The 120,181-nt window shown below is 34.8% G+C and overlaps 9 protein-coding genes and 1 long non-coding RNA gene across 17 annotated transcripts; 6 read left to right on the top strand and 4 right to left on the bottom strand.

Annotated features, from left to right (window-relative positions):
- Window positions 1–5,700: 5,700 nt before the first annotated feature.
- On the bottom strand, window positions 5,701–10,208 carry LOC110819920 (Ribosomal protein L33 family protein). Its single transcript, XM_022049266.2, has 2 exons — window positions 10,068–10,208; window positions 5,701–6,015 (listed from the first exon to the last, which is right to left on the bottom strand). The coding sequence occupies exon 2, from the start codon at window positions 6,007–6,009 to the stop codon at window positions 5,833–5,835; it is 177 nt and encodes a 58-aa protein (XP_021904958.1). The 5' UTR covers window positions 6,010–6,015; window positions 10,068–10,208; the 3' UTR covers window positions 5,701–5,832.
- Window positions 10,209–10,217: 9 nt separating this feature from the next.
- On the top strand, window positions 10,218–13,854 carry LOC110819918 (Cox19-like CHCH family protein). Of its 2 annotated transcripts, none has more exons than XM_022049264.2 (3): window positions 10,218–10,355; window positions 10,511–10,726; window positions 13,466–13,854. In XM_022049264.2, exons 2-3 carry the CDS (start codon window positions 10,539–10,541, stop codon window positions 13,596–13,598), a joined length of 321 nt encoding a protein of 106 aa, XP_021904956.1. In that variant the 5' UTR covers window positions 10,218–10,355; window positions 10,511–10,538; the 3' UTR covers window positions 13,599–13,854. The 2 variants fall into 2 exon arrangements, with proteins under 2 accessions (XP_021904956.1, XP_021904957.1); XM_022049265.2 differs by having other exon boundaries at window positions 10,239–10,355; window positions 10,536–10,726.
- On the bottom strand, window positions 10,573–13,486 carry LOC148268564 (uncharacterized). The gene is made up of 2 exons (XR_015818014.1): window positions 13,359–13,486; window positions 10,573–13,278 (listed from the first exon to the last, which is right to left on the bottom strand). It is a non-coding gene; the product is annotated as an uncharacterized LOC148268564 (long non-coding RNA).
- Window positions 13,855–16,058: 2,204 nt separating the features above from the next.
- On the bottom strand, window positions 16,059–22,193 carry SCL28 (SC35-like splicing factor 28). 3 transcript variants are annotated; one of them, XM_022049275.2, is made up of 7 exons: window positions 21,863–22,192; window positions 21,334–21,411; window positions 19,774–19,938; window positions 19,599–19,660; window positions 19,479–19,518; window positions 16,661–16,879; window positions 16,059–16,307 (listed from the first exon to the last, which is right to left on the bottom strand). In XM_022049275.2, exons 1-7 carry the CDS (start codon window positions 22,036–22,038, stop codon window positions 16,298–16,300), a joined length of 750 nt encoding a protein of 249 aa, XP_021904967.1. In that variant the 5' UTR covers window positions 22,039–22,192; the 3' UTR covers window positions 16,059–16,297. The 3 variants fall into 3 exon arrangements, 2 of the variants coding, with proteins under 2 accessions (XP_021904967.1, XP_088072611.1); XR_015818013.1 differs by lacking the exons at window positions 16,059–16,307; window positions 16,661–16,879 and adding exons at window positions 17,331–17,464; window positions 17,560–17,800 and having other exon boundaries at window positions 21,863–22,193; XM_088216485.1 differs by lacking the exons at window positions 16,059–16,307; window positions 16,661–16,879 and adding an exon at window positions 17,331–17,800 and having other exon boundaries at window positions 21,863–22,193.
- Window positions 22,194–25,355: 3,162 nt separating this feature from the next.
- Window positions 25,356–33,567, top strand: SPL7 (squamosa promoter binding protein-like 7). 2 transcript variants are annotated; one of them, XM_088216484.1, is made up of 11 exons: window positions 25,403–25,420; window positions 25,527–26,088; window positions 26,751–26,920; window positions 27,103–27,314; window positions 27,391–27,465; window positions 27,584–27,691; window positions 28,928–29,045; window positions 30,639–30,774; window positions 31,781–31,940; window positions 32,243–32,821; window positions 32,987–33,567. In XM_088216484.1, the coding sequence occupies exons 2-11, from the start codon at window positions 25,568–25,570 to the stop codon at window positions 33,284–33,286; spliced, it is 2,379 nt and encodes a 792-aa protein (XP_088072610.1). In that variant the 5' UTR covers window positions 25,403–25,420; window positions 25,527–25,567; the 3' UTR covers window positions 33,287–33,567. The 2 variants fall into 2 exon arrangements, with proteins under 2 accessions (XP_088072609.1, XP_088072610.1); XM_088216483.1 differs by having other exon boundaries at window positions 25,356–26,088.
- A 24,235-nt stretch (window positions 33,568–57,802) lies between these two features.
- LOC110822918 (Major facilitator superfamily protein) lies at window positions 57,803–62,018 on the top strand. Of its 2 annotated transcripts, none has more exons than XM_022053145.2 (18): window positions 57,803–58,186; window positions 58,481–58,543; window positions 58,654–58,743; window positions 58,937–58,996; window positions 59,122–59,187; window positions 59,359–59,424; window positions 59,521–59,596; window positions 59,839–59,903; window positions 59,992–60,084; window positions 60,170–60,250; window positions 60,356–60,440; window positions 60,520–60,566; window positions 60,682–60,744; window positions 60,851–60,910; window positions 61,002–61,055; window positions 61,174–61,233; window positions 61,356–61,470; window positions 61,568–62,018. In XM_022053145.2, exons 1-18 carry the CDS (start codon window positions 57,968–57,970, stop codon window positions 61,684–61,686), a joined length of 1,482 nt encoding a protein of 493 aa, XP_021908837.2. In that variant the 5' UTR covers window positions 57,803–57,967; the 3' UTR covers window positions 61,687–62,018. The 2 variants fall into 2 exon arrangements, with proteins under 2 accessions (XP_021908837.2, XP_088072608.1); XM_088216482.1 differs by having other exon boundaries at window positions 58,046–58,186; window positions 58,388–58,543.
- Window positions 62,019–62,555: 537 nt separating this feature from the next.
- Window positions 62,556–71,046, top strand: LOC110822930 (LEC14B homolog). Its single transcript, XM_088216481.1, has 10 exons — window positions 62,556–62,754; window positions 63,258–63,758; window positions 63,888–64,007; window positions 64,489–64,566; window positions 65,272–65,442; window positions 65,627–65,704; window positions 66,334–66,509; window positions 69,060–69,221; window positions 69,771–69,831; window positions 70,591–71,046. The coding sequence occupies exons 2-10, from the start codon at window positions 63,378–63,380 to the stop codon at window positions 70,723–70,725; spliced, it is 1,362 nt and encodes a 453-aa protein (XP_088072607.1). The 5' UTR covers window positions 62,556–62,754; window positions 63,258–63,377; the 3' UTR covers window positions 70,726–71,046.
- A 2,791-nt stretch (window positions 71,047–73,837) lies between these two features.
- LOC110812317 (Low-density receptor-like protein) lies at window positions 73,838–95,140 on the top strand. 3 transcript variants are annotated; one of them, XM_088216480.1, is made up of 4 exons: window positions 73,838–74,113; window positions 74,207–74,337; window positions 88,243–88,326; window positions 95,021–95,140. In XM_088216480.1, the coding sequence occupies exons 1-4, from the start codon at window positions 73,966–73,968 to the stop codon at window positions 95,123–95,125; spliced, it is 468 nt and encodes a 155-aa protein (XP_088072606.1). In that variant the 5' UTR covers window positions 73,838–73,965; the 3' UTR covers window positions 95,126–95,140. The 3 variants fall into 3 exon arrangements, 2 of the variants coding, with proteins under 2 accessions (XP_088072606.1, XP_021894765.2); XR_015818012.1 differs by lacking the exons at window positions 88,243–88,326; window positions 95,021–95,140 and adding exons at window positions 76,597–76,685; window positions 76,818–77,571 and having other exon boundaries at window positions 73,849–74,113; XM_022039073.2 differs by lacking the exons at window positions 88,243–88,326; window positions 95,021–95,140 and adding an exon at window positions 76,597–76,799 and having other exon boundaries at window positions 73,849–74,113.
- LOC110812312 (putative peroxygenase 4) lies at window positions 77,819–79,277 on the bottom strand. Its single transcript, XM_022039060.2, has 6 exons — window positions 79,004–79,277; window positions 78,802–78,912; window positions 78,578–78,663; window positions 78,390–78,484; window positions 78,164–78,289; window positions 77,819–78,072 (listed from the first exon to the last, which is right to left on the bottom strand). Exons 1-6 carry the CDS (start codon window positions 79,050–79,052, stop codon window positions 77,913–77,915), a joined length of 627 nt encoding a protein of 208 aa, XP_021894752.2. The 5' UTR covers window positions 79,053–79,277; the 3' UTR covers window positions 77,819–77,912.
- Window positions 95,141–98,988: 3,848 nt separating the features above from the next.
- On the top strand, window positions 98,989–103,267 carry LOC110825519 (nucleoside hydrolase 3-like). The gene is made up of 12 exons (XM_088216479.1): window positions 98,989–99,494; window positions 99,652–99,831; window positions 99,910–100,020; window positions 100,110–100,445; window positions 100,536–100,712; window positions 100,808–101,095; window positions 101,275–101,397; window positions 101,503–101,700; window positions 101,837–102,090; window positions 102,177–102,381; window positions 102,458–102,766; window positions 102,844–103,267. Exons 1-12 carry the CDS (start codon window positions 99,315–99,317, stop codon window positions 103,150–103,152), a joined length of 2,670 nt encoding a protein of 889 aa, XP_088072605.1. The 5' UTR covers window positions 98,989–99,314; the 3' UTR covers window positions 103,153–103,267.
- The last annotated feature ends 16,914 nt before the right edge of the window (window positions 103,268–120,181 follow it).

Here is a 120,181-nt window from a genome sequence, read left to right as displayed (position 1 = left end):
ACTTATAGAAAAGAAAAAAAAATAAGGAATCCTAAAATTATCAAAAGAAATTCTAGAATCGCATAAGAATTTTTTAAAAGGTTAATTATAGGTCACGTGGCAAGATGAGAGATTATCTTCTTGGCAAGATTCATCTAACGCGTTAAACAAGGAAACATGTTGCGGATGAGGAGAGATTCCTACTAATGAATACTACTCCTTCAAGATGTTAGTGACTTTAACATTATCACAATGATTTGATAAGATCATTGTTTTTAAAGAGGTATCATGTTGATACAATTATCTAGCATTCTATTTTACAAGTGGTGTTAAGTTACTGATTTATTTAATGCTCTCTGATAGGATTTGTTGGTGTATGGAATTTCATTGGTGTAAGATAAGGCACAGGATTATTATCTTATCTTATGGTTCAAAACCTTTTTGTTTAAAAAAAAATATTTAGTTAGTTTTAGTTAAACGTAAAAACTGATTAAATCGGTATAATTGAACCGATTTATCAATTTGACGAATAAAATTAAAACTGAATATAATAAATAAGTTCGATAATCAATTACTTATTGAAAACCAAAGAAATGCTAGAAAATTCAAAACATTCTTTTCTATAATTTGTGAACATATATTAATTATATCAAACACAAAATAATATAACTAAAAAATAAAATCCACAAGATCCCATTCAAAATTCAAATCTAAATCCAATATTAATGTATAGCATTCCAACCATTCATTCAAATTCATTTGTTCTAAAAAAATCGGAATCTAAATCAAAATCCATAAATTTCATGCCATACATTTCAACCATAATCCATTATTCAATTTGTACCAAAATCCGTACATTTCATAATCCAATCATTCAAACTCATCCAAATTCATATATAACATTTACATAATTCATACCATACATGTAAAAATAAGTTCTAATTAAATGTATTATACATCATACATATGTGATCAAATATCAAAGTTCTAAACTTTGAAGTTCCAACTTCCACACATAATCCATATTTCAAAATCTTCAAATTAAAATTATACCTAAAAGCAACACAACCGTTATCAATTGATTCACTAATCAACCATCATTATCTGTATTTGAAATAATAAATAAGTCATACGGTTAAATATAGAACCTCATAAATTAGAAATTGAATAGCTCATGCAATAAATAAAATACAAATTTATTACATAATTAAAACATAAAACATTACTAGAAAATCTCATAATAAAATCAAATGCAATCTCTGTTGTTTTGAAGGTAGGAAAGTAAAATGTATATAAATTTAATTCTAAGAATAAAAAGCTAATATTTGAAATACCAATAAAAAAAATAGTTATCTAAGATCTTATTCATTCCCTCTTATTAACTTATGTCATTTTTTAAAAACCTTCTGAAGATTGAACTTTTCTAAACTAATCTTGTACATAAACAAGAGTTTTTACAATCTTAGGAGTAAATAAAATCTTGTATGTGCCAAATATGTTCATCCATGCTAAATACAAATTCATAAGAAACTGTAGACACAAGTATTGTCAATACACCATTAGTCAACTGAGATAGGATAAGAAGTATATAATTGTTAAGTTTCCATCAATCAAAGATACCATAATCCTCCTTACCATCATTATCAATTCTTCATTTAAGTACTTTTCATACTTTAATTTTCTACCTCTACCCCCAACTTTTAGTCATGAACGTTTTATATTTAATTTCATAGGCTACAATCTTTGATGCGAGGAGCTCCAAGATCAAAAACATATTGATCATGAACTCACTATACTTACCATGCAAAAACTTAATTTCCTAAATTAAGACATCCCTACTTGAATCACAATCAGCAATTTAAAGGCAATTCAAGATAACTGAAAAAATAAAAAAGAATAAAAAAAATGTCATGACTTACTCGATAAGTCGATTTTGATTCCCCGTCTCAGCCAATAAGATGATCAAAACAACTTCCCTTGAAGAACATTCACTCTCAAAATTAGCAAAACTAATTTAACAACAAAACTGAATAATTTTATTAATCAACAGAATTGTATATCACAACCTAATGTGAGGCCTTTATATAGGCTTTTACCAGGATATTTCTAAATAATTACAATCACTTATATTTAATTGAAACTCTACCAAAAATCTAGCTTAACTTAATCTTAATCTGAAAATAATAATTAATTTTTAAGGATAAAATTAAGCAATAAAATATTAATTAAAAATTAATATAATATTATCTAAATAAAACTCCTCATTTTTACCATATTTCTCATGTGTTTTTCTTCTTTTGGACTTCAAGTTGTTGCAGAATTCTTCTTGAGAAATCAACCATAAAATTTACACGTGGAAATAAGAACAAAGAAAATCCTTTTCGGCATCAAATTCCTTGCTTGCATGTTTCTCCCGTACAGGCAAGTTCTCCCCGCATGTGTGGGTTGCTTGCGCGTGCGGGATGACTTTCTTGCATAAGCACGCCTTCTTGCGTGCAAGTAAAAGCTCTCCAAGGTTGTGGCATGGTCTGGCTCACTCCCTTTTGGTGCGGCCTCCTTGGGTAATGGCCCTCTTTTGTCGAGAGGCCTTGTTCCTCTTATCGGTTTAAGCTAAATATGGCATTCTTTCTCATTTATCATTCTTCAAGCTCGCACATATGAGCTAAGGGCCTCACATCGTAATATATTTTTGTCGCGGGCCTTCATGGCTAAATAAATCCCAGTCTTCCTCTTTTTGGGACAAGGCTCGGCCTTGCACCTTGACATGTGGTTCCTTAAGCCCATGAAACGTCATTTAGGCCTCAAGCCTTCTTTGAACAAACTTTTCCTATTCTTTAAAATAATCCCAATTAGAAAAATGATTAAGAGTACAGATACTTTCTTCTTTAAAACGATCCAGTTTAGATAACACAAAGAATCTGAAATAACTTGCCTATTTGGGGCGAGACCTATGGGAGTCCTTGCGATAATTTTCTTTTTTTCGGGCATGCAACGCACATGCGTGTGTGGCGTCCTTGCACTTGTGCACGTACGGCTCCCATGTTGCATGCATGCACATTGTGCACTTTGTATATCCTTCCTGTGGAGGTAAATGCCCACGAGTTGCATTCCTGCAGTATTCTTGTTTCCCCCGAAAGTCCTACTTCAAGCGGGATTATTGTATTTTCCATAATTGTCTTCTGTTGCTACTAGTGCTCACATCAACCTTTTTTTAACTCAAAAAAAATCTTCTTATTGTGATTGAGAAACGTGACTTTAACTACTTTAAATTATTTTATTGTTATCATCTACTTGCTTAATTTATGGCGGTTGTACTCATAGTGTAACTCATAAGCAAGTTTCACCACCATCTTTGACATTGCAACAAATTATTCATCCATGTATATTCTTTTAAAACAAAAGTCCAAGTATTACAACTTATGTCATGGGTCAAGTGTCTAACATGGCTATTTTCTCAATGTTCCTCCAATACTTGCCATATTTTTCCTTTCTTTTTTGTTTTGTCATTGAAGTCAAGTAAAGATCATAACTTAATTGTCATTCTTTTAACATGCAAGTAACTTCTCAAATCTTTTTGAAAAGAGTGATAGAAGTAACACAAAGTGATTCCAAAACTTTCAATGTAATTTCACAAAAATTTTATAATTCATTAACCTCTTAAAGGAGTTCTAATCAAAATAATCAAGCATCCTATCAGTTAATTGAAACTTTTCTATGATGTAAATATGTTTTTCATAACTTTTAAATGTCAATTCAACTTTTTGGTAGTCTTTAATATCAAATAAGTCGATTTCTATCTAATATAGTGTCAAGAAACATTCATTGATTTTTACATTAAATATAACTTTTTACATTGTATTATTTTTAATTCAACACATTCTTTAATTTTTATTATCTAAATAGTGATTGTCTACTACATTTTACAACTCTTTTAGAATGAGCAACTAACTCACTTCTTTCCCTTATATCATCAACAATAATGAAACTAATGATATGTGTAATGCATCTCACATAAATATATCGACCTTCCAAAATACTAGTTCCCATGTTACTAATTTTTTTTTCTTTAAGGAAGAAATTGCAATATCATTTCAACTAATATTATCAATTATCACATTGAATACCATATCAATATCCTGATCATGTACATGCTTCTCAATTATCTTACAAATAGTCTCTCTTTTATGGCTTGAAATTAGACAAAAATTTATTATTCTTTTACACAATTCTCAGTCATTATTGATAAATGAGTCATGATACATATGTAATTGACTCTTTGTGTAGGATTCTACGTGTTTACCATAAAAAATACTCGTATTTTTAGATCTCAAAATCTACTTGAAATTCGTTTTTACATTCACATACAGTTCATAACAATCCTCAAAGATTGTCCATCTAAAAGAAATATGAAATATGGGATAAGTAATTGATATGAATTACCTAAATCTTATCCTTCATCAAATTCAAAAGGCAATTCATCTAACATAAACATTTCAAATAACCTTTTTCTAACTGTATTCTACTCAAATTTTTTAGTTCTTATGCTTTCGTCTCACTCAAAAAATGGACATCGTTATTGTTCAACACTAAGAAGAGAATGTTTTCTGCAAGATTTGATATAATGCTTAATGATGCAATTTCATTTCTTTTATTATTAACACAAAAAAAGCATTAACATAAGTTCATCTTTCCTATCATCATTTTCCTCACAAGGAGAAAAATATTCTCAAACAAAAGCTTTGGTATTGGTGGTCATCTCACTATTACTTTGAAACTTGACTGCCATTTTGAGTGAGCCCCGGTCCTTTAGTCTCTTAGTTCTTAGTTCAACTTTAAGAATAAATCCACCTTTATTTTGTTCTTCATTATGAGACGTCTTCAAAAATAAATCGAATATAATTAGATAACTTAATATTTAAAAAATTAAATTCGAATAATAAGTTAATAACTAAATCATACGAGACTCAAATTTAATTTTATATTACAAGATCACGATATTGTTAAAAAAAAAAAACTACTTTAAATTATTAACAACTCTCGCTAGCAAATTAATGTAAGTTCGAGATGAATAATTATTATTAGAAATATTGTATTTGTACTTCTTAATATTAATGTTGATTTACATATTGAAAATTATTAATTAAGTTAAAACTCTTTGCTTTTGGATAGAAATGTGACTGCACAAATTCAAGAAATAAAAGTAGTGCAATGTGAAGGAAAAAGGATAGCATAAAACTTGCTAAGGTTTATGTGAACTGTGTGTGTGTGTGTGTATATATATTTTTTGAAATTATACGTACTCTGTGTGCATTATATATTATAATGCATATAATAATAATAATCACTAATTTGAAAAAAGAAAGAAAAAAAAAAAGAGATCCAAATCAATTTTCGCCCTTGATAAAATTACTAAAAAAACACACGAACAAACAAACAGTTGGTAATTTTGTATTGCACGACTTATTAAACCAAAACAATAATAATAATAAATGGAGTTTTTTGGCTTTTTCCCCCCTCTTTCATAAACAATTTGGCTGACAAATGGAAACGCCTAAAACAAACGCTATTAGCTTTTCTGCACTAGCAGCCTTGTAATGAATTTAACACAAAATTCACTACTCAAACATCAAGATCCAGTGATTTTACAAACCCACAGCTTAACACATCAGTTCTCAAAATTTACGCCTACCAGGTCGAAATGACTATGCATTGCCATAACCGTGAGAATTAAAACTATAGTTGGCATAGAGATGAAATGATGATTCATAAGCAAACACATGATTCTATTTATTTAGTCCTGATTGATTCTTAGATCATCTACTAGAAACAGAAATAGTACATTGTCTTGTTAACTCATTTCATTTTTGCTTCCGTGAACAGAACATGACGATTTACACGAGGATCATACTTTCTAAACTCCAGCTTCTCCATAACTTTCTTAGCACTCTTCTTCTTCACATAGAAGAATCCAGTCCCAGCAGCCGAGACAAGTCGGATGAACATAAACGTCTTCTTCTTTTTGTCACCCATTTCTTACTACATGTTCAAGGAAAAGCGGATGATTCAGAGCATAAGCAAATTGCATTCCATGATAATAAAAAAATAATAAATTTGCTTCAACAATAAAGAAAGTTCACGTGTTCCTTTTTTTTTTGAGAGAGAAACAAGAAACAACTATTATAAACAAGACACCAAGGTGGTGCTATCCACATAGAAGATAGGCTTTACATGGTACCACAAGAAAACAAAATATCCATTAAGTTCCTTAGATCATCTTCAGAGCTAAGAGGATGAACATTAAACAAAACACTTAAAAGTCTAGAACCATTTATCTATAATAGAAACAAAAGGCACAAAAAGCTTTGGTAAACGCTCTTGATTCTTTCTTTCCAGATAATCGACAGCAGATGAAGGATATGAGCTTCTTTTTGGATTTGCATGCCCGTCAATATCATCTCACCCCCCATAATTTATCCATTATTGAGCCATAAACCACCCAAGACAAATTAAGAAGGGATAACATTAAGTCCCATATCCTTCTAGCCTCAAAACATTGAAAGAGATTGTCACAACGAGGTGATGGGATATTTTTAAACTCAAAAAATTTTTGAAATTGCCACCAGTTCTACTGGAAATGGATAGGATGCCAGATAATATGCACTAATCTAAATTAGAGATTCTTGATTCAGAAATAATGCAGAATAAGAAGTGCGAGACACATGCCATGCGATGCAAACTAATTATTCATTTAATTTACATGCACATTTTATAAACACTATTTAAGGTAAAGATGTGTGAAATTTTCATTCATTCATAATCAAATTTACCAATTAACATATTTACAAACCATTGGAGGTGGGGACTTAAATTAAATCCAAAGAAAAAAAATACAAATAGAAAGCTAAACAAGTAGAAAAGAAAAATTTTCGAAAATCTTGTCAGACGCAAACCTTCCTTCCAAAGTCTTTACTGTTTCTTGATTAATAATGAAACAAAATGCAATGATGATCCAATACATTTTTTAAAGACTAAACCCGAACAAAAAAATCGTTTTCTTTTTAGTTTGATTTTTATTTTTGTTGACCATATCCTTCGATTTTGAATTCGATCTCGAGTTCGACTTAGAGCAGAAACAAACAAAAGGATCCCTCAAGCAAGGGTATTACTAATATATCCATATTTCCTAATATAAACCAGCATATTCAGAAATCATGTTAAACACGACTGAACTCAGGTCAGCTCAAGCACTAAATAAATCATCCAATTTCAGAAGAACCAAATTTGTTCATCAATAGCAATTAGAGTTATTAAATCGAAAACTACTCAGTCTAAACAGCAAAGAAAATACCCATTTCAAAGCACCATGTTTATTCATCAACAGCAAACCCAAACTTAAAACAATCAAATCACAAACAATAATATGCTATATTATAATTGATGTTCAGAAAGGAAAAATTAGAATAGAGCTCTAATTATTATACTAAACTACAGCAAATGCTAGTAATTTAAGGAAGCAATGAAGAATTTATCATGGCTGGACATGCATTTTGAACATAGAAATCTCATTTCTATTAAATAAATTACATCTTTTCCTCTAAAATTCAAAGCATCTTTAAATCAAAGCAACAAAACCAGGTTATAAAGCAAATAAAATTCAACAAACTAAAAGAATACCTAAAATTGGCAACCTTAGCCCCGAATTCTTCCTTCACTTCTTCTCCAACTTACCCACTGTTGCACATACCCAAATTATCACTGTTTCTCTATTCTTACCCCCCCCCCCCCCCCCCAACAATTACCTGTCTCTACTTTTAAATTTCAAACCAAAAAACCTTCACATTATTTCATCAATTTTCGTCCCTCTCAAACCCAAAAAATCTCCGCACCAGTTCTTCCTCTCTCCTCAAAAGGCTAAGCCAGCTCACACTTCTGGAAATTATTTCTTCAGCAATGTGCCACGCTTCGAACCCTCTGAAAGTAGAGAGAAGCCACCACCAACGACCAAAAGCCCAATTGCCTCCTTTTATACTCAGACGAAACAATGTCGTCTTAAACAAACCAAAAGACGATGCAGCCTTAGGCGTAAGACTACCTCTCATTTTTCTTCTGGGCCGAGGTTACATTTAATTTCCTGTTGGGACGGGTTGACCTTGGTGTTTCGCGCCTCGCATTTAAAAATGGAAATAGGGCTGAGTTTTCTTCTGAATAGGTTTTGGGCTTCCCAGATTAAATGGTGGGTTGGAAAGGCTTGAACAAAGGGTTGAGCTTTTAGATTTTAGGGTTTTTCCTTAATGGGGCTGAATTTAACTTTGAGATAGAATAGAATTTGAGCTTGATTTTAAACTTGGGTTACAATTAAAAATAGACTAAATGGGTCAAATATGATTAAAAATAGGTATTGGGCCTTTGTTTATTCTCATTCTTTAAAAAAATCTTTTCATTTTCATTTATTTTTCTTTCTCTCTCTCCTTCTCTTTCCATTTTCCTTGACTGAAGCATCCTTGTCCTTTGCAAGAGCAAAATGTTTAAGAACCTTTCTTTGAGAGGTCTCTTTCTACACCAACAATCAACCCAGAAACTCAACATTCAGTCATTTAGCCATTGCTAAAGCCTAAAGAGCATCAGGTCAGCAAAACAATTTTGAAAGCCTGAGTCAGCAAAAGCTTACTAATGCACTTCCATTTAATAGTACCAAACTTTGTATACTCTGAGTCATCGTCCAACCCCTATTTTCCAATCCATATTTGCTAATAATCACACCTCTCCACAAACTGTTCCGCAATACATTAACTTTAAAAGCCATTTAGTCAATAAAGCTTTCATCACAACCATAATATATCTTATGCCAAGGCCCCCCAAGGCAAAAGGTCTCTTCAACACATCCCAAGCCACAAGATAGTAACACCTCCTCAGAAGAAAGCAATAATGCAGTGATTCTAGCCTCTTAACAATGCTAGAGGGGATGAGGAAAAGAGAAAGGGAATAGATAAGCAAGTCAGATAGCGTACTTCTGGCGAGAATGAACCTATTGTTTTTAGGGAGATTCTTCCAACAGAAGAGTCTTCTCTCCATCTTAAATACTTGACCATTGAATTTAGCCCCTAAAGAAAGTTCAAGTGTTCTTTGTCTTCCTCCAAACCCCCTAAAGAGAGCGAAAAGAATTCTCATATCTTTATGGATGCACAACCATCTATTAGGATATGCCGTTTAAGGTGTTTGGTGCAGCATAAAATATAAGATATTAGAAGCGCCTCAATAGCGTATAAACTGTTAAATCTTTTCAAAGGATAACTTACCAAATTGCTTGGACAATAAAATTTTATGAAACTCTACTAAAATGACAAACAAATATAACCCAATTATGTTTAAAATATTGGGACCTAAGACTGCAATATTCTCCAAAGCAAAAGCCTTCCTTACCAGCTTTCTAAAAAACTTTGTAACAAGAGCCAACATTCTCTGCCTAGTTTATAAGCTCAATAGTATTTACCAAACATGTCAAGAGTATTAAAAATGCCATTAGAGAGCTTATAAATTGACCAAAAAAACATGCAGCGAAGCATTTTTAACTCTTAAATCCATCTTAGGCAAATAATATGCTTTTAAACATGGACAATGAAATATTCCACAGAGTACAAGCTAAATTTTAAAGCAAAAGTAGAAATCTCATCATTTTTGTCAGCAATGAAAAATAAGCAGACAACTACATTTACTTCTAGTTTCTGTTCTCTACCAAACCAGACAAGATCTTGCATACATCATCCATGGTCTTAGATACAATAAAGCCTCCTGCAGCAAGAGGATTCACTTCAAGCATGACACTGAATGAAGAGATAGCACTTCCCTCACAATTATCAACCCCAAAATACAAGATGCGTAGCTAACCAGGATTAAGAGACATACAGAGACACAGAGAGATACGTAAACAGAAAACGCATTTGAACTATAGTAAACTGGTTCTATGCAGTTGTACCTTCAAAATTCTGATAGATAAACTACAGATTTTTGTTTGGACTGGCAGAAAATGTTCCTTTTTAAACAAAAAACAGGTCAGAAGAAAAAAAGAAAGAAACGGTTTTCCAACTTACTGTAATTTTGTCCGGGTCGATGCCGAGATTCTGTGAAGAAGCGGAAGAGAAGAGAAACAGAAGGATTTTGAAGAGAAGGTAATCTAAAGTCTAAAACCCCTAGTTAAAAGTCAAATACCACAAATACCCTCCGTTCTTGAAATTATATGACTAAAAAACCCTTGGCTCTCCTCTCGGCGCAAATTAGCATTTCCTCTTCTCGGATTTCTCCTGTGTCTCCAATTCAGTCTCCTCCTTATACCCCTTCTGCTCTTCTCAGTAGAGAAGATCAATCTATCTAGCCAGAAGGTAAATTAATTAGACTTGTAATTTCATTTTTGTTTCGGTAAACCACTGGTTACTTGTCTTGATACTGGGAAAAGTCAATACAGGTAAAAAGAAAAGATGCAAACATTTTATTCGGAATGTGGCTAATCGTTTGATCATTTGTGTTATTTGTTTAGGCATATAATTTCATTTAAAAATCAGGAAATGGCGAGCGCGGTGGATGCAGCGGGAAATCCGATCCCGACTTCGGCGGTGCTGACGGCGTCTTCGAAGCACATAGGGATACGATGCATGCCGGAGAATGTCGCGTTCCTGAAGTGCAAAAAGAAGGACCCGAATCCAGAGAAATGCCTCGAACAAGGCCGTGAAGTCACTCGCTGCGTGTTCGGCCTGTAAGGGTCTCCATCATGCCCATTTCTTTGTAGTTAATCTTGCTTGAAGTTTGTGATTTATTGTTTTCTTGAGCCGAGTACACATTCATTGATACTGAATCTGCATTTTTTTATATATGTACTGCATAAAATTTCTTTCTAGGCTGGAATTGATTAGGGTATGAAGGAAACTGGGATTTGGATTTTGGTTATTTGAGGGTAAAGAAGAACCAGAATCATTTTTGTTTTAATTTTCTTTATATGATTGATGGAATAGGTCCATAATGAAATGCGCTGGGAATCTAGAACTGGTATAATAGTGTTTTGTTTTTTCAACTTTGCCAGTGAAGAGGAATTCTAGTTTTATTAGTTGAAGTAGATATACCATTGTGTATTGCTTCTTCTTATCACCATTTTCGTTGACCGAGTTTAGGACATGGCCATGGCAGTTTAAATTAGATGACAAATTTTCCAGTTTACATTTCTAGTCTTCTCTTCAGCAGTAATTCTGAGGATTGAGGATGGTGATAATGAAGAAATTCAATACCTCAGTAATTATCTAAGCAAGGCTAAACAAAATTTTCAGCTTTTTCTTTTGATTACAACAATCAAATGCTCTTTTTGCTTATCTCTATTTCACCAAAAACCACAGTACTGGGGGTTGATCCTGATTTTGTTCACGAGGACTAGCCGACCAATGTTCATTCACTTTGGTAGCTCAATGAAAGGACATGCAGATCGAGATATCAAATAGGTCCCAATTATCAATTTTCGGTTCTAGCTTTTTTATTCTTTGATTTATCAGCTTTCTTAGTTAGAAACTAGTCAGCTGCCTTTTTCTTTTGGATTGAACCAGTCTTTCTTAGTTAGAATCTAGTTAGCTGCCTTTTCACTAGGTTTCATGTGGAGGCTACTACCAAAAACCACATTACCAGGCTTTGATCCTCGTTTTGTTCACAAAGACACATCCAACTGTTATTCATACTCATCAATAGCTCAACCTGTTCCTATCATCTTGGTTATAAATGTTGGATGTTAGCTTTTGTAACCCTCCTTTTGATATATGGCAGAAATTTCACAACCACAATGTTTAAGATCTTCTGTGGTGGTAGTTGCACTGTCAACCAAAGCTCACTGTGCCCAAAATTTGTTGTGACAGGCTCTACAGTGTATTCTCCTGTAACTTAATTGCTTGAAACTTCAAAAATTTTTGCTTCTTGTTTGTGAAGTAGCCAAAGCAATAAAGTGCCACATATGCTCAAACTAGATGGTAATTTCTTTTCTATTTTAAATACCCACTAGCCACACCATCAGGGCATGGTGTAGAGCATACCTATGATGCTATATCCAGATCGTGATACGGGCTACATGTACAAAATTAGACGCTAAATCAAGGTTTAAAGGGGGCCAACCTTAGTCAAAGTGTTATTTTGATCTGAACTTTCCACTGAAGCACTTTTAAATTTATTATTTGGATAATAAATAATAGTTTAGTGGTACATTATGCTCTGTTTGGTTCTTTTTCTTTTTCTACAAGGAGAGATCTAAGATTTAAATCCTCTTTATAGCTACGTAGAGAATTACAATATTCATGTTGTAAATTCCTAAAGAATTGAGTTAATGTATTATAGGTTTCGAACAAACATAAGTTATAAATTTTTAGTTCCTAGAAAGAGAACGTTGTTTGATGAATTTGCTCTTCACTTGGACATTTACCTCTTCCATTTCACCGATTATTAATCTCAATTTGAAAAGAAGCTTGTTAAAATACAACCTTTTGTTTCTCTCTTTCTGTACACTATCTTTAGAATCCTACTCTACCAACTTGGCCATTCTTCTTTGTCGCTAATTTTAGATATCAAGATCAAGAACCAAAATTAACCTAGTGAACTCATACCACAAATGAAGTTCGAAAACTTTGGTACATATGTCGCTGGCCGTTTGGGTGATCTTAGTAATTATAGTCTAGAATAAATGCTCCATGGCCGGTACCTTGATGCAGGAGAATCTGGGTTCAGCGACCACAAGATTAACATTGGGTTTTATCTGATTGGTAACCATATGTTTCTTTGCATAGGATCGCCTTGGAGGGTTGTCAGATTCTAGCGCTTTGGTGAAGTTAATTTAACATGTTGGCACTTCAGTTGATTGTTTTTGCTTCAACTGAACATTTCGCAGCAAACTCCTCCCATGATCATATCCAGGGTGACACACTAGTAACCAATATCTACAAGTAGCTTTACCAATTAGGCTATCTAGCACCTAATTAGAAATTTATTTATTTTGGAAGAAATTTCTCCATGTCTGGGGTTATATGTTCAATTTTTTTACTGTTCCCTTGTTCTTTTTCAAAAACAGGACTTACCGGTGCCAATCACCTATTCTCTCTCGGCTTTAACATGATTAATATTTCTGACGCACATTCTACAATCTGTATGAAAGCTAATTATATTTCTGAGTTTGAGCATGCATGCTTTTCTTCCAATATTTTCTTAAGGCCGCCAGAGCTTATAGGTGAAATAGCCAGAAATTGCTGTAGTACCATCGCTGCTGAATATCCAACTTAAAATCTTCTGCATCGAATCATCAGAAAGAAAAAAAAAATCATTTGAGAAAAAAGTCATAAGAATAACGAAAGGCATTTATATCGGACCTGTCCCAATAGAGAATGCCAACAGTAATGCTATCTCCAAATATGAATTTCTCACTATGCTAGCATCATATTTGTTTGCTTCTAACGACGAAATTTTTGACCTGCAGACTGAAGGATCTTCACCAGAGGTGCACGAAAGAGATGGATGCCTATGTTGGTTGCATGTATTACCATACGAATGAATTTGATTTATGCCGCAAAGAGCAGCAAGCATTCGAGAAAGCATGTCCTTTGGAGTGAGTGTCTAACAACATCTATGATGCCATTCTCATAATAAGTAATGCCCGTTTGCAATGAGGGGATACTTTTGTCGCCTAAATCTTGCTTTTCCAAATCTGCTTGTCTCAGTTTTTTGTGTCATTGATCCAGGAGAAAAACTGATATCACTTGTCCTCATTTTAAGTAGTATTCTTGATGGCTGGATGTCATTCATTTGTCCAGCTCGTCTTTTATCCTTCTGATATCTATGTCGGAGATGCATTTTTCTCTTGCTCCATGATCTATTCGCTATTAGTTGCCTAAACACCTGAACCATGAGAATGCATGTTATGTATATTAACACAAGGTCATATTTGTTCGAAAATCTGAAGTCTGACATAGCTCGGAGGAGAATGGTGCCTCCTGAGAATGTCTAGCTATTATATAGTCTTTTTTTTTTTTCCCCCTTTCAGTGATCAGGGTGGTTTGTATTTTAATTAAAAGAGGAAACTATTGGAAGTTCATCCAGTCATGTTAACTCTTTTTGAAACTCAAGTTTGACCAAATTAAAGCAACCACTGTTTGAACCAAAAGGAATTTTTATTGAGTCATAATAGCTTATTGAAATAAAATTACATTTTATTTATTGAATTAAATATTATGAGTCGATCATTATTAAATTATAATATATATATATAAAATAATGTATTAGTAAAATTTAAATTTGTACTTTTTTAAGTAATACATTAAGATTTTAACTATTAAACTACTATGTTTATATTAAAGATGTTGCTTTTATTCTTAATATCCAAACTCATAATCATCAAGCAAAACACTATCAAGTATTTTAATAGAATTTTTATATATATGATATTTAGAATTTTGTGTCATACAAATGAAGACAACTTTGATTGACAGCCTATTTCATTGACAATGAATAACAATTATAATATATATATATATATTTCATTTAGCATAATGGAATGTTCAGAGTGTTATAAAGAAATATGTAACTTAAAGACAAAATGATTTCGTCAGTTAACTAGCCAAAAAGCTGTACGCAGTGATTTTCTAAAGAACTCCTTATGTATCATATTTAATAAAGTTTTTTCATACCATATGTAGTTTCCTAAATATTTGTGTCTTAACGAGGTTTAGGTTATATAAACTACCATCTCTATTAGAACTGCATTGTATTCATTAAACCTTGTGATAATAAAAAATACTAATTTTAAATATTTATGTGCATCACATTCAAAAACTTTAAAAAAATTTTAAATGTGATAAAGTATAAATTTAATCGAATGTTCAAATTGAATTTCATCTAATTACTACACGGTAGTCTATGGCAAGGGGCAAAAAGAAAAATAGTTCACTATGAAGTTTTAGCCGTCGCCTAAAAATTTATTTATGTTATATTATATATAACTAAGTTTGTATTATTTATTATGCATAAAAAGATATCCTTCAATAAAAGTTTTAATAAAAATTAGTTCAATTTTTTTTAAAATTTTAATTTCAATAGAATTTTAATTTGATAGCATAAATTCTAATCATACAAAACTATCTTATAAACTGCATTTGAATTTGGATTCAAATAGTTTTTAGAACATAATTTATACATTGAAAAGAATTACTTTGAAAACGAGATAGAATTTTTTTTGTTAAAAAAGTCAAGCACACTTTTTGATAATATTTAAATAATTTTCATATTTAAAGACTTTTTGATAAGATTTAATTCTTATTTAAAAAATAATACTGACACATGAAAAACAAAATTCTTATTTAGATTATATAACTTTCAATTACATACCACCTTTAAAAATAATTTTCATATGTTTTGAAAATTATATTTGAATTGGATTTAGATACAGTTCTAAATTTATATAGTTTATATAATTAAAAATCTATTTAAAAATTCTGATATATGGCAACTAGAGTATTATTTCTATATATAAGAAATAGATTATAAAAAAGTTATTTTTATTTAATAAAATTATATAATAAAACATATCATAAAAGGTATGTTATTATTTTGTTCCCTAATTTCTCATTAAATAATTAATATATTGAACAAATATCTAAAGATAATATTATGACATATAATAACTACCTATATTACTTATAAATATAATATAATAAACTATAATTCGTTGCTATAAGTTTACATGCATATGTAGATTGTGAACCAAAAGATTATGCTCATAGTAATATAATCTATGTAACAATTTACTACACCTGTTTGTTTGGGCTTATTAACTTTTTGCTAAGCTGTACAGTTTCTATACAAATGTTCACTTTCTTCCGTCAATATTGATTCTTAGTTAAAAATATTACTTAATTATTGTTTAATGAATTACTTATTATTATTTATTTAAAATACATATACATACATGTATATATATAACCCCTTCACTTCCTTTTATGTTGTCCTTTAAAAAGAAATCCTTTAACTAATCATCTTAAAAGGTAATTTGGCCAAAATAAAACACTAATAGCAAGTTTGGCAATAGGCAATCAACTAAAACATATAACAAAATAGTCAAAGAAACAGTTGAGTTTGACGTCCATCAGAAGTTACCTTTTCCAGCAAAAAGCACAGAAGAAACTATATCCACCATTAGACAACCTGGTAGATTTCTAGATACAACCTTCATCTGGATATACTAGTACTAGAAGTACACTACCTAACAGGAGCAACGCTAACAAGCACCATCGATCAGCAAACAGCAATCCAGCAATCAATGCGGGCTGCACGAAGAACAACGATCTCTTAAAACGATGTATAAATATATGATGAAGACAGATAAATGCAGATAGAGAGTCCATACTGATGGTCCTTATGCTGGATCAGTAAGCATGCACAAGCCAGATATGAATTTTCCAAGCTACAAAATATAATAATATAGCTTGCACAAAAACCTAAACTAACAAATATTGGCAGTGTACGAGCAAAATCCAAAAAAATGAAGGATTTGAAGCCACTGCGGACTCTTAAATTCTTGGATAAAAATATAGACCTAGATTTCAACTAAATTTTACTTTTATCAAAGAGCTTCTAGGTTCCGGACATCAATCTGTTAACAATGTGCAGTCATGCCTACCTAAACGATCGTGAACGAGACCTTGAAGGACTGCGACTAATACCCCTTGGACTCCTTGACCTGCTGGGTACATAGTCCCTTTCATGGTGCAGACTTTGACCATTCTCCCTTGAACTTGGGGACCTCTGGTTCGACTTGAAAACCCTCTCATCATGTGGAGAAAGTGACTGTGAGATAGATCTTGATTGTTGTGGGAAGCGGCTCCTTGGCACTGGATCCCTGTCACAGCAACAAGAAAAACCATATACAAGAGATTCACTCCAAAGAAAAAGATATTCAATTAACATCAAAGAATCCAAAATTGATTTATAAATGAAAAGTAGATCCATCAATAAGCAAAAGAAAAAAAGTACATGCATCGACCATTGAGTACAAATTAAGTCAGTATTCAACACAACATAAAGAAAGTACCAATTTATTACCTCTCAGAAACCTCAAAATAAAGCCATTTTTGCACTAGATCAATCACAAATTTGAAACAGAAATGAGTAGGGATGACAAATCTTCTACTTACATCCTCTTTCAAATCTAGTTAACCAAAATATGACCTTTACCTGCACCTCTTTTCAGGTTTCTGAACAAAAATATGATACTTGGATCCATATACGGAGAGATTTATGCTCTATAATGTTGTACAGGTTGATCTGCACCGGACAACTCCAAAGCTCTCTTTGCCCCAACTTTCTAAACCTCAAATTATCTTTTCCTTGAACAAATTCTCTACCAGTAAAAACTTTGAATGGCTTCCATTCTTTGAAGATGATTCTTTGTTTGACCAACTATAGGCTTTATATTCTTTCCTAACTGGATGGTATATAGAAAACAAGATATCAAGTTTACAATTTTTCTTAATCAAACAATTACTTCACAGGTTACAGATGAAGAAAAAGATGAGATACCCATGAGCTTTCACACCAAGTTTAGCTAGTCATTTCATTCAATGGCAGCAAGCCTCACAAACCAAAAATCAAAGAACAGCCCAGCCATGCGTGGATAACAGCTGGCGAAAGTGATATTTTGGATAATACTTTTTGTGGCTTTGCACAAAGATAAGCATGCTGTCCATCACTTTATGATGTCTTTTCTCTTTAAATCTTTATTAATCCAGAAATCTTTATAGGCTCCCTTTCAGTTTACTATCTGCATAAACAAGGCCATTGGCAGATAACATATTATTCAAATTAACGGGAAATAAATTACATCCAAGAGATAACATTACGATGCACGAACTTTAGTTAGGACAAAGAAGAGAGAGATGAAGAGAAGGACAAGTGAAAAACAACAGGACATTATCTTGACCTTCCTGGTATTATCCAGTGCGATTTTTACATTTACACCCTAAAACGAAATATTTTAAAAAAAGAACTTCAAGCTGATAAAATGCTGTTAGTTTGATAGGATTTCAATAATGCATCTCACACTTTCAGCCAGCAGGTTGTCATTACTGGTTAACAGCATCTTATAAGCAACGAGCTGCCATCAATTCAAATGGAAAGAAACACACCAAAAGTTCAATTTGAGATGCCAAACAGATTCATTAACATATTTTTGCCTTTTCCCTCGAAATAAAATAGCATAGCACACTGCTACTCATTTTAAAAAAAATTAGTAGCAGTGTGCTATGCTATTTTATTTCGAGGGAAAAGGCAAAACTAGCACACTGCTACTGATGGTTAAAACAAAAACAAAGTTCTTCTAATAAAGACAGAAGAATAATTCTAGCAACAAGTACTGGCCCAAACTATATAGGATAATCAACCTAGACTATAATGCCTAAAAGTTGACTCCAGAATACGATCTGTACAAACTGCAACAGAGCCATCATCCTGAAAACACAATATCCTCATATCTAACTTGAATTTACTGAACGTAAAATAGCAATAAAACTCTTACTGAAAGTCTCAGTTGAAAAGTAACAATGCCTATTAAATATAGGGCACCAAAAGGACTTTAGTAGATATCAGTACCAACCTCCACCAGCACTTCTTCTAGGTCCTTGTTTACAATGATAATTCTTTCCTTATCCAGAAAAAGAACTTCAATAATTTTCCTTTCAAAGAAAAATAACTTCCAATAGATGACTAGGCAGCTGATACCAAATAATGTGATTTCAGGTAGCAAGTTTTCAATCCAAGGATACAAACATCTGAGCTGAAACCACAAGAACGATGTCTTGAAATACTAACACAAAATAATGTATAACTGGATAGCTATTGGGCATCTACTTGAACCTCCAAGTAGATACCCTCCCCCCGCCGCTTTTGTTGCAAGCCCAATAATAGAGACACAATTTCCATTTCCATGGGCACTAATTGAACCTCCAACCTCCAACTTGTGGAGGTGGAGAAGTACCAGCTAACTCAAAGGCCAAGTGTCTATCAACTGCCCCTTGGCTCCATCTCAGATGACTGAGCAAATGCAGAATCTGCACGACCTAATGCTTATATTCCTAACTCAGAAGGCTTAAAAAGCCTCCATATCCAATCAAAGAATATACAAAGCAAGGGTCTCAATTATATAATATCTTCTCATGATGACAATTTAAAAAAGGATAGCCTCAGATACAAAATTATATATTGCTTTCCCATGGTAACAATTCAAATTTCATATAAAACACTAATTTTCCTTCTCAAAAATTTAACTCTCATATTATAACGCAAGTCTTTGAAGCCAATTAGCAAGGACGCACATGTCTGCTAACATTAAAAAGTAACTCAGGAACCCATAGGGGAAAAATGAAAATAAAGGTAACAAGAAATGATAAAGACAAAAAGAAAAAACACAATCTGAAAAATCTTCAAGCAGGTAATATTCAAACCTTGAATCATGCCTAGCTGGTGAAGGTGACCGAGAGTAAGCTGTCAAAAAATCCCATGGGTTACCATAACTTTAAAACAGATAAGCACTATTTTTTTACACAACATCAAAAATTACTGACAGCGATATCTGCGCCTTGGGGACCTTGGCGGTGTTCTCCGGTTGTTTCCTCCATGTCGACCACTTCACATAAAGCATAAGAGTCAAAAACCATTTTGTTAAGATCAATTCTAGGAAGGTACATCGGTTAGGATATTACTACGAAAATATGCAGGGAAAGAGAAATATTCTGACACCTTGTGCGGGAATTCACACGCATTTCTTGAGGAGTTTTCCTGTTCTCCTCAGCAAAAACTATTCTTATCTCACGCCCACCAATAACTTTATGGTTCATTCGCTGCTTTGCTTCTGCTGCATCTTCAGCATAGCGAAATTTCACAAATCCAAAGCCCCGAGGTTCACTACAAGTTTAGATTAAATAATGCAATAGTTATTCACTGAAAAAGTTTGCTCATTAACCAATATTGTTTATTTCCACTTCAACAAAGTAAAAGTTCCAATCTTCACCATGATCATTTTTCTTCACCTGGATAAACCCCACATCATATGTCAAACTGTTAAAATTCATATAATGGGCATAGCAAAAAGTATCCATTTAAGAATGAACTAGATTTCAGTACCCTCATTATGGGCCAACTCAACTTGTGCCAAGTAAATAGAGCATAGTAGTCATAAGATTGTGTGATGCATGACACAGAATGGCTTTATCAAAAATAGAAGTCACAAGAAAAAGAAAACAAAATTGCCATTTTTTTACCTTGGCATTGTTAATTATGAAGAGTACAAGCTAGCCCTTAATCAAAAATCAACTTCATTACGTTCACACAAACTTTCTCTAACTGCATGATATTTCTCGATTTAAAGTGAGCCAATCAAAACAATAATCAAAATTATAACTGACAATAAGGAGAGACTTTTTCCTGAATAGAGCCGATGGCCATTAGGCTCGTTAAAATCATATAATCATATTGATAGCTACTTTAGAATGTCAGCTAAATCAAGAGTGCATGTGCTTGTCTTATTACAACTATCTAGCTGACCAGGAGTACTAAAAACCAGAGTCATCAAATACAGTTTGCTTGCACTTGGGAACATGCACATCATGTAACCAAAAAACTTTAAGTGTACAGAAATAAACATAATTCTACCATCTTCTTCTGAAAAAAAAAAAAACATATTTCTCCTATCTTGTCCCTTAGTCAAGAAAGCTTCTTTATTCCAGCATAAACGTTTCTATCATAATTCAGGTAAAATTCTAGTCCTTCAATGTTTGACAGCTATTCAAGCGGACGCGGTCAATCTTAGGCCATTTAATAGTCAGGCATATGTCTGCAACAAGAAAGTGAGTTCCTTCTAAACTTAAAAGATATAGGAGGGTTCTCTCCAATGAGCCCATACCAATTTTTTAAAATAGGTCAGAAAGGAAGAAAAGGAGGTGAATATTCTTATTCTAGTCCCAAAGACCATTCTGGAACTCAAATTAGAGGCCATAACAATCATTTATATCTTTAATACCCTTATAGCTTCGCTAAACCAAAATTCGTGAATCTTAAGGATTAAACAGTCTCCCAAATCCAAGTTGATAAAACTTTAATAAATTTATGTATCTTACAATAGTTTTTTCCTGCATGTGAAATTTAAGTAACAGAATTTTCAATTGGCATTCTAGACAAAAATAACTCAGCACAAAAATGAACAATAAATAGATAACATAGATATAAACAAATTGACCATAGGAAGCAGCAAAACCATACAGAACACAATTATACATTGGGGTAGGCCAAATGCAAGAATACCCTGTATAATAGTTCTTTGGAAGATAGACATCCTTCACTGGACCATAGCGCTCAAAAGGAATCCTAAGATCTTCAGGCCTGCATATCAGAATCAAAATCCCTATCAAATACTAAATCTGCAAAGAAGCCCAAAGACAAAACTAAAAAGAGCTTATAAAAAATTTAAAGGTAATGCCAATTTTATAGCGGCCAAACAACTAAACTGTTCAATAAAATATGAAACATTCAAACACATTCAATTTCCACGTAAAAATTTAAAATAAAAATAAAAAACGCACACGCACACACACACACACACACACACACACAAGAGCATAGGAAAAACCATTGATTAGTACAAAATACGAATTCTAACAATTAGTTCGCAGCAAACTGCAGTGTACAACACGTAATTCAAGCAAACAACAATATCCTGCACTGAGAAAACACGTGAGTGTATATTTCTTATATGAGAATATAACCACATGCTACTTTGCCTGAACTGCGGCGATGAGAGCGAGTGAGAATGAGAGGAAGAGGGGGAGAGAACCTGGCGTCAAGAGGAAGATTGCGGACAAGCAAACCAGATGGAGCAGGAGAGCGGCGGTCCCTGATAGACCGGCTGTCACGATAACGATCATCGTCATACCGCTTCCTGCCGCGTGGGGGAGTCCTGCTGCGGCGACGAGGGCTGTAGCTTCTGCTCCGACTCCTGTATCTTGCCATTGTTCCTCAACTATAAACGATATGAACGAACTGAAGTGATAGAAACAAACCCCTAACCCTAACCCTAAACACAGACGAATAGAACTACTCTTGAAGCGTCGCGAAGGTTTTTGGTTGAAGGGAGGGAAGGATAAGTGCTCCGGTCCCAGTGAGCGGCCTTGCTCTGAATTTGTACATTTCGGGTCGGGGCGGGCTGAATTTGATGAGGTGTTTGGGCTAAATGGGCCTGCAAAATTCGAAATTGGGGATGGCATTGGGCCGACATTTTTTATGGAATTGTTAATTTGTGCTATAAGTTTTAAATTATTTGTCTTTCAAAATTATTTCTCATCTGAATTTAGTTCATATTTTAATTTTATTAATAAAAACAAAATTGTAATATATATTATAAAAAAATTTTAAAGAATATGATTTAAAATATCAAAAATTATCATTTTAATTAATAATTAATAGTATTATAACCTTCACTTTCAAACATTAATTTATCCAAATGCAAAAGCTTATTTGGCGAGGGAAAAAAACACACTATTGGAGGGAGGGATAGGCTTTATGTAGCTCACAAGTAATATTGTAAAGAACATATTTTTGTAATGAAACATTTATAAATTCCACTAATGGGAATACATTTGTAGCTTACACTTAAAGAAATATAAAGTTCTTTTAAAAATAGAGTGGTTCATAAATAACTAATTAAATTACTTATTTTTTACTCATGATTAATCAAATAAAATGTAAAAAATAATTTTGATGAGATAAATTTTTAAAAAAAAATAAAAATAAGAGCTTATCTCATAAATTTTCGATTAAAAAATAATTCAAATATTCACCTGACATTATTTTGTTCTAATATAATCTTAAAATTCGAAAATTAAGAAGATTAAAATCATATTATCTTACTGTTTTATTAACTGATAGTATTATTACTGTTGGTCAGTTATCTTAAAGATATAACTGACTCAAATTTCTATGAGAAAACTGAGAAAAGACAATCTTAAAAAATGCATTATTATTGTTATTAGAAAAATATTAATCTCGCATTCATAAAATTTATGTCGTTATTTATACATATATGTATATATACTTAAATCAGTATGTATATTATTTTCATTATTTTGAAGTATAGTTTAATAAGTGCTTTACTTTCAACCTTATAGAAACTAGATGGTCACCATTATTGAATTTCTCTTATCATTCTATTTGTTACGAACCCAAAAATCTCATTCAAAGATCGACCAACCATTATCAAAATCCTTAAATTTTTAGCATGCGTCTCTACCCTATGAACACCCAAAACATCACATAGTTATTTATATTGTTGAGTACATGGGCTTTCGGAGAAAAATAATGAGATTTTAGTAAATTGATAAATTGACCCAAAACCTTCATATACTTTGTCAAAGTTTTTTTCACCACTTCAATTTCTTCAATTTTGGTCTACCCAAATCTTATGTTATCATTAACAAATAACAAATATAAGATGAATATAAGATACTGAACAATCTTTATACTAATAATTAGTCCAGTATCTTTAGTTGTTCATAGTAATTTGAGAATACTTTTGTACAAATAATAAGTAAATAAGGTGTTGAAAGATCACCTTATTGAAGATTGTGGAGATATAACTTGTGAAAGTTAATCATTCACGAAGATATAACAAGAGACAAAAGATAAACATATTACTATAAGTGATAATAAAGTAAGGTGAAAGCTTAACTTGAGAAGTGAATTTTTTCAAAATGGGTCAAACAATTCTATCATATCCATTGCTAACTTATAGCTTTAAAATAAAATAGTTAAAATAAATATACATTTCTTTATTATGAAACAACACAACTCAAAAACGATCATAATAATATTTGTAATCAATTTAACAATTATGAAAGGAGATTGTGAGATGTACATAATTTCTAACAAAAGATTTTTTAAACGATTTGCATATATATTGTAATTAGTTTCATAATTATATAAACAAGCTAATAGATGTATAATCAAATTAAATTTTTGGTTTTGAGATTTCAGGTTGAAGGTGATGTATGTATTATTTATCTTATCTAATAAAGTACAATTATTAAGTACATCAATAACAAATTTAGTTATATATGTATAAACAATATGATATATTTTTTTAAAGAATAGATGAGATATACTATTTGGACTTTGAGTTTTTATATGGTGCATTTGTTTTATTGTCACAGTTGAGTGCATGATGTAAAAATAATTGGATCTAATATATATGAGTTGATAATCAAAATCTATATGTATAGAATTCGTAGGAGGGTATCAAAAAATAAATAATTTATATTAGACCTTTATCATTTTTTAGTTTCATTAGAATTTTTATTGGTTGAAACTTTCAATTATTTTAGTAAAAATTTAATATATTTATTTTTTATACAGACTTTATAAACATTTTAATAAAAAAAAAATTATCACTTCTTCAAATAAGAAAATCTCAAAAATAAAATTCAGATGCTATAGCTAAATAGAAAAGAAAAGAAAACATAAAAAATGAATATATATATATATATATAAAATTTATGCTTTAATTGAATTTTAAGTGACTGCAAAAATGAATATAACCGAGAAACATATATATAATTATATCATATATAAATGCTAATTAATTATAAATATTAGATAATTATTTTGTCGGCCAAAAAGGTAACATCATAAATTCATAATCAAATTTTTTACCCAGAAAAAAATAATTTTAAAAGAAAATTATGAAATAAAAAATCGATTAATAGCAGGTTAAAATCATGGTGGATCGTAACCAAACAGGCCTCCCTTTTACTGAACGCAAGAAAAGTTGGCCTCCTTTATTGTTGGGAGTCATTTCATTACACAGCCTGACAACGACGTCTCACCCTCTAATACCCACACGCTTCACTTACACGCGACCCCACCGGATCTTTACCGATTGTAAATTATTTAAAACTCGATTTTATCAAAATTCACGATGGAAATTACTTATTTAAAATAAATTTAAATTTTTTTAATTTTATTTGTAAATTTATTTATTTTTTTAAAATTTAAATAAGTTCGAATATAAAAAAAAAAAAAAGGACTCTTGAGTGAATTGATAATGAAATTATCAACCAATATTCAACGTTATTACACAGTACCCTGCATTCTCGACGAGGCGCGTGGCTTTCTAAAATATTAAATAATAATTACCCACTAATTAAATGTTGCCACAATTACCTCATTTTTGTTTTCTTTTAAAGATTTTTTATTTTTCTTATTTTTCTTCTTTTTTTTTTTTTTTTTTTTTTTTTTTCTTTTTCCCAGATCCACGACTTTGAGTCACCACGTACCAAAACCTGGACTTCTGAACTAATCTCACCACCGGTGTCACCAACCGCCTAACCACCACCCCGAGGTCCACCACCATTCACCACCATCTCCTACCTAGGGGTTTTTTTTTTTTTTTTTAATTTTTTTATTTTACATACTTATGAAACAACCTTCACCTTCCATTCCTCCAGAGCCATCGCCAGACGGTGTGCAGCAACCCAGGTTTCACGAAATGGATGTGCACCCTGTGGGAACCGAAGAAGATCCTTCCTATTCCTCCGCTCTTTGGGACTGGGGCGATCTGCTGGACCTCACGGTGGACGATCACGTCTCCATCTCGTTGGACTCCGATCAACAGCAATTAACTCCTACACCGTCTATTTCTCCTACTCCTCCTCCTCCACCTCCTCCTCCGCAAACTCAATCGGAACCCCCGGGGGCTGTTCGGGTCAGAAAGCGTGATCCAAGGATGTTATGTTCCAACTTTCTTGCGGGTCGGATTCCTTGCTCATGTCCTGAGGTCGATGAACAGCTGGAGGAGGAGGAGGGAGAACTTCCGGGAAAAAAGCGGGCGCGGAAAGTGCGGGTAGGGGGCCGTTCCAGCAAGGCTCGCTGTCAGGTTCCTGGTTGCGAGGTAGATATTAGCGAGCTGAAAGGGTATCATAGGAGGCATAGGGTTTGCCTCCGGTGCGCGAACGCCAGCTCAGTTTTGCTTGATGGGGAGAACAGGAGATACTGTCAACAGTGTGGCAAGTACGCGGGAGTTCTGTTTTATGCCTTTTTTCTAAATAGATATATAATTTCAGCTAACATTGAAACTATGGTTTAAATGTACGTCATAATTTGTTGATTAAATTTGCTTGGGGATTTAGGGTTTTATACTTTTTTTTTAATTATGTTATGATTTATGGTGCAAATTTTCGTAAGCATGCATCGTTGACAAATGGAGGTCGTTTCTTGCTAGATAGGTTTCACGCATTTAAGTCGAAGTGTACTTTGGCCCATCCCGTGATGGTACCTTCTGATTATGATGGCATTTCTGCGAAATAAATCTTGAAGGAAACATGTTTGTAATTATTTCGTTTGAGAAGAAAGAATCATCCCATTTTCATTGTATTTCCTTGAGAGAGAGAGAAAGAGAGAGAGAGAGTGGGGGAGAGTCTGCATTTTGTTTAGTCTACAGTATCCAATCCAGGGTCTGCAAATTCTGACGGATACTTAGGGACATGATATTTAAGTTTTGGCTATTGACTGAACCAAACTGCAAGCATATTGTGGTTTTGCATTTTTCTACATGCCACTTCCCACCAGCTTGAATCTTAATCGAGGAGATAGCTTGAATCTTATTCTGAGCGAAATATATTCTGCTTATATATTTCTGTTGTTTTCGTTACCTGAACTGGTTGTGTTGTCAGGTTTCATGTATTATCAGATTTTGATGAAGGTAAAAGGAGTTGCCGAAGAAAATTAGAGCGCCACAATACTAGGAGGCGAAGAAAACCTGCTGGTTCTAGAGGTTCAGTTGATATGGAACAAGGGGCCTTGCAGAATGAAGATATCAATTGTGATGATGATGCTGGAAAAGGTATAATAAACTTTTTTGGTGTTGTTATATGGATTGAGTTTCTATGTTAGTTTATTTATTACTTTGTAAATTTTATCTTCAGTTAGCTTCCTTTTACTGTCTCTCCCTGTGTCTCCTTCCCTCTGCCCCAGTATTTTCCCCTTCTTGGAGAGATTAATTCCATGTATTTACCCACTATACAGATAGCTTATGCATAAGTGATTCAATTGCTGATCAAGAAGCATTGTTAGAGCTTGAAGAGCAACATGTTTCCACTCTTAATTCAGCGACTATGTTGAAGACTGTCGTACCTTCTGCGCTCTCCCTTGAAACATCAATGGATAGAGGAAAAGATAATGCAAAATATTCACTTTCTTCTTCCTACTGTGACAATAAAAGTGCTTACTCAACTTTGGTGGGTCTCTCTTGAATGTTTCTCCTTGCGTAACTTTCTCAGTGTGTTGGTGTACTCACTCTCTATTTGTCTTCAGTGTCCGACAGGTCGGATATCATTCAAGCTTTATGATTGGAATCCAGCAGAGTTTCCAAGAAGACTTCGACACCAAGTATTTTTTAACGAATTATTATTACAGTTTAGTATTTAGAGGAAAGCAAGTCCCTTTCTTCCCTCAGAGATGCATGGAAATTTGGAACTGATTAACACATTGTTGAATGCAATTGTAGATATTTGAATGGTTGGCAAGCATGCCTGTTGAGCTGGAAGGTTATATACGTCCTGGATGTACGATTTTGACTGTCTTTATTGCAATGCCAAAGAATATGTGGGTAAAGGTATTGATTCACCAGATGCTTATTTGACTACAATATAATTGGTTTTCTATTTTCTATAATTGACTGTTGAAATGCTGAATATGGTTTATACAATTTCCTTATTTTTTTGAATTTTAATTCTGAATCAAAGAAAACTGTAACTTATCATTTTGTTAGAAGAAGGCTAGCTTTTTCTTTTTTATTTACTAGTGAATCTAGTAAACCTTAATCTTATTTCCACTCTTCTGTGTTGAGGAAAAAAAATACTACAATCTGCAGATGATGAATAATTTTGAAAGAAAGGGGACATTCATGTTCATATCTGTATCAATGCAAGAAGATTTTCTGTCTTGATTTAGTTATCTGACAATAAGATAATAATATAGTGAAATCCTTTGGAGAAATCACTTGTACTCAGACATAGTTACTATTTTTAATTTATGTTTTATATTCTCTCCAGTTTTAGCATCCTGTTTCATGCTGGGTTTGTCTTAATTGTCTGCTTCACAAAGATTTTTGAAGCCAAAATGTCCGTAGTTAATCTGTGAGCTCATAGTTGGCCATATCATCACGTAGTGTAGATGGCTAATGCTTGTTTGTACAAAAGCTGCAGGCACATGGCATATATAATTGTTACCTATGCATGTCCTTCACGAGTTGCTTACATGTTGTATGCCCTAAATTTTGCTCCATGAATGCATATACATACACTTATCTCACTGTATATATATGTATATTTATAGAATCACTCTAGCAGTTAGTCTCTCTTCCTCTATCTCAAAAAAATATTGAAAGGAAACAGCTCTTTTCTACAATTTTTTCCTACTATTTGTTCGCTATCAAGCAAAGAAAGTGAATTAATTTGCTGTCTTTTCCTTAGCCTTTTGCATGGCATATAATACTAGTAGATTTAGGTATATTCTTTCACAATCTTGGACTTGCTTGGATTTTTGAAAAATATTATGTCTTCATGCAAACTTAAAACTGATTTAGCAAATGATGAACATGTTCAATCTTGAAAACTCTATTACTTATTGCAGTTCTACAGGATACATTTTATTGCCATACAAATAATACAGTAAGATTTTTATCTGCTTATATTTTATTCACGCAATAAAGGACATATCTTTTCAGTGTTTTAATTCTCCCATCTCCCAATTTATTATTCTTGTTTTTACATTTTTGTTTCTTTAATCAATGTTTAAATTAATGTTGCATAATCAATATCAATACATAGTTTTTGGTGACATTGAGCAGTTATTTGAAGATCCTGTGGCATATGTACATGACTTTATTGTTAAACCCGGAAAAATGCTATCTGGAAGAGGCTCCGTGACTGTTTATTTAAACCATATGATTTTTCGTGTTATTGAAGGTAAGTTGATGACATCCATGTTTTAACATTTTTTTTCATGTATTATTTTGTGTTTTTGCCATCTATGGATACTTTTTTTTTGTTATTTATTTATTTTTTAAAAATGGATACTTTTTGTTGTTTTCATTTTTAATTTATTTCTGTAAGAGTTCAATGGTTCTTGTCTAATCAATTGGCGCTGGGTCATTTTGGTGCTCGTTCTTGTTAGATTTATGCTTGATGCAAAGAGTATGCAATTATTGTAGTTGATTATATGAGGAAAAACATTAATGTTTACAAGCATGGAGAGGAATACATGGATGGCATGCAGAAAAACAACAATTAAGGGCAAAGAGAGTTTGCATTGAATTCTTTGCTGTCTTTGGAATAGGTTAGATGTCTTTTACTTAAGAGTTTTTTCTTTAATTTTTCGGTTATTTAAATGAATGCCTTAGAATCCTAAGCCAATTAAAAAGCTATTGTGGTTAATATTGAAAAACCATGAACTTAAGTCATGGTTATCGGATCCTAGGTTATGAGAAGAGGTCAGCAAATCTTTCCTATTTATTCATATCTAGATTTTAGCAATACGCTGATTGGAATAATTTCAGCCAAAAGGTTCTAGAGTAAGAGATCAAAAGGTTTTCTCCAACGAGTCTTATACCCAAATTTAACATAGGTCCCTGGGGGAGGAAATCTGAGAAACAAGCAGCCTGGTTGCTTTGAGATTTCAGCCTTAGTCAACCCATAAATTTACTATAGATCTGGGACCATAGCAGCCATTCTCATGTGCTGTCTATGCATAAGGCTTTCTATTGATTCCCGATTTTTTTATGTAACAAAGAATTGTTTGCAATGGGTATTAAAATCAACAATACCTATACTGAAAGGAAGAAACGGCAGTGACAAAATTACAAGTAGAAGAGTTCAATGTGAAATGATACAAGTCACAGCCATCAACTCATTTATAGCGTATTAAGGATGTTAGTTGTTTCTGCCTGCCTAAATTATTGACTATTGAGCTGAAATTTTGATTTTTTTTTCCCCGAACTTTCTGCTCACGTTACTCATCTATTTTTCAGGTTTAGTTAGCGTTGTTAGCTGCTAATTTGTTGTAATCATTAATAAATCTCTTCATTTGATTATAATTGTTTTACAAATTTGCTCCCATCAATAATTCCGCTTTCCGCTTTACTGTTTGAAATTCAGTTCTTTCACAGGAACTTATAACATGAACTTAGGAATGTTCTTTTTGGCATGAGAGAATGTTAGCATGGTTATTTTTCTGTTAACCCAACTATATTTATGAATTCTTTCAATGAGAAGTTCTTGTTTTTTTGAGTAAACATAGATTAAAAAGATCTTTCCAATTTTATTGGACGTATCCAAAGGGACATAGATAAAAGGAACCTTAGTTTCTGATTCTCTTTGGCTAACTGGTTTTGTTAGACTTTAAATGATGCTAATTACATGGCTTCTTTAAATTTTCATTTTGACTTTTGAACCAGTTCTTACTTCATAAGTTAGTGACTACAATTATTACTTCATGGTATTTGGTTTGATGTTCTGCTTATTCCGAATTTCTAACTTGCCAAAGCCCTTCAATGTCTATAGGTGGAACTTCTGTAATGAAAGTCAATGTGAAGATGCAAGCTCCTAAGCTTCACTATGTTTATCCTATGTGTTTTGAGGCTGGGAAGCCGATAGAGTTCGTTGCCTGTGGAAGTAATTTGCTGCAACCAAAATTACGGTATAGCATTTCACCTTTCTCAAACCCGTATGCAAGAAATTTTTGGAAATGCACATCTATGCAGGAATGTAATTTTGAAATATACTTCTACTTTTTTTTTTTTTTATAGTGGTTCAAAATGATTCTTTGCCTAATTAGTAGATGCATTGGAGCTGAAAATCATTTTGCAATTACGCTGTCAATTATACATCCATGATTGCCACTCTTTTCTGTCAACATCCTTGACTACGTTAATTGCACTGAAGCATAGGTATTGAATATTTTTTTCAATCTGAGCTTCTGAGTTGTCAAAATTTTACTTCTTAAAAATAAGATTTCAATTCTAGAACAATCTGCTGTTATGGGGATTTATCAAATCTCCATAGGATCAAGTGATGCCAGGATGAAGCATATTTTTGTGCTTCATATGCCATGCTTAGGAAGTGAAAGGAAAAAGAATGCAAAGATGCTTCTGTTATTGTGAAAACTGTTTTCCTCTCTGTTTTGCATTCTCAAATGCCAGGTTTTACTTTTTGAAATTTTTGATGAGGTTGAACATCGAAAAAGGAAGAGACATTGACTTCGCAATGACACGACAAAGAGTTGGAGGGTCGTGATTGTCTAAACTTGGTCAATTAATTCATTTCCAATGATGTTGTAGTGTTAGTTCTCACAAGTTCATGCTATGCACTGGCAGCAAGGTTGGCACATGTATCGGGTGAAGCATATTAGGAAGTCTTGCTACTGGATATTCATGCAAAATGATAAATAGCCTGTTTGTTTCTTTTCCTAGGATTATCAATCGATGCCTTTATACAATTACCTTTGGAACTAATTTAGTTCAAACTTAAAAGAAACTTGGGATATGTGAGCCTCCTTGATGTTTCTCTCTCCCCATCCTGAAAGAAAAAAAGGAATTATTTTTTTAGTGTATTATTTGGTCATTTTGCTATGCAATGATGATATTGAATCTCCTCAGATGGAACATGGAAATAATTATTGCTTAAGAACATGGTTATGATGGCAGGTTCCTTGTATCTTTTGCTGGAAAGTATATGGTGCATAGTTATTCTGTTGCATCTCTACATGGTGAGGCTGAAAGCAATTCTTCTAGTTTCGATCATCAGCTATACAAAATACGAATCCATCAGACTGAGCCGAATCTTTTTGGTCCTGCATTTATTGAGGTATATGCTTCTGACATGTTCTCTGTTTTTATATTTTCTATTTTATTTCATTTCATGTGCATTGTTTGTTTTTCATATTTTTTTGTGAGTAAAAGACCTTTGATTATGAATAACTCTTTTGGTCTTTTGTCACCGGTATTGGTAGTCTATTTCTTTTGTGGCTTTGAATTCACTCTTTTTAGGAGTTCCTGACAAATTTTACAGGAAATTATGAGTTTTTGGAAGTCTTAGCAGTACTAATTTTTCTTTTTTTGAACTTTTAGCAACTCAAGAATTCTCTCACCCGCAATCATCATATGCAGGTAGAAAATGAATCTGGTTTGTCAAATTTTATACCTGTACTCATTGGAGATGAGGAGACCTGTTGTGAAATTAGGTCAATACAGCAGAAGTTTGGTACATCACTGTTTCCAAAGGGACAACAATTTGGAGCCAAGAATTTGTTGCCAAACTCATGTGAGACTTTTATTGTGAGGCAAAAAGCATTTTCTGAACTTTTGTTAGATATAGCATGGTTACTAAAGGAACCTGCTTCCGAAAGTAGTCAACAGACTATTGCTTCTTGTCAGATTCAAAGATTGAATTGTTTATTGAGCTTTCTGATTCATACCAAATCAGTCACTATATTGGAGAAAGTGTTTCAAAATATAAAGATTCTGATAGGCAACATGGAATTAGACAGTAAAGATGATAACGGTAGTAATGATGATGCAAGGCTATTACAGCAATACATGAACTCTGCAAGAGAGGTTCTTAACGAAAAAGATAAAAGAAGCGCTGATTCAGTTCTGCGTCCAGAGTATGATATGGCTGAAACTAACTATGGTTCTCAAAGCTCCTCCCAGGATGATATCCGATCTACTATTCCAGCTACAGATCAGGTGAGAAATTATGCTGAGCATGACCTTTAGGATAAGAGTTTTTTTTCTTTTTTGGCCCAAACTTAAAAAAATGCTATACTCAGCTGATAACTTTCAAATTTTGACCTCCTCTGTGAAAACAATAACAATGCCAAGTAATTAATTATGTTATTGTTTTATTAACAGGATTTAGCAACAAGAGGAGATTATAAGTTGGGGATGATGGTGGTATCAACTACAGCAGAGAGAAGTGAGACCGACCCGCTCTTAAATAGGGAGGTTGTTATGGATGTGGACGTTGTCAAGGAGTGGCCAAGAAAGTCATGTGGCCATGTGTTTTCCGGCACAGTTCTCAGATCCCGTCCTACTATACTTTTAATTTCTGTAGTTGCTGTTTGTTTTGGAGTATGTGCAATTCTTTTCCATCCTCACAAGGTCGGTGAATTTGCAGTGTCAATACGTAGGTGTTTGTTTGACAAGTTCTAGATGTTCAACATCTTTAATCCAGGGAACACTTTCTGTGTGTATATTTGTATATTAGGGATATTAACAGATTAAGCAGCTCAAAATCTCCAGCATGTAAATTCTCCCAACAGAGTGACCGGACATCTGATGCTTGACAATTGTTGTTGGGGGAGGGGGGGAGGATTTGGAAGCAAGAATGTTGGCCTGTTTCTGCCAAAGGACATTCTCTACGGCTTGTTTGATCTTCTCTGTCTTCCAGGTCTGCTTGGACACTAATAACAAGCATTTTTCTTTTATCATTACAGTATGGGCCTTGCGGATTGAGATTTTATGTCTCAGTTGTTTAAAACTATGATTGAGACCAATTTTGAGCAATTCATTTGTAAATTTAAAACTAGTTTGATATAATAATTAATGCATCAAAATATTAATCGGATAATTAGTATTGTATAAGGATGGGTAATGGGATGGATTTGGAATGGGTTTTACCCAAATTCAAATCTGATTCGTTTTTATGAAGAATAAACTCTGACTCTATTCACGTTAGGTTTGAAATTTTTTTGGCTCATTATTTAATTTAAATACAATTCGGTCATGTTGTTATGTTAATATAAATATGATTATATTTATTAAAAAATTAAAAATATATTTATTAATATAGATATAAATACATATAATAATGAAAAAGTAAAGACCATATACGGTAGCTCAGGTTCAAACAGGTTTTGAAAGGTCATACCCAAATTTATTTCAACTCGAATTCGTATTTCAACTAAAGAATTGTATTGGATTGAATTTAAACGAATCAAATTAAACAAATTTGAGTGTAAAATGTAATCTTAATATAGTGTTGCATATGCAAAGGCCCACAATTTATTGAAAATAAAAATATTAAATTAGTAAAATAATAGCGGAAATAATTAGTAGTTTAGGGTTTACATTCTTTGCATAATAAATTAGAATGCTCAATAAAATTACAGGAATGTCTCTTTTAAAGAAGTTAAAATAACAGATAGAAACAAAAAAAAAATTAAAATCTTATAGGATTAACCTCTACTGGATAACTCTAATGGGATGCGGGAGGCAACTTTTAGTCACAACCTTCTTACGATTCAGGATCCAAATCTTGATCTTTCTAATATAAAATTATTAAATAAAAGAGATGACTTGCACTAATTTAGTAAAAATATCAGCACTTAACATTGATGCAGAAAACCAACGGTGGGTAAAAAAAATAATAAAATAACCAATATAGCCATTTTTCTTTTTAAATAACTTCATTTAATATAAAAACGTAAATTTCATCCCTACTCTTTTAAGTTCCCAAAATTGGCTTATGAATGCAATAATTAAGATAACAATTTATTACACATTTAACGGAACAATGATAACAAATGTTACTTTCTTACCTGTTTACCGGTACCCAATATCCAATTTAACAATTAACCAGCCGTTTCCATACCCTATCCGGTAATTGGTGCCAAAATGTACCATCGCCTTAATACCTCAATCGGTATGAGGGTGAACAATATTTCTCAACACTTTCTAGTATGAGACTTCTTAACCCCGTCCGACTGAGATAATGTCCACGGTAGGGTTTGCCCTATGTACCGGGTTCGTACACCCTTTCGCATGATACTCAATAAACCCTTTATATATATCTACATCATTAATCAACCACCAATATACATAACCATTTCATATTTAAATATCAATAGTACGGCACGTAAACAGACAATACAAACAATTAAGAAAACATAATAAGAGTATTTACTTCAAATCAGTCAATATGTGAGAATAACATATAAGAAATCAATATACGAGAAAATAATTAAAATCAATAAATAATATCAATTTAGACAGTATAGGAATAAATAGGCAACACAGCTAGGGTAATTATACATTGATTAGTTACCAGCTCCACTAGTGACATATATTCAATTAATTAGAGACTTATAATAGTTTTAAAACACACCGTTATTAATTATTAAGCTTTAATTTACCATAACAAGAGAAAAAGGTGAGAGATTTTTATCCCGGATTGGTGTTCGAAACATTGCCTCTTTCACTGCGCTTTCTAGCGGTTCTTGGGTTTCTTAAGTTTTTTTTTATGCAAAATTCAAAAACACGCACCATGTATTCTAACATACCCCAAAAAAGCCAAAAATAAGCATTTTTAATTTTTTTTGGCCAGTTTAGGGTTTCGATACGGTGGTGCCACTATGCTCCAGCATCGGCTTTGCCGCCCACGGTGGCATCTCCTCTCGGTCTCGTCGTTTTCAGCTGATTTTGGCCGATTTTATATAAAAACCTGCAAAAAATAAGGTTAAGTGGCCTTTGTTGGCCAAAAAAGGGAAAATTGAAGCTTTATCGACGGGATGGATGTCTCGATGCAGCGGCTCTGCCGTTTATCTCTTACTTTTGGGGCTTCTCTTTGGTCGACTTGCACCAGAAAAGGATTAGGAATACGATGGTAGAAAAATCAAAGGGAACGAAAAATGAAAAATGGCTCATCGGAATAGTTTTTGGGTCGTGGTCACGGTGACTCAGCTGAGCTTTGCTCTTGATTTTCGGCTTCTCTTTTAGCTTTTAGGCTTCGATATAGGCGTGGGGAGGTTCGAAATCGAATTTCGAATGAAAAGGGAAGAAAAACTTACTTCTCTAATGTCAACGGTGGCTCTGGTACGACGGCGATGATTGTCGATTTTCTTTCTAGTCACCCTCATTTTTCTTCTCTGGCAAGGACATGTGTGGATAGAGTTATAGTTTCATGGGATGCGATATTTAAATTCCCTTCCTGCATTAATCTGGGTCGTCTGTGTAGGAACACGTGACCATCTCCCATTCGTTGGATTGCTCTTAATTGGAGAATAAATTTGGACCGTACGTTCGGATTAAATCTGACCGTTAGATTGCGCCTGAAGAGAGAATAAATCAGGGTTGTCTGTGCGCACATGAGGAGATCTGAGCTATTGGATCTCATGTGGCTTTTTACGTGGACACGTGTCCACATGTCTACCACGTGGCGCACGACGATCGGACGCACTGCTGACAGGGCAGTCCACGTGGCCAAATTTTATATTATTTTCACTTTACCTCAGTTTTTTAGATTTTTTTTAAATATGTCATTTTTTATTTCTATTTCGACACTGATTTTTGAAAATATTTTCGAATGCATTCAAAATACAATTTTTTTTTTAAAAAATTCAACATAAAATTAAAATTAATTTTTTAATTTATTTTATTATTATAATTTATTTATCTCGGACCTAAATTTCGAAACTAAATGTTACGGTATCAGTATTATTAATTTATAAATTGAACATTTTATAATTTATCAGGCTAACCAGAATTTATAAACTATGCGATTGATCTTTTCAATAGTTGCGTGCATAAACTAGCAAGAGTTTGTTTGCTACAAAACTCAAAGGTTGTTAAATGATGGAATTGCTACCTAGTAAATGACCATATAACTGCTTTTATTTTTAAGAAATTAAAATAATTAGATATTCAATTTAAATTTTAAAAATAATTAAATAATTTTTTATTTCTTACTTATTTTAAGATTTAAGGTGAATTGTTCTTAAGAATTTTTTTAAAAAATTTAAAAACAAAACTGAAATAAATCATTCCTTTTCAAGGGTTCTCGTGTGAGAGGAATGATGGGAGTGGGGCCCACCAACTTATGATTGTGTTTGGGTGGGCCACCTAATAATTGTCACTGCCTGCCCCATTGTTCTCAAAAGGCCTCTAATTTTGACAAATAATAACAATAAACAATTTGGTTACCCTGCAAATCAAAACTCCAAAATTTTGGCCATCTTCTTACTTGTCATATACATACACACACAGCATATGCATATAAATTATTTGTAATTATATCCTAATCTTTACATTATCATCATAATCTACTCTATTAAGCATTGATTACATATCACTTAAGCTAACATGTGTTGCATGAATTTTTATTTGTCACCTCCAAAATTCTAACTCTTACTCATCATCAAACATGTATATATATATATATATATATACATATATATATATGATGAGTCACAGACAGCTCGTTACCATCATTCTTTCTTATCTTTGTTTGGCTGGATATTTGTCCTTTCTCCATCAAATGGCTGACAATATATATATATATTCCCTCTTAATTTATTCTTTAGCTTGCCTTGATAAACTCTCTCTCTTCTTCCACGTTTATTTTAATCAGTTCAATAAACCTACTTAATCTAAGTGTGCACTAATGACCTCACCTTCTATGTCGGTTCAAAGATGGAACACCATTAGGCTGATAATGATTAGATTTGAAGTCTTTATTTTCTATTTTTTGGTCTCAAAGTTTGAATTGCTTTAAAATTTAATTTAATACAATAATTACCAACATATATAATAATTTTTTTAATACAAATATTATTTTATTTTTAAATTAATTTTATGTTTATTCAAAATTCATATTTTATTATTTATGTAAAAAAAAAAAAAATCGACTTGATTTAAATAAAAAAGAATCCCACAGTTTTATGAAATCATATACTATGACTTGAATATGTAATCAATCTTATTTTCATTTACAATTGAATCCAACTTTTTTTATTATTTACTTGTAATAATGTGAAAGAAAAATTCAATTCCAAATTGTTGAAGAATATATAATGTGTGTGTATATATATATATATATATATATATATATAGTTAATTAATAAGGAAAAATAAAAATATATATTTTATAAAAGATTTTATTTTTTCTTTTTCATAATAAATTTATTGTCTATTTTTTAGTAGATAAATTTGGTATCGTGGGCTAATTTGAGAAATGATTTTATATGCTCTTCTCATTTCAGTTTTTCAGCAAAAAATCACTTTTGGCTTTATTTTTTCTGATTTCTTTTTTTTATTGGTCTAATAAAAATCAAATTAAATATCTTAAAAGGATTTTTGGGTCAATAAAACAAAAACAAAAACAAATCTGACATACTTTTGGAATTTGGATAGTGAAAGGTAAGAACTCCCCCACCCTGCTGTAAATTTTTTTTTTTTTTGAAGTTTCTTAAAATAAAATGCAGAATTTTATTTAAATTTTAGATACAATTTTAAAAAGACAGAAAATAAATATTTCTGATATGATTTTTTTTTGCATTTTTATTTTTATTTTTATTACTTCAATTAATTATCTTTTTGATATTTATTTGACAGTTAATAATATATACATATATAAATTACATATAAGGTATAAAATATTTATAAAATATGTAACATCTGGGCCCAAAAATTTAGTATGAGATAATTTTATATTAATAAAATAATATATTAAAGTAATTTATATTCGGTTTCTGTTGTAATAATGCTCTGGAGTCATTTATGATAAAACCAAATTCCGATTGATCATTTTCTTTTGCTGTCAAGGCTTTGTCAAGGCTTTCAGCACCAATTGGGAGTCAACCTCCACTATCTCGAGATCATGGACATTTAATATAATGTGTATCAAAGTCTAGCAATACCTCAATAGCTCTACTTGAAATGACAAACGAGTTAGGGCGACAGGCGATTGATCGGAAGTTCCTGGAGGAGGTGAGGCCGCAGTAGATTTTGTGAGACATAGGAGTATGAAAGCGAGAGGTAAGGAGAATTTGGAATTTCAAACTTATTTATGGCAATGTACTTTGCATTTTTTATGTTTCAAGTTAGCTAAGGTGCACAGAGTAGCGAGGAGGAAGTAGTGAGGTGATTTAGAGGTGGAGGTGTGGTTGGAGATCGAAACTTGAGGAAGAAAGAAAGAACATGTTGATTGAATCGTAGGGATGAACAGTTGTTCTGGTAAGTAGGGGTATATAGTATTTGAGAGAGAGAGGATTAAAGAAGAATCAGAGTTAGAGTTGTGTAGGTCATATTGTTGGGAACGAATCAGTTTGAAAGGAAAAACGGAGCATTAGGAGGGGGATCTATTTGTAGCCAAGAGGTGAGAGTGACTTGAGGTCAAACAAATTAGAAACTAGAAAATAGGAATTGAACTAGATGAAGTGGTGGTCATCCGTTAGCCGGTACCTATCTGTATAGGTACGTAGATGTGTGAGGCCATTGGCTGATGCTTGCAGGTTTCAGTGTACTGGTATAGTGAGTGGTGGCATGTAGCGTGTGTGTGGCCATTCAGTGGTTAACAGGGCGCCCATTTAGTCAGGTCCGTGTGAGGTTGTTGGCCGATATTTGCAGGTTTTTGGTGTGGCCACTCAATAGCCGTCAGATGTTAGGATTGTGGTGTGTTGAGGTGCCAATATGATGATGTGGTGTGTTTGCGTGTGTGGGCACTTGGTGGCCAGCATATGTCTGGTTGAATTTGCTGTTAGGGTGAGACCTCGGATGTAGTAAGTGTGCGTGTGTGGCCCATTTAGAACCACTTTTTGTAGGTTGGATTGTGAAGGTCTGATTGTTTATTTTGGAAGGTTGCACACGTGAGTGGTATTGACTTGTTGTTTGGTGGTGAATTAGTGTGGTATCATCATCATAGGTGTTTGTGTGGTTTACGTTCCACGGTTGATGTGTCACCGGGGCTAACCATTGAGGTAGAAGGGAGCTGAGTTTTTTTTAATCTTTTTGCATAGGATAAGGAAAGATAGAGTGTTGAAAGTAACAAATAGCGAATGGGAGTGAGTATAGGTATGAGGAGAGTATTGAGTGGTGGGAGAGTGTGATTAGTAGGAAAGGGAGGAATTGGGTGTAGAAGAAAAAGATATAAAATATTGGGGAGGGAGTTTAACTAATTGTCATACTTTAGTTTTTAGTTCTAAATTTTATTTTACTAGGTTATGTATGCTCATGACCTTTATTTTCATATGCATTGAGATAGGAACCGGAACTGGAATGCTTAGCAACGGAGCACCATACCTAAAGGAGATATGATTATAATATTTTATACTTCAATTGAGATGTAATAGTACAACTAACCGTGTCAAAGTAGTGGTTGGATTTTCATGTGTTTGGTTGTGTTCGTTGAGTTGATCTTGATCTAGTGATGTGTTCGTTGTAAAGAGATTTGTTTACCACATGGCTAATTGCTAAGGAAATTAGTTTGAATTTTCTAAATGCAGTATGTTAATACAGGATAGTGAGATATTTTATCTTAATGCAGTCAGAACAGAAAATGGGTTGTCACAGTTGGTATCAGAACAAAATCCTAGGGACCGAGACCATGTAATAGATTATAACATCCTTTATAAATCAAGGAAAAGAAAACTAATATAGGTCGTTGCGATGCAGGTAGATAAGGAGAGGTGATGAAAAGGGGTAAAGGCCGACCCCGACGGGGATCGACACTAGCCCCTCAGGGGACACCGGTAGCACCTTACGGGGCTTTGTCATTCCAGCAGGTGCCACTCTCTACCTTCCGAGGGCCGCTCCCATTCCATGCAGTGCCACTCACTACCCATCTTACACCACCTACTACGTCCCAGATACTGTAATGCCCAAGTTTAAATTTAATATAAATTAAATTAATTTAAATGTAATTTTTTAATTTAATTTATTCTATTTTAATTCTGAGTAAAAATTAAGTAAATATGATGGATGATGAAATTGAAAATAATTTTGGAGAAAATGAGTAAAAATTTAGGTTATAGGGATATTTTTTTTTAAAAAAAAAATCAGAAATTGAGGGTCGAAATACAATTTAGAAAAGTTTTACTACATAGGATACCCACTTAGCACCCCTAAAAAATTAGGACACGTCGCGTGGCAACGAGCGCTGATGCGGTGCCACACGGGAGGCCACGCGGGCGATCTGCGTGCTCACGATCGAACGACTCAGATCCGTTCCTGCGCGCATGAACGGCTCGGATGTATTCTCTCCCAAAATGTGATGGACGGTCCAGATGAAAAGAGGATGAGTATAAATAACCCTCTTCACACCAAACCCTAACCCTAGCCGCCAGTCTCCCTTGTCGGAGAAGAAGACCCAGCCGCCGGGAAGGAGAACCGCTGCCACCTGCCACCGCACTAGAGCCCTTTCCGACCGTCAAAAGAGATAAATATTTCTCCCTTTACTCGAAATTCAATTTTAAACACCCTCATGGCTAAATCGGAGCAAAAAGACCGGCCGATTGGCTGAAAATCGCGGGTAAAGTCTAGCGGTGCTGCCGCAGGAAATTTCATAAAATGCCTCTGATGAGACCCTTCTCGATTCCCGTTCGACATAATTTTTCCACCATTGTGATCACCATTTCCTTCTCTACAAGTTGACTGGAGCAAAACACTAACCGTAATGTGAGCTGGAGGAGCCGCCACACCGAAGAGCCCCGCCATCGGTGAGTTTCAATTTTTTGTATTTTTTCAGCCAACTGAGGCCCTTTAATGTATTTTCTTGTAGGGATCGATGTAAAATCGGCCAAATTCGACCGAAAATGGCCGAAAATGGTCGACCCGAGGCGGATTGCCACCGCGAGCGGTGATGCCGTCGCCGGAGCAGCCGTGCCAGAATTCCAGAATTTGCCAAAATTGGACCCTGAGGCTGATTTTGGATTTTTTGGGACATTTATATATACTTATAGCGCGTTTATATAAATGCATGATAGGAAATTGTAGTTTAATTTTAAATAATATGATATTTCGTGAAACTTAAAAAATATTTATAATTAATTGCAGATTACTAATGGAGCTAGAATCAGAAATTATTCTATGTTGATTTCTATTGATTTATTTTAGAATGCATGATAGTATCTTATGTATCGATTTTATAGTTTGAATGGATGTATTGCTGCCTTACGTTACTACTGTTAAATTGGAAAACTGAGATATGATTGCATTCCCTGCTGCATGCATGTTTATTTGTTTATGTGATTATGGTTGATTTGAAAAATGGAGATTAAAGGAAAATGGAAAAATTGTGTAATTAAGTGAATGAATGAAACAACAACCTTACTGGATATCCTGGGAGATGGTGGACGGACCGATTATAATAGGAAACCCTACCGTGAACGTTGTCTCATACCGGTCGGGGTATCGAGACTTAGTAATTTGGCGCTCATACTAGACGGAGTATGAAGACGACTTATTTCACTTTCATAGCGGACGAAGTATTGAGATTTAGTGGTTTAGTGCTAATACCAGATGGGTATGGGGACAACCCTTTAATTGAGAATGTTGAAGGAAAGAGTTCACTCGTAGTGGGAACATCCCTATGAACCCCCATGGATACCAGTAGGCCGATAAAAGGAAATGTTATTGTTTGATTTATTAAGTATGAATTTATAATGTGTGTTTGTTACCAACTGCATATGGAATCATGATAAGTGCTATGTTATTGTCTCTATAGGTTGTTTTTATAAATCTCGTTGCGATAAATGGATAGTAAATAATTTTATTATTAATAAATGTATTTGTTTAATTAAGTGGTCTATTAGTTGTTTTGATTTTCTACCAATCTTCATTTCTATGTCGGTGAGTAGCGTAATATTATTACTGGGTTAGTGTACCTCATTCCTTATTTAGCCATTTTAGATTAAGAAGACCAGGATCCAGAGCTCGATCCACACGAGGGTTGCGAGTAGGATACCAGTTTTATTTATTTTCTGTTTATTTCCTTATTTTTTGTATTTCCTTCAAAAGGTTAATTTCCGTAACACTATTTGGGACTTTAAGTTTATATGTAAGGAATGTAAACCTTAATTATTTATTTCACTTCCGCACTTAAGTTATAATTAATTTCTTTGGACATTCTCGGGTCGTTACAGTTGGTATCAGAGCCGCGTTCCTCGGACCCATTCCTTACACAAAATCCTTAGGAAACACAAAAAACAATGAATTGTCACTCAACCATTCTTTGTGAAATGCAGGTACAGATAGATGAGAAGAGGAAGATCTCCACTAAACCGAGCAGCCCAGGAGGGTTCGCTTAGAGAGGATGTTGATTGGTTATTTGAGATGATGGAGAGACTCATTGCTTCCCAACAGGCCTGGGAAGAACGGAGGGAGCTACCTGACCCTTCCCCCTTGCCACAGGTTGAGCCACCCATGCAGCGGGAAGATCCCGAGCCACCCAGTATGACCCTGCTCCTCCACAATACCACCCGGCACCACCACAGTATGATCCGGTGCCTCAGCTACCACATCACCCAGCACCACTACAGTACAATCTGGTGCCTCCATTGTATCATCAAGTACCACTACAAGGCCATCCAATCCATCCTCAGCCCAGCCCAGTCCTTCATCCACAGGACCTAGCTCATCTCATGATGGACCCAGGCTATATAGAAAGGTATAAAAGATTAAACTCTTCTACTTTTGCAAGGGGATCCTCTTTTGAAGAGTCTGAGTCCTAGTTATCTGAGACAGAGAAGACCTTCAAGACCCTCAGGGTAATCCCCAAATAGAAAGTCATCCTTGCTACCTACATGCTAGTGGGAGAAGCAAACTGTTGATGACAACTCAAGTAGACCACCCTGCCCTTTGCAGTCACTTGGGAACAGTTCCTGACGGCCTTTCATGCAGAGTACCTCCCAGAGCATCTCCGATATCTGAAGGGGATGGAGTTTACACACTTGGTTCAGAGGGACATGACTGTATCAGAATATACTCGCAAGTTCCTAGAGTTGGGTCGATATTCTCCTGAGAGCATGATGGACAAAGGCAGGAAGGCTAGAAGGTTCGAGTGGGGTATCCGTCATAAGATCAGACAACAGTTGTTTGTGCTCGAGCTTAGTACTTATTCAGCTGTTCTGGCCAAGGTACAGTTAGCGGAAAGGAGCCTTCGCATCTTTCCTCAAGCAGCAAAGAACATCATGTCCTCAGCCCCACACCATAGACCAACACCTACTGCACCTGTTCAACAGAACAAGAGACCTAGACTGATGATTCAGGCTCCCCCTCAGGTTCCAGCGGTAGAACGCGACAAGATCTATCAGCATTGTGACAAGGATCATGGGAACCGACCTTGCTATCACCTCAACAACACTTGCCGCATATGTGGTAGAGCCCAACATTATGCAAGGGAGTGCCCGAGGAACCAGAACCAGGCCAGACCTCTTATCTAAGACAAGGCTTACAATCTCACTCAGCAGGATGCAGAAGCCAACTCGAACATGGTATAGGATATGTACAGTATATGTAACCATCTTTCTCATGTTTATTGATACTAGTGCATCGCATTCATTTGTTTCACATGTTTTTGCATCAAAATTAGATGTATTACATAAAAAATTTGATTCTTCTAATGAGGAGTCATTTACAAATTAATAAAATCATTTAACATTTGTTCCCTCATGGAAAATTTTCTTATTATCAAGTACTTTAACTAAACTGTTTTCTCTAATTAGGCAAACCTAAGAAAGAAATTTGTATTCAAAATATTCTGGTAGTCCGAGACTTTCCAGATGTATTTTCGGATGAACTACCTGGACTGTCAGTGGACAGAGAAGTCAAATTCACCATCGACCTTCAGCCAGGCACCCAGCCTATTTCGGTTGCTCCTTACCACATGAGCCAAATAGAGGAACTGAGAAAACAGATCACGGAATTACAAGACAGTTGATTTATACGACATAAGGTGTTTTTTTGGGTTACCGGAGTCACACTTGCAAGAAAGGGAGATGAGACATTGAGGTTATGCATTGATTACAGAGGTATGAAAAAGGTCACGATCAAGAACAAGTATCCCCTCCCTAGGATCGATGACCTCTTTAATCAGTTGTAGGGTGTCCAGGTCTTCTCCGAGATAGACCTGCATTCAGGTTACCATCAGGTAAGCATCAGGGCAGAAGACATTCTCAAAATAGCCTTTCGAACCAGGTACGGACACTATGAGATCCTACTCATGCCATTTGGACTAACCAATGCTCCAGCCATTTTCATGGACTTGATGAATACAGTTTTCAAAAAATTTCTGAATCAGTTTGTCATTGTGTTTGTCGATGATATCTTGGTTTATTCAAAGAGCAAAGAGGAACACGCTCACCATCTGACTCATATTTTGCAGGTTCTCAAGGAGAAGAAGCTGTATGCAAAGTTGAGTAAGTGTGGGTTCTGGCTTGAGCAGACTACCTTCTTAGGACACATCATATTAAAGGATGAAGTATCAGTGAACCCCGAAAAAGTTGAAGCAATGCTCGAATGGAAAAAATTGACCTCAGTTAAGGAGATCCATTGTTTTCTGGGGATGGCAGGGTATTATTGCATGTTTGTGGAAGGGTTTTCTAGTCTAACTACTCATCTGGCTCAGCTCACAAAGGAAAGTGTCAAGTTTGAGTGGAACGAGAATTGTGAAGGAAGTTTTTCAGAACTAAAGAAGCGGTTGACTACTGTACTGTGTTTGCCTGCCGAGCAAATCGGGTGGATATACAGTTTTTAGTGATGCCTCCTACCTAGGGTTGGGTTGTGTTTTGATGCAGCATGAGAAGGTCATAACCTATAAGTTCAGACAGTTAAAGAGTCAAAAAAAAAACTACCCCACCAATGACTTAGAACTTGCCGCAATTATTCACGGCTTGAAGTCTTGGCGCCATTATTTGTATGGGGAGACCTTTCAGATCTATACCAATCATGAGGGATTGAAACACAAATTCACTCAAAAAGATCTCAACTTGCGTCAGAAAAGGTGTATATAACTCCTCAAATACTATGATTGTGATATCATGTATCACCCGGGTAAAGACAACGTGGTAGCCGACGTATTCAACAGGAAAAACGTAGGTACATTAGTTCATTTGATGGTTTTAGAATGCAGGCAGATAGGGATTGCACAATAGGTACAACACGAACGACTTGGATGCGTTCCCTCCCTAAATGCGATGGACGGTCCAGATTAAAAGAGGACGAGTATAAATAACCCTCTTCACACTAAAACCTAACCCTAGCCGACAGTCGCCCTCGCTGGAGAAGAAGATCCAACCGCCAGAAAGGAGAGTCGCCGCCACCTGCCGCGGCACCAGAGCCCTTTCTGACTGCTAAAAGAGGTAAAATTTTTTTTTTTACTCAAAATTCAATTTTAAACACCCCAATTGCCTAATCAGAGCAAAAGAACCGGCCGATTGACCAAAAATTACAGGCAAAACCCGGCGGCGCCGCCACGAGAAATTTCACAAAACGCATATGATGAGGCTCTTCCTGATTCCTATTCAGCATAATTTTTTCACCATTGTGATATCGTTTCCTTCTTTATAGGTTGACCGGAGCAAAACACTCAACAGCACTGGAGAGCCCCGCTGCTAGTGAGTTTCAATTTTTTGTATTTTTTCGATCAACCAAGGTCACTAACGTGTTTTTCTCGCAGGGATCGATGTAAAATCGACCAAATTTAGCCAAAAATAGTCGAGCCGAGGCAGATCGCCGCCGCAGGTGGTAGTGCCATTGTCATAGCATGACAGAGCCACCATGCCAAAATTTTGAAATTTGCCAAAATTGGACCCTGAGGCTAATTTTGGATTTTTTGGGATATTTGTAGGTACTTATAGCACGTTTTAATTCCCAAATAAAAATTTAGGGAACTTGGGACCGCCAGTTGGCGCACTCAACAGTTCAGCCTTTCAGGCATCAAATTATGTAAGAATCCCTCACCCTATCATTTATTATGGAATTGAAGTTTAATTTTAAATAGTATGATTTTTGTTAAACTTAAATAATATCTATAATTAATTACGGGTTACTGACGGAGTTAGAACCGAAAAATTATTCTCTTTTAATTTTTGTTGATTTATTTTACAGTTTAAATGTATGATAGAATATGATTTATCGATTTTATGGTTTCAATGCATGTATTGCTGCCTTAAGTGACTATTGTTAAATTGAAAAACTGAGATATGATTGCATTGCCTGATGCATGTTTGTTTGTTTATATGATTACGGTTGATTTAGAAAATAGAGACTAAAAAAAATAGAAAAATTGTGTGATTAAATGAATGAATGAAACGACAACCTTACTGGATATCCTGGGAGATGGTGGACGGACTAGGTACAATAAGCAACCCTATTGTGAATGTTGTCTCATACCTAATGGGGTGTCGAGACTCGGTAATTTGGTACTCATATCAGATGGGGTATGGGGATCACTCGTTTCACCCTCATACCAGATGGGGTATTGAGGTTTAGTGATTTGGCGCTCATACCGAATCGGGTATGGGACAGCCCTTTAATTGAGAATGTTGAAGGAAAGGATTCACGTGTAGCGGGGACATACTTATGAATCCCAATGGATACCAGTAGGCCGATAAAACGAAAGGTTGTTGTTTGATTTATTGAATATGGATTTATAATGTGTACCTGTTACCAATTGCATATGAAATCATGATATGTGCTATGTTATTGTCTCTATGGGATGCTTTTATAAATCTCACTGCGGTAAGTAGATGGTAAATGGTTTTATTATTAATAAATATATTTGTTTAATTAAGTGCTCCGTTAGTTGTTTTGATTTTCTACCAATCTTCATTTCTGTTTTGGTGAGTAGCGTGATATTCTTATTGGGATAGTGTAGCTCATTCCTTAGTTAACCATTTCAGATTAAGAAGACCAGGATCCAGAGCCCGATCCACACGAGGGTTGCAAGTAGGATACCAGTTTTATTTTTTTTTTTCCGTCTATTTCCTTATTTTTTTGTATATCCTTCAAAAGGTTAATTCCCGTAGCACTATTTGGCACTTTAAGTTTATGTTTAAGGAATGCAAATCTTAACTATTTATTTCGCTTCCGCACTTAAGTTATAATTTATTTCTTTGGACATTCTGGGGTCGTTATAGATACCGCTTGTGGGACAGACAGCTGGCCATCAGGATGACTTCAATTAGTTTTGCAGAGTGGTAGAGATTCTGGCCATAATGATTAGGGAGAGAGAGTTATGGCCGGAGTAATCCTTTCAGATACCTCAGAGCACTAGTCAGGGTGGGGTGGATACGAGTAATATTAAGAAATACTGAGGGCTTAACCCCCCGACATTGAATGGAGGTTCCAATCCACTAGTGACAGAGGACTGGATCAAGGAAACTGAGAAGCTATTTGATGTGATAGAGGTAACAGTCGAGCAAAAAGTACAGCTAGCCACCTTCATGTTAAGAGGATCTACAAGATGTTGGTAGAATCTAAAGAAAGGAGCGTTAATTCCCCCAGTAACCTGGGAAGTATTCCTAGAGGCCTTCATACTGAATATTTTCCCGATTTTCTCAGGATAGGAATTAGACCAAGTTCGAAGAGCTGCGTCAAAGGAAATTTTCAGTGGTGCAGTATGCAGAGAGGTACATAAAGTTGGGCTGTTTTGCTCTGAAAGTTATGATGAATGAATTGAGGAAGGCCAGAAGATTTGAAAAAGGGCTTAGACCAGAGTTGTATCATCAAGTAGCAATGTTCGCCTTACCTACTTAAAATGCGGTATTAGAGAAAGCACAATTGGTAGAAACTTTGTATCCAGTTATAAGCAGATACCTCCATCCTCTATTCCGACGGAGAAGAGGCAAAGAACAGTTTAGGATTTGACTTCGGGGCATCAATTACTGTAGAGGAATATAGATTGTACGCGTTGCGATAGGAGTCATAGGGATAAGCCATGCACAATTTATAGTCGGGGATGTTATAGATGTAATAGTACCTAGCATTTAGTGTGAGACTGTCCCATACCCAGGGAGCACAACAGATCAATGGTTCCAGGTAGAGTGTTCCCCCTGACGGCACAGGATGTAAAGGCTACCTCAGAAGTTATTCATAGTACACCTTATATATCAAGTTTTCTTGCTAAAGTTCTAATTGATCTAGGGGCAACACATTCATTCACCTCGCATAGGTTTGCATCTAAACTGAAGGTAGAGCCGGTAAGGTTAGATGTCATGCTCATGGTATCCATGCCAACTAGCAACATCATGCATATCGATGTAATGTATAGACCATGCAAGGTAGAAATAGCAGGTAAAGAACTGGGAGTGAACTTAATTTTGTTAGATATTAAGGACTTTGATGTAATACTGGGGATGGATTGACTAGCTGTACATCATGGACATGTAGATTGCTTTGGTAAGAAAGTTACCTTTGAAATCCCTAATGAGGTACCTTTTTCCATATATAAAAAAAAAGAGAAGATAATAAACATAGACTCTTGTAAATTGTTACTGGAATACAATAAAACAATGATAATTGGGTAAAATAGTTGGTTAGTGTTTGTTTTTATTTGACTTATGTTTGATAGGGAACGGGAGTAAAAAGATCGTACTACAGGAGATATCAGAGGTTCAAAACTTTCTTGATGTATTTCCAGACGATCTCCTTAGGCTACCGTCGGATAGAGTAGTTGAATTCACTATAGAGTTGCAACCAGGAACTCAATTCATTTCCAAAGCCTCGTACCGGATGGCCATATTAAAATTTTTAAAATTGAGTAAATAGATACATGAATTGTTAAACAAGAAGTTCATAAGGTCAAGTGTATCACCATGGGGCGCACCCCTGTTGTTTGTGAAGAAAAAAGATGGAAACATGTGAATGTGCATTGACTACAGAGATTTGAATAAGGTGACAATAAATAATAAATACCCACTTCCGAGAGTAGATGACCTCTTTGATCAACTATAGGGAGCTCATGTATTCTAAAAAATAGACTTATGATCCGAGTGTCACCAATTGAAAATTAGGGCAGAGGATATAGTGAAGATGGCTTTTTGCACCAGGTATGGACACTATGAATTCCTTGTCATGCCTTTTGTGTTGATGAATATCCCTACAGTATTCATGGACTTGATGAACTGGATGTTCTAACCTCTCCTAGATCGTTATATAATTGTTTTCATAGATGATATATTGATATACTTTAAAGATTCAGAGGAACATGCAAAGCATTTGGCGAGTGTGTTGACAATACTACAAAAAGTCAAGTTGTATGCCAAGTTTAGTAAATGTGAATTTTGGTTAGATCAGATATCGTTCTTGGGGCATCTAGTGTCGAGAGATAGAATTTTAGTGGATCCTGCAAAGGTAGAAACATTGGTGAAATGAGATAGACTAAACACTATAACTGAGATTAGAAACTTCCTAGGATTAGCAGGGTACTATTGCCAGTTTGTCAAAGGGTTCTCAAGCATAGCAGCTCAACTTACCAGATTAACCAATAAGAGTACAAAATTTGAATGGAATGAGTATTGTGAGAATAGTTTCGGTCAGCTCAAAAGGAAACTCAATATGGCTCCAATATTAGCCATCCCCTCAAAAAGTGGGGGCTACGCAGTTTATAGTGATACGTCTTGTTTAAGGTTGGGATGTGTATTAATACAGCATGGAAACATAATTGCATATGGCTACAGACAACTAAAGATACATGAAAGAAATTATCCGACAAATGATTTGTAGTTGGCTGCAGTGATATATGCCCTGAAATTATGGCGACACTATTTATACGAGGAAACCTTTGAAATTTATATCAACCATAAGAGTTTACAGTACTTGTTCACACAGAGAGAGCTCAATATGCTATAATATTCGGACATGAAATTTAGTTTGAGATTAATTTTAAAATTAAAAAATGTACAAGAATCTAATTTTTGAAATTAATAAATTTTAATTTAATGTGAAATTATGAAAAAAATATATTGATGATGAAATTGAAAATAATTTTGAGAAAAATAGATAAAAATTTGGGTTCAGATGGTGTTTTTGAAAGACAAATTAGAAACTGATGGTCAAAACGCAATAAAAAAAAATTATGCTACGTAGGACTCAGTCAGCAGCCTTGATGAACTGGAGCACGCCGCGTGGTAAGGCACACTGACTCGGTGCCATGCGGGAGGCCACGCTAACAATCCACATGCTCCACGATCAGACGGCCCAGAAGCATTCCCGCACGAGTGGATAGTCCGAATCCGTTTACTCCTCAGGTGCGATCAGACGGTCATGATTAAACGTGATGAACGATCCAGATTTATTTTCTCTTTAAACGTGATCGGACTGTCGAGATTCAATGTGATGAACGACCCAGATTTAAGCGAGACAGGTATAAATATTTCACACCACACCGAACCCAAACCCTAGTAGCTAGTCTCCAACTGGAGAAGAAGAACCAGTCACGCGAGAAGGGAGCTGACCATCGCTTGCCGCCACGCGAAGCCACCTTCGATCGCCAAAAAGGTTAAAATTCTCCTATCCCCTCAAAATTTGATTCTGAGCACCCCCATGGCCAAATCAGAACAAAAAGAATGGTGGATAAGGCAACAGACAAAACCAGACGGTTCTGCCACGAGCAAAACCCACAACTGCCTCCGATGAGCCCTTTCTTATTTTCCGTTTTGTGCGATTTTTCCGTCATTGTTTCACTGTTCTGTTTTCTACAAATTGACCGAAAAAAATACCCAACTGCGAAGGTGAGTCGGCGGAGCTGTCGCACCAAAAAATTTGACTGACGGTAGGTTTCTGTTTTTTGATTTTTTTCGGCCAACCGAGTCCCTCTAACGTGTTTTATCATTGGGATTGGTATAAAACCGGCTAAAACTGATAAAAATTGGATAAAAACAACTAGACCGAGATAAACTACCACCGCAAGAGCACAACAGTGCCGTGTTGGAATTCTCAAATTGGCCGAAAAAGATTTTTAATATCAATTTTGGGTTTCCTGGGGTATTTTAGGTATGTGAAGTGTGTTTTAGTCTCTACAGAAAAATTTCAGAAAACCAGAAGACTGCCAGTTGGCGCAGTAGAAAGTTCGGTATTTTAGACACCGATTCGAGTAGGAATCTCTCACTTTATACTCTGTTATAGAATTGAAGCTTAATAATCGATAATATGGCATTTTGTGTTGTTTAGAAAACCTTGAGAATAATTACAGGTTACTAATAGAGGCGAAACTGGTTAGTCATTTATTTGTTGTACTGTGTAGCTGATTGTTGAATTTATAACTTTAAATACATGATAATATATTAAAATGGTTAAACAATTCAATTGTGCTTTTTTGATATATATATTGCTTGTCACGTTTACGGTTGATTGTGAAATTGAAAATTAATATGCAAACAGGAAATTATTTGGTCATGTAAATTAGTGAATTGTAGCCTTACTGGATATCGTGAGAGATGATGGACGAATCAGGTATATAAAAAACCCTACCGTGAATGTTGCCTCATACTGGATAGGGTATCAGAGAATGGTAATTTTAGCTCTCATACCGGATGGGATATGAAGACAACCTGATTCATCCTCATATCGGACGTGGTATTGAGGGATGATATTTTTGACGCTCATACTAGACGGGTTATGGGGACAGTCGGTTAGTTGATAATGTTGGATATTGGTTCATGCGTAGTGGATTATCCCTATGGGCTCTTAAGGTTATCAGTACGTAAATAAAAATGAAAATTTATTATTATTACCCACTCGAAAATGAGATTGAAATGTTATTTGAGTTATCTCTATAGATCGATTTTGAAAATCTCGCAACGTTAAATATATGCAATAAATAATTTTCTTTATGAAAAATGAATTTACTTAAACCAAGAGCTCAATTGGTTGTTTTTATAATTTTTACCAACCTTCAGTTTCTGTATCGGTGAGTAGTGTGATATTCTTACTAGGCTAGTATAGCTCACTCTTTCATTAAGTATTTCAGATCACGAGGATCAAGACCCACATTCCGATCAACAAGAGGGTTGTGAATAAGTTCACCACTCAGACTCCCTTCAAAAACTAGTAAAGGTTGTCCTAGAATGCTCAACATATTATCTTTTATTTATTTCTTTAATTTTTATTTATTCTTTTAGAAGGGTCATTCCTATAGTCCTATTGACCATTTTAAATTATTGTGTAAAGAATGTAAATCCTAAATTCTTTTATTTCACTTCTATACTTAATTTATGAATTTTTTTTTTAAGTTCCGGGCCTTTACATATGCGACAAAGGTGGTGGATGGATTTGTTAAAATATTTTGACTGCAAAATCCATTATCAGTCAGGGAAAAAAATGTAATAGCTGATGCTCTCAGCTGAAAGAGTTCCAGGATGTTGATACATTTGATGGTAAGTGAGTGGGAATTACGTAGAGTCATGCAGCAAGTGGAAATTAAAAAACAATATCGAGGTAAGTATGTAGCCAACTTGAGAGTCCAACCAATCCCAATTTAGAAAATTAAAGAGTGTCAAATGGTCGATTCTAGTCTACAATTGATCGAGGAAGGAGTGGAGCAAGGTGCTTTGGCTGAATTTAGCTTACATCGTAATGGAGTGCTCATGTATAGGGATAGGATGTGTGTGCCCAATGACAGTGATTTACAGAAAAAAAATTCTCAAGGGAGAACACAACATGAGATTTGCCATGCATCTAGGGAGTATTAAGATGTATCTAGATCTGCAAAAGCATTATTGGTGGCATGGATGAAATGGGACATTACTGAGTTTGTGTCAAAATGTTTGACGTGTCAGCAGGTAAAAGTGAAACATCGAAAATTCGAGGGATTATTGTAACCATTACCAATAGTGGAGTGGAAGTGAGAGCACATTTCAATAGATTTTATGATAGGTTTACCAAGAAACCGCAGGAACCAACATAGTATTTGGGTGATTATGGATAGGCTGACTAAATCCTTATATTTTTTGGCTATGAAGGTTTCAGACTTAGTTAACCATCTCGCTCGGTTATATGTGAGAGAAGTAATTAGACTGCATGGAATCCCTGTCTCCATTATTTCGAATAAGGACCCCAGATTCACCTCTATATTTTAGAGAAGTTTACAGTTAGTAATGGACACGAAACTAAATTTTAGTATGGCTTTCCATCCCAAGACAGATGGGCAATCTGAAAGAACTATACAGGTATTAAAAGCTTTGTTATTGTCATGCATTTTGGATGTTGGAAAAAATTAGGAAGAGATGCTACCGTTGATAGAATTCTTTTACAACAATAGTTATCATGCTAGTCTTAGGATGACCCCCATATAAGACTATTTATGGTAGACACATGTCATCGGTTTATTGGGATAAGGTTGAAGAAAGACTATTGTTTACTCCAGAGTTGGTAGAGGAGACGACTGCTAAGATATCAATGAAAAAGAAGAACTTCTAAGCAACCAATAGTAGATAGAAAGGGTATACGGATAATACAAGGAGGGATTTGGGGTTTGATGTCGGTGATCATGTGTTTCTGAAGGTGTTACCAATGAAGGATTTATTCATATTTGGAAAGAAGGGAAAACTAAGCCCTCATTTTATCGGGCCTTTTGAGATTCTTGAAAGAATAGCTACAATTGCTTACCGAATTGCTTTTTCTTCGAAGTATGCCGGGATACATGATGTGTTTCACGTTTCGATGTTACGAAAGTATCAGCCTGATCCGACACACATTATACATCATGAAATGCTGCAATTAGAGAGGGACTGGATGTATGAGGAAAAACCAATATGTATCATGGAACTACAATAAAGAAAATTAAGAAGTAAGACAGTATTGATGGTGAAAGTACTATGACAACATCACTATGAGGAGAAGATAACTTGGGAACGAGAAAACGAGATGAGAATCAACTATTCATAACTTTTCAAGGTAATGTAGTGTAACGAAAGTTGAGGGACCAAATTTCTTTTAAAAGGAGGGAGGGGGGATATTGTAATAGCCTAGATAAATAAGTTAAGCGAGAGTAAGATGGACGACTAGGATTAAGTGGGTATTTCAACAGTCAAGATTTGGGCTTGGGTTGGGTATAAAAGGGTAGATCAAACAGAGAAGAAAGAGGAAGAAGAAATAAAAAAAAGTGCAAAAGAGAAAATAGAGAGTGAGCAAGAGAGAGAGGAAAACGAAGAAAGGGAAAAAAAAAGAGTGAGCGAGAAAAAGAAGGAAACGAGTTAGGGTGAGAGCCGATTGACCAGAATTTCCTGGAAGAGGTGAGTCCGCAGTAGATTTTGTGAGACATAGGAGTACGGAAGCAAAAGGTAAGGAGAATTTGGAATTTCAAACTTATTTATGGCAATGTATTTTGTATTTTTTGTGTTTTAGGTTAACTAAGGTGCACAGAGGTAGGGAGGAAGAAGTAGTGAGGTGATTTAGAGGTGGAGGTATGGTTGGAGACCGAAACCTGAGAAAGAAAGAAAGAACATGCCGATTGAACTGTAGGGATACACAGTTGTTCTGGTAGGTAGGGGTACACAGTATGTGAGAGAGAGAGGATTAGAGAAAAATCAGAGTTAGAGTTGCGTAGATCATATTATTCAGAATGAACTGGTTTGAAAGGAAGAGCGGAGTGTTGGGAGGGAGATCTGTTTATAGCCGAAAGGTGAGAGTGACTTGAGGTCAAACAGATTAGAAACTAGAAAATAGGAAGGGAAGTAGATGAAGTGGTGGCCATCCATTGGCTGGTACCTATATGTGCAGATGCGTAGATGTGTGAGGCCATTAGTTGATGCTTGTAGTTTTTGGGTGTGCCAGTATGGTGAGTGGTGGCATGTAGCATGTGTGTGGCCACTCAGTGCTCGACAGGGCACTCACCTAGTGAGGTGTATGTGAGGCCCTTGGTGATTTTTATAGGTTTTCGGCATGGCCACTCAGTGGTCGTTAGATGTTGGGATATTGGTGTTGAGGTGCCGATATGATGATGTGGTGTGTTTGTGTGTGTGGCCACTTGGTGATCGACATATGTCTGGTTGTATATGCTATTGGGGTGAGACCTTGGATGCAGCAAGAGTTTATGTGTGTGATCCATTTGGGGTTAGTGTCTACAGGTTGGATTGTGAGGGACTGGTTGTTTATTTTGGAAGGTTGAACACGTAAGTGATATTGACTTGTTGTTTGGTGGTGAATTAGTGTGGTGTCATCATCATAGGTGTTTGTTCTGCGGTTGATGTGTCGGTGGGGCTAATCGTTGAGGTAGGAGGGAGCCGAGTTTTGTCATCCTTTTGCATAGGATAGGGAAGGATTGGGTGTTAGAAGTAGTAAATAGCGAATGGCAGTGAGTATAGGTATGAGGAGAGTATTGAGTGGTGGGAGAGTGTGGTGAGTGGGAAATAGAGGAATGAGGTGTAGAAGAAAAAGATATAAAAATTGGGGAGAGAGTTTAACTAATTGCCATAGTTTAATTTTTAGTTTTAAATTTTATCTTACTGGATCATGTATGCTCATTACCTTTATTTTTGGATGTATTTAGACAGGAATCGGAACCGAAATGCTTAGCAACAAAGCACCATACCTAAAAGAGATATGATTGTAATATTTTATACTTCAATTGAGATGTAATAGTACAAGTAATCGTGTCAAAGTAGTGGTTGGACTTTCATGTGTTTGGTTGTGTTCGTTAAGTTGATCTTGAGCCTAGTAATGTGTTCGTTGTAAAGAGATTTGTTTAACACATGATTAATTGCTAAGAAAATTAATTTGAATTATTTAAATATAGTGTGTTAATACATGATAGTGAGATATTTTATCTTAATGCAGTCAGAACAATAAATGAATTGTTATAATAGCAGTACATTAGTGTGTATAAACAATTCCAAGTTAAATAATAACTTAATATGAAATTATTTTAAAAATAAGTATAGTTATAATTACATTAAATCAATTTTCAAAACTTTTTAATTTAACAAATCATTTGCACATAAAAAAGTAGGTGTACAGTACATCATTATATAAATATGCTTATAAGAGTCAAAACTAATTATTATTTTGCGGAGTTTGAGGAACGTGGCTACTATTATATATTATATATACGTGCATGTGCGTCTATATATATTGTTGCATTTTTTAGTCAACGTATTTTAAACATATGTGTATATACATACATACATACATACATACATATATATATATATATAATGAAAAGAAGCAGGATTAGTAGGCATGATTTCATAATATGATCCCAAAATCTGATTTATTAATATAATGAAAGTTTAGTGATCCACAGCCATCACCAAGTAAGAGACGCGTCAGCTTTGATCAAATTGCATGTAGACCCGACATTCCCATGAGAAATTCATTAATTAATTATAATATTTTAATTAATTATATTATATATATATATATATATATGTATTCTTACCAAATTTTCATATCACAATTGGAAAAGTTATAAATTAGAGTGTTATTAAATTTTATGATTTTTTCGACTTGTATTTTGATTTTTGTAATTTTCTTTAAAATTTAACTAACTTGATATATTACATTTTTAGAGTAAATTACATTAAAATTTACGAATTTTGGATTTACTTACAACTAGATTGAGTATATTGTTCTAATTCAATATATTTAACTTTTATAATTTTATCTGAGACTACGATTATTTTCTAATTAAAATAGATATAAATTTTAAAATAAATTGAAAATAAAATCTTAAATTTATTTACAAAAATAGGGTAAATAATAAAAACAAATGAATGAATTGAATTAATGCTGCCTGCCTGCGTTGTAATATCATCACCACGTCAGTGACAGCTTCAATCCACATGTCTTTCTCATCTTCTACAACTATCTCCCAAACATGACCTTTCCTAATTCATGCGTCATCATATACATAATAATAAACAAATAAATATCTACCCATTTTTGTTTTCGTAATTATTATATATATATATATACATATATGTCTCACACATATATATAGCCCCTCCTCAAAGCCATTTTCACTCACCCTATACTTCTACTTCTATCTTTCTTCTCTGTTTTCTCTCTCTCTCTCTCTCTCTCTCTCTCTCTCTCTCTCTCTATATATATATATATATATATATATGCACATAGAGAGAGATACTGCTAAGATAATATTCAGGGGAGAAATTATATTTAAAAATGGCAATTGGGCAGTTTAAAGATGTTGAAAATGGTGAAATAATTAACACACTTGAGGATCTGGAGCAGCCATTTATTACTAGCAGCAAGCAAGAAAAAGTTGCAGGTCGTGAAAAGGGAGACGATCCTGATTATAGTCTTCGCCATGGTGGATCCATTGGGATGGTCTTGCTCAGCACATTCGTTGCTGTTTGTGGCTCCTTTGAGTTTGGCTCTTGTGTAAGTATACATACATACATACATACATACATACATCAACACATTTGTATATTTAAACATATATATGTATTCTTCCATTATTTCTCAATCCTGGGAGTTCCCAGCTTTTTTTTTTTTGTTCTTTTAAAAATTTATATAATAATAATTAGCAGAGTTCTTGATGGACTAAATATTTTTTTTTTTGTTTTTGTTTTTTGGTAGGAACCTGGAAAATAAAAAACAAAAGAAAAAAATCCAAAAAAGGAAAAAAAAAAAAAAAAAATTGCGTTTAGCTTAAGTTAATTCTTTTGACAGGTGGGTTATTCAGCACCGGTTCAGTCTGCAATCAGAGAAGATCTTAATTTCTCTCTAGCTCAGGTTTGTCCTTATTAAATAATGATTAATTATATTATTATTATTTTAATTAAGCTTATTTTATTATTCTAATTAATTAAGTAAATATTAATTAATTAAAAATTGGCATGCAGTTCTCTTTATTTGGCTCTATATTAACCATTGGTGCAATGATTGGTGCTGTCTCTAGTGGCCGGATTTCTGACTTCCTTGGTAGAAAAGGGGTACGTTTAATCATTTTCTTAGTAGATTAAACTTTTTAGATAATTATTTTTTTAGTAATTTAATTATAATTTATATGCTCTATATATTACATTTTTTTTATGTAATATATACACTATATAATCAGTGTAAAATACAAGTCTGGTATTATATCAGTTCATACCCTAAAAAATTTTATTGTCTCTTTGAAATCAGGCAATGAGATTATCTTCTGGCTTCTGTATTGCTGGGTGGCTGGCTATATACTTCTCTACGGTTTGTATTATGTATTATGTGTATATATATATATATGTATATGTATATATATATATGTTGAAGTTTGAAGAAACCTTGTTTTGGCTTTATAAACCATTGTTGACTCTTGAATGTTTCTGATACAGGAGGCTCTCTACCTTGACATGGGAAGGTTCTTTACAGGATTTGGAATTGGGATTTTCTCTTACGTTGTAAGTATTTAATTAATTAATTATTATTTTTTTTTTTGCAGGAAAACCAATGAGCTATGATTTTTCAGTAGGAAAAAAAATTTCTAACTGTCATTTTTCTTTTTTCTTTTCTGTCAAATTTTGATCAAAATATTTTAAAATTGTGACAATAGCCAAATTAATAATAAACAGGTCCCAATCTTTATCGCGGAAATAGCACCAAAAAATCTCCGCGGAGGATTAACGACGTTGAATCAGGTCGAAAATCGTAAACTTTAATAAGACAAATGAAAATTACAAAAGAGAAAATATTCATTAAATTTTTCTCATATCTTCTTTGAATTTGTCCTGCAGCTCATGATTGTTATCGGTTCTTCGGTTTCATTCTTAATAGGAACTGTGATAACATGGAGATCACTCGCTCTTACCGGTAAATTCTAGTTTCAATGCATTGACATTAACAATTAAAACCTTAAAAATAATATTATTGTAAGTTCGAACTTATTTATTAACCGTAAATATTAGTATTATATCCGTTGAAAAAAAAATAATTTTAAAAAATTGTAATCTGCCGGTTAAAACAATAGTGTTTACCATTAGTAATGATATGGAAAATTTAGACAAATAATGGTAAGAAAGAACTAATTTTAATTGTTGGGTTTGATTTTAAAGGGCTTATTCCATGCATTTTCCTGCTTGTTGGCCTCTTCTTCATCCCTGAGTCTCCTAGATGGCTGGTAAGATTTCGTATGTGTCTATATATGTATGTATACAATAATGATTTATGCATATTGTTTAAGTGCAGGCTGACACTATGATTTGCAGGCAAAGGTTGGTTGCGAAAAAGACTTTCTTGTCGCCCTGCAGAAATTACGTGGAAAGGATGCAGATATCACCATTGAAGCTGCCGAAATCAATGTACTATAGTAAAATACTTACAGAAAATTCATGGTGTTCTAAATTTTAATGTGACGAGAAACTGACCAAGTTTTGGCATTAATAGGAGTACATTGGAACTCTTAAGACTCTTCCAAAAGCAAATATTCTTGAATTGTTCGAGAGCAAATACATTCGATCAGTCATTGTAAGTAACCATTAATGCATAATTTTTCCATTTAGTATGTGATTTTCTCAAATTCTTTCGCACCTTATTGAAATGTTTTAAGCTCGGACAATTTATGATGTTTAGATCGGTGTGGGATTGATGGTGTTCCAACAATTTGTCGGAATTAATGGGATAGGATTCTACGCTAGCGAAACATTTGTAGCAGCTGGTAGGTTACTGTCTCTGAACACTTCAATGTAGCCTTTGAGTTTTTCGTATTGAAACTCAATTCGATTATTGAATTACAGGACTTTCTTCGGGAAAAATTGGAACCATAGCTTATGCTTGCATTCAGGTATTTGATCTTATATAAATAATAAATTGATTAACCATTTCAGTTTAAAATTTTTGAATCATACAAAGAAATTCGAACATAACCATCTCTAATCTGGTCATAATCTTAATGGCAGGTTCCGATAACTGTCATTGGAGCGATGTTAATAGATAAATCTGGAAGAAGACCACTTATAATGGTATGTGGTCCTCATTCTACTTTCGATAACTTGAAAAATGAAAATTGACACGAGAACTTTTCTTTGAATTCCGGTGACCCGAGAAGTTTTCTTCAAAATCTTGTAGGTTTCGGCTACTGGCACATTTCTTGGCTGCTTCCTTGCAGGCACTTCCTTCTTTCTCAAGGTTTTATCACCAAGATGCCTTTCATAAGTTCTATTAGTCCGTTATGTCTCAATATCAATCTGAACTTTGTTTTATGATGGATGTGAACCAGGGCCATAGTATGTTGCTTGAGTGGACGCCAATTTTAGCTGTTGGTGGAGTGCTGGTAAGTGCTGTCAATTATGAATACAAACTTGGTTTAACAGATATATATATATATATACATATGTTTTTACAATGAATTTACAACGGTTTTGATCCAATTTTTGCTAAATGAAAATCAGATATTCATATCATCGTTCTCGATTGGAATGGGCGCGGTTCCTTGGTTGATCATGTCCGAGGTAATCTTATTATAATAATTCTTGCCTTCTTAATTTATCACATTGCACAACAAATTCACCTTAACCTTATGAAAACCTACATATATGTAGATAATATATGATATTTTCCTTGTGTGTTACAGATCTTTCCCATAAATGTGAAGGGAGTTGCAGGGAGCTTGGTGGTGCTGGTGAATTGGGTGGGTGCTTGGTTAGTTTCCTATGCTTTTAATTTCCTCATGAGCTGGAGCTCTTCAGGTAAACACCCAACAAAAATTAGTCTCTAAAAATATAATTTTTTTTGAAAAAATTCACAATTGAACTGATCCCTTTTATGTTAACATGTGATTTTCAGGCACATTTTATATCTTCTCTGCATTTTCAGTAATGACTGTGCTGTTTGTAGCAAAGCTAGTCCCAGAAACTAAAGGAAAAACACTAGAAGAAATTCAGGCATCCATCAACTCATCATAGAACAATTATTTATATATATATATATATCATATTAGGAAAAAAATCTATCATTGATGGCTCGAGGATCTTCGACAATCTGCAAATCGTGTAGCATTATTACGTTCTTCATCAAAATTCATCGGAGGTTACTTCTAGTAGAGAACATTTAAAAGTGAGAGCAGCGGAGAATAGCAGTGGCATCGAGTATTTCTTATGTTTTATTTGGAAAATTTAATTAGGAAAACAAGTAGACACATTATTTTCTCATTCCTCCTACTTTTTTGGTTATGTAATTTCAAGCTTTGCTTGTAGCTAGTTATTTAATAATACATTATGCATGATTCTCTGCTGCAGCTACATGTATCGTTTTTACTACATAATGACATAAAAATTGCTAGTTGACCCAAAAAAAAAAAACATGAATATACTGTTCGCAAATTCATATTTAATATAATAAAATGAACGAATTAATTAAATTCACGACATAGTAATTTATTTATTTTAATTCGAGTTAATAAAATGAGCTTCTTATTTGGTTTAGAATAAGATAGTTTAAAGTAAATTTTAATTTATAGTTAACTAAAAATTATGCACAATCGGGTGCCAGCTTTATAATTATGGACTTTTATCAACTTTCAGTTTACAGATTTTCTTATATGCAACTCATTAATTTGCAGATTTTATAATAAATTAAATCATAATCTACTCTACAAATACAAATACAAATTTTTATTTTTAAACTACAGATTTTAATTTATTATTATATAGTGAATTTTTTTTTAATGCACTGAGAAAAAAAAAAGGTATTTAAATAATTTAATAATATTTAAGTTGATAATTTTCTAAGATTCTAAAAAGTTCTTATACATGGTTTAAATCTAATTTGAATTAAATTGGTTCAAACTTTTGAAGACTCTCCTTCCCCAGAAAGGCAAAAAAGTAAATGCAAACGGATACTGTCTTAAGAGGATTGCAGCTTATCTGTAACCAGCAGGCTTCAACTCATGGATATATTATGCAATTCTGAATGTGAAATCCGTAATCGTTTCATATTCCTTCTCTCTGTCTCTTCGGCGTCATATTGAAAAGGTGACGGTGAATTGCTTCTTTGGATTCCTAATCCCTATTGTTTCTGTTTGCATGAGAAAATGCAGGAAAAGTACAGATAGAATCGAAGGATTTCGATATCGGTTTAATTTTGAGAAGGCGCAGAGTCAACTCTATCTCTACGATTGCGCAGTGTTTAATTAGCTTGCTTAGTTGTTTATAGGTGGCGCTCAGGGCTATTGATTTTGAAATTTGATTCTTCGTTTGCTTTATCTTTTTTCTTTTACTCTGAGAAAGTCGGTGCTGTGAAAATAGAGAGAAGGCATGACTTCGAGTGTAAGTTATGCGGTAGCTTGATTATCTCGTTCTGATAGTGAGATAACTCTTGAATTTTATGCCTTTGATTAGTTTATCTTTAGATAATCAAGCACCATTTTTGGTTTAATTAATTAATTTTTCTTAATTGTGGAGTTTTTTTATGTGATATTCTGATTCAATGTTCATGGCTAATGGTTTCGGTTATTCTTTTTTTTTTTTTTTTTCAGAATTAAGGTGGTCATTTCTAAGCTGTGGGGATGTGAATGTGCCTCTCTTTGCAGTGTTTGTTCATGATCGTGAGTTGGAGTAAGTAAATTATAATCAGTGAAATCGATATAAGATAAATAATGAGTAACCGTGGCAAAAAGATCAAATCTTATGAAGATGGAAATGCCGCTGAAGAGTTTTTTCCAGTTCGGAGGAGACGTCGACCAACTGATCGTCTTGATAATGAAATTGTTCAACTAACAAAGCTTAGGTCAGAACCTCATGGATTTTTAGGCAACGCGGCACCTGGCAAGTTTAAGCTGCCTGTTTCAAGTGTTAAAATGTTATTTGGTCGGGAGAGTAACTCCTCTGGAAGAGGTAGGTTCTCCTCGGCAGATAGTTGTCATTTGTTGAGCCGATATTTGCCCATCAACGGTCCTCAGATGGTGGATAGCATGAATGGTCGTGTATATGTTTCTCAATTTTCAGCTGACGGCTCTCTTTTTGTCGCAGGATCTCAGGTATGATCTTCAAAGCCAAGCTACATATAAAACAGTTGTGAAACTAGAAAATGTTGGTCTTAGAAATGGCTAGATATAATTTTATTCTTCTGTGGTTTATTTTTCAATCTGACATTCATTTTTAAACAGGCACAACAAATTAGAGTATATAACGTGGAAAGAGGGTGGAAAGTTCAGAAGTATATCCATACAAAAAGCATGAAATGGGCAATAACAGATACATCTTTGTCACCAGACAAACGTTTTCTTGTAAGTTTGTTGATATACCATACAAAAAGATAAGCCATTGTGTCATACAGATACACATGCTAATCTGTGTATTTGGTGCTTCTAAAGGTAGGTTGCTTTAGATTCGACTAAGCGCTGCATGTTTTTGTGTTTCTCGATGAACACTAGTTACTAACTTCTTACCTAATTAATTAAATGAATACCAGCCTAGAAATTACATGGCTGGCTGATGAGGGACCATCTTATTTCATACACATAAGAACATCCTTTGCAGGTTCAATTTGGTCTTTGTCTTTGTGATAAAAATTCATTAGCTGGCCATAGGAAATGGCTTGGTTATCCCTAAATAGGTTCCTTTTTGCCAGTTAAGTAGGTTCTTGTTTGTTGGCATGTGATGTCGGGTATTGACATAGCTTCCACTTCTTAGAGTGGCTTGTTATTCTCATGTGGATTTATTTTCTCTTATTCAATTCAAATTTATTTTGGATGTAAAATACTGCAGGTTTATGCTAGTTTATCCCCTGTTGTTCACATTGTAGACATTGGATCTTCTACAGCGGAGCCATTTGCATACATTACGGTATGTGCTACTTAGCTTAGACGCTGCACCAAATATTAACTTTCTAATCTCAGGAAAAGGTTTTTAATGTTTAAATATGATTCTATCTTTCATACCAAGAAAGGATTTATGATGATCTTTTTCTGTGTTTTTGGAAATGGAGGACCAATGGTCTGGCCCAGTGGCTAAGCCACTGTAGTTCACATTTGTCTTGAAGGTTTTGATAACCTAAACGTTGTTTAATTTTCCGAGAACTGGAGGTACATATCATTCCAAGTATGCACAATCGAAAAGCAAAAGGGGAAAACAGAATACGTAATAATGGAGGACTTCATAATAGGAAGCTAAACTAGAACAGGCCTCCTAAGCTGATATTTCCTAAAGAAGCTAAATGTTCTTACTGTACATGGAATACATAAATCCCTAAATACATACTTATTTTGTATCTTTGATACTATTTGTTAATAATATAGTTCTTCCAATTTAGTGTCTCTCTGTTTTGTGTTGCCAATCAATGCTAGAAATTTGATCTTTTTGTAGAGCCCTATTTATTATAAATTAGCTTGATCACTTAAAGTCGATCTTCAGGAAAACCAGGTGAAGTTACTGTTACCTAGTGCAACGAGTAGTCATTAAGTCTGTTATTTTTCCTAGAAGATTATAATAAGTGGTTATTAGGTTTAACTAGATGTTGATTTACTGAAACACTTTTTTATATATATTCAGGAAAATCATGAGGGACTTAATTTTGCTGGTGAAGATGGTGGTCAATTTGGGATCTTTTCTGTAAAATTTTCTATTGATGGAAGAGAACTCGTAGCTGCATCGAATGATAACTCGATATATATTTATGATATTGAATCGAAAGTGTGCACCCTGAGTATCCCAGCTCATCAGGTATCCTAATTGATATCTAAGCTGATTAAATTGTTTTTTAGTAAGAAACACATTTTGTAAATGTGATACAAAGGTGTAATTTTATTTCATCCATTTATTTTATGACAAGATTTATCCTCATCATTCACATAAACATGAAAAATGAGGTTTAGAAGTTTAATATCTTTTGTACAATGTATTGCAGTCTGATGTTAACGCAGTATGTTTCGTGGATGAAACTGGCAATCTCCTTTATTCTGGGGGTGATGATCGCCTTTGTAAGGTAAACATTATTTCGCTTAAGGAGGATTACATTCACTTGCATGCCAAGCACTGGTCATAGTTATATTTCATGCAATCAATTCGTGGATGGTTATAACAGGAATTATTTGTTGGATGACATTTAACTACTAGTGTTTGCATCATAGATTCAACTATTAAGAGATGCTTTGCATTGTGAGTCCCCTTACGGAAAAAAATATAGCTCACGATTAAGTAGTTCCTTTCCTATATAGACATGTTGCATCCATTCTGAGACGTTAGTTCTAAATTCAGATATTTAATCAATGGGCAGAGTTTGCAAAGAGGAAGGATAGTTTCTCTTTATCTACAGAAAATAGAACTTCTTTCTGCAACTGATTTTGTCCCTGATGAGTGACCTGAAAACTTGATTTAGTTGTTCATGTCTGCACCTTGAAGTATTAAAGTTCCTCATAACTTGATCCTCTTCTACTTCTTATTCTTCTATTTCAGTTTTAGTTTTGGTTAGCCGAATAAACTTGCAACTGGATACACATGGTTACTGATGGATTGACTGTTTTGTAAAGCTCAGAAATATATTTTTCATGTTGCTTTAGATAATCTCATTTGCGTACTGGTAAAAAATTGTTTGCTTATTTCTTGGATTTCTAGGTGTGGGATAGGCGATGTTCTGTCACGAGAGGACGAGCAGCTGGGGTGTTGATGGGACACCTAGAAGGCGTTACATTCATTGACGGTCATGCAGATGGCTGCTATTTTATCTCAAATGGGAAAGATCAGACTACTAAACTCTGGGACATAAGAAAGATGTCTTCTAATGTCACATTGTATGTCAATATCACTTTGTTCCTTCTCTCCCTTTGTTAGTTACCTTTTTTTTTTCGAATCTTTATGTTTGCCCTTGCTAATAGTCATAGTAGATTTAGGTAAGTGGGATATTGATAATCTTTGTCGATGAAAGTTAATTACTCCCCTCAAGTATTTATTTCTATTACCAAGTGATAATACTTCTGACTGAGACATCAATTGCGATCATTATATTGTTATTACTATTACTAGTTTTACTACTATTATTATTATTATTATTGTTATTGATTTCATTTATTTGTTCTTCAAGGGGTTCGGAAGAGGGAATACTTGTTCAAAAGGAAATATATGCACACATTTGCTTCTGTCTTCCCAATAATGGCCTTGCTGTTAACTGTGAGAGAACTTTCCAGAGATTCGGATACTAGAGCCAAGCCATTATTATTGAATCCTCTTTATCTCATGCATCAATATTTGGGTCTTCCAATTTTGATCCAATACCCAAAATGTGACCGATTTTTCCTTTTCCTTTAGAATAGTCTGAATCAGTTGTGACTAATTCAAATAGTTCTTACCATTGAAACGATAGGTAGAGTAGATTGGCTGGAATGCTCCATTAGTTTGTGCAGAATTTTCCATTTGAAAATTTGTGTCAATAATTTGAGATATAACCTCCGACATAATGTAAGATTTTAGGGCAATTAAGGTCAATTAGTTGTCTGGCTATGAAGGCTGGTGGTGATGGTGGCTGCTGCGGTGGACGGAAAGACTTGACCCCCTTTTGTGGGTTTCTTATTTTGATAATGAAGGTTGAATAGGATTTATAAAATAAGATTTCTTAACATAGAGCTGTGATACCATGTTGGAAATAGTTATGTTGTGTATTTCATTAAATAATATATCCCTTTGTATACAAGTTGTAGGAATAAGAAAAGGAAAGCTACAATAAATTATAAAAGGTGTATTTTATTTTAATATCCTTTAGCCTAGTTTATCTCTATTTATACATGATATAATTATCATACCCCCCTAATATTGAAGTAACCTTGTTATCCTCTAGCTTCTCAGATGAATCTCTATAAATCTTGAAGTCAGCACCATGCACCAGAATGAAGTATGTAAACCTTACACATAAGAAAGCTTCCTCCAAAGGTAGGATCAAAGGCTATGGTGCCATTGGGCCATGACCATTGAGTCATATTACATCAGAGCCCTCCAAAGGACCTCATCATTTTCTAAATCTTGCTTTAGTTTTAAAAGCTATATATTGTTGGGTAAATAGAGGTATATGAATTTATATATGAAAACTCCAAAATATTTTCATCAACTAGACAAGGCCCAAAGGAAATTGCTAGACATACTTCCATCAATGTTAACAACTCTAAAAAAGAAACTTGTATGACACTTCCCTTCTTAACCCTAGTCGTCATTTATTTCTGCCTCCAACTAATTCTTTTTCCTACAATAATCTCTTCAGAACCATTCTTACTGGAGGCTGGTCTACCTAATAGATTATCATTTAAGCCACTATCTGACCAACATATCATACATGGAAAACCTCGTCATGAATCTTATTTTTCCAATTCTAATTTCCCCAAACTTGAAAAGCCTCCTTGTTTCTTACTGGACAGGGAAGGACCTCAGAGACCAAATAAAAAGCTATAATCCCAACAACTAGAAACAAGAAAATAATTAATATGAGATGATACAAAACAATATTCATTGACCCGGTAAATTAAGCATTTGCAAGAGGGAGGTCTCTGAGCTGCAATCTTTGAAAAAATTGAACCTCCTAATGCTCGAAGTAATCCTGTTACCCCAGCTTATTAGATGGATCTTTATTCATGTTGACATCACAACTAATGCACCATAATGGACTGCATAAATGGACACGTAAAAGTGGTATAAGTGAAGGCTAGGCTAGGGTGCGTGAGGACACCTGAGATCGACATCAACTCTTACCTCTAATATCCAAAAGATCAAATAGAGAAGGAGCAATGAATCAAAATCACCCCCAACAAGCACGTCAACTATGAACAATATCAGAACATGCTTCATAGAGTCTAAAAGAATTCCTTGGACCGGCTCAGAATATGCCAAATCTGTCACCATCAACAAGTGTATAAGGTATCTGTACCTCGTGTTGGTGACTGATGGTGCATGAGACACCAGTCAGTAAGGAAATCATCAACAAAGAGGTCGTGTAGCTAGCTACTCAGGTTCTGGAGTTGACATGCTGTAACTGAGCTCCACGCTGACAAGATCTTCCTCTCGACTAGGGTTCTGGCACAATCTTCTATAAATTTTTTAATTACTGTTTTAACCTTGCCCCACTTCTATGTTGAAGAAATAATAACACTACTCTATGTTACAAAAAAAACATAAATAGTATTTTTAGTAATCTCTATGCCAAGAAAACCACTATGGAAGAAATATTTGTTCTAGAAATTAACTGTCTCAGAAATATATTTTATATTTAATGCTAAGCTCCTGAATTTAATTGCTAGAGTGAACTAATGAATTAAAATCTCATTTTGTTGCCACTGATATTTCTTCTTCAACCAAATCAGCACTCCCAGGCTGTTTAGACACAGTGACTTTGACTACAGATGGATGGAATATCCTCCATATGCAAGAACTCTGAGACATCCTGGGGATATGTCATTGACTACATATAGAGGCCATTCAGTCATGTTCACTTTAGTTCGCTGTTATTTCTCCCCAGTATCCAGGTAATGTTCTTGTTCTTTATCAATAATACATGGGAAGCGATGGTGAAGATTGTTAATTGTGGAACTTCTCAGATTTTTTTATAAATTCCTAGTCTATCTCTAGCACACTCTTTCTAGCAGGCTATGATGCTGTGATGTTTAACACTTGAATCTTTTCATTCCTAAGGTTCATAAATTTGATTGAATAATAAGCTTATATCTGATGCGATTTCTTTACATCTTCAGTTAAATCAATCTTCTGAACTGGGACTCAGGTCTTTCAAGTTAGTTGGATTTTCGTCCAATTGAAACTTTGTCAAATGACTTGGACTCGCTTTTTGCAATATTGTGAACAGTCAAAATGATTGTGCTCCTTTGTCACTGTCAATAGATAATATGCACTTTTTTTTGTTCTAAATTTCTTTTTATAGGTTGCTTTGATAAGGTCAGCCTGTATATTGAACCAGACTGCTGGTTTCAGGGCATTGTGCTGCAATACTGACGATCTTGTGATTGCTGATTCTGTGATACATTTATAGTCCTAATCTTTTGTTCAAACACTTGTTGCAGCACTGGTCAAAAATACATATACACTGGATCTGGTGACTCTTCTGTGCGCATATATGATCTGGTACGTGCTGAAAATTTAGCAATTTTTCTACATGCAGTCGAACAAATGATTTTCATTTTTCTTATACCCTATTCTTAATCTAATTTAACTGATTGGTTGGGACATATTGAAGTATAATTACATGAGCCTTCGATGGTTAAAGATTTTTGAAGGACTATAAAATGACAAAGAAGTTTATTGCTCATTCTATTTGTGTTGTATTGTATTATGTCAGGATAATTGTACAAGGACTGGGATAAGATTGAGTACGAGCAGAAAAAAATAGCTAGTCTTTGTAGATGAGTAATTTTGGGAACTAAACTTTTTTTCTTCACGTTCCACTGCTTGAAAACTGCCTGTGTTCCGATTCCCATCGTCAAATATCACTACCTGTTGACAACTTGCTCTGTAAACATCCCGTTTCCTCATTTAAAGCTAGGAAATGCTCACTACTTGAATATTTAGTTGCTGCATATATTTGTATGTGCGCATGATTTTTACTGCTCTAGATTTGAACTTATCATTTTTAGGTGTATCAGAATTAGCATTTAAGAGAGTAGAGAAGAAGAAGCATTGTAGTATATAGAATTATTCATAATTAATTTGGATTTGTTGACTCTTATGTGGAGTAGGTCACTTGATCAAACCCGTAACTCTATCTTTAATTTTACTTTGATCTCCTTGCTTAAATTTACATATTGCACAACAAGAAATATTATTGTTTGTTCTCCAATTGATCATTCAAATATGCAAGTAGCAACTGATTAGTTATTTTTTTAGATGAGTGGAGCTGAAGTTGCAAGACTTGAATTTCATGAAGGACCTGTAAGAGATTGTAGTTGGCATCCTTCCTACCCAATGCTCGTAAGCTCTTCCTGGGACGGTACTATTGCCAGGTGGGAATTTCCAGGTTAAGGTAACCCAGCTTCTACACCAGAGAGGAGACCAAGTAGGAGGGAGGGTTTTCTAGGTAGGCTGATAAATAATCATCTACAAAGCTCGGCAAAGGAAAAGAAAAGAAATTCTGATATGTTGGTACTATGTTATTCTTAAGGTGGTTATCCGATTTTTTGTTGCGGATATATAGCTTGTTCTGCCATTTATAGACAAATTTGAAAGGGTTTCCATCTTTTTATTAGCAGACTCATTGCTGTACATATACCATAGGAAATGGGGAATGTTTATGAATTTTATTTTGGCCTAAATTATACCTAGTTGCTCATTTTTCTTCTACAATGTCCCAATTTGGCTGTTGGAGCTTTAAAAATATTTGCATACTCTGATCTGATTGCTTTGATCTGTTAAGCTTCGTTGTTGAATTCTTTCATGGCAACGAGTCAAACGGTATTTGTTTTGACTATTTGGTTAAGTTACTGGTTGGTTTTACATAACTATTTTTGAGTTTTTAAATTTTTATATATATATATATATATATTTGTGTATATTGAAATATGTAACACCCATTTGGTTTAAATATTTCTTTAAATATTTTTATTTCTGTTTATTTCTTGGTCTTTATTAATCGATATAGAGATTTTGATTATAATTTACGTACTTACTACATAATTAAATTAATTTTATTTATATCTTTATTTCCACAATCACGTATCTATATTTTCACTTGTAAATAAAAAATTACGAAATATGTAATTTAGATTTAACTTAAAACTAGAATAGTATTTTATCTAAATTTAATGAACTTTAATTCTATAACTATATATCTATCTTTTTATTTGTTAATAATTTAAAAAAAAAATCACCAAACAACATTATTTGAATTAAATAAAATTAAAATAATATTTTTATCTAATTTTTTTAATAATTATATTATATTCTAATTCTTATTTAATAAAATTGAAAAATTGAATTAAACTTGAAAGTATCATTATCAAAAATGAAAATAAGATTTGAAAAAATGACGGTGAAATCTTATTATTAGCCTTTTGGGTTGTTCGGAACAAAAGTGCGAGTGAAGTTTCATCGTTGTTTGAAATTAATTTATTACAATCTCACCATTGTATTCAGTTCCGTGTTATATGAGATTATAATGAAACAGTAATTGACTGCAGTTAATTCTAATATTAGTGAATCTATTTGAGAGGAGCATTAGATATTTCAGTATACAAATTATAATATATTTGATTAAAAAGAAATAATTTTGAGACGTACATTTATTACCCCTCTTGTCATGAATAGCTAACCAAATGTAGTAGTGAATATTCATATTTGTATTAATTATTATATGTCTATATATATTATAATGCTATTAAGTGGTCGTGCAATTCATCTAAATATATTTAAATAGCAATTGTATTTTTAGAAAAGATTTACTTTGAGTATTTTAATATTTTTTTTAGTTAAAATACAATTTTGTACTTTTAAATTTGTTTAAATTATTCTCTATTATTAACATATTATTTAATAGATGTTCACATGACAAACAACGTTACCATATGAAAATCGTGACTGTTATATAGTAATAAATATACTAATAATTTTTTAAAAACTTGCCATTATTATGACTACCACATGGCAGACATCAAACGTTGTATATGGATTCTTCAGCAAGTGCTCTTAATTTTTGAAAACTTATGACAGTACGATTTTATTAAGATTTGATCTATCCTTTCGCCTTAACTCTATACACTTGATTGTCATCTTTGTAAAGCTCAAATCTTCTTCGATGATTAATCATTCGTAGTTGGGATAAGTATGTTACCAAAAATTCCTTTGATAACTCGCTTGGTCATCATGGTGGGTCAAACCTATTGGGAGCTTAGTCGTGGTCATTTGTAGAAACATCATCTCAAGAGAGTACATATCGAACTTTATACCTAACATATCTTTCTATTAATTCTTCAAATCAATAAATTAGAAGGTACCATTTGTTGATACTATTCGGTGGTGCGCTATGTTATTAATTATAAATGGAAGAACTAATATAGTCAAACCAATATATAAGATTATAAAAGAGAGATATAATAAAAAAAAATAAGATGGAATTTAGTATTTAAGATTTGAATGAAATTACGAATGAAAAAAGATGAGGGCTCGAAAGAAGAGGATAGCAAGAATCAGCAGACATGAAGAGTGCTCTATGAAATTTAATTTCAAGTAATATTAACGTCATATCATTATTGATATATCATAATTTTAACACATTAATAATAACGTATCATAAATTTAGTAATAATCAAACAGTTATAGATAATAATTTATACGACTTGCATGCTTGTTATGTGGCAACTACACTAGCCACGTTCCAAGAAGTTACCAACATATTTGGCACATGGCAGACAAGTTAATGTTTATACGGTAACAACCATAATGTTTATACGGTAACACTGTTTATAACGTGAATATGATTAAATGGTATTAAAGTATCGTTAAAAATAGAAATTAATTTAGACAAAATTAAAAGACACGTTAACTTAATCATATTTATGTACATATCCTAAAAAAAATTAAACAAGTTATCTTAATCATATTGTTTTTTTTTTTTGTAAATATATTGTATGTAGGTGATCTGATTTTAAAGACAATCCAAACTGTTGTCCATCTTTATTTTGGCCCAATTCTACCAAGTTTCTTAATTATTTAGTAAAAAAAGAAATTAAGAAAATTATATTAAAGATAATAAATATTTTTTATTTTAAATTAACAGAATATTTGCTTAATGTAAACAAAAAATATATTATTTTATATTAAAACTTAATTTTTTTTTACATAATATTATAAATTTGAATGAGATTAAAAAATAATTATAAGAGCAAAAAATGATTGAGTTGCGTTACAATTTAGACCTAATTGTTTATTCTAATTTAATTTTTGAATTTATTAAATTTTTTTAAAACATGATTTTTACTGTAATATTTTATTAAAATAATATAATATTTTCTTACATTATTTAAATAACATGAAAATAATTTTTATTAATAATAATAAACAACGCAAGTCAAGGACAAAACTGTTATTTCAGAAAAAGCTTCCGCAAACAAAATTTTGAGACCAGATCCAGCCAACATTACGCGCCACGTGGCAGAAATATCAACGGGCAAATATCTCCGTTGCAATCAAGTACTCCTCCTTTCTCCTCTCTCCCCTCCACCCTCTGCTCTTCCCACTCTCTGAAAACCAGACGAAGAAACAAAACTCATGGCGACTTCACCAGCAAAACTAACATTTCGCGTGGTCGTAGCCATGGTGGTGATAGTGGTGCTCTTCTATGTCGGTCGCCCTCTTTACTGGAAGATATCCGCCACGGTCCACGACATCCGCCACAATAAGCAAACCGTCCGAGAAGGCATTCTCCCTTCTCCATTTCTGTTGTATACATATTCTTGTATGTGTATTTATCCATGACTCTATTATTCCATCTTCTTTTGTCATTTTTCAGGTATATCGCAGATTGTCTACGAGGCGCAGAAATCGGTGGGCTGGTATCACGACGAGTCTGACTCGGGGATCCGCGACGATCGGGCAAAGAAGGCGGTTGCTACTGCCGCACGAAGGCTTCTTCTCGTTAAGGTTGTGTGAGAATTCTTCGTCGCCTTTGATTTCTAGGTCTTACTCTGTGATGCGTAACTATATCCTACGTTGTGTTTTCATTCAGTGGAAAATTTAGGGTAGATCGATATTGGGAGAAAATTCCTAATGGTACTTTTATGGAGGCAATTACTGAATGAACATCCGCAATGGTTTTTGCTAGACGTTATATCCAAAATTTGTCTAATTTTGATTCGTTGAAAGTAGTAGCAAATACAGGGGAAAGGATTTCTATGCCTAATGTGGTGCAGGGAAAAATGGGATAGTATTCTTTACTTTTCAAGTTTTCTTACAGAACGTTTGTGTAAAAGTTACCAAAGCGACAAAGAGGAAAGGAAATAAATGGAAATGGCGGAGTTTTAAAGGAAAGAAAAGGAGAATTTTTAGTTTTTTTGGATAACGAAAAGTTGAGAGTAAAGGAACTGAAGGGATTGCCTAGTCCTTGCTTAGTTGTAGTTTAATTTTCTAAATTCATGTATATGTTATGACAAACTACCCCTTACTTACCCGAACTCTCGTAAAGGAGAGAGACAGGATTGTATTATCTGCCTGGATTTAATAAAATTACAGCAGATAATTTTTCTCTCAAATATTGGTTATGTACCAGATGAATCAAATTCTTGGTTGATTAAATTTTCCTGACTGACAGTAATGAAATTTAGCTTTTCTCCTGCATCATTTCTCTGGGATTGGGAAAAAAATCTGTCCTTGATGATCAAATGGATTTTAGATAGTTCTTTCTACCTTGTCAGTTTTTGTTGCTCCACTGTTAGCATACAAAAGGTTTTTCAATAGTCCACCTAAGAAGCCTAGGATGTATATGTCGACCTAAGCATTCAATATTTTATGCTGTTTTGGTGTCTTAGCATTCAAGACTTCGCAGGCTGTAGGAGGATATCTTACACTTCGGTATTGTATTTTGTTTCATCATTTCCTCAATAATATTTCTTTTCTATAAAAAGAGCATTCAAGTAGCATGGCATCCTTTTTCAAACTTTTTGCTTTATTTCTTTCGCCATGAAAATTTTCCATGCCTGATAATGTCAGCAGTACAAGATAAATTGGCTTGTTTTGTTCTTTTCCAAGAACTTTGGCAAGCCTCTTCTTTCTTAATAATCATGTAACATAAGATCGGTCTTCCTTGATGGTATTCATCATATATTGGTGATAAACTCCAACCTCCATACAGTTCGACATCCTTAATATCTTATCCAATATGGTCTAAAAGATGGTACAACCAGGAATTTTGGAAAGAAATTCTCTACTGTAATTTAATTAAATCTGGAAAAGTAAATAATATAATCCTAACCCTCTCTTCTTATAGAGTTTAGGGTCCTAACAGGTAAACCTAACCAGAAAATATTGGAGTTAATGATCTGAGTATTAAGTAGTTTCTTGACTAGTAATATCTCCTTAAAACGATAAAAGCATGGATTTAAAGAACATTGGTTCTTAGACCTGAGTATTTTACATACAGGTGGCACTCTCTTGGTACCTTGTTTACAGTAACAATATTTTTTGTCTCATAAAAATATAGAATATAGATATGAAAAGTTTACTTGAACAGTAAAGTGAAGAAACTTAAATCTTTTAAAAAATTCTTATTATAATGTAATGCAATTAATTTTCATTGAGTAATGATTCTGGCTGGATGGACTTAAAGATATGTGGGCTTCATGTAAGGATCAATTATGCCATTTAATAATGTTAGTTGATTTTTATTTCAAAACAATAATAATAATGTTAGTTGATTTTAGTTGCATGAGCAGAAGACTATTTGATTTGCCTCTGTCACGATAATTTGTTAAGAGCCCTAGAATCTTTGGTAAATGATAAGGACAATGGTGTTTGTTTAACAGCTTTAGTTTCTGTTTTTCTTATCATTTGACTTTATTATTATTGGAACCTAATTACTCATCATTAAGAATCTTGGCCCTGAGACTAATTTTTTGGCCAGCTGATATACATATATATATTGGGGGGGGGGGGGGGGGGTGTTTGTGTTTAGATATATGTGTGTATATATATTCTATTAGATCTTTTCATGATTCATAATGTCTGTTATTTTTTGGACACTTAATTATTTCCTACAATCTAAATTTTATTCCACGGCCTAGCAAAAAGACAGATTGATTGCCTTCTGCCGCATACTGTAGAACTTGATTTTAAGGAAATTAGGCAGCCTATACTAGAAGGGAACAAGCTCCTTCCTTATTTAACAGAAACTTCTTTTTTTCATAGGCACACTGAACAATTTTCTGCTGAAACTGTTGGTTGGAAGTTTTACTTCTCAGAGAGGCAAAATGAAATTGCCTTTTTTTCTTTTCAAGGTATGAGTGCGTCAATGTGTGTGTAGTATATAGAAGTCTGTTATTGATTTAGATTTTGAGTGAGTAATGAGATGTTTTTTCTCCTTAAATAAAGATGAATAGCTGAGATGTGAATATCTGATGTTTTTCAAGGTTCCAGCGGTAGACTTAAATTCCTCTTGATATTGCTCAACAAGTGAGAGAAACTATGATACTTGAACTTCCCTTTTGTTGTCCATAGTCGATAACGGGTTCTCAGTCTTCTTAATCTCAAGTTGGGAAGAACTATTGTCTGCAGGTTAATTGAACCGAAAGGAAGTTAATGTTATAGGGTTAATTTGGTTGAAGTGTCATCTGAGTACATCAATTCAGCCGCTCTTTGAGGTAATCAGCAGCCTTGGATAACTTTCCAAACTAGAAATGAGAGTAAAGCTTTGGATAATGAAGAATAAAAATACTCATCCGGATCTTGTTGTGGGTTGATTGGAAAGCTTAACATACTCCATATTTAATGCAAGTTCCTAAATTATTATAAAATATTAGAAAATTGGAGGAAGTTATGATGCTCTCGAGATACCGTAGTAGCATGTGCATGTGAGGTGGATGGTAAGTGAGATAAATTTTTAGTAGAAAGTTGTCAGTATCTATCTTGCACCAAAAAGAAACTATTTTCCCCACAAGAATGACCTATTTTGAGTATCAAACATCCAAATATTGGGTAATAATGGGAGGAGATTGGGATAAGAAAGAATCAGAAATAATTAAGAATGTTACTAGCAAGCTCTTATGGAAGTTCAAATATATTGCTGCGCTAGCAGACACATACTCCTCTGGAAATTTTTTGTTTGCATTCTGTATTGATGTTTGTATATATAGAAAACCACCAAGACAGTGTTGTTTGAGTTTAGACTTTTTGTCATTTTTTGTTTTCTTACATATTCAGCTTTAGTTGCCAAACTCTTCTAATTATTATCCTACCAAACATCAGTCCCAATATTAATCGATCGGTTTTCTTGCGTATAACCGGGGGGATTGCTCGATAAATATTTTTATTACAAAAACAATAATCTATTTTGAGTTTTATATATATATATATATTTTTTAAAGTAGAAAAACAAAGAGATAAAAGAAGAACGATCAAAACTACCTCTAACTTGCACCAATCGATCTAATTATTTTATTAATTCTTAACATTACTTAATTACTGTAATTAAAAACAAAACCCAGAAAGCAAAAAATAATAATAATTCACATTTTATTCTTTGTAGAGTATGATGACTTCTTCTCTTTCTCCATACGCTCAAAAAGACTTCCGTCATACATAGCTTTAACTGTCTCCTTCTGCAGCAAACCATTCTTGTCTTTGAAAAGAATGTAAAATATCCTCCACTCTGCAAAGCTCGCTATCCTACAATACAATTAATTCATTAACAAGGTTTAAATTAATACTTGAAAAATTCAAGAGTTTTTTCAAATGTAAAATTGAGTGAAGAACCAACCATCCTTTATGATCCCTGGGTTTTCTGTTTGCCTTTACCATCTCCATCAATTCATCAAATGTTAAAGCCTCGTAATATATTCGAGCATGTCTGCTGAAAATCTCTTCGAACTTTGATGCAACGAAGCTGTAAAATTCAATTTCAATCCATATAATTTTAATAAAAAAAGTTTCTGTAAAACTAAGACTGCGTAATGGAGAAAAATATGTTTATATAAAATACGCACCTTCCATTACTGTCATAAACACCACTATCGCTTCCGTGCTTAGCCAAGTGGATATTCTTGATTACAATAGGAAACAATGGAGAAAAATATTTTCCCTGCATTAAGTATTAATATAATATATAGTCAAATATAGAATTAAATACGTGTTTTTAAATTTGACCAAAAAAGAAGAAGAAGAAGAGAATCACCGGACGAGTACTTCTACTAAGACCAACATTGATAAAAATAGAGGAAGCCACCGCCAATAGTCTACCAGAACCAACTGCTCGAAAACCTGTTAGAGATATAATGAAATCAACCCAAAATAAAAATTAAAAATAAGAACCCTAAATTTTTTTAACAAAATTAAATAATTTTTTATCATTCAATCAGCTCATATTTCATTTGAAAGAAAAAGAAAAAAAAAAAAAACCTTGATAGGTCTCCCAAGGATAAACAATGCCGTCATGGTTGCGGTCGAAGAAAGTAGCATGCTTCTGCAAAACACTTTGATTGGCCGGCAGGGATGTTCCCTCTTCAACTTCTGATTAAAATATAACAGTAACATAAAAATTTCATCAAAAGAATTAGTAACAGTAACAAAATAAGCCAAGCCGTAGAAGATTGAAATTTACCAGGATCTTCGGCAAAGATTTGTTTGACGAGTTTCAAGATCTTGCTCATCTTTTGATCTCTAGTTCAGTAAACAACAAGTGAAGATTAAATTTAGAGTGGGGTAAACAAATTGAGATTGCAATGGGATAAATCTAGAAGTAAGCATGTATTTATATAGAGGGGTGGGTCAGTGCTTGTTTAGGAAATTATTCAATTTGTCTTCCTAATTTAGTTTCTAAAAATCCTAGACAGACATTGATATTTCCTATTATCTATCTTGTTCTAAGAATACTGATTTCCTATTCTGAACAAGTGAATGCAAATTTAGTTTCCTATTTCTCTTGTTTTCCTAAGTATATATAGTGATTGACTTGCAAAAAAATATATATATTTCTCTTATTCGTTGACAATTAACAATTAAAACGTCTTGAAATAGTCAAAATAATTTGCAAAGTTTTACAACAAAAGATTTTGAAATATTTAATTACAGGATATTCTGATACTTAATTCAATAAAAATTTGGAAATGTAAAATAAAAAAATATTTACTGTTAACGACATGTATATCTTGATAAACGGATAATATTTACTGTTAATTGAGATAAAATGTCTGGATAAAAAAAAAATGATAATGCATTTTAAAATTCAAATATAATAAGATTTATTAATTAATTAAACAAGACACATCACAGATGCTTGGAGCAGGAAGAATAAGAATATTAACATTTAATTAATTAATTAGTTTTGCACTTTCTACAAAGAAAGAAATTAAGAAACAAAGAAAAGCAATGTACATATTCCAAGGCTTATCCAATTATTTCAGAAAAAATATTAATTTAAGTCTTCCATTTAGTAAAGAAAATTAATTGTATTAGTATTTTGATTTTATAATATTTCTCTAATTAGTTAAGAAAATTATAAGAACTTCAAATACTCGATGATAGAAGGATCTTTCCATATCTATGAGAAAAAAAGGTTTGAGAAACAAGCAAGAACAAGCTACCTAGAGACGACAGATAGAGAGAAACCCTAATAAGATTTTTTTTTATTTTTTATTTTTGTATTACTATTTCTTGATACTTTTAATTAACAGAAAATAAATTTTATATACATAGGTTAAAATACGGTGTATCTATGCCATGTATACACACAGTTCATTTTCTCATAATTATAAAAAATTTATACATATATACATACAATCCTTGGCACAGATCCTCTCGTAGGACACGACTACTTATTTAGTATGTCGGCTTAGCCCGTGGGCTTGGGTATCATATATTTTTACACTTTTCCACAAGATGGAGAGTAGATGTTTTCGATTCTCATATTGGTTATGTAAGTTTAGAAGTCTATATGGAAATGACTTGATAGGCATGATTGTCACATGTTGATCATTGCTTATGTGATTTATTACAATACTTTTATCTTGAATACTTTCATAGATAAAGTTATAGTCTAACTCTATGAGTTTTTTACCCTTTTGTGAAAAACATGATTCTTTGCAATATAAATAGCAGCCTTGTTGACACAACACACAACAAAAGGTTATGAATACTTAACTCTTAAGTCAATTAAAGTAAAGGACCGTGAACTCTAAAGGAAGTAAATTATAAATTTAGTGCGGAAGAGAAATAAATAGTTAAGATTTACATTCCTTACACAATAATTCAGATTAACTAATAGAGTTACAAGAATGACTCTTTTAAAAAAAATAATAAAAAGTCAAAGAGATAAATGAAAAATAAGCAACTGAGCATCCTACTCGCAACTCTCTTGTGGATCGGGCTCTAGATCTTAATTCTCTTGATCTGAAATGATTAATGAATGAATGAGCTATACTAGCCCAGTAAGAATATCACGTTACTCACTGACACAGAAATGAAGGTTGGTTGAAATTATAAAAACAACTAATGGAGCTCTCAATTTAAGTAAATTCGTTTTTCATGTATAAAATCATTTACCACATACTTACCATAGCGAGATTTACAAAAAATCAACTTACAAAATCAATAACATCAAAATCTTATATTCAATTAGTGAGAACAACAACTTTCTCATTTATCAGCCTATTGGTATCCATGGGGGTATATAGGGATGTCCCCACTACGTATGAACTTATTCAATATTTTCAAATAACGGGCCATCCCTATACCCCGTTCGGTATGGGCGTTAAAAGATACCATCCCTCAATACCCTGTCCGGTATAAGGGTAAAACGAGCTATTCCCATATCCCGTCCGATATGACTGCCAAATTACCAATCATCGATACCCTGTTCGATATGAGACAATATTCACGGTATAGTTTTCTATGTACCCGGTCTGTCTACCATCTCCCAGTATATCCAGTAAGGTTACCGTTCATCCATTCACTTAATCAACAATTTTTCATTTACCTTTAATTTTCAGTTTTCCAATTTAACTGTAATAACATAAAACAAGCAATACATGCATTAAGGAAACACAATCAAATTATCATACCAATTGCAGTGTATTATCATGCATTCGAAACTGTAAAATCAATCAATCAGATAAACATGGCAGACAGTAATAAATAACTGGTTTCAGCTCCATTAGTGACCTGCAATTAATTATGGATATTTTCTAAATTATACAAAATATCGTATTATTATTAATTAAACATCAATTCCATAATAGGGAATAAGGTGAGAGATTCTTATTTGAATTGGTGTACAAACGCTAAGTTTTTGACTGCGCCTACTGGCGGTCACCAAGTTCTCTGAATTTTTTTGGGGATTAAAACGCGCTTTAAGTACTTAAAAATACCTCAAAAAATTTAAAATCAGTGTTAGAAACCCTTTTTGGCCAATTCTAGAATTCTAGCATGGCGGCTCCGCTGTGATCCAGTGACGGCACCGTCGTCTGTGGTGGCGGTTTGCCTCGGATTGACTGTTTTTGGCTGATTTCAGTTGGTTTTGTACTAATCCCTGTGAGAAAACAAGTTAAGGGGCCTTGGTGGACTGAAAAAATTGAAAAACTGAAGCGTACCGGTGGCGGAGTTCTCCGGTGTGGCGACTCTACTGGCTCACATTTGCAGTTGGACGTTTTGCTTCGGTCAACTTGTAGAAAAAGGGATGGTGATTACAATGGTAGAAAAATTACACGAAGCGGAAATCGGGAAGGTGCTTTTTTCCGCGGTGGCGCCTCCGGGCTTTACCCGCAGTTTCTAGCTCATCCACCAGTCCTTTTGCTTCGATTTGACCATGGGGGTGTTCAAAATTGAATTTCGAGTGAATGAAATTTTTTTTTTACCTCTTTTAGCGGTCGGAGGCGGCTTCAGTACAGCGGCGGTTGACTCCCTTCCCAGCGACTTGCTTTCTTCTTCGGCGGGAGAGGTCTGACGGTTAGGGTTAGGGTTTGGTGTAAAAAAAATTATTTATATCTATCTCCTTTTAATCTGGGCCATCTATCGCGTTTGATCTGGACTGCTCGATTGCGTTTAAATAGGAAGTGAATCTGGACCGTTCATCACGATTTGATTTGGATTGTCCGATCGAGTTTAAATAAAAAGTAGATATGGATTGTTCATTGCGTTTAATCGTGATCGTTCGATTGCGTCTGAGGATGTAATGAATCTGAACCGTTCGTGCGCGTTAGAACAAATCCGGACTGTCCGATCGCGGGTACGCAAATCGTTAGTGTGGCCTCTAGTGTAGCACTGCGTCAGCGTGCCTTGCTACGCGGTGCGCTCTGGTTTGTTGGGACTGCTGACTAGGCGTCATATGTGGCACAAGTTTCTTAAATTATGTTTTGACCTCTAGTTTTTGATTTTTCTTTCAAAAATACCCCCAAAACCAAAACTTTCACCCAATTTTCTCAAAATTGTTTTCAATTTCATCATCCAATTAATTTTCTTCATTTTTACATTAAATAAAAATTTTAAAACTAAAAAATTATATTTATATATTAATTTTAATTACATTAAAATTAATTAATGTAATTACAGTTAAGAAATATCTTACCCACATCAATTTATGACAGACGTTGGGCATTGTTTTGTACTCAGCTTCAACAGAAGAGTAGAAGACAATGTATTATTTCTTTAACTTCCAACTGACTAATGAAACTCTGAGAAATACATAATACCCAGTAACAGACCTTCAAGTATCTTTATATGCCCTCCAATCCCTATCATATTAAACATTGAGTTGAACTCTAGAGGAATATATGTAAATAAAGCCTACCTAGGTGCATGTTTGATATATTTCAAGATTTTTTACACAATATTAAGATGTTGGTCTCTTATATTCTCCATAAATTGCCTTAGAAGTTGCACTAAATATGATATGTCAAGTCTTGTACTTGTCAAATGCATAGTTTTCTCAATCAATTTTCTGTACATATTTGGATTTGAGATCAACTCGCTATAATCTTTAGATCTAAGAAAAGCATAAGGGTTTTAATAAGTAGAGTATTTGTGTTTTTGAGTAGATCCAAAGTATATTTGTACTAACAAATATATTCCCTTTTTTGGAACAAATAATTTTAAGGTCCAAAAATGGCTTGAGGTGTCCCAAGACTTTGATCCTAAGCTTTCTGTCTATTTCAAACTTCAATATGTTAATCAAGCTAACATTATTTCAAGCAATGATTATGCCATCAAAATATATCAACAATACAATGAAGTCTTCTCCATTCGCTTGCACAAGCATCGATTGGCTGAAACCCTACTGAAGGACAATGTTTGAGAGTTTTGTGTACAACTATCTGAAGGTTTTTTTGAATTTATAAATACTCTATTAATAATTAATATACGAGGAAAAATTTGATAATTTTTCTTAACTTAAGTATTAAAATTTGTAATATCCGGACCCAAAAAATTAGTCTAGGATATATTTTGTTAATTTAGAGATGTATAAAAAATATATTTTATAAATTAATTTAATAAAATTTTTGTTATATTTGGAAAAAAATAAATTAGGAATGAGATTGAAAATAATTTTGAGAAAAAGATGTGAAAATTTGGGTTCAAATGGTATTTTTGAAAGAAATATCAGAAACTGCGGGTCAGAATACAAGTGAAAAAAATTTGGCCACGTAGGATTGCCCAGTCAGCACCTTCGGCAAATCGGAGCGGCCCGCGTGGCAAGGCATGCTGACTCGGTGCCATGCGGGAGGCTATACTGGTGATCCGCGTGCCCTGCGATCGGACGACCCAGAAATGATTTTGCGCGTGTAGACGGTCTGGATCCGTTTCTCCCTTAGGCGCGATCAGACGGTCGAGATCAAATACGATGAACAGTCTAGATTCATTTCTTTCTTAGGCACGATCTAGCAGTTGAGATTAAACGCGATGAACGACTCAGATAAACACGATATGAGTATAAATATTTCGCATTAGACTAAACCTGAACCCTAACTGCCAGCCTCCCGCTAGGGAAGAAGAATCAGTCGCCAGAGAAGGGAGCCAACCGCTGACCGCTGCTGCACCGGAGCCACCTCTGTAGCGCCCGGAAAAAGGGGCCGAAAAAAAAAAAAAAAAAACCACGTCGGCAGCCACGTCAGCAGGCTCGGTCATCCCGACCAACCGGGACCTGCCACGTGGCAAGACCACGTCTTTCCGAAACGGGCCACGTTGGCGATCCACGTAGGCGAGATCGGACGGTCCAGATCAAGCGTGCGATCGGACGACCCAGATTTAATCGCACGGACGGCCCAGATTTAATCAAAAACGGACGACCCAGATTAAATCAAAATGGACGGCTGAGATCAAAAGGGCAAAGGGTTATAAATAGAACCCCCACACCAGACCCCAAACCCTAGCCGCCTGCCGCTCGCCGGAGAAGACGAACCAGAAGCCGGCCGCCGCCACCCGCCGCCGCACCAGAGGGATTTTCGACCGCCGATCGAGGTAAAATTCATACCCCCGACTCGTTTTTCCACGCTGATCCCCCCAGTGGCCAAATCGGAGCCAAAATCCCGGCCAAACGGCCGGAAAACACGGCCGAAAGCCAGCGGCGCTGCCGCGCCCCTTCTCGATTTTTGCCTCCGATGAGGCCATTCCCGGCCTCCGTTTGATGCAATTTTTATATCACCGTGATCACCATTCTTTTCTCTACAGGTTGATCGGAGCCAAATCACCAAAACACGAACTTCACCGGAGAGCCGTCGCACCCGAGAGCACCGCCGCCGGTAAGTTTCGGTTTTCCGTAAATTTTCGGCCCCCTGAGGGCCATAGGGTTGTTTTATCACAGGAACCAATGCGAGTGTAGCCGAATTCGGCCGAAAACGGCCAACCCGAGGCAAACCGCCGCCGCAAGCGGCGGCGCCGTCGCCGGAGCACGGCGGAGCCGCCGTGCCGGAGTTGCGATTTGGGCCGAAAGGGGCCCTGGGCCTAATTTGGAATTTTTTTGGAACACGTGCAGGTACCAGTGGTGTGTTTCAGTTCCCCGAGAAAAATTCAGGAAAAATTAGGGACAGCCTGTAGGCACACTGTAAAGCCGTGTAAGGACCCCTCACTCTATTTCCTATCACGGTATTAAAGCTTAATAAATAATTAAACGGTATTTTGAGACTTTATAGATGTATAATTGATTGAGGTTGCCAATGGAGCCCAAGTCTGATACAATGTTGGTCTATTATTGTTTGATCTAATTTTCAGTATTAAATGCAGTATGAGGTTTGATGTTTTCATTTTATAGTTTCGTGTGCATATTTTACTGTTTTATTGTTTATTGGTTGAATGACTGAAATACCGATACTGTATGTTGTCTGTTTGGCATGAATTACTGTTTTGCTTATCTAAATGCGAATTGATGATGTTGATTGAGGGAAAGAAGAATGGAAGATTGTATAAATTGATAATTGTGTAATGGGGTCAGCCTGACTAGATATCCTGGGAGATGGTGGACGGACCGGGTCCGTAGGGGACCCTACCGGGATTGTGGTCTCTCATACCGGATGGGGTATGGAGATCTTATGTGTTTTGGCGCCCATACCGGACGGGGTATGGGGACGGCCCGTTTCACCCTCATACCGGACGGGGTATTGAGGTTTACAGTTTTGGCGCCCATACCGGACGGGGTATGGGGACGGCCCTGGAATCTGATTACAAGTATTAAGGGTAACGGGTAGCGGGACCCTTATGGATCCCCATAGATACTAGTAGGCTGGTGAATGAAGAAAAGTAATTGTGAAATGATTGAATTGCAAGGGCGTGATAAGTATTATGTTACACAGTTTATATGATTTCATGATGATGATAATGTTATTGCTTTCGTATATTGTTTTATGAGTTTCACCGAGGTAAGTGAATGGTAAAAGGTTTTATTACTGATAAATGAGTTTATTGTAAATTATGCTCCATTGGTCTTTTTGTGTTTTCTACCCACCTTTATCTCCGTGACGGTGAGATATCGTGATGTCCTTACTGGGCTAGTGTAGCTCATTCCTTATTTAATCATTTCATATCAGGAAGACATTGTTCCCGAGCCCGTTCCGCAAGAAGACGACGAAGGGGACGCCTAAAGACTCCAAATTCATATTCGTAGTTTACTTTCGAATTTCTCTTTTAGTTAGTTTGATCTTTTATATTTTGAGCACGTTTTTGGTTTTAGTGTAAGGGATGTTAATCGAATTTTGACTTCGCTTCCACATTTGATATTTTTAATATACATTCCATTTTAAATTTCCGGGGCCGACCGCCAAAGAAGATAAAAATTCTCCTACCCACTTGAAATTCGATTTTGAGTACCCCTATGGCCATATCTAAGCAAAATGAACAGGGGGTGAGCCGAAAACCACGGGTAAAGCCTAGTAAAGCCACTGCGAATAAAACCTGCAACCTCCTCCGATGAACCCCTTTCTGTTTCCCGTTTTGTATAATTTTTTCACTGTTATGTTCAATGTTATATTTTCTATAGGTTGACAGAAGAAAAAATTCCAGTCGCAAAGGTGAGCTGGTACAGCCGCTGCACCCGGAAAATCCCACCATTGGTAGATTTCCGTTTTCTGATTTTTTTTTGGGCCAACCGAGACCCCATAACATGTTTTTTCGTAGGGATATGTATAAAGACGGTCAAAACTGGCCAAAACTGGCCGAAAACGACTAAGACGAGGCAAACCGCCGTCGTGGGCAGTGGTACCATTGCTGAATCACGGCGGTGCTGCCGTGCCCGAACCCTAATTGGCCTGAAAAATTTTTTAACACCTATTCTGGATTTTGATGGTATTTTTAGATACGTGAAGTGTGTTTTTATCTCCGCAGAAAAATTCAAAAAATCCAGAGACCGCTAGTAGACTTAGTAGAAAGTTCAGTATTTCGGATATCAATTCGGGTGAGAATCCTTCACCCTAATCCTTGTTATGGGATTAAAGTTTAATAATCAATAATATAATATTTTGTAAAATTTAGGAAAACTTTGAGAATCATTACAAGTCACTACTAAAGCCAGAACTTGTTAGTTATTTATTTATACTGTTTAACTGATCATTTTAATTTACAGTTTTAAAATATATGATAATATATTGAAATGTTTAAATAATTCAGTTGTGCTTCCTTGATGCATATATCGCTTATCTTGCGCGATTTACAGTTGATTTGTGAAATTTAAAATTAATATGCAAATAAAAAATTGCTTGGTTATGTGAATTAATGAATGGTTGTCTTACGGGATATCTTAGGAGATGATGGACGGATCGGGTACATAGGAAATCCTACCGTGAACGTTATCTCATACTGGACAGAGTATCGAGGGATGATATTTTTGGTACTAATATCGGACGGGGTATAGGGACGGCCCAATTCATCATCATATCGAATGAGGTATCAAGGGATAATATTTTTGGTACTCATACCGAACGGGATATGGGGACGACCAATTCACCCTCATACCGGACGAGGTATCGAGGAATGATATTTTTAGCACTCATATCAGATGGGGCATGGGGACGATCGGTTAGTTGACAACTTTAGATATTATGTTTACGTGTAGTGGGACACTCCTATGGACCCTTAGAGATACCAGTAAGCAAAATAAAAAGGAAAAATTGTTATTCTTACTCACTTGAATATGAGATCATAATGTTATTTGAGCTATTGTCTCTATAGGTCAGTTTTAGAAATCTCGTAACGGTAAGTATGCAATAAATAATTTTCCTTATGATAAATGAATTTATTTAAATTAAGAGTTCAATTGGTTATTTTTATGATTTTTACCAACCTTTGATTTTTGTATCATGAGTAGTGTGATATTCTTATTGGGATAATGTAGCTCACTTCCTCATCTATTAACCATTTCAGATCAAGAAGAGTAAGATTCAGATCCTGATCAGAGGGAGGGCTGTGAGTAGGTGTCCCCTTAGATCTTATCAAGAGCTAGTGGAGGTTAATTTTCTTACAACATTTATTTACTATTTTCATATGTTATTACATTTTTTATTTTATGAGCTGCTGTGAAATGGATATTTCTGTAGCCATATTGAGATGTTAATTTATGTGTAAGAAATGTAAACTCTAATGTTATTATACGCTTCTGTATTTAATTTATGAGCTTATTTCTATTTAAGTTCTGGGTCTTTACAGTTTGTATCAGAGCTGCCTTCCTCGGAACCATTTCTTAGATAAAGACCTAAGGAAACAAAAAAAAAAAAATTATCGCTAAACCATTCCTTATAAAATATAAGTACAGATAGATGAGGAGAGGAAGACTCCCACTAAACTGAGCAGTCCGGGAGGGTTCACTTCCAGAAGATGTAGACTGACTATTTGAAATACTAGAGAGACTCATCACTATCCAGCAGACTCGAGAGGAAAGAAGGGAGCTAGCTGACCCTTCTCTGCTACCACAATTTGGGCCACCCCTGCAGTGGGAGGATCCTGAGCCACCCTGATATGACCCTGCTCTCCTACTGTATCACCCGATACCACCATAGTACAATCCGGTGCCTCCACCGTATCATCCAGTACCACCACAAGGCCATCTGGTCCCTCCCCAGCACAATTTAATCCTTCTTCCAGGGGATCCAATTCCACCCATGATGGACCCAAATTACATTGAGAGGTATAAAAGACTAAACCCATCTACTTTTGCAAGGATATCCTCTTTTAAAGAGGCTGAGTACTGGTTAGCTGAGACAGATAAGACTTTCACGGCTTTTAGGGTGGTTCCTGAATAAAGAGTTATACTTGCCACCTACATGCTGGTGAGATAGGCAGGTCACTGGTGGTAGCTCAAGCATGCCACCCTGTTTGTTCCACTCACATGGGAACAGTTCCTGATGGCCTTTAATGCAGAGTACCTCCTAGAGCATCTCTGACATCTGAAAAAAATGGAGTTGCACGCCTAGTTCAGGGTGATATGACTGTGTCAGAGTATACCTAAAAGTTCCTAGAGTTGGACCGGTATTTTCCTGAGAGCATGATGGATGAAGGCAGAAAGGTAAGGAAGTTTGAATAGGATGTCATTTCTAAGATTAGACAGTAGCTGTATGTGTTCGAACTCAGTACTTACTCAGCTGTTCTGGCCAATGCACAACTAGTGGAGAGAAACCTTCGCATTTGTTTTCCAGCAATGGGGAAGCTCAAGCCCCCGGTTTCACATTGCAGACCAGCACCCACTGCACCTGTTCAGTAGAATAAGAGATCTAGGCCAGTGACTCAGCCTCCTCCTCATATCCCAATAATAGGATGCGGTAAGACTTGTCAGCACTGTGGTAAGGATCATGGGGACCGACCCTGTTATCGCCTCAACAATACTTATCGTATATGTGGGAGTGTCAAACACTATACGAGATAGTGCCCAAGGAATTAGAACCAGGCCATACCTCCTATCTAGGGCAGAACTTACAACATCACCCAGAAAGATGCAGAAACCAACTCAGACGTGATACAGGACAAGCTTAAGAAAGAAATTTATATTCGAGAGATTCTGGTAGTCCGAGACTTTCCGGATATATTTTCTGATGAACTCTTCAGCCAAACACCCAGCTTATCTCGGTTGTCTCTTACCGCATGAGCCCGTGTTGAGATGGAAGAACTGAGGAAACAGATAAATGAATTGTAGGATAGTGAGTTCATTTGACATAGTGTGTTCCCTTGAGGTGCTGGAGTTACATTTGCAAGAAAAGGGGATGAGAGGTTAATGTTATGTATTGGTTACAAGGGACTGAACAAGATCACGATCAAGAACAAACCCCATTCTCAAGGTCGATGACTTTTTTTATTAATTGTAAGATACCCAGGTCTTCTCCAAAATAGACATTCGTTCAGGTTACCACAAGGTAAAGATTAAGGCAGAAGATATTCTCAAAATAGCTTTCTGAACCAGTTATGGACATTATGATTCCTGGTCATGCCATTTAGACTAACCAACGTACGAGTCATCTTTATGAATTTGATAAACAAGATTTTTAGACAATTCTTAAATCCGTTCGTCATTGTATTTATCGATGATATATTGGTCTATTCAAAATGCAGAGAGGAACACGCTCACCATTTAACTCAGCTTTTGCAGGTTCTTAGAGAAAAGAAGTTTTGTGCAAAGTTGAGTAAGTATGGGTTCTGCCTCGAGTAGACTACCTTCATAGGGCATATCATATCAATGGATGGGGTGTCAGTGAACTCCGAAAAAGTTGAAACAGTGCTTGGTTGGGAGAAATTGACATCGATCAAGGAGATTCGTAGCTTTTTGGGAATGATAGGTTATTACTGCAGGTTCGTAAAAGGATTTTCTACCCTAACTACTCCTTTAACCCCGCTAACAAAGAAGAATGTTAAGTTTGAGTGGAACAAAAACTGTGAAAAGAGCTTTTCAGAACTAAAGAAGTAGTTGACTACTGCACCTGTATTAGCCTTGCCGAGGGGGATAGGTGGATACATAGTTTATAGTGATGTCTCCTACCTGGGGTTAGGTTGTGTTCTGATGCAACATGGGAATGTCATAGTCTATGGGTTCAGGTAGTTGAAGAGTCATGAGAAAAACTATCCCACCTATGACTTAGAACTTGCCGCGATTATCCACGCTTTGAAGACTTTGTACCATTACTTATATGGGGAGATTTTTTAGATCTATACCGAATATAAGAACTTAAAATACATATTCACTCAAAAAGATCTCAACATGCATTAGAGACGATGGATAAAACTCCTCAAGAACTATGATTACAACATTTTGTATCACTTGGGTAAGGGCAATGTGGTAGCCGACGTACTCAGCAGAAAAAGTACAGGTATGTTAGCTCACATAATGGTTTCAAAATGCAGGATAATAGGGACTGCACAACAGATATGACTTCAGGACTTGAAGAGAGTTACATGCTTGGCTCATCTGACTGTTCAACCTGAGTTGATTTAGAGAATAAAGGAAGCCCAATTCGCTGCTTCCACCCTAGTAGCTCTCAGAAAAGATGCAAAACAAGTAGTAAATTTAGAATTTTGAGTCTTTGCCGACGAATTGCTCAGATTTCAGGATAGAGTGTGTGTTTCATGTGACGGTAAGCTGAAAAAGGATATCATGATAGAGGCTCATAGCTCAAAGTTTGTCATGCATCCCGAAAGCACTAAAATGTATCAAAATATGCGACATCAATTTTGGTAGAACAGGATGAAAAGAGAGGTAGCTAACTTTGTTTCCAAGTGTCTAGTGTGTCAGTAGGTCAAGGTAGAACGTCAGTGCGTAGACAACCTACTTCAACCATTACCGATTTTAGAGTGGAAGTGAAAACACATCACAATAGATTTCGTGATAGGATTACCTTGGGCACGTTCGAAATATGATGTCATTTGCGTAATTGTTGACCAACTCACCAAGTATTATCACTTCTTGACCATCAAGATGACTGACGCCTTGGACAAGTTAATAAGAATGTATATCCGGAAGATAGTCAGGTTACATGGAGTATCAGTGACAGTAGTATCTGATAGGGACCCCAGATTTACTTCTCAGTTCTGGTCTAGTTTTCAGCAAGCTATGGGAATAAAACTGTCTCTTAGTACCGCATTCTACCCTCAGACCGATTGACAATAAAAAAGAACGATCTGCACACTGGAGGATATGTTCCGAGTTTGTGGTCTTGACTTCGAGTGCCATTAGGATGATAATTTACCCTTAATAGAGTTTGCTTACAATAACAACTACCAACAAGTATCGACATGGTTCCGTACAAGACGTTATATGACCGCCCATACAGATTGACGATCTGTTGGGAATAGGGGAGTGATAGAAAATTATTCGGCCAAGATCTTGTAGAGGAGACTACAGCCAAAATAGTAAAAATTAGGAAGAACATTCAGATAACTCAGAGCAGGCAGAAGAGTTATGCGGACACCTGGAGGAGGAATTTAAAATTTGAGAAAGGTGATCGAGTGTTCCTCAAGGTCACCCATTTCAAGGGAATCAGTAAGTTTTGCAAGAAGGGAAAACTAAATTCCCAATTTATTGGGCCACTTGAGATCTTAGACAGAATTGATATTGCTGCCTATAGACTGGTACTACCTCCAGAACTATTCAGAGTCCATAATATGTTTTATGTGTCCATGCCACGCAAGTACAACTCGGACCCCTCTCATATCTTGGCCCACGAGTCCCTTTCACTCTAGGAGGATCTATCGTATCAAGAGGTACTGGTGGGCATTGTAGACCAAAATAGCATAATACTCTGCAAGCAAAAAATTTCCTTCGTTAAGATCCTATGGTAAAATCACACACAGAAAGAGGTCACATGGGAGGTAGAATCAAACTTCAACGTCTAGTATCTCCAACTGTTTGATTAAGTGAAAGTGACAATTTTGAGGGAGTAAATTTCTTTTAAGAGGCAGAGAGTTATGATACCCGAGCCTAAAAAATTAACCTGGGATTAATTTTATTAATTTAGAGATGTATAAAAAATATATTTTATAAATTAATTTAATGAAATTTTTGTTATTTTTGAAAAAAAATAAATTAGGGATGAGATTGAAAATAATTTTGAGAAAAATAGGTGAAAATTTAGGTTTGAATGATATTTTTGAAAGAAAAATAAAAAATTGGAGGTCAGAATACAAATAAAAAAATTTGACCACGTAGAACTGCTCAATTAGCAGCCTCGACGAATCGAAGTACGTCATGTGGTAAGGCACGCTACTCGGTGCCACGCGGAAGACCATGCTGGTGATTCACGTGCCCCGCGATTGGACGACCCAGAAGCGATCACCATGCGCGTGGACGGTCTGGATCTGTTTCCAACTTAGGCGTGATCAGACGATCGATATCAAATACGATGAACGACCCATATTCATTTTCTCCTTAGGCACGATCAAATGGTCGAGATCAAACGTGATGAACAGGTCAGATTAACGCGAGATGGGTATAAATATTTTGCATCACACTAAATGTGAACCCTAGGTGCCAGCCTCCTGTTTGAGAAAAAGAATCAGTCGCTAGAGAAGGGAGCTGAGAGCCGATTGTCGACTGCCAACCGCCGCCGTACCAGAGCCATCTTCGACTGCCAAAAACGATAAAAATTCTCCTACCTACTTGAAATTCGATTCCGAGCACCCCTGTGGCCATATTAGAGCAAAATGAACGACAGATGAGCAAAAAATAGTAGATAAAGCACGGTGGAGCCACCGCGGGTAAAATCCGTAACCTTCTCCGATGAGTCCCTGTTTCTCGTTTCGTGCAATTTTTTCATTGTTAATTTCACTGTTCTGTTTTTTACAGGTTGATCGAAGAAATAATCCTAGCCACGAAGGTGAGTTGGCAAAGCCACAGCACTCAAAAAAATCCACCACTAGTAGGTTTCCGCTTTCTGATTTTTTCTGCCAACCGAGACCCCTTAATGTGTTTTTTCACAGGGATATGTATAAAGGCGGTCGAAACCGGCCAAAACCGGCCGAAAACGATCAGGCTGAGTCAAATTGCCACCACAGGCGATGGTGTCATTGCCGGAGTACGACGATGTCGTCGTGCTAGAACTCTAAAATTGGTCAGAAAGTACTTTTAACACCGATTTTGGATTTTTGGGGTATTTTTAGGTACGTGAAATGTGTTTTAATCTCCGCAGAAAAATTTAGAAAACTCAGGGACCGCAAGTAGGCGCAGTAGAAAGTTCGGTATTTCGGACACCGATTCGGGTAAGAATCCCTCACTCTATTCTCTATTATGGAATTGAAGCTTAATAATCAATAACATGATATTTTGTGAAATTTAAAAAATTTTGAGAATAATTACATGTCATTAATAGAGCCAAAATTGATTACTTATTTATTTGTCATGTTTAACTGATTATTTGAATTTACAGCTTTAAAATGCATGATAAAATATTAAAATGGTTAAATGATTCATTTGTATTTTTTTGATGTATATATCGATTGTCTTATGCGATTTACTGTTGATTTATGAAATTTAAAATTAGTATGCAAATGAAAAATTATTTGGTTATGTGAATTAATAAATGGTTGTCTTACTGGATATCCTGAGAGATGGTGGATCGGATCAGATACATAAAAAATCATACCGTGAACGTTATCTCATACTGGACATGGTATCGATGGATGGTATTTTTAGTGCTCATACCGGACGGGGTATGGAGATAGCCCGATTCACCCTCATACCGGACGAGGTATCGATGGATGGTATTTTTGGCACTCATACTGAACGAGATATAGAGACAACCCGATTTACCCTCATATCAGACGAGATATCGAGGGATGATATTTTTAGCGCTCATACTGGACAGGGTATGAAAACGTCCGGTTAGTTGACAGATTTATATATTAGGTTCACGCGTAGTGGGACACCCCTATGGACCCCCAAGGATACCAGTAAGCAAAATAAAAAAGAAAAATTATTGTTCTTGCTCACTTGAATATGAGATCATAATGTTATTTGATTTATTGTCTCTATAGATAGGTTTCGAAAATCTTGCAACAGTAAGTATGCAATAAATGGTTTTCTTTATGATAAATGAATTTACTTAAATTAAGAGCTCAACTGGTTATTTTTATAATTTTTACCAACCTTCGATTTCTGTATCGGTGAGTAGTGTGATATTCTTATTGGGTTAGTATAGCTCACCCCTTTCCCTATTAACTATTTCAGATTAAGAAAATCAAAATCCATATCTTGATCAGCAGGAGGATTGTGAGTAGGTGTCCCCCCGGATCATATCAAGAGGTAGTAGAGGTTTACCTTACCCCCCTATAATATTTATTTACTATTTTTATATGTTACTACATTTTTTATTTTATGAACCGCTGTGAAAGGGACATTTCTGTAACTCTATTGGGTATGCTAATTTATGTGTAAAGAATGTAAACCATAACGTTATTATACGCTTCTGCATTTAATTTATGAGCTTGTTTCCATTTAAGTTTCGAATCTTTACAAAATTTATAATCTTAGTTTGTTTTTCCTTAAGCATATTGTTTCCTTATTTGTTTATTTATTTTAACAGTCTTAGTTACCATATAATTTCAATTTGTGTGAGGAGAAATCGATAACATTCAAAATTAATATGCGAAAGAATTTAGAAATAAAAGTTAATTTTGAAATATTTAATTTCAGGATATTCTCATGCTTAGTTCAAAATATAAGAAAAAAAAAAAACGAGAGAAGTTGAGAAAAAACACAGAACAAAGTAGCTTAAAAATGTGAATCCTGAAATACCAATTATAATACTAGAGTATTGTTAGTGGTATGTATATTTAAATAAACTAATAACATAATAATGAGGGTATATATTTTCAAGTTGATTGCTTTTTGTTTGTTGAAACTTTGTATTAGTAAACTTTTTGAGTTGAATAAACGAACCCACCACTTAAAACATGCTTAGAAAAGAAGTGTCTGGTCTTGTCAACGTAATCATGGGGCAAGAATATAATACCATATAAAGTAGTGCTTTTTATGCTTAATTAATCTCTTTAATTCTCCAATTACACACACGCCTTGGAGCAGGAAGAATAAGAATATCTATCAACATTTATTTAATTCATTCATTCATTTTGCACTTTCTACAAAGAAATAACTTATGAAACAAACAAAGGCTATATATATATATATATATATAGATTAGCACTAGGGTTCTCGGTAGTAGGAGTTCATCATCTCTGCGTAATAAAATCATATACTTATACATACATGCATTGGAGTTCAAATTGAAGCTTAATCATGATCCTAAATTTTAAAAAGAAAAGAAAAAGCACTTTTGGGTGGTACCAATCTATTTGGGTGTAAAACGTTAGTACTCCATTTCTTAAAAAAGTTAGCAAGAAAATTACAGGGTCACTAATTTAATTAAAGGTAACGTCCATAAATTGCCTATAACAACTAAAGGCTCATTTTATATATTATAAATATACCTATCTTTTAACTAAAATTCTATATAATGATCATATTTGAATGTAGTTTTATGTATAAATTCGAACCAACTTGATCAAAAGGTAATTAAAGATTGACTCAATCTGATTCGATTGTTCGGATTTACAAGATATTTATTTTCTTTACCCTAATTAATATAATATCACGTTAAAATAATATAACGTTTTATCTTTTATTTGGTACACTAAGGATAACCCATGCAATATTTCTTATTCTGCATAAACTTTATTTTAAATATTCATAAATATGAATTATTTTAGGGTTTCACGATCGCGTCTATGCTCCATGATTCTCTAGTGTTTTAATACCAAAATGCAATTCCTATGTCATGAGAATACTTCTTAATTTTGGGACCGCTTCTGAATATAAATGACACTGATAAGTTCAGAGATTATTTTTAGGTTTAGTATTATTTCTAACTTTTTGGAATGCTCTAGAGTTCCATGATAGTTTTTTAGTCTTATTATTATTCCTTTTAAGTTTCTTCATTTTTAAGTACTTCGATACTTTTAAATTATTTTCTCTTGATTCAAACTTGTAAAAAAATAATTTTATGTTATATTAAATAGTCGGTACATTATAATATATATTTTATGTCTATTTTATAATAAATGCGAACAATTAATATGAATGGAAGAGCAAAACATTACATGATGAGGCAGAGAGTGAAAATGACAAGAACAAATAACTATTCTAAAAGAAAAATAAGAATAATCTTATCTTTTAAACCATTTTTCTCTCGATTTCAATTTATAAAAAAATAATTTTATCTTACATTAAATAGTTGGTTATAGATGATGTATGTATTATAATAAATGTATGCAATTAATAGGAATGGAAGAGTAAAAAATTATATGATGATGAGATAGAGAGTGAAAATGACAAGAATACAACATAACTACTCAAAAGAAAAGAAATAAAAAAAAATAAGACAATCGACTCATAGTTGACACGGAAAAACTTATTGTTTATGAAATCCTTTTTTAACTTTTGGCATGAAATAGTTAATAATTTACGTGTGATAGTTACTAACCACCACTTAATTTAGCGGTTTAAGTAAATATATTTCTCTATATGAGTTGTATATTTAAATCAAATTATAATATTTTTCTTATGTATTAGGTTTTAATTGACTTGTTATATATATACATACATATATACTCAAATTGATTTAAAATTAAAAAGAAAAAACTTATCAAATATAAAGAAAAAAGTTTAGACCATCTCGAAATTTTAATATATTTTTACTTATCGTATTATTATTATTATTATTATTATATGCTATATACCAATTAATGGAATTATGGCAAAAAATAATATATAAATTTCATTATTGAAAATAATTAGGTAATTTGTATTTTAAATTAAATGCAAGAGTGTTATAAATTTCTTTATATACAGTATACACAAAGACATATATAATGCTCAAAGAACTAAATTACATCACAATTAAATTGTAGTAAACATCAACACGAGAAACCGGCTTCATAGCATTTAAAGCTATGATATGATAATATCATATTGTAAGAAGAGTCCACCACCTTCTCTTAAACAACAGGAGTCCATACCCAAATTAATACACACAGATTATATACATATACATATACATATACATATATATATACATACATACATATTATGTTTAATGTATAAATTTGTGGGCATAAAGCTATATTTTTTTTGACGGTCAGTAAGTAAAGTATATTAGAGGAATCTAATTAATTTAAATTTTTAATATATTTTAACCATTTTTAATAATTTTATTAGTTTTGTATTGTAATAGATTATTTGTATATTTTTAGTAAAAATAAGTGATACAAAAAGATGATTCATAAAATAATAAAAAAATAATTTAAAAACGAAAACGTAGGGAAATATAATTTAATATGAACATAAAACTTTTTTTATAGAAAAAGAAATATACTAATAATGGAGAAGGATATACTGTTTTTATTGGTTATACTTTGTAGGAAAAATATTTTTCAAAAGTCAATTATTTAATTTCATTGATTATAATATGAATGGCAATTTATGATGTATATATTATGTCATCTTTTATTCTTTATTCATTTTCAAAATTTTGTTATAAAATATAAATAATAAAATTTTAAAATAAAAATATTAGAATCACACTATATATATATAAAAAAAAAAACCAGAAAAGTTCAACCATATTTACAATTGTATATTATCCATCTCAAATCCAAGTATATGTTTACATATATATATATATATATGTATATGTATATATCAAGGAGTAAGCTCATCTTCCCCCTGATTAATCTTCTTGGGAGCTTGGGTTTGTATATCTTCTGAAACTTTGTTAGCGATCACTATTCTCTAACTTGACTACATGATCAATCTTTTTATTTTCCTCTTCTGTTTCTCCATATACATACATAATATATATGTTGGAGAAAGTAATATCTAAAACCGTACACAATTACAGTAAAATAAAAATAAAAATAAAAATAAAATATACAAAATTTAAAGTAATTGGATAGTATGTTTAAATCTAGGAGCAAAACTGATAAAACAATATTTGTAGAAGGATACATACATTCATAAATACCCACATGCATATACACGTATGTAAATACACGCATATACGCATAACCGTCATATAGATTCATATTATGTAGAGATATAAGCTGAAGAATCTGTTTTCAGCACTAGTAGTAATCAATTGAGAAGTTCCATTGGTCTAGGCTGTCCCGGCGTTTCGTCTCCCCAACTAAGTTTTGTTGGTCAACGGCTCCACTCACAATTCATCTGGGTCTTCTTCCTTACTTTTCTCTCTTAGACTGTTCTGCGATTCGTTTGTTCGCCTTTTTATGCCACCAACCAACCTTTTTCTCTCTGTCCAAACACTATCCTTCACTATACATGTTTATCTTCATTTTCTCTTTGCCACCTTGCTTGTGTGGTAGAAATTGACGTATGAGTGTTTCTTCTTTCTTCTGGGTTTGATCAAGATCAGCAGAGTGACTGAAACAGAGAGAGAAAGAGAGAGAAAATGTTGTCGGGGATTAGAATTTTGGGGATTATACTACTCACTGCAGGATTTCTTGAGTTAAAATACTACCCAGTTCAAGGCCAACCATATAGGATTCTACTGGACACAGATGTTGATACAGATGATTTCTTTGCTCTCTTGTACCTCCTCAAGCTTAACAGATCAGAATTTGAGTTGCAGGTCACTAGTAACTTATCCTCATCATCTCCATAATATATCTACTTATATCTAAACTAACTTACAATACCCAGTTATCTTTTCGTCCTGTCCAATTCTATGACTCACTTCATGAGAGATTAATTTGATGATTTTCAGAACTTGACATGACATCTTGCAGGCGGTCACTATCAGCACGAATGCATGGACTGATGCCGGACACGCTGTTAATCAATTATACGACATGCTTTACATGATGGGCCGAGACGATATTGCAGTTGGAGTGGGAGGTGAAGGTGGGATAAAAGCAGATGGTAAAATTCTAAGAAATGTCGGTGGATATCTTCCTATAATTGAACAGGTTAACTCTCTTTATTACCAAACAATGCCTTGTTGTCCCGGTTCCGATTCTTATAATTACTCAAGGTCATTGTATTAGGGGATGACGACAGCCGGAGGCTGTAGATACAGGCAAGCAATTCCCGTAGGTCTCGGAGGACGATTAGATGTTGATACGAACTATGGCCTTCGAAAAGCATTCCTTCCACAGGTATGCTACTTACTAGGAAACCTCTTCCTCTGTTCGGTTCTGTTCTGTTCTGTTCTGTTTTGATTTTGTTCTGCTCATGAACCCTGTAGGGTAGCAGGAGATACTCTCCTCTCCGACAGCCTACTGCACAACAAGTGATGATTGACACAGTATCAGCTGGTCCGGTAACTGTCTTGCTCACTGGAGCTCACACAAATTTCGCCATTTTCCTAATGAGTAATCCACAATTAAAGAAGAATGTTAAGCATATATACATTATGGGAGGCGGTGTGAGGTCTAAAAATCCAACTGGCTGTTGCCCTCCAAATGCCACCAGTTCTTGCCAGCCTAGACAGTGTGGTGACCATGGCAATCTCTTCACAGACTATAAGAGTAATCCTTATGCAGAGTTCAACTTCTTCGGTGATCCTTTTGCTTCTTACCAGGTGCATAAAATTATTCACATCCACCTGCAATGTGCAAAAGAAAAATTATTGTTTAGATTGAAACCATCAAAATGGGTGATTTTTTTCTAGGTTTTCCATTCTGGGATTCCCATCACGCTTGTTCCCCTCGATGCAACGAATACAATCCCGATAAATGCTAAGTTCTTCAAGGAATTCGAGCAGAACCAGTATACATATGAGGCACAATACTGCTTTCAGTCATTGAAAATGGCACGGGACACTTGGTTTGATGACCATTTCTATACAGTATGTTAATTTCTTGTAACGCAAGAAACCTTCTGCATTACTTGTATTTTGGAGAATAGAATGTTTGTGAATATGATCTGCTAAACTCTATGCAGAGCTACTTCATGTGGGATTCTTTCACATCTGGTGTAGCAGTCTCAATCATGCGTAATTCGGGTTATAAGAGTAATGGGGAAAATGAATTTGCTGAAATGGAATTCATGAATATAACTGTAGTTACTTCAAATGAGCCTTACGGAATCTCAAATGGCTCAAACCTGTTCTTTGATGGCCGTAAAGTTCCAAAGTTCAACTTAAAAAAAGGAGGAGTTCATAGTGGTCATGTACAAAAAGGGCTAAGAGATCCATTTTGCATTGTGGAGAATGGGAAAGGGAGATGCAAGGTAATAAAAAAACAACTTTTTAGAAGATGAATTAATGATTTCTCGAGTTTCCAATCTGGTTTATCTTTCGTCTTCCCTTCAACCTTTTTGGTTATGAATTGGTGATCATAATTCAAATCTGCTGCCTTTAGAATTGGATTGACTATTCCTGATAAATATGTTCGTGTTCAATCAAGTAGGATGGTTTTACGGAAGAGGTAGATGGTCTGGAGGGGGTACGTGTTCTTGTTGCAACAAAAGCAAAACCCAACAAGGATATTGAAAGTGAGCTTGATAGAGAATTTTTCAAAAGCTTCTTAGATGTAAGTTCACTGTATGTAATTCTTATTGCATATGTCTTCAAGATCTTCAATTTTTTCTATACATAGCATACTGATAGAATCCAAATTCTGTTTATGGTGGCATAGATTCTAAATCTCCCTCAACAAGCTGGAAGGTTTAATCTGTCAACACAGTTTCCTTACTACAAAGAAGTGTTCCACAAAGCAAATTTCGGAACGAGAATTCCGGGGAAACCTTTCATATTCGACATGGATATGAGTGTTGGAGATTTCCTAGCACTGTTCTATCTCCTGAAAGTGCCAGTTGAAGTAATTGACCTTCAGGTAAGAGGAACGTTTCACAGGTTGAAGCCTTGATATCATATTAAGCTTGATATATTTGAATGATATAGAGTAGTTTAGTTCATATTCCCTGCTATTTAGATATCAAAATGCATAGAGAAATGACACCTGAATCCAGGCAATATTAGTGACTCCGACCGGATGGGCTAATCCTGCTACAATAGATGTAATCTACGATTTGCTGCATATGATGGGTCGCGACGACATCCCTGTTGGTCTCGGAGAAATGTTCGCGATGCAACAATCTGACTCAGATTTCCCAGGTGTTGGAAACTGCAAGTACCTTAAGGCCATCCCACAAGGGAGTGGTGGACTTCTGGACTCAGACACTCTTTACGGGCTGGCTCGTGACTTGCCAAGAAGTCCTAGAAGGTGTACTAAATTTCTTTGTAAAAAGCAATTTTGTCTCTCAATCTATGCCCAAGTTGTTTGGGAATAAAATGCTGAATTTCATCCAGGTATACTGCGGAAAACTCTGTGAAGTTTGGTGCTCCTCGGGATACTGATCACCCGGAACTCAGGCAACCTTTAGCAATGGAAATTTGGGATTCTGTTGTGGGAAATATGAATCAAGGATCTAAGATTTCAATACTGACCAATGGACCCTTGACTAATTTAGCAAGGATCATTTTGGATAGGACAAATTTGACCTCTCTAATTCAGGTAATAAAGAATATAATTATATCTTACAGTTCCAGAAAATGAAGACTAACCAGATATATCTCAAATCCCACTGCAGGATGTATACATTGTTGGAGGACACATGAGGAATGGCAACATGGCCAAAGGAGACGTCTTTACTGTCCCTTCAAATAAATATGCAGAATTCAATATGTATCTTGATCCTTTAGCAGCAAAGACAGTTCTCGAATCTCGACTCAATATCACAATTATTCCACTTGCAGCTCGTCATAGCATAAGCTCATGTCGTAGCATGTTAGAAAGGCTGTATAAGGCAAGGGACGCAACACCAGAGGCTCAGTTTGCTTACAATTTGCTGTCAACACTACATCATTTGCAGCAGACTCGTCGAAGATATGGGCACATGGTAAATCTTCGTGTCTAAATTTTCGTGTTCCTAAATTTTCCGATTATCACTAACTAATAAATATTAATTTGGTTTAGGAAACCTTCTTGGGGGAGATCTTAGGTGCAGTATTTGTTGCTGGTGATCATTCATTACTAAAACCTACCTTGCAAGGCAAGCATATCAAGGTCATTGTCGAAGGAGTTGAATCGAAAGACGGAGAAATAGTAATAGATCGGAAGAAAGGAAAATTGGTGAGAGTATTGGAAAAAGTGGATGCTATAGCATACTATGATATATTTGTAGATCAGCTCAGGAGTAAAAGTCAGTCTGCTGTTGTAGGATCCTTTGATGAGCAGATGAAAAAGTGGACAACACCACCTAATCAAACTGATTTTGAAACCTAAGGCAATTGGATTATAAAGAAATAGAGAACTTTTCTTTATATGACTCAGAATGATCACATATTAGTTTTGTACATTGCAACAACTATACTTATTTGAATATTTAATGTTAACAAAGGCTGGAAGCATACCAATCTCCAAACCCAAATGAAAAATTACAAGCAAAATAGATGAAAAAATAAATGACCACTAGGAATTTACATGGTTCGGTTATTTTGACCTACTTTTTGAGAGAAAAGGATTCATCACTAAAAATTACTTTAATATATTTTTTACTGTCTTTTTATTGAGTATAGACACAACAAACCTAAATTGATAAAAGAATAAACCCTGATTTACAGATGATCTAATTCTTTTTTTTTTTTGAGACCGTATGGAGTTTACAAATTATTCATAACAAACTCGATTCGATTATTTTATTATATTGATATAAATAGAATTAAATTTATATTATGAAATTTTTTAAATATATTTATTAATATAGATCTTCAACAAATGAAAATTCAAGTAACTATTCATTATTATCAATTAGAGTTGCGGTGGTATTCTGATTATCTTTTTTTTTTTTTAATTTTCTCATTATTCTATTCATTTTTCAAAATTCTATAGTTTTGTTTCATATGATCTTCCATGTCATAATGATAAACAGCAAAATTTTCATTTCAACTGTAATTTGCCTATAGATTTATTGTACCCCTTAAGATTTTTATTTTTAATTCTACCCTTACACTATGTGATTGTGATAAGAGTTTGAGAAGTATCAATGCTCATATTGTTCTTTCTAGTATAATATTCGGGCTCGAAATTTGGTCCGAAATTAATTTTGAAATTAAAAAATATATATAAAAATATAAAATTTAAATTTATAAATTTTATTTAATGTAAAATTAGAAAAAAAATAGGTGGATGATGAAATTGAAAATAATTTTAGAAAAAATTGGTAAAAATTTGGGTTCGGTAGGTATTTTTGAAAGAAAAATTAGAAATTGGAGTTCAAAACGTAATTAAAGAAAAATACACAACGTAGGATCGCCCAGTCAGCAGCGCCGACGAATCGGAGCGCGCTGGGTGGCAAGGCACGCCGATTCGGTGCCATGCTGGCAATCCGTGTACCCACGTGGATGGTCTGGATCTGTTCCTTCCTTAGGCACGATCAGACGGTCGCGATTAAACGCGATGAACGATCCAAATTCATTCCATCTTTAAATGCAATCGTACAGTTCAGATCAAATCGTGATGAATGGTACAGATTTATTTTCTATTTAAATGTGATCAGACGGTTGAGATCAAATGCGATTAACGATCCAGATTTAAGGAAGATGAGTATAAATATCTTACTTCACACCGAACCCAAACTCTAGCCACCAGTCCCCCGCTGGAAAAGAAGCACTAGTCACGGAGAATGGAGCCGACCGCCGTCCACCGTCGCACCGGAGCCACCTCCAATCACCAAAAAAGATAAAAATTTTCCTATTCGCTTGGAATTTGATTTTGAACACTCCCATGGCTAAATCGGAGTAAAAAGAACAGCAGATGAGGCGAAAACTGTAGGTAAAGTCTGGCGGCGCCGCTGCGGGCAAAATCGAAAATCGTCTCCGATGAGCCTCTTCCCGATTCTTGTTTCGTGCGATATTTTTACCATCGTGTTCACCATTCCGTTTTCTACAGGTTAACCAAAGAAAAATGCTCAACCGCAAAGGTGAGCTGACGGAGTCGCCATACTGAAAAATTCCACCGCCGGTAAGTTTTTATTTTTCTATTTTTTTGGGCCAACCGAGACCCCATAACATGTTTTCTCATAGGGATGAATATAAAACTAGCCGAAATTGACCAAAATTAGCCGAAAATAGCCAGGCCGAGGCAAACCGCTGCCACGGGTAGTGATACTGTCACTGGAGCATCGCAGTGCCGCCGTGCCAAAATTCCAAAATTGGCCGGAAAATATTTTTAACACTGATTTTGGATTTTTTGGGATATTTTCAAGTATGTGAAGCGTGTTTTAATCTTTGCAAAAAAATTCAAAAAACCCGGGGATCGCCAGTAAGCATAGCAGAAAGTTCGGTATTTCGAACACCGATTCGGGTAAGAATTCCTCACCTTATTTCTCGTTATGAAATTTAAGTTTAATTATAAATAATACGGTATTTTGCGTAATTTAAAAAATACGGATAATTAATTACAGGTTACTAATAGAGCCGGAAACGATTATTTATTTTTATTTGTCATGTTTTAACTGATTGTTTGATTTTACAGTTTTAAATGCATGATAATGCACTGGAATTTATAAGATGATTCGGTTGTGTTTTCTTGATCCATGTATTGCTTGTCTTGCATGATTTACAATTAAATTGTGAAACTGAAAATTAAATATAAACAAAAAATTGCTCCTCATACCGGACGGGGTATTAAGGGATAGTATTCTTGGCGCTCATACCAGACGGAGTATGGGGGTAGTCGGTTAGTTGATAAGTTTTGTTATGGGTTCACGCATAGTGGGACATCCCTATGGACTCCCAGGGATACTAGTAAGCAAATAAAAAGAAAAATTTGTTGTTCTGGCTAATTGAATATGAGATTATGATGTTGTTTGTGTTATTGCCTCTATAGGTCGATTTTGAAAATCTTGCTACGGTAAGTGTGCAATAACTGATTTTATTTATGATAAATGAATTTACTTAATTTAAGAGATATATTAGTTGTTTTTATTATTTTTACCAATGTTCATTTCTGTATCGATGAGTAGTGTGATATTCTTACTGACTAGTGTACCTCACCCTTTAATTAACCATTTCAGATTAAGAGGACCAAGATCCAGATCCCGATCAATAAGGAGGTTGTGAATAGTTCACCACCTGAACTCTCTTCAAAGGCTAGTGAAGGTCGTCCTAGGATATCTAATTGTTTACTTTTTATTTATTTCTTGATTTTTCACTTGAACTTTTAGAATGATCATTTCCGTATCCCTATTGGGTATTTAAAACTATTGTGAAAAGAATGTAAACTTTAACTCTATTATTTCGCTTCCGTATTCAATTAATGTCTTTATCTCCCTTTCAGTTTCAGAGCGTTACAGTTGGTATCAGAGTCGCGTTCCTCGAAACCATTCCTTACACAAAAATCTTAGGAAACACAAAAAAAAATGAATTATCACTCAATCATTTCTTGTGAAAAACAGGTACAGATAGATGAGGAGAGGAAGACCTCCATTAAACCGAGGAGCCCAGGAGGGTTCACTTCGAGAGGATGTTGACCGACTATTTGAAATGTTGGAGAGACTCATCACTGCCCAGCAGGGTCGGGAAGAAAGGAGGGAGTTACCTGACCCTCCCCCACTGCCTCAGGTTAAGCCACCCTTGCAGCGGAAGGATCCTGAGCCACCCCGGTATAACCCTGCTCATCCACAGTATCATCCAGCACCACCACAGTACAATCCAGTACCCCTCCCCCCCCCCCCCCCCCTTATCATTCAGTACCACCATAGGGATATTCGGTCCATCCCCAGCACAATGCAATCTCTCTTCCACGGGACCCAATTCCTCCTATGATGGACCCATGCTACATTGAGAGGTATAAAAGACTAAACTCATATACTTTTATAGGGAGATCTTTATTTGAAGAGGTTGAGTACTGTTTAGTTGAGACAGAGAATGCCTTCACGACTCTTGGAGTGATTCTCGAACAAAGAATCATACTTCCACCTACATGTTGGTGGGAGAGGCAGACCGCTGGTGACAACTCAAGTAGGCCATCCTACCCGTTCCAGTCACTTGGGAACAGTTCTTGATGGCCTTCAATGCAGAGTACCTCCCAGAGCATCTCCGACATCTGAAGGAAATGGAGTTTGTACACCTGTTCCAGGGTGATATGACTATATCAGAATATGCCCGAAAGTTCCTAGAGTTAGGTTGGTATTCCCCTGAGAGCATGATGGATGAAGGGAGAAAGACAAAAAATTTCGAGTGGGGCCTCTATCCTGAGATTATACATCAACTGTATGTGTTCGAGCTTAGTATTTACTCGGCCGTTCTGGCCAAGGCACAGCTAGTGGAGAGGAACCTTCGTATTTTTCCTCCAGCAGTAGGGAACTCAGGCCCTCGATTTCACACTATAGACCAGCACCCAATGCACCTATCTAGTAGAACAAGAGACCTAGACTAATGACTCAGGCTCCTCCTCAGATTTCGACAATATTACGCTATAGGACTTGCCAGCACTGCAACAAGGATCATGGAGACCAATCCTGCTATCGCCTCAACAATACTTGTCGTATATATGGGAGTGTCCAGCATTATGCAAGAGAGTGCCCAAAAAATCAAAATCAGACCAGACCTCCTATCTAGAGCAGGGCTTACAATCTCACTCAGTAAGATACAAAAGCCAACTCAGACGTGATATATGGTACGTACACTATCAGTAATCATCTTACACATGTTTTGATTGATACTAGTGTCTCACATTCATTTATTTCATATGCTTTTATACCAAACTTGAATGTATTACCTGAAAGACTTGATTCTGTGTTGTTTGTGTCTACTTATGGGAGTAGAACACTACTGGGTGAGGTTATATACAGAGCCTTAATCATAGATATACCAGATAGAAAATTGAGTGTGGACCTAATAAAGATTGACACGGAGAACTTTAATGTAATCCTTGGAATGAACTGGCTAGCGGCGTATCATGCCACCGTAGATTATTTTCATAAGAAACTTGTATTCAACCCTCCTAATGAAGAGTCATTTACAAATTAATAAAATTCTTCAAATATTATTCCCTAATGATAATTTTTTCTATTATTAAGTGCTTTAACTCAGTTATTTTCTCTAATTAGGCAAACTTAAGAAAGAAATTTGTATTCGAGAGATTTCGGTAGTCCGAGACTTTCTAGATGTGTTCCCGGATGAACCACCGAACTGCCAATAGACAGAGAAGTTGAATTCACCATAGATCTTCAGCCATACACTTATCGTATTTTAATTGCCCCTTATCACATGAGTCGTGTGGAGATGAAGGAGCTGAGGAATCAGATCAATGAATTGCAGGATAGTAGATTCATTCGACATAGTGTGTCCCTTTGGGGTACTGAAGTCACATTTGTAAGGAATAGGGATGAGACGTTAAAGTTATGTATTGACTACAGAAGATTGAACAGGGTCACAATCAAGAACAAGTACCCCCTCCCCAGGATCGATGAATTTTTTGATCAATTGTAGAGTGCTCAGGTCTTCTCCAAAATAGACTTGTGTACAGGTTACCATCAAGTAAAGATCAAGGCAGAAAATATTCTCAAAACAGCTTTTTGAATCAGGTTCGGATACTATGAGTTCTTGGTTATGCCATTTGGACTAACCAACGCACCAGCCATCTTCATGGATTTGATGAATAGGGTTTTCAAACAATTCCTAGATCACTTCATCATTATATTTATCGATGATATCCTGGTCTATTCAAAAAGCAGAGAGGAACACGCTCACCATCTGACTCAGGTATTACAGGTTCTCAGAGAAAAGAAGTTGTATGCAAAGTTGAGTAAATGTGGATTTTGGCTCGAGCAGACTACCTTCCTATGGTACATCATATCAAAGGATGGAGTGTCAGTGAATCCCGAAAAAGTTAAGGCAGTGTTCGGCTGAAAAAAATTGACCTCGGTCAAGGAGATTCGTAGCTTTCTGGGGATGATAGGTTAGTACTGCAAGTTTGTCAAATGATTTTTTAGTCTAACTGCTCCTTTGACTCGGCTCAGAAAGAAGAATGTCAAATTTGAGTGGAACGAGAACTGTGAAAGGAGTTTTTCAGAACTAAAGAAGCAGTTGACTACTGCACCTGTGTTGGCCTTGTCGAGCAAGACATGTGGATATACAGTTTATAGTGATGGCTCCTACCTGGGGTTGGGTTATATTTTGATGTAGCATGGAAATGTCATACCATACAGTTAAATAGTCATAAGAAAAACTACCCCACCCATGACTTAGAACTTACCACGATTATCCACGCCTTGAAGACTTGGCGCCATTACTTTTATGGGGAGACTTTTCAGATCTATACCGACCATAAGAGCTTGAAACACATATTTACTTAAAAGGATCTCAACATGTGTCAGAGAATATGCATAGAACTCCTCAAGAACTACGATTGCAACATTTTGTATCACTCGAAAAATGGCAACGTGGTAGCTGACACACTCAGCAGAAAAAGTGTAGGTATATCAGCTCACCTAATGGTTTCATAATGCAGTGTAATAGGGTCTGCACAACAGGTACGACTTCAGGAACTGAAGAGAGTTATATATTTGGCCCACCTGACTATTTAACTTGAGTTGATCTAGAGAATAAAGGAAGTCCAATCCGCCGATTCAACCCTAGCAGCCCTAAAGAAAAATGCATAATAGGGAATAAATCTAGAATTTCGAGTATCTGCTGATGGGTTACTTAGATTTCAGGACAGGGTGTGTGTTCCATGTGATAGTGAATTGAAAAAGGACATCATGACGGAGGCTCATAGCTCAAAGTTTGTCATGTATCCCGGAAGCACTGAGATGTATCAAAGTATACGACCCCAATTTTCATAGAACATGATGAAAAGAGATGTGATCGACTTTGTTTCCAAGTGTTTGGTATGTCAGCAAGTCAAGGTAGAGCATCAACGCCCAAGTGGGCTACTTCAACTATTACTAATTCCAGAGTGGAAGTGAGAACACATCACAATAGATTTCGTAACAAGATTGCCTAAGGCACACTCGAGACATGATACCATTTGGATAATTGTTGACCGACTCACCAAGTCTTCCTACTTCTTGGTCATCAAGATGACCGACCCCTTGGATAAGCTAGCAAGAATGTATATTCAAAAGATAGTCAGGTTACATGGAGTGCCAGTGATAGTAGTATCCGACGGGGACCCCAAGTTCACTTCTCGATTTTGATCTAGTTTTCAGCAAGACATGGGAATAAAACTGTCTCTTAGTATCGCATTCCACTTTCAAACCGATGGACAGTCATAAAGGACGATCCGCACATTGAAGAATATGCTTCGAACTTGGTTCTTAACTTCGGGGGCTATTGGGATGATCATTTACTCTTAATAGAGTTCGTCTAAAAATAACAGCTACCAAGCAAGTATTGGCATGGCTCTATACAGGATGCTATATGGCCGCCCATGTAGATCGTCGATCTGTTGGAAAGAGGTAGGTAATAGAAAATTGTTCGATCCATATCTTATGGAGGAGACTACAGCCAAAATAGTTAAAATTAGGAAGAATATCTAGACAGCTCAGAACAAGCAGAAGAGTTATGCGAATACCCGGATGAGAGATTTGGAATTTGAGAAAGGTGATCGAGTATTCCTTAAGGTCACTCCTTTCAAGAGAATCAGTAGGTTTGACAAGAGGGAAAAACTAAATCTCTAGTTTATTAGACCATTTAAAATCTTAGACAGAATTGACACCACCACCGACAGACTGAAACTATCTCCATAACTATCCGGGGTCCATAATGTGTTTCATGTGTCCATACGCAAGTACAACTCAGACCTCCCTTATATCTTGGCCCATGAGCCCTTTTCACTCCAGAAGGATCTGTCCTATGAGGAGGTACCGATGGGTATTGTGGACTGAAAGAGCAGAGTACTTCGCAATTGAAAAAATTTATTCGTTAAGGTCCTATGACAGAATCACACACAGAGAAATGTTACATGGGAGCTAGAATAAGATTTCAAAGCCTAGTATCCCCAACTGTTTGATTGAGTGAGAGAGAGACAAATTTGAAAAACCAAATTTCTTTTAAGAGATAGAGAGTTGTAATACCCGGGCCCGAAATTTGGCCCAGAATTAATTTTAAAATTAAAGAAATATATGTATAAAAATATAAATTTTAAATTTATAAATTTTTATTTAATGTAAAATTAGGAAAAAATAGGTGAAAGATGAAATTGAAAATAATTTTGAAAAAAAGGGTAAAAATTTAGGTTCGTTTGGTATTTTTGAAAGAAAATTTAAAAACTAGAGGTAAAACACAATTAAAAAAAATATGTCACGTAGGACCGCCTACTCAGCAGCCCCGGCACGCTAACTTGGTGCCACATGGGAGGTCACGTTAGTCATCTACGTACCTGCGATCGGACGGCCCGGATGTATTTTCGTGCGTGTGGACGGTTCGAATCCGTTCTCTCCTCAGGCGTGATCGAAAAGTCACAATTAAATGCGATAAACGGTTCATATTCGTTCCCTCTTTAAAGCGATCGTATGGTCCAGATCAAATTCTAATGAACGGTCCAGATTCATTTCTTCTTTAAATGCGATGAACGATCGAGATGAAACGCGATGAACGATCCATATTTAAGGAAGACGGGTATAAATATCTCACTTCACACTAAATCCAAACTCAAGCCGCCAACCTCCCGTCGGAGAAGAAGAAGAACCAGTCACTGAATAAGGGAGCCGACCATCGCCCGTTGCCGTGCTAAAGCCACCTCCAATCGCCAAAAAAGGTAAAAATTCTCATGTTCACTTGGAATTTAATTTTGAACACTCCCATGACCAAATCAAAGTAAAAGAAATGGCAGATGAACCAAAAACCATGGGTAAAGCCCGGCAGCGCTACCGCAGGCAAAACTAAAAATTACATCCGATGAGCCCCTTCCCAATTCCCATTTCGTGCAATTTTTCCACCATTATGTTCACTATCTCATTTTATACAAGTTGAAAAAAGAAAAATGCTCAGCCACGAAGGTGAGCTGGCAGAGCCGCCGCACCGAAAAATCTTGCCACCGGTAAGTTTTTTTTTTTCTTGGTCAACGGAGACCCCTTAACATGTTTCTCGCAGGGATAGGTATAAAAGCGACTAAAACCGACTAAAATTGACCGAAAATGGCCAGGCTGAGGCAAACTGCCACTACGAACGGCAGTGCCGTCACTGGAACATGGCGGTGACGCCGTGCCGAAATTCTGAAGTTGGCTGAAAAAGGTTTTTAATACCGATTTTGGGTTAATTGTGGCATTTTTAGGTACAAAAAACGTGTTTTAATCTCCGCAGAAAAATTTAGGAAACTTGGGGACCACTAGTAGGCACAACTAAAAGTTCGATGTATCGAACATTGATTCGGGTAAGAATCCCTCACCTTATTCCCTGTTATGAAATTGAAGTCTAATTATAAATAATACGATATTTTTGCGTAATTTAGAAAATTTTGATAATTAATTACAGGTTACTAATGAAGCCGGAACAAGTATTTATTTTTGTTTGTCTTGTTTTAATTGATTGTTTGATTTTACAGTTTTAAATGCATGATACTACACTAGAATTGTTAAGATGATTCAATTGTGTTTTCTTGATGCATGTATTGCTTGTCTTGCGTGATTTATAATTAAATTGTGAAAGTGAAAATTAAAGGTGAATGAAAAATTACTTGGTTAAATGAATGAATGAAATGATTGTCTTACTGGATATCTTGTGAGAAGGTGAACGAACCGGGTACATAGGGAACCTTACCGTAAACGTCGCCTCATACCGAATGAGGTATCAAGGATTAATATTTTGGCACTCATACCGGATAGGATATGGGAACGACCAGTTTCACCCTCATACCGGACGAGATATTGAGGAATCTTAGCGCTCATGTCGGACGGGGTATGGAGACTTTTGGTTAGTTGACAAGTTTTGTTATGGATTCATGCGCAGTGTGACATCCCTATGTCCCAGGGATATCAGTAAGCAAATAAAAAGAGAAAGTTGTTGTTTTGGCTAATTGAATATGAGATTATGATGTAATTTGTGTTATTGCCTCTATAGGTCGGTTTTGAAAATCTCGCTACGGTAAGTATGCAATAAATAATTTTATTTATGACAAATTAATTTACTTAATTTAAGAGCTAAATTAGTTATTTTTATGATTTTTACCAACTTTCATTTCTGTATCGGTGAGTAGTGTGATATTCTTACTGGGGTAGTGTAACTCACCCTTTCATTAACCATTTCAGATAAAAAAGACTAAGATACAGATCCCAATCAACAAGGGGGTTGTGAATAGTTCACCATCCAGACTTTCTTTAAAGGCTAGTGAAGGTTGTCCTAGGATACGTAATTATTTACTTTTTATTTATTTCTTGATTTTTTGTTTGTTGTTTTAGAAGGGTCATTTCCGTAGCCCTATTGAGTATTTAAAACTATTGTGTAAAGAATGTAAACCTTAACTCTATTATTTCGCTTCCGCATTCAATTCATGTTTTTATCTCCCTTTCAGTTCCGAGGCGTTACATCTAGTCTCCTCATTATACAATTTTTTTTTTTTACCAAAGATAAAGATAAAATATTATTCAAAGTATAATTATTAAAAAAAACACCACTAAGGTCTTCCGACTGTCTAACAAAGAGCTCAAAAATAATAATATATGCATTTCATCATCTAGAGTTATAGAGGTTCTTAATTGATTCACCAAATCTTCGAATTTACTCAAATGTTCCACTATTGACCGTTCATCTTGCAGCTTTAGGTTCACTAAATTTTTGGTAATGAAAACTTTATTTTGAATACTTTTCCTCTCATACATAGTTTTTAAGTTCTTCCACAAAACATGTACATTAACTTTTTTAAGTTCTTCCACAAAACATGTACATTAACTTCTTTGCTTATATGATGGTAGACATTGATGTTCATCCATTATTGGATAGTTTCTATAGTTGTTTTATGCATTTTTTCTCAATCATATTATGATATTCTAGTTGGCTTGACACTTCCTAATTTAATAACATCATACAAATTCTTGTAATAAAAAAGGTCCTCCATTTTCGGCTTTCAAATAGAGTAATTTGAAACCAACAATTTAATTATTATATCGGTGAATTCTTCCATCTTAATTTAAACAATTAATTTCAGACAATAAATCAACTAAACTCTAATATCATTTGTTGTGTCCAAATCAGAGAATTTAATCAATTGTATAATATAAAATAATCACTAAGTTAATTAATAGGGTCCAATAATACTACAAAATCAATTACAGTATAAAGAAAAAGATACATGATTTTATATGAAAAATCTTACAGTATAAAGAAAAACTTGATTGAGCTTTTCTAATTTCTTAAATTTGTTTAAAAATTTCATTCCACATGACCATGCCCCTTGAAAAATAGTTGTCATGCTTATAATTTAAAATTATTATTGGTCTTCTTACTAAAATTATTTATATTTTATTTTAAATGTTAAATATTTTTAAAATTTTTAGATAAAATTTCTAAATCATTTAATGATTTAAAAATTAAAATTATTATTCTAAATAATAAAATTATTTTTAAAAACTGATAAATCAATACGGTGAGTTCACGTATTTTAAAAAAACTGGAGAACAGGAAGAATAAGAATATCAACATTTAATTAATTATGCACTTTCTACAAAGAAAGAAATTAAGAAACAAGCAAAAGCTATATATATATATATATATATATATAAATGTTAGCACTAGGGTTCTGAGTAGGATTTTCATCAGCTCTACATAATAAATCTTATACTTATAATGCAATCATGACCCTGAGTTTTCAATAGAAAAGAAAAAGCACTTTTGGGTGGTACCAATCTATTTGAATGTAGAAAGTTAATATCACAAATTTAAAAAGTTATCAAGAAAACTATAAGCTACTAATTTAATTCAAGTTCATATCCATAAATTGCTTCTAACAACTAAAGTCTCATTTTATATATTATAAATATACATATGGTTAATTAAAATTTTATATAATGATCATATTCGAATAGTTTTACTTCTAAACTCAAATTCAATCGAATTAAAAGTTAATTACTTATTAATTCAATTTGATATGACTCTGTTTTTATTTCTTAAAAAAAATTATAGAAATTGCGATATATTGTTCAGATTTATAAGATTTTTATTTTTTATGTTAATAAATACTACAATATAACATTAAAATAATATAACATATTATCTTTTATTTAGTACATTAAGGACAATATAAGTAATAAGTCGTCTACTACATAAATTTTACTTTAAATATACACAAATATGAACAATTTTAGGGTTTCACGACCGCACCTATGCTGCATGACCTCCTTAAGGTCTTAAGGGCAAATGCAATTCCAATATCCTTGTGAATTCTCCTTAATCGTGGGACTACTTTTGAAACTAAAGATTACTTCTAGGTCAAGGTATTATTTCTTAATTTAGGATTGCTTCTGTAATACTCAAGACTGAAAATCGGCCCAGGATTTTCTTTTTATTATAAAAAAATTATTAATTCAATTTATTTTAATTTATTTTTATTGAATTTTTTGAGAAAAATATATTATGGACGAAATTGAAAATAATTTTGAGAAAAAAGAGCAAAATTTTGAATATATAAATTATTTTTGAAAGAAAAATTAAAAACAGGGGGCTAAATCACAAAAAAAAAAGTTTAGCCACGTTGGACAACCCAATTAGTAACCCGAGCGAACCAGAGCACGTCGCGTGGTAGGCAGGTTGACATCGGCTCCACACAAGAGGCCACGCGAGCGATCCACGTGCCTAGACGATCAGACAACCAAGATTGCATCCCGCGCACGCGAATGACCCAGATGCATTCCATCTTTAGATGCGATCGAACAGACGAGATTGATCGCGATGGACGGTTCAGATTCATCCACGTAATCAGCCTAAATGAAAAATGATCGAATAGTCCTCGTCGCTCCACTTGTCCCCGACTGGACGGCTCAGATTGACATGGGATGGGTATTTAAACATCGTATCGTAGGAGAACTTAACCCTAGCCATCCAGCTCTCGCCGGAGAAGAAGAACCAGATGCCAGAGAAAGAGGCCGATCCCCAGCTGCTGCTGCATCGAAACCACCGCCGACTACCAAAAAAAGTAAAAATTTTCCCTCCGTGTTCAGAATTTAATTTCGAGCATCCCTATGATCATATCAGAGCAAAAGGGATGACAGGTGAGTAAGAAATCGCGAACAAAGTCCGGCGGGCCACTGCAGCCAAAACCCTAAACCCTCCTCGATGACCCTTTTCCTGTTTTTTATTTCACACAAATTTTCAACCATTGTATTCATCATCATTTTTTGTGTAGGTTAGCCGAAGAAGAAACCCCGTCACAAAAGAGAACCGGCAGAGCCGCTGTTCCCAAGGACCACCCCGCCAGTAGGTTCAGTTTCTTTCGATTTTCTGACAAATCGAGTTCTCCTAACGTATTTTTCTGCAGGGATACACGCAAAACCAGTCAGGTCGAGGTAAATCGCCGCCATGGATGGGGGAGCCGGTGCCGGAGTACTTTTGGATATGTAACGAGTATTTTGATTTCCGCAGGGAAAATTTAAGAAACCCGGGACTTGTCAGAAGGTATAGTGATTAGGATGACATTTCAAAATACCGATCTAGGTATGGATCTCTCACCTTATTCTTTGTTATGGTAAATTGAGGATTAATAATCGATAATTTTGTGTTTTGTGAAACTTAGAAAAACCCTTAAAAAAAATTACAAGTTACTAGTATAGCCAGAACTGATTAGTTCGTATTTGTCATGATTCTCTATTTATTTTTCTGTACTACCTAAATTGATTACTATTATATTGTGCATATTTAAATTGATAGTTTTTATGGTCTTCTCGATTATTTAGTTATTTGATTCCTCCTGCATTATTTATTCAGTATTCTGGTTATTTAGTTATTCGATTATGTTAAACTATATCACTTGCTTAAATGTCGTTTAAATTAATCTGTAAGTATGAAATAAGATGTTGATATGCATTGGTGGTTATTTGGATGATGATAATCTATATAAATGAAAGCTTACTGGGTATCTTGGGAAAGGGTAGACAGACCCGGTACATAGGGAACCCTACTATGGACATTACCTTAATCGGATAGGGCTTAGAATTCCTGTACTGAAAGGGTTTTAGGCGATATAGTTCACCTTCATACCGAACAGAGTATCAAAATGATGGTGTTTTTAGCGCCCATTACCGGACGGGGTATGAGAACGGTCGGGTTAATTGTAAAATCTTGATACTGGGTCCACAAGTAGAGAGATATCTTTATGGACTTCCAAAGGTCCCAGTAAGTAGGTTAAAAGGAATAATTACCGATCTTATGCAGAAATTAAAGTATCACTTGGTTATTTATCTTTATAGGTTGTTTTCAGAAAAACCCATAATGGTAAGTAAAGAATAAAATATTTTAATGTTAAATATATTTACTTAAATCAAGGGTTCGAATAGTTATTTTATGATTCTTACTAACATTTGGTTTTCTGTATCAGTGATTAGTTTGATATTCTTACTATCCTAGTGTAGCTCATCCTTTTATTAACCATTTCAGATCAAGAAGACTAATATCCGGATCCCAATCAGTAAGAAGGTTATGAGTAGTTCACCTCCCGGACTCCATTTAGGTGTTAGTGAAGGTTAACCCCTCCCTAGGATATCTATTTATTTATTTTTAATTACTGTTTATCTTTTTATGAACTAATGTAGAAGGGATATTCTTGTAGCTCTATTGGGCATTCTAATTTACTATGTATAGAATGTAAATCTTAACATTATTATTCACTTCCGCATTTAAAATATAAATTAATTTCCTTTGAGTTACGAGTCATTTCAGTTGGTATTAGAGTTGTGCTCCTTAGAACCATTCATTACATAAATACTTAAAAACACCAAATGCAAACTATCACTCAACCCTTCCTTATGAAATACAAGTATAAGGATATGAGTAGGGGAAGGCCCCCACTAAATCGAGTAGCTCAAAATGGTTCGCTTCGAGAGGATGTTTATCGACTCTTTGAGATGCTGGAGATATTTATCTCTGCCCAGCAGGCCCGGGAGGAAAGGAGGGAGCTGCTTGACCCCCCCCCCCCCCCCCCCCCGCCATAATTTGAGCTACCCTTGCAATGGAAAGATCCAGAGCTACCCCGGTACAACTCTGCTCCTCCACTGTATCATCCGACACTGCCACAGTATAATATGGTCCCTCTACAACACTATCCAGTCCCTCTTCCATGGGATTTAATTCTACCCATTATGGACCCAGGCTACATTGAAAGGTACAAAAGACTAAATTCATCTATCTTTGTAGAGGCATCCTCTTTCGAAGAGGTAGAGTATTGGTTAGTTGAGACAGAGAAGGCCTTCGTGACTCTTGAGGTAAATCCTGAACAGAAGGTTGCACTTGCCACCTATATGCTCGTGAGAGAGGCAGGTCGCTAGTGGTAGTTCAAACAGGCCACCATGCCCGTTTCAGTCACTTGGGAACAGTTTTTGATTGTCTTTAATGCATAGTACCTCCTAAAGCACCTTCAACATTTGAAGAAAATAGAGTTTGCACACTTAGTCCAGGGTGATATGACTGTGTCAGAGTATGCCTGAAAGTTTGTAGAGTTAGGTAGGTATTCCTTTGAGAGTATGATGGATGAAGACAGGAAGGCAAAAAAGTTTGAGTGGGGCCTCCGTCCTGAGATCATACAACAGTTGTACATATTTGAGCTCAGCACCTACTCAACCGTCCTGGCCAAGGTACAGCTAGTAGAAAAAAACCTTTGTATCTTCCCTCAAGCAGTGAGGAATTCCAAACCCCCAGTTTCACACCACATACCAACACCCACTGTAGCAGTTCATTAGAACAAGAGGCCTAAACCAATGACTCAACCTCCTCCTCAAGCTCCGACAACCTGACGCGGTAGGACTTGCTAGTACTATGGCAAAGATCATGGAGATCGACCCTGTTATCGTCTCAACAATACCTACTGCATATGTGAGAGTGCCCAATACTACGTGAGAGAGTGCCTACAAAATCAGAATCAGGCCAGACCTCCTATTCAGGGCAGAGCTTACAATCTCACCCAGCAGGACGCTAAAACCAACCTGGATGTGATACACGGTATGTACACTATCTATAACTACCTTACACATGTTTTGATTGATACTGGTGTTTAACATTCATTTGTCTCATATACTTTTGCACAAAACTTGAATATATTACTTGAATAACTTGATTATGTGCTATTTGTATCTACTCCTAGAAGTAGAACACTACTAGGGAAGGTTATATACAAAGCCTGTATTATAAACATAATAGATAAGAAACTAAGTGTGTACCTCATAAAGATTGACATGGGGGACTTTGATGTAATTCTGAAAATGAACTAGTACCGTAGATTATTTTCAAAAGAAACTTGTATTCAACCCTCATAACGAAGAGTTATTTGCAAGTTAATAAAAGTTTTGAATATTATTCTCTCATGAAAATTTCCTTAATTACATGGCGCTTTAACTTGGTTGTCTTCTCTATATTAGGCAAACCTAAGAAAGAAGTTTGCATTCAAGAGATCCCGATAGCACGAGACTTCCCGGATGTGTTTTTTGATGAACTATCTAGACTGTCAATGGATAGAGAAGTTGAGTTCACCATAGATCTTCAGCCTGATACCCAGCCTATCTCGATTGCCCCTTACCACATGAGTCATGTTGAGATAGAAGAGCTGAGAAAACAGATCAATAAATTGAAGGATAATGTGTCTCCTTGGGGTGCTAGAGTCACATTTACAAGAAAAGGGGATGGGATGTTAAGATTATGTATTGACTATAGGAGATTGAACAGAGTCACAATCAAGAACAAGTACCCCCTCCCCAGAGTTGATGACCTTTTTGACAAGTTGTAGGGTGCCCAAGTTTTCTCCAAAATAGAGTTACATTCGGGTTACAATCAGGTAAAGATCATAGCAAAGGACATTCCTAAGACAGTTTTCAAAACTCAGTACAGACACTATGAGTTTCTGGTCATGCCATTTGGGCTAACCAATGCGCCACCTATTTTTATAGGCTTGATGAATAGAGTTTTTAGGCAATTCTTGAGCCAATTCGTCATCATATTCATTGATGATATCCTGGTCTATTCAAAGAACATAGAGGAACACATCCATCACCTGACTTAGGTTCTATAAGTTCTTAGGAAAAATGAGCTGTATGCAAAATTGAGCAAATGTGGGTTTTGGCTTGAGCAGACTGCCCTTCTAGGGTACATAATATCAAAGGATTAAGTGTCAG

This window comes from Carica papaya, chromosome 3 (genome assembly GCF_054855325.1).
Source record: "Carica papaya isolate Zhongbai chromosome 3, ASM5485532v1, whole genome shotgun sequence".
In the NCBI taxonomy this organism is placed as follows: domain Eukaryota; kingdom Viridiplantae; phylum Streptophyta; class Magnoliopsida; order Brassicales; family Caricaceae; genus Carica; species Carica papaya.
This window is presented reverse-complemented; position numbering and strand designations above follow the sequence as displayed.

Excerpts from the sequence above, each read along its gene's own strand:
- LOC110819920 (XM_022049266.2), bottom strand. The coding sequence starts at position 6,009 with ATGGGTGACAAAAAGAAGAAGACGTTTATGTTCATCCGACTTGTCTCG.
- LOC110819918 (XM_022049264.2), top strand. The coding sequence starts at position 10,539 with ATGGCGAGCGCGGTGGATGCAGCGGGAAATCCGATCCCGACTTCGGCG. Across the intron at positions 10,727-13,465 it reads ACTCGCTGCGTGTTCGGCCT|ACTGAAGGATCTTCACCAGA; the intron begins GTAAGGGTCTCC and ends TTTGACCTGCAG.
- SCL28 (XM_022049275.2), bottom strand. The coding sequence starts at position 22,038 with ATGGCAAGATACAGGAGTCGGAGCAGAAGCTACAGCCCTCGTCGCCGC. Across the intron at positions 19,939-21,333 it reads CCAAAGAACTATTATACAGG|TGAACCTCGGGGCTTTGGAT; the intron begins GTATTCTTGCAT and ends CTAAACTTGTAG. Across the intron at positions 19,661-19,773 it reads CGTGTGAATTCCCGCACAAG|TGGTCGACATGGAGGAAACA; the intron begins GTGTCAGAATAT and ends CTTTATGTGAAG.
- SPL7 (XM_088216483.1), top strand. The coding sequence starts at position 25,496 with ATGAAACAACCTTCACCTTCCATTCCTCCAGAGCCATCGCCAGACGGT. Across the intron at positions 26,089-26,750 it reads TACTGTCAACAGTGTGGCAA|GTTTCATGTATTATCAGATT; the intron begins GTACGCGGGAGT and ends TTGTGTTGTCAG. Across the intron at positions 32,822-32,986 it reads CTATTCCAGCTACAGATCAG|GATTTAGCAACAAGAGGAGA; the intron begins GTGAGAAATTAT and ends TTTTATTAACAG.
- LOC110822918 (XM_022053145.2), top strand. The coding sequence starts at position 57,968 with ATGGCAATTGGGCAGTTTAAAGATGTTGAAAATGGTGAAATAATTAAC. Across the intron at positions 60,745-60,850 it reads GAAGAAGACCACTTATAATG|GTTTCGGCTACTGGCACATT; the intron begins GTATGTGGTCCT and ends AAAATCTTGTAG. Across the intron at positions 61,471-61,567 it reads CATGAGCTGGAGCTCTTCAG|GCACATTTTATATCTTCTCT; the intron begins GTAAACACCCAA and ends TGTGATTTTCAG.
- LOC110822930 (XM_088216481.1), top strand. The coding sequence starts at position 63,378 with ATGAGTAACCGTGGCAAAAAGATCAAATCTTATGAAGATGGAAATGCC. Across the intron at positions 63,759-63,887 it reads TTTTTGTCGCAGGATCTCAG|GCACAACAAATTAGAGTATA; the intron begins GTATGATCTTCA and ends ATTTTTAAACAG. Across the intron at positions 69,222-69,770 it reads TATTTCTCCCCAGTATCCAG|CACTGGTCAAAAATACATAT; the intron begins GTAATGTTCTTG and ends CACTTGTTGCAG.
- LOC110812317 (XM_088216480.1), top strand. The coding sequence starts at position 73,966 with ATGGCGACTTCACCAGCAAAACTAACATTTCGCGTGGTCGTAGCCATG. Across the intron at positions 74,114-74,206 it reads TAAGCAAACCGTCCGAGAAG|GTATATCGCAGATTGTCTAC; the intron begins GCATTCTCCCTT and ends GTCATTTTTCAG. Across the intron at positions 88,327-95,020 it reads CTTATCAAGAGCTAGTGGAG|ATTAAGAAAATCAAAATCCA; the intron begins GTTAATTTTCTT and ends TAACTATTTCAG.
- LOC110812312 (XM_022039060.2), bottom strand. The coding sequence starts at position 79,052 with ATGAGCAAGATCTTGAAACTCGTCAAACAAATCTTTGCCGAAGATCCT. Across the intron at positions 78,913-79,003 it reads AATCTTTGCCGAAGATCCTG|AAGTTGAAGAGGGAACATCC; the intron begins GTAAATTTCAAT and ends TATTTTAATCAG. Across the intron at positions 78,073-78,163 it reads CCCAGGGATCATAAAGGATG|GATAGCGAGCTTTGCAGAGT; the intron begins GTTGGTTCTTCA and ends ATTGTATTGTAG.
- LOC110825519 (XM_088216479.1), top strand. The coding sequence starts at position 99,315 with ATGTTGTCGGGGATTAGAATTTTGGGGATTATACTACTCACTGCAGGA. Across the intron at positions 100,021-100,109 it reads GAAAAGCATTCCTTCCACAG|GGTAGCAGGAGATACTCTCC; the intron begins GTATGCTACTTA and ends TGAACCCTGTAG. Across the intron at positions 100,446-100,535 it reads ATCCTTTTGCTTCTTACCAG|GTTTTCCATTCTGGGATTCC; the intron begins GTGCATAAAATT and ends ATTTTTTTCTAG.